We start from the raw sequence: 144,179 nt of genomic DNA on the forward strand, positions 1-144,179 counted from the left end.
GTACTCATTTTTTGGAAATTTGAAATTATTTAAAGTATTGCACATAATTTTTATAACAACTGGTATAAGCATTCAAAGCACATATAAAATATACAATGTATGCTACATCTATAAATTTTAGAACGAAACTCCTTTTAATAATTCAAATATTTTTTTTAATTATTGCACATACCCTGGCTGTAAACATTAATGGGATGCAGCAGCAGCTTGTTTTTCGTGTTTTCCGTTCAGTTTCGTTCAGTTTATTTCGACTTTATTCGACTTTTCCCTTAAAACTTCTTTACTTTTCCTCTATGTGCTTCGAACACGGTCCACACTGGCAGTTCGAACGCGCAACTTTGATCTTTTAAAGTACAAATAGTAACATTAGTAAATATTATTTAAGAAATTAAGGAATGATTTCAAGAATTTACAAATTAACTTTATATATTTAAAAAAAATGGACTAATAAAATGCGGTAAACACGCTTAAAAACGAAATGCTAGGAGATTTCGTTACCAAGATTATTTTTGGACCTTGAGTTCGAATCGAGCCCGAACCTGCCCGATTCGAACATGAACCCGTTCGGCTCGAACCAACGAGTTCGACGCGAACGGCGACGTCGCACGCAACACGCTCGACACGAAAAGTGAAGTTGCCGTACAAATGGTGTTTCGCTCGCGATTCAAATCGAATTTGGACTTCGCAGGGGACGTTTCCACAGGCGTTCGTCGGAGAAAACACGGGAAAACACGGGATAAACTCGGGAAGGAATTTACCATTTCGGAACTCGGCTTTTCGGCCTTTCGTTGCGCGCGTGCTTGTCTGTGTGTGTCTCGATATTATTGTTGCTGCGCTGCGTCGGTGTGTGTGTGCATTTGAGCCACGGAGAAATTGTTAACAAATACAAAAAAGTAAAAGAAAACGAAAAAAGAATAAACCGGTTCCTTATTTTCTGCTTCAGCTTCTTCTTCTCCTCGTCGCCTGCAATTGCCTTTTCGTCATTCGTAATAACCAAAATCGAATTCGTTTCGCCAGCGCAATTTTAATTTCTTTTCGGTTTTTGACCACCCGTTCTTCGGTGCGAAAGTAACAACAACCAAAAGAAGGCATAAACTATATGTAGCATTGCAAAATTAACCAAATTTTTTTTACTGTGCCCCAAAACGAATACGAAAAATTCCAACGAATCAGTGAGTGCAAGAAATCAAGGAGATAAAGTTGCGAATTAAAATCCAGTGCCAAAAAGTGAGAGAAATACGAGAAACAAAACAAAAGTTGCAAATTTACCGAAAAATTTAAACAGCAGAACACACACACACACGGACACAAAAAGGAGGAAGAAAGGTGAGCACAAGAAGCGCAGAAGGAGAATACGGTAAAATTGAAATTGTTGTTGCACCATTCACTTGCATTTTGCGCGAGAGAGAACGAGACGGGAGATCGTCTCTCTTTCGAGAGGATCTGCGGATCAGATCCTCTCCCTCTCTCTTTGGCCTCCTCTTTATTATGCATTTCGCATTACAATATCGGTGCCTCTTTTGTGGTTTCTTCCTAACAAAACCCTACATCTTTCGTTCATGCTGTCCCTCTCGCACCTCGTACTTGCAGCGTTGAAAATTCTTCGGTTTTAAAGACCCAACTTTGAAAAGTCGATTCAGAAAAGGCTAACTATTCAAATCTTAGATTTTACGTAAGCATAAGTGTTATAAATTTATATAATTTGACCTTTAAGGAATATTAGTTATTACTTTAAAGTTTTCTATTAGCTTTAGACATTTCTTAAAGAAAGTTCATTATACAAAAAAACACTTGTGTTTCGGGCTATTTAGTCGTGTTCTTTAGTTTAAAAAGCATTAGTGGTGTATTCCATCTACAACTTATTAAAATGAATGTGAGACTCCAAATTAAAACAACGATAAATACCGAAAGCCAATCTACAGTTTTTGGTTTTATTTAAATGTTTAAAAAGCCATTTTCGCTCCCATAAAATTCGATTTAGTCAACTTGGACCGTGGTTTTGGTTTTAGTTTCTAGCGCGCCAAGTGCATGACATTTTAATGGCCTTAGGGTAGGGAGGGGTGGGGTGGGCGGTTGAATGGGGGACCATTGGGGAAAACAGGGGTAGTGGCAGGGGACGTGAGAGGGGAGGATGGCGACATTGTTAAGTGCCATGCAATGTGTTTTCTGGGGGCTAATGAGCGGCAGCCAATTCGAGTGCCAATTAAGTGGAATCTAAATAAAAATTTAAATTTTTGCGGTCTATTTTAGCTGCAGATCAATAAGTCCCCGGAGAAACTAAGCCCAAAATTCCAAGGGACTGGCAAATAGACCTAAAAATAATGCCATTAAAAATTAACAGAGACGAGAGAAAATACAATTCAAATAGTTATTGTGTTTTAGCTAAAATTAAAAGTTTCTGTCTTAAAAAAAAAAAACAACCATTGGTCAAACAACTAGTTATTGATACTTTGTTGTTCAGATACATTACGTCACTTTTGAAGCAATCCCTCAAGTTGATTTCAAGTAACAGATGCATTTTCCCAAATTAAGATAGAAACTGCACTTCTTCCACGAAATAATGTGAAAGAAAGAAGCACAAAGAATTGTGGCAGCGAAAAGCAAAGTTGAAAAATTGTACACGACATTTTTTAGATGCCCGAATAAATCAGGCAAAGCACAAAAAGCAAGTTAACATCGCCATTAACTGTAATAGGGAATTAAAAGAGGGCCAAGAATTATGTGAACCTAGCCAGGCTATAAAAACAAAAGGGGAATCCGCATCAGAAACGGAATAAAAGAAGAACCATATGTGGCAAACGAGCCAAATGAAGTTGGGATGCTGAATGGATGGATAGTTGAGAACAGGGAAATCGAAGCAGAGATATGGGACAGATAGTAGCGCTTGGAGATCGGGGATTAAAGAGCGAGATTAAAGCATTTGTGGTATGAATTCGATGAGTTTTGGCCCGCTTACAGCGAATTTTTGAGATATTAATTAAGTTTCGGAAGTATCTTCAGCTCGCTTTTGCCTTTAAATTGCCGTGGGCCTCAGCTGAAGTTTCTTGTTTCTTGTTTCTTTCTCGTTTATTGTTTATTGTTATTTGAATTTTTTTATTCGTTGCCTTATGATTTTGTGCTGCTTTTCTTAAGCTTTTTTGTTGTTTGTTTGTTTATTTGCTTGGTGTGGTGCGGTGTCTTCCGTTTAAGGTTATATTTATTCAACTTTTATTGCAGTCGCCGCGTGCGACAAATGAAAATAAACGGAAAATAGAGACGAAAACGCTAGGAAAAGTAAAATAAATTGAAATAAAGAAATGTTGCTGCTCTCTTGGATTTCACTTTTCAGCTACTTTGAAGCACATTTGATTTTCTTTCACCAGCAGGAAAATCAAAATATAAGCTATGGCCTACGCACTGGATATTGGTAATGAAAGACTTTCAATTATCCGATAAATCGAAAATCGGAATATTATATTCTTACATTTCCGTAGACTTCATTCAGCAATCATTGTTTCCATGTCCTTTGCTATTTTGCCCATATTTTTCTAGGTTTTTAGTTTCTTGGCAGTAATGGGCTTTGTGGCTTTCCCAAGACGGCTTTTATTTATTCTTGGCCATCGGAGAACTGCTTACACTAAATAAAAACTTGTTCCCTTCTATTTATTTAGTTTCTTTCCTGCCGTTCGTAGTTTCCCTAGAAGTTGCCGTTTTAATTGAGCGAAAAAAAGGCTCAACTCTTTGAAGATATTAAATTTCCAAATGATTTTTCAATCTGTGCACAGATCTGGGGAAAAGTGTCTTTTCCGTGGGTGGGTGAGGGGGGTGAACGCCGGCCGCCCATGGTAACTTGACTTTGATTGCTTTCGGCTGATAAACGTCTGAACAAAAAAAAAAAAAAAAATTCTGACTAACCGGACAAACACCCTCCCCTCGCTCCCCTACCCCGCTTTAGAATTTCCCTCCACCCTTTTGATAATCGACAAATTGCTTTGTGTTTTGTGTGTGTGGCAAAGTTTTTCTCTGCGCGCTTCGCTGGAGAAAAGCGGAGAAAAAAAAAAGTGGAAAACAGTTTTGTCATGCTCCTGCTCATATGACAATTGTCTGCCCATTTCCATTCTTATATTTTCCAATTTCTTTCTTTATTTTTTTTCGCTCATTCACGGTCAACCACTTGACCTGGCCAACAATTTCCACTCCTTCGACCACGTTGATGACTTCATGTCAGCAAGTTTGCAACGTTTTGGATGCCTGAATTGCCGGGGCCAGCAGCAAATGTCAGTCGGAATTATCTTTCGAAGAAATAATTTTTAATTTTGATATGACATGCGGACAGAGAAGTCTTTTTCCCTTGACTGCGTGTGAATTCTCAAAGTTTCCCCAAAATGCTCTGCTCTTTGGACGGGAAAATGCAGGGAGTAAAATGCTTGATAAACTGGGAACGCATTCAAAATAGGGTCTTTAAATGGTTTTTGGAATGAGCTTCTTAAAATGAAGTTATGTTAGTTAAACACAAAGCAAGGATTAACAGATTCTCTTTCAATTGTCATAGATTTAGCTGAGTTCAACAAATGCAAGTATTTTAATTAGATTTCTAAACAATCTGCCAGTGAATCTATAAAATAATGAATTCATTTCAATTAAATGTACAATAAGCAATTAAAGTGAGGCCATAGAAAGAAGCTTTGCGCAACTCGGTTCAATCAAATGGAATCAAATCAAAGTTCTTTCATCTTGCCTTATCATTTGATTTCTTTGCATTGCCCGCTTGTTTCCATATTAAACGTTTTTTTTGTCACAAAGCGATTTTAAATTTATGCTGCTCGCATTAAAATGCAAAAAAATCACATCAAAACCCATATCGATTTGTCCAAATGGTAAATGTTAATGAGCAGGGAGCTGCGTGATTTTTCGCCCGACTTAATGTCATTCCATGTGATATCTCAGAAAAAATATAAGAATGAAATAAAGAACAGCAGCGGAAAAGGGCAGCGAACAAAAAGCAAAAGAACTTGGCCCTGGCCAAAAAGACAAGAGAAATTCGGCAATTCGGAGCGTTTAATCATTTAAAAAGCATCTTTGTAAGCGAATCCCCATACCAGCGACTTCCTCAGGAATAAAGTAAAAAGTGCCTTACGTTCTTCTGGACTTTGCTCTCAGGGCTTATACTCTATAAGTCGGGATTATACAATTTTTAGGCCGTTTGTTAGCCAAGCGAAATTTTTTAATTCTGTAGGGTTTTACCTGTGTTCCTCTCCGAAACTATAAATAATTTCTTATAAAGTGTGCAATCATTTCATAGTCGTCATACTGTTGGTATGTATTAGCTTAGATTTAAGTTGAAAGATACTTAAGCATGGCTTTCAAATTGTTCAAAATGTTCGTAAGTTTCATAACACACGTCTGAGCTGTCAGCTAGATTCAATCTGCAAGCGTGCTCATTTATTCGGTTTCCGAAATGTTTTTCCTGTTTTTTTTCTACATATATTTGTCCTGTGAAACAGTCAAAAGTTGTCGTTGTTGTATAAGAAAGTCACAGTTGGCAAGATTCCGCGTCTCTGGACGCCCCTTCACCAACGCGCCCCCCCTTGGTCACGCATTGAACTAAAGATTGAGGTCACCAAAAAAAAAAAAATAAAAAGAGCCAAAAGATTTCGGGCGGGAATGTGGAAGGAAATGCGTGGCAAGTAGGCGCGTGGCGCCTCGGTCACAGTATCAGTTCTGCCCCACCCCCGCATCTGTGACCCCCTATCCAACCCCGCCCCCGGAATTCCCCGTCCCTCGATTGGCCTTGCCTTGCCGGCGGGCACAAGTTACAATAACTTTTGCCACAGTTTAAGTTGCCGCCGCCGTGCCATTTCGTATCTTTTCTTTCGGTTTTCTCTTTTTTTCTTTTTTTCTTCTTTTAATTTTTTTTTTTTTTGCGTATTTTGCTTTTTTCTTATTTGTTTTTTTTGGAGCGACAAGGGGCGAGGAGGCGTGTCAGTGTCATTGCTACTCGAATGCATTTTAATCCGATTGAGTATCTCACGCCGTATTCGGCCGAGTTTTCCAGTTGGGAACTTACTGCACTGGGTATCAAAAAGTCTTCTGAGTATAAAAGATAACAAATAAATTAAATAAATTCACTGAATGAAATTCAATTGAGAAAAATATCATAACTCTAGTATCATTGATACTATTGGGATTTATAAAATTAGACCTTTTCATTGATTATTGAAACTATGCATTTAAATAAATGTATCTTTTACTCATATACCATTCAATGCTGTAGATGGGTACCAGATAGTTCGTTTAGCTGCGTTCTTATTTTCACTTAATTTTTTTCGCAATGAATACTACTTTTCTGCCAAGACTAGCAAAAGTTTGATCTTCTTTTTTGGCTGGCGCATTCAACTTTATTTAGTAAATCGGCTTTTTTATTTGCTTTTCGATAGAACAAAAGAAAATTGAACTTGAAGCAAGTTTGCAACGGTTGGCCCAAGAAAGGTTTAGCCTGGGGTCATGGTTCAGGAATGAAAAGGCTTTGGGCCCACCAAAAAAAAAAAAAAGGCATGAAAGGCTGGCTATACAAAAAATGGTATTAAAGGGCCAGCAAAAAGTGGTATCCTCTTGTCGTGTATAAATCTCGGCTTGTGGTCGTCTGCTGACTCAGAAAGTTGTTAGTTTTGAATAGAATTAAAATTCTAGGCCGTAGCCAAACTGGATTCTTCTTCACAAAAAGTGTTAATTTCTGAAGTTTTAAAGTGAAGAAGAAAAAAATATGATAAATATTCATGGGCGCGTGAATCATTTGGCAAACGAGATTGGCTGTCAAAATAATTTGGTTGCCTACACAAATCGAGTGGTTATTGTAAGGAATTTAGATAAATATTTGAAATTTTAATTACCTAATTTGCAAAGCAATTTGATTTGAATTTAATTTGATTTGATTCCAATTAAGTGTGGAATATTTTACACTTAGCTGCTTAAGGGCATGGAAAGATGTCAATTAACTTCAAATGTGCATTTTATTCATCGTGAAATCTGATTACGTAGCTGAAGGTTCTCCGCATAGCAAACCCAAATAGTGTTTGCCAATTTCCGCCCGCCTATTATTGTTTATAATTCGAAATTTGCAATGGCCCAACTTACCACTCACTTACCCCTGCGATCTTTTGCAGCATAAATTTGGTAACTTGGGGGCATCTGGTGGATGCACAGAGTCCGGAGTTTTCGGGACTGCAGGACCAGGTGGAAAAACAAAAGTGGAAGGTCGGTGTAATTGAACGGCAACATCGGCGAGCAGAAGAACAACAACTGGAGAGCGTAAAACATAAACAGACAGGTAAGTGGAAGTGGGGTGAAGCCACCTGTTGTCAACCGGGCGAACTAGTACTCAGCTCATCCACTCTATTTATTATTTAGCTAGTATCCACTGTTGACCATCCGAGTATCCGAGTGCTACTACTGCCACTGCGTCTACTATCCTCTGACTCATCCGTATCTGTATCTATTTCGGCCCGTGTGTATCTTGTCTTGTCGACTGTGTCAAAAGTGAGCGCAAAACTTTGCGCTTTCGACTTGTAGATACTTTGCACCAGCCACCTTATATCTTATGCCCCAACCCCCCGCCGTCCGTTTACTTCCGCTGCTTTTGTTTGGCTTTCGTGCAGTTTGCTATCTTTAAGATACTTTCTTCGTATTTCGGGTATTGTTCTTTGCCCAGCTTCGGCTTCGGCTTTGGCTTCAGTTTCAGTTTTCTTCCTCTAAATACTTTTCGCTGCCTGCAATTTTCGAACAAACAACAAACAGGAGGAAAAACAACAATTGCAGCTGCAAACTCTTTGAGAATTTCCCTCCGCTCGAATTCTCCGTCGATTTTCCCTCGTCCTCGTTTGGGTTTTCATTTTCGGCTTTTCTCTCTCCTGCGCAACTCGATCAACAAATATTTGCCACTACAATTAGCGCTCACCTGTGATTCCTCGGTGTTTGTCTAGTTAGAGAGGAAAATTCCAATAGATTGAAGTTGATTGTAATTTGCATCAGTTCGGAAAGAAAAGGTGTTAACGCTGATTACGTAGATCTGTCAGTCATTTTTTTTTAAGTGTAACTCCCAATCTATTGATAATACCCAAGATATATTACTAAAAATCTATAGATTATTTAACTGTATGCCATGCATACTTCTTCCGCCTGAATGGACTTTTGCGTGACTTTCAGAAAGGCAACCCGAAAAAAAGGTTTTCCAATTCCAAATGGTCAAGAAATCAGAAATTACAGATAAGCAGCGGAGGGCAGAGTAAACTTCACTTAAGTTGGGAACAACTTATCGCTTCTTTTCTCACTTAAATCCCCCGCTCACCTGCTTTTTTTTTGTTTTTTTTTTTTTTGGATTCCTCGCACTTTGCCCGTCGAACCATTCAAATTTAAATCAATTTGATTCTGATTAGCCACACACGCAGTTTTTTCCCCAACGCTCGAAAACCTTTTCTCCCTTCTTTCCCTTTCGCTCTTTCAGTTTGTCCCCATGGTTTTCGGCGTATGTTTCTCAGTCGTTTTCTCGTTGTTGTTGCTGTTGTTCCTTGTACCTACAACTAGTAAATAAATTAGTTTTTATTATTGAGAAAACAGGTTTCCACTTTAAACAGAGTCAGAGCGAGAGGGAGCTATTTAGGGAGTAGGAATGTTGACTCTTGGGTACGCAGGTTCAAAAAAGGAAAAAAAAACACAAAACTGGTACACTCGTCGAAACTTTGGGTACGTTGTTTGTAAAATATAATGATAGTAGATGTATAAATACCATAATATTGATAATAATACCATATAACACATAAAGGGAAGAGAGATCAAAAGAAATTCCCAAATACTTAAAGTATAACTTCCTAAAAGAAAGAAATGCAATTCTTTTTTGCGGTGCATGAAAAAAAAGAATTCTTCACAGTTCGCTGACAGAACCTGTTTAAACAGAAAGAGACGTAGGGCTTGTGCAGATAGGTCGCGTAGGCAGAGGGAAAGAGACGGCAGGAAGGGTGCCGATACCAAGAGTCTTCTGGCTTCGTTCGCTCGATTTCTTAACACTTTCGTGATTTGAATTTTTTCTCCTCTTTTTGTTGTTGTTTCTCTTGCTGTTTGGAATCAATTAAATCAATGGAATATGCACAGAGCTCACTGCTCAAAACATAAAAAGTAAACCCGGCAGGCCAGCAGCAAACACTCCATACAAACAAATTATGAACAAACAGCGGCGACGAGCAGGAAGACGAAGCAGCAGCAACCGAGGATTGTATGGATATGGATGGGGCTATATCTATATGGTTATATGGCTATATGGCTATATGGCATAGTATTCATATATTGCTCCCAAGGAGTTGGCGAAGCGGTGAAATATTATTATTCAATGCCATCGATGCGCTCTGTTTGCCATCCACTTTAATTTTCGTTGCTTTTTTTCTGCGTTTTGTTTTGTTTTTCCTGGCCCGTTTTGTTGTTTCAACTGTTTATGCGCCGTGTCTAATGACAGTTTTGTGGTCATTATTTGAAATATATATATAGATTTATATGTATATAGCCGAGAATATATGTGCTCCGAGATGGATGGGGGTGTGCGTATCTATGCGTTTGGATAACGCCCTGGAAAACCCGACACAAACAAGCAGAGTTTTCGCAATTAAATGTTGGCCATAAATTAAATGTCTGTTGTCCACGATAAAAGCAGCAAGCAAATCGAAGAATTCGAATAGCGAACTTGGGGAATACCGCATGCGCTGGGGATTGTAGTTGGGGTTGGGCACACTAATTATGTGCCACACTGGTGCCATACTAAAGGTTATACTAAAGGTTATAGCAATATCAATAAAATGCACAAATCGAATATAGCTACAGGACTGCGAAAGGAATGTTATAATCGAGATACATATGTATGTATGTATGGCCCATGCGGATATCTTTAACTACCAACTTCTTGGTTTTATACCAAACTCTTGGTTTTATTCCGATTGAATTCGATTTGATGCGATAATAGGCATCACACTATATAATCATCAGCATACGATTGTTTACCCAGGCACACACAATTCCGAATGCCGACTTATATGGGCAATGGTTATGGGCTATATAAATGATGATGCTGCTCATTTCTTGTTCGATATTGTTGTTCTTGCTGCTGTTGTTGTTGTTGTGTGTGGGCCGCCGATTTTTTTTTGTTTCTGTTGTCGAAATGCCGCCTCTGATAAATGAGTTTTGGCTTTTTTGTTAAAACGACGTGGGAAAATAATGCATTGATTTACATGGCAACACACAAGCTGACCATCGAAACAATGGGCAATGGGGCACCTTCAGACCCCCGCCTGTCTAGTCATTCTCTGGACTCGAAATAGAGTCTCTGGTGATCGGGAACGGGATGGCATTGGATTGAGGTGTGGACGCAGCACATGGATCAAGTGGGAAGTTGGCTGGAAAATCGCCAAGATTGTATGTATGTGTATTTTCGAGGAAGAGAAACACATTTGGCAAGATGAAACTAGTATTTCAAGTGTTAGCTATAGTTAATATGTTGCAAATAAAGTTGGTGAATTTAACAATGACTGTTACTAAAACCTAATATATATATATCGTATATATACTTGTTTTATACCCTAGTCTTGCCATGAGAATGCATTTTCGAGCAGCTCCAGAGCCACATTAACTCGGCGTGAAAAATAGCCACTCATTTTCAACTTAATCCCCGAACCAATCTCGATTCCCAATTACTTGACCATTTATTTTACTGCATCCTCCGCTGCACAGTCACTTGGAACAGCTGTTAAACTATTCAAAAGTAATCGCTCCACTTCTGGCCCCCCACTCACAGTGCCCCATTTCCACACCCACACCTTGTGCTCGCTCCTCCCATGATTCACTTGTTTGGCTACTTTCTCAAAGAAAACGAAGAAGAAGCTGGCACTAGACTGGAAATAGCACTGAAAAAAAAAACAGTGCTCAGTATTCAAAATTAAACTAACTTAAATGGGTTTTTGGTAGCACATTTATATTCAATTGAAACGATTGTCTCAACGTAACATTTAATATGTAGCAGTTCTGAACATTTTAATCAGCCTGCCGCTCTTAATTGGATATTCACATTTGACCTGTATCAAATTATCATAATATTATTATTTTCCCATTGCCCTCCACCAAGTGCCCTGCTCACAAATCGAACGGCAAATCATGCCCATCAGTTGCAGAACCCAAAGATCTGCCCTTTCATTAGTTGAAAAGTGCCAGAAAAGTTTGCATAACAAAATAAAGGCCAGCCAAAAGTGGGGGGTGGGCGAAAAGTGGGCTGGAAAACAGGTAAAAGTGGTTGTGTGGGCGAGGAGGGGGTGGTTGGTGAAAAGCCAATGTTAATGAAGCGGCTCTTTGTGCAAAACTGTCGGACTTGTGATATCTGAACTGGCAATAAGCGCCTTTCCATTCATAATTCGATAGACATTTGGCCACTGGCAACCGCCCACAAGAAGCCACCGCCGCCCCTGCCCCTGCCCCTGCCACGCCCCCAATTCCCCACCCCCTCCCGCTACCGTTCTCGGCCAAACGGATTCCAAAACTGTGTGTAAAAAGTATTTTCAACTTTTGGCCACATGCTTCATTTATCACAAATTCATTTATCATTTGTCCCCTCACACTCGCACAAACACACACACACACACACCGAATGATACAAAATGCGAATGTATTGCACACTACCCACCCAAACTTCCTCTTTTTTATATTTTTTTGAAGAGTTTTTTTTTCGGTTGAATATATGTCGCTGGCAGTGCAAGTCGCCTTCGAACCCAAAAACTAAGCTTGTCCAAATATAAAGCGAGAGATATGGCAACAGAGGAGCAGGGCGGGGGGTGCGGTGCGGTGAGGGGGAAACCAGACGAAGAAAAATGATAAAGCAACAGCCAGAAACGAGGGGCGGCGGGCTTGGACGGGGCGTGGCAGTTCCACAGGACGAAGGCGACTAGCGAAAATTCGCATAGCTCGATAAAAATTGTGAGGAGAGCAAAAAAAAAAAAAAAAAAAATGCGGAAAAAGCCCGAAAACTGCCAAAAGAAAAATGACAGACAGAAAAAACGGTCGCATACAGAATCTTATATGGGGAATATACCCTGTAATTAAGAACATCAGTTCGAAAACATTGCAATTATATTTTAAAAACTTATATCGCTATTATTATTCAAATATTTATTCAACTTATACCTGAATAATATTTCCCTAAATATAACAGTACCCGATTTCGGTAATCATTTGGGATCACAAAATATTTTAACTATTTTAACTACAATAACCAATTGTATGTCTTGTAAAATTAGAGGGTAGCTAAGGTACTCCCAACCTGAGGAAGGCGAACTGTAGTCCAAACTCCTACTCCTCAGCGACATTCCTCTTTTCCGGAGACCATTCATAGGATAAGGTCAGGAAAACGCTTTACAAATCCTCGAAAGAGACTCGGAAAAGCGGATGGCGAAAAAATCGCCGAAAATGAAGCGAAGCGAAAATAAAATTTCCCAGCTAATGACAAAAATTTCCGGTTTCACAGCAACAGCAGAAAAAATAGGAACAACAACAAATGATAACAACAACAACAACAACTTTAGGTGCCGGAAAATACGCTTTCGATTGGCAAAAGGGGAAAATCGAGGAGCGAAATGTAATCGCTTGCGAAACGCGTGCAAAACGCGCGCGCGACTAATGATACAATTTCATTTGTATGGCAAGTGAAAGTGTCTCAAAAAAGCAGAAGGAGCTTGGGAAAAAAAAAACTATGGAAGAGGCTGGAAGTACACTGCAAAAGTATAAGATTTTTAATACAATTAGATTAGATGCAGATATTTCTGGTAATTGTGCTATCTTTATGGTATTCAACTTGCGTGAGTAAATGTTCTTCGAAAGCAGAAAAGAACGTTTCATACCAAAAGTTTTTGTTCATTTGCTTATTAAACAAATCAATCATAAGTGTTAACTAATCTTAACAAGTTATCATAACTAAAAACCAAAACACTAGTAGGCGAGACGAAACGTCAATTGTCAACTGTTCCCTCTGGCTGCTCACACACATAAATATCCGTCGCACGGAAAACAAACAAACAAACAAACAAAACAAACAAAACAAACAAAGAAGAGAAGGATGAGCAGCCAAGAACACCACAAGATGTCCGGCGGCACAGACGTGGTCGATCTGGGCAATCGCTTCTCGGCGGACATGGCGCGCCTCTGCATGAACGAACAGTACGCGGACGTGGAGTTTATCGTCGAGGAGGAGCGCCTACCCGCCCACCGCGTCGTACTCGCGGCACGCAGCGAATACTTCCGGGCACTGCTGTGCGGCCTGGAGGAGAGTACACAGCGCCAAATACCGCTTGAGGTGCCGTTGGCTGCGTTCAAGGTGCTGCTGCGCTACATTTACTCGGGCACACTGCTGCTGTCCACACTGGACGCGTATTCCACCATCGAGGTGCTGGGCATGGCCAATCTGTATGGATTCCCGGATCTGGAGGTGGCCATCTCGAAATATTTTCGCCAGTATCTGGCCTTGGACAATGTCTGCAGGGCTCTTGACGTGGCGCGTCTCTACAATCTGGAGGAGCTCACCGAGGTGTGTCTAAAGTTTATGGATCGAAATGCCGGCGACCTGCTGCGGCACAACACCTTCAATAAGCTGTCTAAGGAATCGCTGGTGGAGGTACTACGACGTGACTGCTTCTTCGCCCCCGAGTTACAGATCTTCTTGGCCGTGTGGAACTGGAGCCGCTTCAATAGCAACGTGGACTACAAGTCCGTGATCAGTTATGTCCGCCTGTCGCTGATAACCCTCAAGGATCTTCTGCAGGTGGTGCGTCCCTCGGGCATCCTGGATCCCGACAAGATTCTCGATGCCATCAACGAGCGCAACACTTCGAAGGCGCTGCCCTACAGGGCGGCGCTCTGGCCGGAGTGGAACGTGGCCGCAAATATGTTTCAGTCGCGCTGCATCCAGGGAGAGTGTCGCGACGCGCTGCTGGATGGAGATGTGACCACCTATGACATGGATAAACGGTATACGCACCACTGCATCACGGACAAAGATGCGAGCATTGTGGTCGAATTGGGCACGATCTGCATAATCAATCACATCCACATGCTGCTCTGGGACAGAGACAGCCGGGCGTACTCCTACTACGTTGAGGTGTCCGGCGACCAGCAGCATTGGGAGCGCGTAGTCGACTACAGCGATTACCACTGCTGCTCCTGGCAGTACTTGTACTTCGCACCACGACCCGTCAGATTCATTCGACTGGTGGGCACCCACAACACTGTGAACCGGGTATTCCATGTGGTGGGTCTGGAGGCCATGCACACGGCCAAGGTGCCGCGTTTAGTTGGCCATTTTGTGGCGCCCAAGAGGAACGAGGCCACCATCGAGATGAGCGCCATTGTGACGGACGCCGTGAGTCGCATGGTCAACATGGTAATCAATGGCTCTTGTATGCGTAACGAATGGGACTCGGAATATACTTACCTCTCATTTGGCATCGGCGAGATCTCCGTCCGTTTGGGCCAACCCTACTATCTCGGCTCATTGAGGCTGTTGCTGTGGGACAGAAATGATTGCAACTACAGTTTATTCATCGAAATTTCGACAAACCGCGAGGAATGGCAGATGATCCTGGACAGCCGCAACGTGAGGTCCCGCTCGTGGCAGAACTTTCACTTCATTCCGCGTCCAGTGGTTTATATTCGCATTGTGTTCTCACGCGAAACAGCGAATGGGATGTTCAGAAGCATCCACTTCGAACGTCCCACCCAGGACAAAAACTACTCAATGCAGATATCCGACATGGAGAAGGAGAAGGAGACGGCCAAGACTGACGATGACAATATTGCCTCCACCTCGGGATCATAGTTGGCTTCAGGGCACGCTGAAAGTTAGGCTTAGTAAAAAGTAAAGGCAACACAAACAACACAAACTTCAAATGAGTTACAGCGTTTTAAAAAACAATTTTTGCCAACGATCCGATTCTCGGAGCAGAGGCGTAGGAGTCACGGGTTCTGCGAGGGGCTTAAGGGAGGGGGGCAGCTTGGGGCAGCCTTTTGTTGCGCATGCGTTAAGCGTTTGACGGTGATTTTTTCAAAGGGGCAATCTCATTGCCGAGAATTGTGGAATTTTAAGTGCTTTTCTCAGGTGATTTTTTTTTATGCTTTGTTTTTTGGCCAAAATTGAATGGGAGTGGCCGGCGGTGGGTTAAGACCACGTTCGAGTCAAGCGAAAAACAGTTAAATCCGCGCAGGCAATGGCCCAAATGAATTACCACTGGCGCGGTAATCCCCGCCACAGTTCCCAAGTTAAGACTCGGACTCGAACTCGAACTCGGACTGGTTTCCTGGGCTCTAGGCCCTCCTGGCGAAATTAGTTTTCCTGGAAGCTAAAGCAAAAGCCAAAGCTTCACGGAGGACAGCAGCGGATGGAATGACATTCCAGGAACGGTAAAGCGATAAAATAAGAAACGAATTCTCGGGACATAAATCACTTCTTCGCCCTCACGTCCAATAATAAAACATAAATATTTGGAAAAGTGATTAAAGTATATATGGTAATGAATACAAGCTTCAAGAAATGACTGCTGAAGCGGAATAGGAGTCATAAAGTTGCTTTTAATATTTTCAGAGCATTTCAATGTTTATATGACCATTAATATACTGGAATATTTTGCTTTCTTTTCTTAAAAATTGGTGTTTTTATTTGAATTTTGAGGCACTTTAAAAAATCAATGATTTCATTCAAGTAAATAGGCCGATTTATAAATTTTAATTCATTTCTTTATTGAAGGGTCCTTTAGCTCGATTTCCAAAAATAAAACTAAAAGGTTTGTTTACATTTAAATTTCATTTTGAATACGATTTGATTAAGAACAACTTCTAAAAATGGGTATATTTTAATGCACCTCTTAGATATCATTTAAGCCCCACTTTTTCTTCTGTTTTCCTTTGGGATTATTGCAAAAATCTGCAGATCCAATTAATGCAGCCATCTGTTTGCCAGCGACAATCGCATAAAGTTAACTCCCCTGTGCGGCAAGAACTCCCCTCCCGCACTCCACAGTACGCCCCCCCCCCCCCCCCCCCTCCGCTTTTCGCCACCCATGTGGCATGCATCCCCCCATTTGGTGTCGCTTCTTCATCTCTTTGCCGTTCTTATGCTGCAGCCGTCGTCGCTGCACTTAATTTTCATAATTAAAAAAGTTTACCTTGGCGAACCTCATGTGCGTGCCACGCCCCCGCCCTGCCTCGCAGCCCTTACCGCCCTCCCCGTCGTTACCAGCACTCCGCCCCTGGCTGGATACGCACATTGGATCCGCCACACACTCGGAAAATTCGCTATCAACTTTAAAATCATATCACAATTACATTTCGCTGGCTGGCTTATAGTTGTTTTTCAATAATGATGTTATCGTTATATGTTGTTTACAAAGTTGTTTAATGTGCGTAGGAATTTTGGGAAGCTTTTTTTTTTTAAATTAAATAGCATATGCACATTTTTAATGGTTTCAAATTTCGAAAAGTGTGCACACACTCCTACGCTGCCAGAGGCAAAACGTTTTTGTAATTAATTTATGCAAATAATCAGAGACGCCGCTTAGGGTTGCCACCCCGTTTGAATGAGGTTCGGTTGGGGGGCCAATTGCAATCGCCCTGAAACGCCCACCGCACCCCTGCCGCCCATGCGTGGCATATTAAAATGAATGACCCTCGCCCCACAAACAATATATGTATAAAAAATACGTATTTTTTATATATTTTGCCCTATTCCCCGTGTTGTATACGTATTTTTATGTTTTTTTCAACATTTTTTTTAGCCACTCCCTCACGTAAGGATTAAGTAGACAAGTTGGCAAAACATAGCGCCATGCAATGCAACAATCCCCGGCATTACCCGCCGCCCCTTCTCTTGTATGTCATCATAATTCCTGTTACACATGAGGGGAAAATCCGAGGGGGTGGGGCTGGGGTGCTTGCAAACTAGTTTTTCTGCAATACTTTATTTTCCCGGCTCTCCGCCATTCGCCCTATTTGGATGAGTGTGTGTGTGTGTGCAAGTGCCTGCTCCTTTTGCCATTTTGGAATTTATTATAAAATATTTTGTATGTAATTCCCTTCTTGACTTGACTTTCGGGTCGCTTTCAGTGCTTGCAACGCTCAGAAAAAAGCGAAATAAAAACGAGTGGTAGATATCAAAAGGAAATATAAAGCAGGACCTTTTGGAAATGAAAGGAAAGAGGCTTATTGTATGAAGAAAAGGATACTTTAGTAGAGCTAATTTTAGTAGGTAACCTAAAAATATTTAAAGGTATTGCTAGTCTATTAATAGATAGTTTCAATAAAAATGTCAAAAAATTGACGTACAATAGTAATATTAGGAGTTTATATATAAATGAAAAAAATAAATCACGTGGTGTATTAAACCTCTGCATATCCTAAAATAATCATCTTAACCGATCAGTTAAGAAAATGGATTTGGACCAGAGGATTTTAAAAAACTGCGGGTATTTGCGACTTAAAGCCTGGAGAATGTCCCTGTTTCCACGTCAAGCCTTTCACTGATTTCCCCCTAGTTTGGCATGCCAGCTTTTGGCCAGGCTAAGACACAATGACTGTGTTTCATTTCAGGGTTGGGGCTGTGGAGCCCTTTTTTTCTTCGAGGAACCCTCGCAGAAATTGTCAAACAAAAGGCAAAAGGGGGGGCATTGAATGAGCAGCGAGTTGAGGCGAAGGCGAGCCTAATGACTTGAGTCCCACAATCGCACTGCGAGTCACAGTGACAGTCACAGTTACCGCTCCCGCTCCCAATCCCAATCCCGTTCCTGTTCCCGCAACTTCCCTTTTAGCCGGGAGTGCCTTTTGTGACTGGGTACTTTCAATCAAAGCCGGCCCGGACCGGGCCGGGACTTTGGACTCGAGCTCCCCTTTTTGGCAGGGAGCAAAATGGAGAAAAAAATGAAGGGGAGTTTCAGAAACTACCAAAATGGGGGAGAACTACTACGGCCGCGGCGACAAAAAGACGAGGAAGCAGTTGGGAACTAGGGAAACCAATTGCGGTTGTTGGCCCGATTTCTTTTTTCGGGTAGCTTTATGACTGTTTTTCCCCGATTGCTGCTGTTCGACGTTACTTTTCCCGGGGGAACTGTCGAGTTTGGACCAAGGATGCGGCTTCGAAACTGCTCCTAACCGATTTAAAACCGATACGTAACCGTTTAGAAAATTTACGATTTTTTTTTTAAGTTTTCGGAGATTTGCCATTCTATATAATTGCAATCGTTTACAAACATTTTGCATATATTTTATATTTATTTTGAAGTTTCGAAACTTATATTTTCTGCTCAAAAACAAGGCTTAAGGATCATATCATTATCATTAAAGATCATGGAAACCATTTAAGTGCAGCTTCCTCTGGACAATAATTTTTTGCACCCCTGGTCGGTTTGATGGGGCTACAATTTTGCTGTTGTTTTTGCTGTTGATTTTTTTTATTCGCCCCCTTCAAAAAGGGGTTATTGCCCGACACTGGGCAACCCTACCTCCAGTAAACAAAAAAAAAAAAATGAAATAAAACAAAAATGGGGGAACACAGTGGGAAACCCTCTGCCAACTGCACTGACTCACTTCGACTACTTGAGAGTGTGTTGCACCCGCAAAAATATAAAAAAAAGGTTAAATTTTTTGTTATATAACAAAAATTATATATACCACTAGGAGAAGACGAGAACTAGAAGGGGATTATTAAAGTGAGAAAGGGGCGAGCAGGAGAATTTGAGAATTGAGAGTGGCAAATGTGGGCAATGTTTATTTTGCGTGCCGGGGCACTTAGCGCAATTTCCGCTTCTAGGCGAGGCCCAGAGACAAAGTAACTCCGACTCTCCCGTTTCTCAGACTCTCTCGTTCTCTCTCTTTCTCTGTCCCATTCCCTGAAATTCTCCCTTTTTGCCTGATTTTTCCTTGAGACATCCTTAATGCTTCATTAACCGCTTTTACACTTGAAAAAAAAAAAACAAAAAAAAAACAAGCAGTAGGGGAAATATATTTCTTTTTCGGTTTTATTTAAATATATAAATTTTAAATTATAAAATTGTTCAATATTTAAAAATACAATTTTAATAAATATTAATAAATTAATAACAAGTTAAATTTCCGTATAACCCTACACCCATTGTGGGTGTAGTATGTTTATATTCTTCAACGTCTAGGTTGTAGACTTTATTTCTCTCTGTGTAGGCATCCATAAAACATATCTGTCTATCTGTGCGTTTATCTTCTGCCTCCCTCACATCAGTTGCCGCGGCGCAGAGAAACCCGGATTCAGTACTACCTGAGCTACTTTTTACTTTTGGGCAAATATCGAATGACAGTAACCCACGGAGAACGACCTTTGCTCACCACTTAAGTGGCTCAGTGCTCATTGAAATTTGAGGCTGGAACCGCGCAGCTTCCTTCTTCTCCTCAGCCTCCTTACAGCCACCTACCATCCTCCTCCGCATTCCCCCTCCCACCCGCAGAGCCAAAACCGAACATCAAATGTCTGGAGGCCGCCGGAGAAGAAAAGAATGCAGAGAAAGAAGAGTGGAGGTTGTGGAGAATGGAGGACGCAAAAGGAACAAGTCCCAGGCAAAACCTTTAACGGTCTACCGACAAAAGTCTCATTGTCTCACGGGCCACATGGCCATGTAATCAAATGTCAATGAGATGAAGGAGGTACTATCATTCTGCACACAGAAAAATCGATGTAATTAACATAGTTAACAGAAGATGTTGATAGTTAGAACAGTTAGTATCTAGAGCCTAGACAGGGTGTAAAGGATGTGTAACCTAAAGTGCTACATTTATGAACTGGATACCATTTGTGTGTTGTGGAATAGATTTGAGTATTTTTCTCAGTGTGTAAAACACACTCTTACTATCTCTTTGCCCAAAAGTTCGCTTTAACTTTGTGGTCTAATTAAGCTTCGGACGACAAACAGAAGTAGTGTCGAAAAGCCAAGGCAAGAAGCAAAAAGAAGTTGGTCCGGTCCGGAAAAGGGTTAGAAGGAAGCATAAGCGAAACTCTTTCGTTCGTCAAATGGAGAAAAAACAAGGAGCAGGGAAATCGGAGGCGGGCGCAGAAAAAAGGATCTGGAAGCGGATGTTGCAAATGATTCAATCAATTTGGATTAGATGCCAATCCTTTTTTGCGCGACAAACTGCGGATGTGGAGGCACAGCAATGTGGATTGGCGAACACCGCGTGATTCTCTTAAAGATCTTAAAGATGTAGTGTTGGAAAAACACTCATTTTACACCACCGCACACACCAAAAGTATTTTCAGCAGTCCCAGTTAGTCAGTCACATTAGCAGTCACACTTTCCCGATATGGATATATGTATGTACCACCTGCGATATTGGCGGATGAACAATATTCCAATGGATATGGTTACCTTGCATACATGTGTGAGTGCACATTTTTATGGCCCTATTTACATTTTTCGTTGCTCATTAATTTGTGCAGATTTAAGCCGCTCGGATGCATGGATGGCCGAGGGAAAACCCTCTTAAATAGTTCCACTTTTTGATGGCCCCTTTCCCATTCCGCCCTCCAGCATCAGCAGATCCACTCCGTTCCGCAATTCCGTGGCCATTCACTCTTCCGCATTCCATTAGAGCGTCAAAGTCCCCGTTCCGCGAAGGGAACTCACTTAGAGACTTTCCATCCGTTTGTCTCGTAGCTCATCCCTTTGTCTTGGATCCACCAGCACCATCGCCATCACCATCACTAGAACCATCGCCTTCACCAAAACCAGAACCATAACTCTTCCACCGACCTGCTGGGTTTTTGTTGACTACGTCGCCGCCAGAGGTTCATTTTTACAACCCGAAAAAGTGGTGGCTTGGGGGGAGGGGTGCAGCGCAAATGCTCCCGCAAGTTCTTGGCTTGCTGAATATAAAAAAATATATATACATACATATATATGTATGTACGGCCCGAACAAATGCTTTAAATTTTACAAAACTTTTCCCAACCAAAACGAAGAAGTTGCATGCGAGATGGCGAGGCGGCGAAAAAAAATCGCTGAAAATTGCAGTCGTAAAGTTTAATTGTGGCCAACACCGTCGACCCACCCGGGCCACTTGAGGAGTGGCCACCCAAACCACCCACCTCCCACCGGTGGGTGCCACAAACTGTCCGAGTGGAAATTCCAAATATAATATATCATAATTGGAGTCATTTTTTGTTAATACTTACACAAATACCTAACATGTTTTGATCTTAAAAATGCAACAACTACACTACTTTATAAATCCATAAAATCGAACTTCAACTTCAAATCGAAAATAGCACCTTAAAATTCCACAACTCACTGTATATACTTGCAAATATACATACATACATATGTATTATGTATTAACTATGGAAGGAACTGCATCAAATTTGCACAAGAAGTGTTAAAATTGTGCGCCAGCTGCACGCAAATTTACACAGCGAGAAAATTGGAGAGTGAGCAATGGGCGGCGGGGGGCGTGGCGTTGTCGAATAAACTAGCAGGAGCAGAACGAAGAAGGCAACAAACTTCTTCAACAATCCAATGAAAAATTGTCCAAATAAATATTTTTGCAATGGACTCAAAGCAACAAAAATATTAACAAAAAAAAACTGGAAAAATGGGGAAAACTGCTGGGAAAACCGGGAAAGAGCGTCGAACAAGTCAACTGATGAAAGCATAAAAAAGGAAAGAAAAAAATGGCGAAAAGCGGAAGTTCACACTCGATTCAAGCATGAAATCGTAGAAGAGAAAGTGCAGGGGAATCCCAGAGCCAGTGGTGCTGCTAGGACCAACGAACTTAACCATGCTGGCCAGTGTCCTCGTCAATGGCCTATAGAGCGGCAAGAAGAAGCAGTGCCACAGAATTTCCCAGTGACATCAAAATTTACATTTTGCACTCAAAAAGAGTGCGAAGTGAAAGGCAGCAAAAAAATTAAAGTGCAAGAAAAAATACGAAATTGTATAAAAGGGAAAAGCAACTTCCACTGGGGTAAAACCGAATAAAACGGGTTCTAGCAACAGGGGCGTAGGAGAGGGGTAAGATTTTCATAAATCCAAACATATATGTGGAAATTTCCAAAATATAAATCGGAAGAAGTACATATCTCTAAAGTTTCCCATCCCTTAAGCGAAGTGCTTTGAAAATGACATATGAAAGTGATAACTAACCCAGCTAACAGTTATTAGAGGTCGATTAGGCGTAGTCAACATTTTTTCTTTTTTATAAACCCCCTGGTGCGAATTCCACCTACGCCTCTGCAAAAAGGGAGTAGGTGTTGACTGGGCAACAACAAAGTTGGCAATAAAAATGCAACCAACCTAAGCGAGACAGAGATATATGAACGGCGCTGGGGACGAAGTAAGGGACTAAATCATAAATGGATGATGGTCCACACCAGCCAGCAAAAGGACGAGGCAAGTCATAGGGGACAAGGGGGCGTGGCAGTGTCCTAAAGGAGCAGGGGGTGGCTGGTAATGGGGGGAGTGGTGTGGAAGGAGGCCTGGGGAAAAGGAAAAGCGAGCAGTGGACAAGAGGCGAAGGGAACTGCTGCTGAAGGAGCATAGGAAATGAGTTTCAGGACTTTTCCCAGCTTTGTGTCTAATGGCAACTCGGCCACTCGGAGGCAGCTCACAGATTTCATTTTGAACTTTTGAGGTCTACAACATATATATATATAGATATTTAAATTTATACAATATAGGAAACCGAGTTTTATGCAATATCATTATTTCAAACATTCGTCGTTTGTACATCATTGTATCTATTGTACATCAATGTATCTATGCATTTATGGTTTATTTCGCAAGATAATATACTTCTTTTGAAGATATTCTTGAATTATACTGAATGTTTTTTTCTGTCGTTTATATGTTGCATTAAATTAAACTTCCCTTGGCATAAAGAGATTTCCTAATTGAAATAATACCATTTCCTTTATAATTCCACACATCCCTTTGCCACGAAATGTTTAATTTGTTCTCCTTTGCTCTAGATCTCCCAATTATTTTTCAGTTTCTCTGTTTCATTTTAATTTCCACTGCCACTTGCCCCCAATTGAGTCACTTGCCATTCACCAAAAGGCAAAATCACAAAAAAAAAAAAAAAACACACACACAGAACAAATTAAAAAACAGATGGAGAAAACATAAAAAACTGTCATGTGCTTGCCTCTGAAGTCACTGAAAATGTCACTGTCTGCGTTCGTATCTGTGTGTGAGCCCGTGTATCTTGTAGTGTTTGATTTGCGCTTGATTTATGCGCTTTTTAAATGCCAAAGATTAGACATTTGTTTAGCAATTAATTTTCGATGACACTTTTGCCCACGAAAATGAGGCGACACAAGCGCAGCCGAACTACAGGCGGCTTTTCCAGCACTGGGCAGCACTCGGATCATTAAGATAGAACGCCCACACGGTCACAGTTTTGTGGCGTCTCTCTGCTGCGACCGTCTTTGCACCGCCCCCTACACATGCCCCACCACTCTTAGCCCATTGCCATTCACTCGTCGTCCTCCTTTCCACTCCGAATTTTTTCAGAATTTTTTTTTTGTTTCCTACTGGCAGCAAGCGAAACGAAGCGGGCAGGTGCTAATTAATTATAAACGCTGATCAGAGGGTAGCGCGGGTATGCTCAGACACTCAACTATCTAACTTTATGATGTACAAATGCTAACGGTTACAAAATGTATATTTTGAGCTGTTTCATGATCCATTTGCCTATAGGGTATCCAGCACGTTCAGCTTGCGTTTAACCGCTTGTCATCTGTTTTTGTAAACTGTAGAGGAAGGTGAAAGGTGCCTGGGTGAAGTCTAATGGTGAAAAGTGGGAACTTCGCGGCAAGTGTGTCGCAAGCAGGTCCCAAACACACAGATAAAGATGTGGCAGGGTGTCTTGGGGACACATCAAGTACCGCACCTCATCAATTTGGCTGGAAGTTGACTTAATTTTTTCACTTTTCGGATGACAGAGTGCCGGGAAAAATCAAGGGGAAAATAGAGATGTGCTTTCGAACGAAAAAGTAAATTTAGTTTGTGCTCAAATGTATCAATCCTTACATCACTTGCACATGTTTTGAGCTGTATAATCTTGAATTTTCAGTTTAATTAGCTTAAATGCTGGAAAATTTTGATTCACCGCTTTTTCTCCCCTATATTTCCAGCTGCTTTTTGGTCCGTCGTTTAAACAAAAGAAAAAGAGAGAGTGAGAGAGAGAGGGAAAAAAGCAAAACACGAGTTGACGCTTTGAACAAAAGACAAACTAAACTTTTGTTATTGTTGAAAGTCGTACGAAACTTCAATTAAATAAATTATTTTTATGAAATTAATTATGTATGAGCAAGGGAAAAGCACGAGCACACACACACACACACACACACACACACACCCATTTACAGTAAGAAGAGAGATAATTAAAATTAAAAAAATATACATAAAAGAAAACAATTGCATGCAAAATGCATAAAAGGAAACTCCAGGGCTTTCCACCATGGAAAATGGCAAACGACATTAACTTTTGGACTTTTTCCTTTCGCTCGCATTGTCCAGTTCAGAAAATGGCAATTTTAGTATTAGGTTTAGCAGAGAGTTAGAGTTAAAGGAGGAAAATTATGGGCAAAAAAGAATTTATCTTTTTAAATTACATTAAAATCGTATAGTGTATTCTCCCATTCGATTTCACACCAACTCGGATTCCATTTAGCCTGGGAGTTCGGATTCGTGTGCTTCTCACTCCAATTTTCTTGCGGGCCATGTTTATTTTTAAAGGGATTTTGCGTTTGCCAAATTGTTAGGATTGAGTTGGGTCCGATATTTTTGGTTGGAGTGGAGTCGAAGGCACACACTTCTTGGTATATGCATATACGAATATATATGTGTGTGTGTGCAGTGTGCGCCCCCTTTGGCCCCGCCCCTTCCTTCTGCACCTTGGTGTGGCATGTAGTTTATTTATTTCATAGTTTTTGTGCTGCATCATCTTCATTTCCGGCCAGGGCAATAGAAGGAGTGCGGGCCATGGACTGATGAAGAAAGCAAACAACTTCCTAAACAGCCGAGAAGAGAAGGAGGTCTCGGGATTCGGGAGTTATAGTTCGAGTTAGAGAACCCCGCAAAACATTTTGTTTTTATGCCCCACTTGCGTGTGGCAGCTGCATTAAGCCAAAAAGATGGGGCTGGGGTATGGGCTATTGGTGTGGGGGGTGGGGGGTGGTGTTGTTGTACTCTGACCCCACATGAAGTGAGCCAAAACTGGGTGGGTGACAAAGTGGCTGTGATTATGGCCACGACACAACAGCGTAACTTGCTAAATAATGTTAAAATGTTAAGAAAATCAAAACTCTATTGAACTTAAAATATGAAACATTATAAAAATATTGATAATATATATTATATAAAATGAATACTAATTTATATATTTGTTTCTTCTTTACAGGTACGTTTCTATTCTCTCTCTTTGTGAAGCCCCATGAAAAGTAGCAACTGGCCTTGCTATCTTAATAAAAAGCGTACTTGGCGTTGGTAATATCAATTAAATAGTTATTAGAGCTTTTTTTTTGTTCACTGTACCAAAAAGATGAGGAAACCCCCATCTGTTCTGTGTGGCTCCTACTTGGCCACCCAACCGCTCCTCCAGCCCAATTGCCCCGCCCCAATCATCATCATCATTGCAGACGTTTAATTGAAATGGCCCAACGCACGCCACGGCCATAAAAACCATTTCAAGGTGCCGCATTAGTCGTCAGCCCCAACGCCCCATCAGCCAAAAAGTATGGCGCAGGTGATGATGAGAGGTGAGCGTTAGTTGGCCTGGCCACTTCCCCACCAAAAAGCAGCTGGGAAAGAACCACCATGTCCGTAGGAAGCGCCAGTAGGGCCAACAAAAAGATGACAATTATAAACAATTTTGATTTGCCTTGGCGATTTATCATGGCCTCGGGCGGAAGTAGAAGTTGCCGGGGGGTTGGGGTGCTTTGGCGACTACGACGATACTATATAATCATAAAAACAGACATCGAAGGCGATTCTGGAGGACTTTTCACAGCCTTTTTAACCGCCCTCTTCCAGTCACCATTTTTCACTTTTTTCCTGCCTCTATTTTTTTTACTGGCTGCTCTTGATGGCTGGAAATTACGCGCAGCATAAAAGAAAATGAAAAATTATTTTTAAAATTAAGCGCAGATAGGGTCTGGAGGGGGGGATTCAAATTGCGAAAATTAACAAGACGGATGCGGAATAATATATGGACTTATTTTATTAATAAATTGAGTGCCATAAATATGCTTAGATTTAAAAGGGGCGGTCACACTGCAGTGGGTGGGGCAGATAGATAGCAGTGACTATAGTCAAAGTGTAAGTTCGTTTCCACTTCTACACTTTTCCATTTCCATTTTCCATTCGGCGTTTTCCTTTTGCTTTGCGGTGAGCCGGCGAATGATGTTGCAATAAAATGTTTTCCACGATGACGATTATGAGGCGAATTCCTTATGGTTCCGCATAAATTTTCAACAAAGTTTATTCTCTTTGGCAAAGGATGGATGGAAGGAGGGATGGGGTGGTAGTGGGGTGTGGTATCGTGTTTTACCCCGATAAGCATGCTAAAGTTGAGTTTCAGCATATTTTCGGCAGTTGGGAAATTCAATTAAAAGGCAACAAACGACGTCAGCGCGGAAAAGCGAGGAAAGCGCGTCATGCATCAATCAATGGCATCATCAATCATAAGCCAACAAACAATATACGTATGTATATACATATACACTGTGTATATACTATGTATAAAGTATTGGGAGCAGCAGCCAATGTATGATATTCATATTTATGCAAACAACTTTCGTTGCTGTTGCGGCAAGTCATTCATTAAGTTTCGAGTTCAAAGCAAATTGATTAGAGCCCGCCATCGCGGGGCAGCAAGGGGTTAAGGCTGGTGGTGGTGTTGCCACACTGATAAACTCCAGTCTTGGGCAAATAATTTTTGAAATATTTCAGCAATTCTTTATCTGGTTAGCGTGCTTATGTACACACAAATTGATTGCAAGGGGTTAGGCTGTGACTCAAGCCGAGTCTCATCATATGTGAATATTTATTCTGCTTATCTGGTATCATTAGGTCATCGGTTCTGCAAGCAATATGATAATAACTTCAACTTAAGAATAACTTTACTTTACTAGTCTAAAATGAGTCTACGAATTACTTCAAAGCCAACAATTTAGGCGTTGTGCCCCATGGGGAAATTCACCGTCAGGCGTAATTCCATTAATTTGGATTTTCCTCTTTGCAGCGCCGAATGGAAAAAGGGCATTTTTGGGGTTAACCTCAATTATCATTGTGATTTTCCCCGCCCATTTTCCACTTGCCCCTGCCCACGGAATATATATGTATGTGTGCGGGGTTTGTTAATGATAATTCATTGATGTGTGATTGGCAAACAAAATTGTTAATTTCTGGCGCACTGATGATGTTGGCTGTTTGGAAGTTGTTAACGAGAATTTCGTTATTATTACGTGCTGTAAATTTACAATTCCCCCGGATTTCCCCCGCCCCTTATTTATTGCTGCTGACAGGGGGCAGTTAATGAGGCGTGACGGCCAAACATATAGTTAGCATTAACTATAACCGAATCGATCCGATTCGATTCGCCCGCCAGGGAGGCCAGAATTAATTGCCGAGCAGCCAGAGTTGCCTGATCTCCGATTTCGCCCCCACCTGGAAATCATCATCATCTTAATTGCTTTTCCGACGATTAGCGGGTCGGTGAAACGGAAGCGATTCGCTGTTGCCATCTTACCATATTTATAATTAATGTATTACAGCTTTATTATTTTTTTTTTTAGCAGGTAAGCGTCAGCCGCATAAGGCAGCGAAACGGGGCTTGTCAACTTTTTGTTAGAATTTTATAAAAATAGCTGGTCTTTTTTTCACTCGAGAATGAATTCACGCGAGTTTCGCTTTTTTGTTCGCTTCTTTATTGGGGTCATTCACCTTAATGCACTTAAGTTATGAATAACCGATTTGCCCGGAAATCATTGGGCTCACAAGTGTTAAATTATAGTTTATAAGCACTGGCAAACAAATTTACTGGACGAAAATAAAACTAAATCGTATATTAAGCCACATTAATGCGATGAATCGTAAGGCACATTGGCACCAGTATTTTATTTGTATTTATTATGATAATATTTACCATCAAGATTCCGGCACTTGAGCATTGGCATCCAGTTGAAGTCGCCTGCTTATCGAAATCCCCACTTCTTGGGCCTGTTGCCAGTTGGTATCCTTCGTCCCCATTTTCGTGTCCCCATCCTGTCTCCATTTCCATGGTGTACATAGCTTCAGTTGGATTTTTGGGGGCTTCTTTTTTGGAAGGGATAAATCAACAGCAGGCCAAGAGGAAGAAAACGCATCTTTGTCGCTTCGTCTTGTGCACACAGATACTCCCATTTATGTGTGGGTATACTGATATATAGGTACTATATCTCTCTTCTTCTCACATCGCTTAGCTTTTGTTGGTTGTTGCTTTTGTTGTGCTTGTTGTTGACTGGCCAGAAACTCGCGGTTTTAATGTGTTTTTAATGTTATTTCCATGACATGCCGCCAACATTTAAGCTTGGCCCCAGCCAACGTGGGGTTAAAGGGGGGCTGCGATGGGTTAAGGCGGTACGCCCAGCCCTAAGTTAGAGCGAGACGAAAGCATAGTTTGTTGCACGTTTTTCGCATAGCTCGCCGACTTGTGGAAGCCCCCATTCTTCTTTATTTCTTCCCATATCGTGTCGCTCTTAGTTCTTTTTTTTATATTTTATTTGGGTTTTTTCTTTGTTTCTTTATCTTGCCCTCGAAGAGGGTATTTCAATTTGGGTTAAAAGTACGACAAACCATAATATACACAATTTTCGTTACTATGAGGGAACATCACTAAGCAGAAATCTACAAATATTGTACAAGGCCATACAAATATGAAAATTCTTCCAACTTGGGATCTTATTTGATTACACTCCTTTATACTTGCTATACACTTTTTGAGACAACTGCCAAGTTCATCATTTCATTAGGGTATTCAGCGGTACGCTTCGTCCATCTGCGGATAATTCCCTCTGATTTTTTCTCCATATTTTTTATGTTTGTGGCCGCTTCCTGAGCTATCTCGCCCACATTTGGCTGAGTGTGAGTGACGTCGCCCAGCCAAGCGAGTCACACCCCAGAAAACCAGAACCCAGTCAAAATCCCCCAAGCCCCAAGCCCCAGCCCCCTTTGGCGCGACGCCTCTGCCCACTCCCTTTGGCTGATGCATTAATGTGGTACTAAGAAATATTTTGCATATTTACTTTGAAATCTGTGAGAAATAAGTTGAATTTATGCTGTAGACGTGGCGTCTTATCCTTTTGATGGTGGTTCGACGTAGGAGGGGGGAAGCGAGAAACCACTTCAATTTATTGACCAGAACCACGTTTCTTTTACCAACATTTCCGGCTTATTGCCAAATACAGAAGTATTTCGTAGTACAAAAGAATAATTTTACATTTCAGAGAGGAAACAATTTTGCATGACATTGGAATTGTCTTTCGAAGCCATTAGTAGTTATTCCAAATATAATAATCCCATGCCACATATCTATAATCCCAATGAATATGATATGATATATGTATTTCCAAAGAGAATCCCCTATTTACCGCATTTAATTGCTCACCAAATATTTTGACACGAAACCGAACCGAAAATGTGTTCCCTTCTGCGATTTGGGATCCCGCCCGTTCTCGGATTTCTGTACACGAATCCGGGTTAGGCAGGGGCAGAGGAACACCTTTTGCCTGATCTCAAATCGCCCATCAAAGTGGGCGTGTCGCGTCGGCCGGGGTTTATGGTTACCGTTAAATGAGGGTGAACGAGAAGAAGCGACAGCTGGTTCATGTCCCCACTAAGTATGATCGATTGATCGCGATAAGCGAAAAATTTTGCGCTAAAAATGTGCGGAGAAATCCTCGGCTACCGATCGTTCTTCATTCGCCTTAACAATCTTTATTTTTATGCTCTTTTTTATATATGTACATATATATATTTTTTGGGCCGCAGAGGTTTTGTTGCGATTTGCCACGCCCCTTGAGTGCACAGCTCCCTGTTCCCATGAAATCATGCTCGGTATCTCTTGGTCTGCTTTTTTTTTCTTCTTCGGGTTTTTGGGTATTTGGGATTGTATCCTGCTGTTACACCTCCTTCCCCTCAGGAGCCGTTTTCCAATTTGTATTGTTGTTTTTCCCTGCCACCGATGCCGCACACATGTTCCAGCGCAAAAGGCGGAAAAAGGCATCGGAGCATCAAGTTGAGGTTCAATTACTTGTAATTTTAGCCTCAACGAAAACAACTTACAAGTCGGAGATCCTTTTTGATGCCCTTCCTCTTGGGCAGACAGTTGTTACGAATTCGGTACGAAAATAATGCATTCAGCACCGGAAACCGATGATACCACTCGGAATTAACAGTGGATTTTCGGGTCTAGAGCTGAAACTAATTATAACAAGTCATTTTCACTGATATTGATAATGATAATGACTGATAAAAACGCCGATCTTAAGTCATTGGCATCATTAGTCAGTATAGCACTGGCCAAATTACTTATATTACTTATATGCTGTATGCCGTATTTTTAAAAACCCCTCGTTCTTATTTGTTTTTCTCAATATATTTACCTTCTTTTTGTTGTCTTTCGTTTTAAATTGTGATTTCGCTGGCAGCATCATTTACAGTTCTCAACCTTTTTCCCTTTTCCGGCGCTGTTGTTTTTGTTGCTGCCGCTGGGATATCCTTGCCAGCTGTTGTTGTATTTCACGCTTAAGTTGTTGTAATTGAAGTGTAAATTTTTACATCTGTTTAATATGCATTAAAAGCAGCGGCAACAAGGAGCGGCAACAATAACACGAATCGATAACATGATTAAGGCAAAGGATATGAAGACAGCGGAAAAGTTTACATTAAAAGTTGGGCGCCAAATGTTGGCATCCAATGGCTGAATGGAAATTGAGGAAAATCCAGTTGGCATGATAGAGATGGAGATAGATGATGAGCGAGCTACACAGAGGAAAAACAGTGTTTGCTAATTTTTCATTTTTGAGATTAACAACAAGTTATAAGTTATAAGTTAGAATGCCTAAAAACTAATAATTTAACGCATTTTCCTGCCTGGCATTCAGATATTTTTCTGATGCCAAGAAATTGCGATCAAATATTCAATGTGACAAATTGGCATCCTTGGAATCCTTGCAGAGCTGCCCACCTTTGCCCGCCCCTTTCTCCACTTTCTCCCGTGGGCCATCGCTTAATTTGGTCTCATTATCAAAGCCACCTCTTCGCTCCTCATCATGTTTTTGTTTCCTCCCGATGTATTTTTCTGTTGGGTCTACTGTTTTTCTTTTCTCCTTTTGTTCTTTGTTGATTTTTCCGCTGTTTTTCCAACCTACAGCTCACACACACACCGACACACACATGTGTTTTCCAGCCATCTCCATCCGATTTTTTCGATTCCTTCGGGGTCTGTTATTTTGCATTCATCTGGCAAACAAGTCACGTAACATAAACGATGTATGATGGCTGGCAGTCGAGGGTTAAGCAGCTGGCTGTTGGGGGGTTAAGAGGCGGTATATCTGGGCGCTGGGAGCTGGGGTGGTGGCTGGTGGTCAAGGAGAAGGAGCAAACAAAGCACGGCAACAACAAGTAGCCAAGACAAAGCAGAGGCGCCCAAGAGTACCAACAATCAAAGGAACAAGAAAAATATTGTGCATAAAACTTTTCTAATAATAACGATCACACGGCAGTTTGGGGGTTGAAGTACAGCGAAAAGAAGGGGGATTTGGGGGTGGGGGTGCAGGGGTTGCGAATATCCAAGACAATGCCTAGTGCTCCCCCGGAAAAAGGGGTGGGGTGTGGTGGGTTGCGCGAGGGGCGTCCAAGGCTATTGTTTCACTCAGCCAACAAAACTTTGCGTGCAGAAATTAATTGCGTGACCAACGAAACAAAACACAGTACAGGGAAAAAATCAAAGCAGCAAACAATAAGTGAAAGCAATTGAAAAAGAATTCTTTTATTTCACTTCTTTAAATGGGCGATGGAGGCGAATGAAATATTTAAATTGTATTAGCTAAATGGGTTAGGAGAAAATACGTAAGAATATGGAAATGTCAGCGAATGAAAATCTATTTAATTTTTACCTTGTAACTTGGCCAACTTAATTAACTTCAATTAAAGTGGAAAGTTCAATAAATGGACGAAACGAATGACAACAGACGAAACACTTAGATATTGAGAGTTGTGAAATGAAAAGTATAAATAATTCCAATGCTTATTATTTATGCACTCAATAATTAAGCAGGCGATTTAATCCGCTCAGACAGTTTAAAGTTGAAAAGAGGAAGTACGAAATGGTTGAAGTTTGCCGATTTACAAATTATTTATGGCATAAACAATTGCCAAAAGCAGAGATAACATTGACAAAGCATTTTGCCCAAACACCTTGAATGTGTATTTTTGCCCAGCCTCCTGAAATATTTTACGCTCAATTAAATTTTTCCTGATTTCACCCTGTTGATTTTTTATTTTAATTTTCCCACTTTTGTGTGTATGTATATTTTTCTCCATTCTCTGACGGAGTTTGGATAAAATATTTGCGGCCGAACTGAACTGACCCCAATCCCTGACCTGACCTGCGCCGGATTCTGATTCGGATTGTGACTCTGATTCCAGCGCCCCTCCTTTGCCGCTCTGCCCCTGCTCGTCTTTCCACCGACTTTCCCCGGCTTTTCCCCCGGCTTTTGCCAGCCCAGCCTCCACCTCCTCCTTTGTGCTGGTCCCAGTTGGGGAATTTAATTCACATTGATTGCATTTCGAGCGCCGCATTGCGTTGCATTTTAAATAATGCCAGCGGCTTCTGATTTTTTTACTCGCCCGCCGCCGGGACGCAGTCAGTGCGGGGGAAGGTCATCACTTTAATTAAACAAATGCCAGGCGAAGGCGTCAGTTTTTTTTTTTATCAATTTTAAGATGGCACTGCCTGCCAGGGTGCAACTTGCAAAAGAATCAAAAAAATCGAGAAAAGTCGTGAAAAAGATGAAACAGAATGGCCAGATTGATGGCAATGGACTGGTTCTGCTGGCAATTATGAACTGCCGTCGCTTTCAGTCATATAGGGCATATATACATATATATATATACATAGATCGGTGGCAGCTGCTATCGCTTAACACATGCCAGGTGGCGCTAATAAACACCATGAGCCCTCGAAGTCAAGAAGATTTCCAAAAGTATTATTAAAAGAAAAAAATATATGAAAAGGAAACTAAAAAAGCAGCAAAGGGGCCAGCTGCAGTCTGATATTAAGTTCATGTTCAGCTTATGGAATATATCCAATAGTATTTTCGCAGCTTTTAAAGCATTATTCAATCGGCAGAAGACAGAGCAAAATAAGTTGCAGCATTAAAAACCTATTAACTAATTAGTTAAAATATACGCATATATGCGTATAATAATTGAATTTACTTTAAAAATATTCACGTAGCCATAAATAATTACTTAATAGCATTATAAAACCTATTTTCATGTGTGTTAAGTAAATATAAAAAATTTTTAAGCATAAGTGCAATTTAACGCGTAAAAAAAAACAACAAAAATGTTCAAAAGTTATCTACATTTTTTTTTGTTTCAACACACAAAACATTGTAGTGAAAAAAATATCCATTAAATTGAATTTTTTCTTCTTCGCTTTTATTTTAATATTTCATTTTCACGACCAACTCTTTAGGACCATTTTCGAATCATAAGTTAATAGACATTTAATCTGGTCATATAATTATGTGCAAAAGTAGGAAAAACTATGCAAAAGTGCGAAAAAATTAGGGAAAAAAGTGGGGAAAAGCGAGGGAAAACTTTCAGCTCCGAATGGGGTTTTCCGGGTTAAATCCAGACGCAGCTCCTCCGTTCCTTTCGCCTCGTTTTTAATTATGGACATAATTATTTAATGAATATGTGTGAATACATTATGTCTGCCAGCAGGTTCGAGTGTGCATGTGGGTGTAATTATATGTCCAGACTGCCATTGTAATCGGTGGGCGGTGGGCCACGCCCCCATTTCTGTAAGGCAAAATCAATTTAATTTCGGCTGCAAACGAATGACCGAGAATGAAATCATCTTAAAATTCAGGCAGCGTAATTCTTGTTGGCATTTTTTCGCTTTTTTCTGTTTTCTTTTTCTTTTTTCTTTTTTTTTAATTTTTATTTTTTCTTTTTTGTTCGTGGGCCGCTGTATTTTTCATAAATCGAGTCTCGTTTGTATAATTTTAATCAACGGCAACAACAATGCAGGCTGGCGAGGGCACGCTGAGAAATAATAATAAATAAGCATATAATAATTGAAAATACAATTAGCATAATTGCCGACAGAGGCAGATGCAAAAAAGTATAATTAACATAATTAGTGTTTACACATATTTAGCCATCATTATGGGGCGGTCTTATTTATTTTTTTTTTATACTCCGCGCCCACTTTTTGCATTATCTTTCCGCGGAAACTGCTTCTTTGGATATGGTAAAAATAATAATCTAGTTGCAACAAACAAAAAATAATAATAAAAAAAAGCTCATCAAGAAAGACCACGAAAAAGAGCTCAATGAAGCTGGGTTCGGAAAAATCGAATTTTTGAAATTTAAAAGCTGGAATCGTTTGCCCATTTTTTGCCCATGTTTGCCCACCAATTAGTTTTTTTTGCCCACGTCCAGTTTTTGAGATATGAATTTTCGAACAAGTTCGAAAATTTTCGAAGATCAAAAATTTCACTTTTTTCAAAATTTTTTTTTTTTAATCGCAATAACTTCGTTTGCCCACGTTTGCCCACCGTTTAGAATTTTGAAATTTTCGAAAATTTTCAAAGATCAAAAATTTCACTTTTTTCAATTTTTTTTTTTTAAATCGCAATAACATCGTTTGCCCACGTTTGCCCACCCTTTAGAATTTTGAAAAAATTTTTACTTTAGAAAATATAAGACATTCAAGTTTACCTAGGTGTCTTTGCCCATCCTTTGAAATTAATTTTTTTCGTTTGCCCACCCTTTAATATTACATTTTAACGTTTGCCCACCCTTCAAAATTATTTTTTTTCGTTTGCCCACTCTTAAAAATAAAAAATTTCGAATGCCCACATCTTAAAACTAAAAAATTTCGTTTGCCCATCCTTTAAAATTAGTTTATTTCGTTTGCCCACCCTTTAAAATTAGTTTTTTTCGTTTGCCCACCTTTCGAAATTAGTTTTTTTCGTTTGCCCACTCTTAAAAATAAAAAATTTCGAATGCCCACATCTTAAAACAAAATAATTTCGTTTGCCCATCCTTTAAAATTAGTTTATTTCGTTTGCCCACCCTTTAAAATTAGTTTTTTTCGTTTGCCCACCTTTCGAAATTAGTTTTTTTCGTTTGCCCACTCTTAAAAATAAAAAATTTCGAATGCCCACATCTTAAAACAAAATAATTTCGTTTGCCCATCCTTTAAAATTAGTTTATTTCGTTTGCCCACCCTTTAAAATTAGTTTTTTTCGTTTGCCCACCTTTCGAAATTAGTTTTTTTCGTTTGCCCACTCTTAAAAATAAAAAATTTCGAATGCCCACCTCTTAAAACTAAATAATTTCGTTTGCCCACCCTTTAAAATTTTTTTATAATGTTTGCCCATCGTTTAAACTTAGTTTTTTCGTTAGCCCACCTTTCGAAATTAGTTTTTTCGTTAGCCCACCTCTTTAAAATAAATATTTTCAGTTAAAAACGTTTTCCCACGCCTTAAAAATGTTTTTTTTTTTTCGATTTGCTACTTATAAAACCAAATTTGTACATATGTATGTAATAACTGTAAGTTGTGCCGCCAATTCACATATGTATCTTAGGATCGGCGGACAGAATCACTAATATTATATGATTATGATGAACACACATATATATATATATATATACAAAAAACTATATATATACATATGTATGTTCATCAACACTTGCATGAAATTTATCAATGATTAAGAAAAATTTATAAATTGTAAGCGAATGATTAACATTATATAAATATTAAAGAAAAAACTGTGTAACGGGTTGCGATCTCCTTATGTACGTTCATCATAATCATATAATATTAGTGATTCTGTCCGCCGATCCTAAGATACATATGTGAATTGGCGGCACAACTTACAGTTATTACATACATATGTACAAATTTGGTTTTATAAGTAGCAAATCGAAAAAAAAAAACATTTTTAAGGCGTGGGAAAACGTTTTTAACTGAAAATATTTATTTTAAAGAGGTGGGCTAACGAAAAAACTAATTTCGAAAGGTGGGCTAACGAAAAAACTAAGTTTAAACGATGGGCAAACATTATAAAAAAATTTTAAAGGGTGGGCAAACGAAATTATTTAGTTTTAAGAGGTGGGCATTCGAAATTTTTTATTTTTAAGAGTGGGCAAACGAAAAAAACTAATTTCGAAAGGTGGGCAAACGAAAAAAACTAATTTTAAAGGGTGGGCAAACGAAATAAACTAATTTTAAAGGATGGGCAAACGAAATTATTTTGTTTTAAGATGTGGGCATTCGAAATTTTTTATTTTTAAGAGTGGGCAAACGAAAAAAACTAATTTCGAAAGGTGGGCAAACGAAAAAAACTAATTTTAAAGGGTGGGCAAACGAAATAAACTAATTTTAAAGGATGGGCAAACGAAATTTTTTAGTTTTAAGATGTGGGCATTCGAAATTTTTTATTTTTAAGAGTGGGCAAACGAAAAAAAATAATTTTGAAGGGTGGGCAAACGTTAAAATGTAATATTAAAGGGTGGGCAAACGAAAAAAATTAATTTCAAAGGATGGGCAAAGACACCTAGGTAAGCTTGAATGTCTTATATTTTCTAAAGTATAAATTTTTTCAAAATTCTAAAGGGTGGGCAAACGTGGGCAAACGATGTTATTGCGATTTAAAAAAAAAAAATTGAAAAAAGTGAAATTTTTGATCTTTGAAAATTTTCGAAAATTTCAAAATTCTAAACGGTGGGCAAACGTGGGCAAACGAAGTTATTGCGATTAAAAAAAAAAAATTTTGAAAAAAGTGAAATTTTTGATCTTCGAAAATTTTCGAACTTGTTCGAAAATTCATATCTCAAAAACTGGACGTGGGCAAAAAAAACTAATTGGTGGGCAAACATGGGCAAAAAATGGGCAAACGATTCCAGCTTTTAAATTTCAAAAATTCGATTTTTCCGAACCCAGCTTCTTTGAGCTACGAAAAAGCGTATTTTTATGTACATTTTTTTTTTTACTTGTCAATGCCATTGTTTATCTGCGTGTATAAATAAAAACAAACTGCAATATCTCTTTTAAAATAAATACCACAAGCTGTTTGCCATAAATTGTGTATAGCGCAACTAAAATGATAAAAAAAAAAAAAAAAAAAAAAAAAGAATAGGAAGTGTTCAAACAAAATTTTTGTTTGCTCATAAATTTTCCGGTTGCTTTTTCCCTGTGTTTACGGGAAAAATGCTTATCAAACAATTTTCGCAAATGAAATCAAATGTATACCGATGTGTAGTATGCACGAGTATATTTAGTGACAGTTGAACCTGCTACTACCCCAGTTCTATAAAGATAAAACATTTAAAAAGGTTTTTGCGTGCGCTGTTTTATAAATATTTTAATCCATTTTTGTCCCAGTTATTTTTTCCAACAATATTCGTTATGCGGGCAGTAAAATTCGAATTGAGCGCTGCGAAAGGATTAGCTTTTCAATAAATTGTTACAACATCAATTGTTGGCATTGATGGGTAGTTGGTAGTAGAGATGGCAAGCGCTTAGTAGTAAATTACTCTATTACCAGATGAAATGTTTGAGTGTTATGATTGCTTACTCAATTCTCGATAGATTGATTTCATTAGAGCGGCTTCACTGCCCAGCCATTAAGTCAAGACATTTGTATGCACTTCTGTACGGCCTCTCATTTTGGTTAATTTGTTTTATTTCCAACATGTCCGTTCCCACATGGCATGCCACTTATTCTGACCGTCATCTTAATGGCAGAAATTCCAGGGACGTTTTGGGGAATTCCGGTGGCCAAAATTGGATGCACTTAGCTGGATCTTCAAGCGCAAAACTAGAGACGAGCAGAGAGTATGCGAAAAAATCAAGCAGGGCTCTTCGGACACTGTCTGCGTACGTGAGGCATGAAACGAGATGGAATGAAACAAAATGAAATGAAATCAGGCAAATAAAATAAATAAATAAAGGCACGGGACAGGAGGAGTAGTATACGGAGTGCAAAGCAAGAAACTTTTGAATAACAAATGAAGGCTGGCTGCGGCACAGACAAAACCTGAGCGGACTTTTTAAGCAGATTCCCCAGCATCAAAGACGAGTAGAGGAGTACGAATACGAGTTCGAGTAAGAGTAAGAAAAGTATTCCGAGTAAGAAGAGTGGGCATATGCTTTTTTTTCACCGACGTTTGCTGCATCAGCAGTAGTAGCAGCAGTAGGAGCAGCAGCCACAGAAGCCGCAGCCAAAAGTCAGAAAGTTAAGCGCTCCTCTCCAGTTCCCCAACTGCTCTCTCACCCTTTCCTCAAGCTCCTTCCACGTCAGAGCTGACAGCTGGTTGCAGTGACTGGAAAATAGCTAGTTCAGGCAATTCAAGTTGGTCGGAAACACATTATTGATAACTTCTGCTGCCACAAAAACGAACTTCTTACATTTGACATTTTGAAAAACACACCGAGAAAGTAGTTCGTTTACATAGGACTTTTGAGAATCGCAGAGAAGAGCACATCGTTCTATTAAGCATTTTGTGCTATTTAGTATTAATTCAGTATTTTCTTGAATACTGACATCGAAACGTTGCTGTTTTAATGTAAGCTAATACTGATTTATATCACTTCGAATGCCAGCTAGAACCCGGCCAAGTGGCCAGTACTGTTTCTCAACGCGGCGTATACGTAATCTGCGGCTGTCTGATCACTCACACGACCTGTCGCCCCACTCCGCTTGCCCCGCTTGCCCCGCCCGTCCGCCGAGCGGCTGGCTCATCCGTTTGTTTGTTTGCTTGTTGGTTTTGTTTGGTGGCATGCCTCGACTGCTGCCTTTAGCCTGATACGCCACTGAGTAGCAGATTAGTAGCGCTTATGCTTGCACCTACTACGTGGCAGCTCCAACGCACATGGGCATGGTCGAGCGGGGATGCCGGAGCGCACGAAACAGAGAATAGGTCGGTTTAGCGGGCTCTGAATGGTGGGCGGGTGGCTCACGCATGGCGGCTAAAAACCCGCGTTACTCGTTCCCCGGAATGCTTTCCGCATTCCCCGCACCTCCGGCTAGGGGTGGGTATGTCCATCAACTTTGTCAGGGACTTTGGTTTGTCGGTTTAACATATCTGCATATCGGGGAAGTCCACCACATGCAGATATGATCAGGCAGCGCTCCGGGTAAATACATATTTTTCGGTTGCTTATTCAGCTGAAAGCAAACGCTCTTCTGCTAAATTTGTCTGTATTCTTTTTTTACACAAAGGTATCATACCACACCGCAAAATGGGATCCCTTTTAGCTTTCATAAAAAAGCGTAGAGGAATATAATTGCAGGCGAGTAACATCAGTGGGATGATGATGACATGAGGAGAACTCAAATAACTGACTTCCTGCGACAGGCCAGTGAATAATCCTGTAAGTTTGAGTTGTAGCTGATCAATTTTAATCGATTCAGCGGGCAGAGTATTCCCGAAACGTGTTGGCCTGCCTTTATTGGTTTTGCTCCCAGGCATTGGGATTGGGTTTTGTTTTCAGATTCGGCTTCGGGTTTGTGCCAGTCCCAGTGTCTGTGCCTTTTTTCCTTCTGATTTTTCTCTGTTTGTGCGCCGTCTGTTATCCTGGTCGCGTCTTGGGCCGCTGTCATCTGATCTGTGGCGTGGCTAAGTGGCCTCGCTGCAGCCTCCGTGTGCCCCCCACCCGGAATCTGGGAGCTGGGACCTGGAACCTGGATCCCCGAAACCTCAATCCCCGAATCCCCGAACCGCGCCGCTCCCCCGAACGATTCCGTCCATCAGTCGGCCGCATCCATCCACCCGCCATCATGACATGACTCGCTTTTGGCTTTCCTGGTCGTCTTTGCAGCTCAGCTCAGCTTGGTTCGGTTCGGTACGGTACGGTTCGGTTCGGCTCCTCCACTCCACTTCATGGTTGTCTGGAGTATGCGTTTGGAATTTTTGATTTTGCCACATTGCAGTCTACGGTATACAGTCAATATGCAGGATGGTCCCTGCTGCACTTCATACTCCATAGCTCCTGCTCACTGCTCCGTGCTCCCTGCTCCATGCTCCATACTACAATCCCCATTCCCCACCCGGACTACTGTGGTCCGCTCTTGCCGTTTTGTTTGTTTTTGTGTCCGCTTTTTCCTGCTTTATTTTTGCTCTTCGCCAAGCAGATTGAATTTTGATTTGGCGGGTAATTGAACTTTTACTACAGCAGCCAACTGTCCCGTGCCCCCCGCTCCTGCATGCTCCGCATGCTCCTCCCTCCTCCAATTTTACTGGCCATGCCTTTTGCCTTGTGCCTTCTTGGCCATGATTAATGGCCGGCAATGCGCAACGCACGATCTACGTTTTTGGCCTCATCATAAATTATTAAACAAGTCCACTTGACACATGCACATGGAGCTGGGAGCTGTAGCGGGGGTTGGGGTCGGGCGGGTTTTGGATCTGGGGGGGATTGAAAGAAACTCCACAATATAAATGACCAGAACGAGATGGCAGCCCCCGTAATCCCCATCTCCCGCTCATTTCCCGGCCAACAAAACTGTACAAAACGCTCTCAGGCTCTCGATGCCTCGGTTCTGGCCACCGACACCCTCCAACACCCTTCTCCATTTCAGAGGCTCATTCTCGGAGAGATCCACACAACATTTTTGGCATTCCCCAGACACCAAAAACGGTAAAAACGAGACATGTCCGAGCCGAGATGACAAAGACAAAGTCGCATCCACCCATTACCCGCTGTCCCCTGACATCGCCATCTGTGGAGCATGTTTAAATGATGATATACTTACTTATAAAGTGATCAGTGGATCGTCTCGTATAAATTGGCAAACGCAGCAGAAATAACTAGGATGGCAGAGAGATCGAGAAGCTGTGGTCGAAGAGGAGCTTACCAACTGGAATAAATCAATACAAGTATGCATTTGGGAGCAAATACTTGTATACCCTTCAATTATCTTTGCAAGATATGTATGTGGTACACAAAACTCCACATGCAAATATAGCTCTAAGCTAAATATTTTTAGAAGCGCAGAGAAAAGCATTTCAGTGTACTTTGCCACCTTAAGGGTGTGTTAAAGCCCATGGTGTTGTTAATGGACCGATCTTGATGGACTATTCCAAGGTGGAAGCATTTGTGTAGCTACAACACACAGATAAGAAGCGAAACGCAACGCGAAGCGTCGAATACCAGCGAAAGGTGCTAAAATTGATAGCCGACACAGACGAAGGGCAGGAAAAAGGGATGCGATATGCAGAGGGATAGGGATGGGGATGGGGATGGGGATGGGGCATCGGGATCCGGGGAAAAAGGAGTCGGCTCAGACAGCGGAACAGGCTACAAAACGCCATCGAAGCGTTGCGGGCCAGAGTTCCCTGCGCTTTGTTTACCCAGCGACGATGGGAACTGCAAGACATCCGATGACGATGCAACCGCGATAAGGCGAACAACCCAGAGGAGCAGAAAAAGCAATGGGCCGGGAGAAGTGGTCCGATGATTTCAGCAATAATAATGACAACAGCGACAACATTTCATAATAATCAGCGCGCTGGGGAATGCATTAAAATGCCCCAGAGATCAGAGATGACGGAATTGATGATGACTGGACTTCTGCAGGAGCCCTTGTGAGCGAACCAGTTTTAATGGCTCGGCTGAAATATGTATAATTATTGTATTGGTATTGGAGGTTCTACACACATACATATATATATATATATATAAGGTATTCCAAGAATTTGTCTCTATGGGAAATTTGCATTCTATGAAGCAAACGTTGAGGAAATATTCTCAAATTCCAATTAAAAAAAGGGATCTTTCCTTCATAATCAATACTATTAAAGCTGTAGCCTGTAAAAAGTTCTTTGCTTTTTATAAATTAATTGTGTAAAATTGAATGTTTATCATTATCATTCATTATCTTAAAGGGCATCTATATGGCATTTTATTAGCTCAACTCGATAGTTCAATATTAAATTCTTGAACATAATCACTTTACCGTCGCCTAATTCCCCCCTCCCCGAACTGCCAGCACTTTTACTTCTGCCTGCTGCAGCGCAATTCATAAAAGTTTAAAACAAAATGGGAAAACTAATTTCAGCAAAAACTTGAAAAAGCCAGCGCCGAAAGGCAACGGACAACCGATTCCCCAACAAATCCGCTTGGCGGGCAACTCTTTATTAATTCATTGTTTACTGGGTGCCGGTTGCATTTAAGCGATAATTGAACGCTCTTTACCGGCAAAGAAATTATCAACTCTGATTGCGCTATGCGCAATGCTTATTTTCCTTATTTTCCTTACTTTCCGTCTCTCGAATTCATTTTTTCGTCCCGCATTTTTGCCGTATTTTTCCTGCGGCTAAGAACCTGGTACCTGGTAGCCACCTGTCTGTTGGCTCGTTCACTTTGCCACACATATTGTCATGTGGAATGCCAATTTAAATTGTATACCCAAAGGACATTGCACATTGCACATGTCTCGACATTGCGTCGTTTGTTGGTTATTCCCAGAGATGCGGAAGGTACAATTTCTGTTGTACTTTACATGGCATAGAAGGGGTATATCCATTCGCTTGAACGTAAAAGAAAAGAAGAATTTAGTCAATAATTTACTCTATATGATGATATCCTTATTGTGTGTACCATAGGTACATTTACATGTATACAAGATACAAGAAAATAGTAACTAAAAAAGTACATCCTTTCTTTAGAACACGATTGAGATGAATGGCAAAGCCAAAGAGTCAAGTAATATGAAATGGAAACAATGAACATCTTGATCTATTCGTAGATGTACCGTGGGTACAATTTCGTGCGAAAATGCCCCTTTCTCGGAACACGAATAAGTTTCCAGGCAGTGTTTAAATACATAATTAAAAAGTGTAGGGTTAAGGTCCCCGTACAGCCGAGTGCAGTTTGTGAAATTTTAATAAACCATGATGATGTTATTGTACCTCGTTGTGATACCAAGTACCTTTGTGGGAAATACCCTGTTGGTCGCCCATCTCTGGTTACTGCTGGTTGGTGTTGTTGTTGTCCTGCCAAGAGATTTGCCATAGTCACCGTCTTTTTAGTTGTTATTTCCTTGGTTCGTTAGTTGTCTAGGTCTTGACAGGACAACCTTTACCACCTGTCTCCTCCCACCTCCGTCTGTCATTTGCTGTCGTCGTCATTTACCTGGTTGTTGCCCACCCCGCCCCTGCCCCTAGCCGCTGCCCCTGCCCCTCAGCCTCGTTTGTGACATCGTACCTCTGGCAGCGTGTCCTGCAGGAATTTATGGGAAAATAACTTGCTGGAAATTTATGAAAACTACGACGCCATAATAACAATAATCAGACTAAGTAGTGACCGCTGCCAGACATAAACTCTGACCAGATAAACTCGTCGTTCCCGTCGCTCTCGTCGTCGTCGTCGTCGTTGCAGCTCCCTCTCCTCAATGCTCCATATATTCGCCATATAAAAATGCTAATGTCTGGGCGACATTTTTAATGTGAGTAAGGAGCTGCCGGCTGCCACGCCCCCTTGGCTGGCTCCCTTGGTCACAGCTTAATTAGCAAAAATGTCTCGCGAACTTCAGAGACGACGACGACACATTAAGATAAGAGGTTCGCCTTAAGCTGATTGCCTGGTTTAGTGTTATCTGGACTATTTATAGGGCCACTGGCGGCAGTCAGACTGCCAAATGGTTGCCTTTCTATCTGTATATATCTTATTCTATATACATGAATATACATATTTATATATACAGCAGCCCATTTTTGATGAAGCGAGCCAAGAGCACAGAGATTCATCTTTGCCTATCGTCTTTCCAGATTTTATGCCTCTGGCCGGAGAAGATGTTTCAAAATTCCACTCCATTAACAGTTTAATGGCATTTCAGATAATTTGTTAATCTCATTTAATATTTTTTTAAGTTTTAAGGCGAACATAAAACACAAGTGGTTGCGAGGGGGGGGGGGGGGACGCAACATAATGTGCAAATGAGGCATTAAACGTAGAATATCAATCTGCATACTTGCAGCACAAAAGCATCGAAGAGTATGCAACCGACACATGCGTGTTGCACCAGCCAAACTTTCTTCCACCCAACTGCCCTTAAACTTCAACTATAAAATTCTGTTTTAATACTTTCGAAATTTGTGTTCCAACCAACATGAAACAAGCAACTATGTGCTATGCTATTTTTCGCATTTTTTCGAACGAGCCGGCGACTCACCTGTGCACCGCAGGTGCGTTCACCCCCTGGAATTCCCCAGGTGACCGACCACGCTCCACTGGCTTCCCTAAGCCCTTTTCCAACTGGCCTCCTCGACTCTCGTGTGTGTGTGTGTGTGTGTGTGTAATGACCAAAATGCGAGCGGCTACCAAAGTTACCATGGGGCAGAAAATAGAAGAAGAAGCAGCGCTGCCAGGCCGCCCAACATGAACTGACAAATTTCTGTTTACACCCTCGGAAAATATGCAAAAATGGCGACAGGTCGCTGGCCTCGTGCATAGTTTTTCCTTCGCTCCTGTTTCAACTGCATTTAAGCGCAAATTTTCACTCGTTCTTGACATTCATTTGGCCAAAAAGTGTTTCGGGAGTACGGGCCAACTATGCTGGGCCGGGAAATGGGAACTGGGCAAAGGGAGCTTGGAGCATGGAGCTTGGAGCAGCCGACAGACTGACTGGCACTTGACATGCAGGCAAACGTGTTGACTTTGTCTAGAGAATTGGTTAACTGGAGGGGTGGAAGGTGGAAGGTGGCGAACACAATGAGAAATTCATTTTCTGCAAGTGTCATATATATATATATTTTTTAAAAGAATTCTCCCGAATATTCCGCTGTGTACAAATAACGCCATTTCCCTATTAGTTGTACGTATGAGTGTTAATGTTAATTAAAGTTAATTTGAAGCACAAGTTATCTTTCAGCACAAATCTCAACCTTGCCCTCATCTGCCGCCTCCATTCACTACTCATTTTCGCCGAGTGTATGCATTTGTATGTGTCGCAACTTTTTTAATGAGCGCACAGGCAAATGAAGAAGCAGTGGCAGCCACCGCAACCAAGGGGCAGGAGGGGGGTTTCCTCCGAAAGGGGGGGGGCTTCCCAGTGGTGGGGACCAGCAACCGCCAACGTGTCATGGCCACCATAAAAGTTTTGTGACACTTTTTTTCGCCTCGGATGCCACTTCTTCAGGTCTTCCCTTCGCGAAAGTCAAAATCTGTGAAAGAAGTCGGCCAAAAAGGAATTTTAATAGATAGAAAAGAATATATATGTACGTACAAACGTATATATATGTACATACATATATGGAAAGGGGGAAAAGTGCAACTTTTTTGCAGCGCGTAAGCAGAAACAAAAGTTTTCAGTAAGTGTGTGTGCACAGAAAAAAACAATCTGTATAGAACAAATACATCACTATTATAAATTGAAAGTTTGAAGACAAGGATTTTCACTTCTTAAAAATGAATTGAACTGTGTATTCCTCGAATTATGTACATATTATTATACATATTTATTTGCATAGTGCTTAGTTACTTTATGTATATATTACAAATTCCTGATTTTAAGAAGTGCACACATTTTTTCGCTTGTGAACGTGTGTGTGTGTGTGTGTGGCATGCCACTTGATGTGGCTTCTATTTGCCGTTCGCCTCCCCATTTCCATCGTCATCGCCATCGCCATCGCCTTCTCCTCCAGCACTTGCCTCTCTATATTTGCCCGTCGTCAACACACGCGCAAAATGACAAATTAATGCGACGCTTGCCTCCCTGCCCCCAGCCACGCCCCCTTCGCCACACGCCGCCCTCGTCTGTCTGGTGTCGCCACTTGGGTGGGCGTTGCGTAAGCGCAAAAATTGTTTACGACATCCCCACTCTTGCTCGCCATATCCATATATAACTATAAATACTTTATAAGATCTTGCGGCTGCTTTTAGGCGACTCGTTTACGTAGTGGCGCCCTCAACGGCGCGAAATCAAACGAAATGTAATGGCATTATATTTCCAACTAATTTGTAATTTTTTAGCAAGCGCTATATTTGGATTGCGAAATAAGAGGAATAATTAAATGGCATTGTTAAGTAAAAACATGTGTAGCAGTTTTTCTTTTCCTTTCTTCAGTTGGTTATGCATTCAATACTAAACTATGGTAAATTAAACCACAAGTCTTTAAAATGGCAAAAACTTGGTTAGCATTACGATTTTTTGGTCAACATACATAGAACATACATAGGCGTTTATTTCATTTCAAACACATAAGTGGTATCCATTTTGTTTATGGGCTTTTCTTATGAATCAAGTGCTTTCTTTTCAGCCCCTAGTTATTCAGTTTTTGATATATTCCCCAATTGCCCTATTAAATATCCCTCTTCCGCTTTTCCATCAAGTCGAACTAATTAAATCACTTATCCAATCGTAACTCAAGTGCGGCTTCTTGAGTTTAATTCACTTTCCATCTGGCGACCGGAGTCGTAAATCTAGCCCTGATTATGGCACATGATCCTCTAAGTTCGGGCCTCGTCGTTTCCAAGAGTGAGAGAAATGCTACTTAGGCGCTGCCATACATACATGTACATATAGATGTACATAAAATCCCATACATTTCATAAGCTTATCTTTGGGGGCTCCAAGTGGCACTTCCCGGCATTTCAACACCCTCGGCGAAATCAATTTGTTTGGATTCCGAAAACTAAAAGCAAAGCTCAAGTGATGACCGTCAGTGCCCCGTCTTCGCCGTCTGTCTGCCCCATATATCATAATGATGAGGATCGGGACTGGATCGTACCGAATCGTTTTGGAATCGTTCTGTTTGCCGCATTTTTTCGGCTATTTTTTCAAGTGAAAAATCAGTGAGGCACACATTCCTCGTTGTTTGGGGTTTGGGGGTGTCTGGCTCTGGGGTTTCTCTCCTTCACATTTTGTACCCTGCTTGGGGCCAAGCATCTTCTCTAATTGATTAAGCGTGAAATAATTTCTTTTGATTGACTTCAATTGAAATGAATTATTCTTTAATTGGAGGCGCGCAGTCGGCGACCAAAAAAAAAAAAATGAAAAAAGAAACGAAACGAATTCAAATCGAAGCCAAGTGAAATCTTTCTTTCTAAGCACAATGCGTCGGCGCAACTTTAACCCATGCTGACCAAATGCAGGAGTGGGGGTGAATGGAACCCCCCCTGTCATCGATGTGAATTGTGTCTATGCGGCAATACACATTCAACGAACGAAGAGCAACAAATAACTTTGATTTTGATTTGCTTCCCTCGAAATATAAATGCAAAATTTGCAGAATAACAAAAAGGAGCATGAAATGGGGGAAATAGTTTTTGATTGGTAAATATACTTTTCTAGGCTGGAGCTATGAACTTGCTGATATCCAGTAAGTACAACTAAATTTGGTTAGGATTCTAAGGAGTGTTAAATATATCTGAATCTTATATTTGTACATAGAAATCCTTCAATTTGTTTAGTTTTTTTCAAGTGGCATCTAAACTCATACATAAACTCTAAATGTGTCTTCTTTTCGAACGGAAATGAAGTTCACAGAAATGTGAAACGGCCGCTGTTTTTGGTGTCGTGCGACTCCCCCAACTAATACACCCCATGGCCGCACCCTGTATTTGGTTTCGGGACATGTTCCTGCCACACCACCCCCTCCCCCCCCCTCTCCCCAAAAAATCGGTGTCCTGCCTTGCTGGCTATGCTGTTGTGCCTGCTGCACCTCCGTTGCCCGTTGTCGTTGTCAAGAACAAAAATAATAATAAAATTTGCTGTCGCTGCGAATATAAACAGGCAATTTCTGTGCCGCTCCCCGTCGCCTGTCCCCCTGACCCCTCTTCCCCCTTCCCCACCAACCCGCCGCACCCCCAACAACTCCCAAAAAAAAAACTGCCTCACCAGCAATGGCAACAACAACTACAGCAACAACAACGGAAAACAGGAGACGATGGCAGCTGTTTTTAATGTCTGCACAGCCGCCTAATGGCGCTTAACGGTTCACAGAGGGGGCAGCTGGGGGCGTGGCAGTCGGCGGGCGGCGGTCGGAGGAGTCGCCACGAAGTTTGAGCTGCACTCAAAGAAAAATGAGTGGTGCATCTGCAACATCAAATGTCATTTGTCTGCTGTCCATAAATGTATCACTCTAAATAGATTGTTTTTACATTTTGTGTTCTTTATCAATAAATAATTGAACAATAAGTATGTACCAGCAGGTTTTAGATCTTTTCCTACACATTTTTTCCAAGTGTACTATTGGCACTTTAGTCGCGCGAACAGGGCAGACCAGAAAGTTTAGTAAGTGTGTGTGTGTTTGTCTGGATTTGTGGCAAAAATTGAAAATCATATGCTCATCGTCATTGTCCCCACATTTTCACTCCTTCCGCCAAAAAACACAAACGAAAAAAGGCGAAAAACCGCGATCCTTATTGGCATTTTATGTGCCCGTTAAGTGGCAAATGTTTCAACAAAAATAAAAATAATATACTGTGAAACGGTGCAAAACAAAACAAAATCTGCCTTTAATAGAGCAAACCCAGTGGGTGTGAAAAATACGAAATGCTGCCTAATCTTGTGAATATTGACAGCAAATACCTCGGAGTTGGCCATTAAAAGTGATTTTAATAAAATGCCAAGCAGTTCAACTGTTTGAAGCTTATATTTCTTTTCGTAAATATCAAATCAATGAGAATAAGCCCCATTTTGCAGCATTTTTAAGCCGCTCAACTCGGTGAAAACAAAGTTTTCGTCGATCGGCGACTTGTTATGAGCTCAACTCGATTGTGCGGCCTGTGAAAAAGTTAAACTTGATTTGACCCAAGCAAAGCTTATTCTAAAATGGGATTACCTCTTCCTCGGGCTGCCCAATCATCTTTGCGCTGTACTGGCCCCAAAAACTTGCCCAGGTTTTCCTGTTTTCAAAAACATAATTTCCTAGACACACATACACGGACAAACAGAAAACACAAAGGGAGGAAAAATGCCTTCTATACAAAATGTGGAAGCCAAAAAGTTGCACAAAATTGCCAAAGTTTTGTTTGCTTATGCATTGCACTGCCCTTGTCAACCGTTCGCCCTCCAAATATCCGCCCCCCTATTCTCAAAAAATCCACCCCCCTAAAAAAAAGTGGAATGCCCCTAATTGTGAGTAACCCTGCTATATATTTTCTTTATTTTTTTTTTTTTTTGGCTGAAAGAGGGAGAAATTATGTCAGCAGGACGGCGAATCGAGCGAGGGCCGGGTGTGTGAATTATTTATGTGCCAACTGTCCTGCCCCAACAGGCTTCTTCTTCATCTTGCGGCACGCATGGGTTAAGCCCGATACCCTCAACCCCCTCACTTCGCCCATTCCGCTCCTTTGTGGCAGTTTATAAATAAAAAGCATTATTGCCGCCACTTTTGGGTGAGAGATTAGGCCTCATCCTGCTGGAAAATATATCAAATAAGGTATAGAAAACTTTTAAATGTATGGCATTTATTTAAAAATAACAAATTAAAGAGCAATCGATCTGGAATATACAAAACTAAGGCATTAAAAAACGATTATTTTTAATATTTATGAGTTCCCTGAAAATGTAAATCCTCGAACTAAATGAAATGTTTCCAAAACTCAAACCTAATTACAGGATATTGAAAAGTTCGGTGTTTATTTCCGTAATTTTGATTAAATTTCTTGGTGGCTCTTTTTTTCGTGCTTTCTTTTCCGCTTCGCTTTCAGTTGGCCACGTTGGGGTTTTCGTTTGAAATTAGTACGCATTGTCCTTAATTGTTGGGGCGTTTGTGCAGGGGGCTGGCATTTTATGGGTTTTTGAGGGGGTTCGGTCGCATAGTACGCTTGTGTGCGTGTGTGTGTGTGTGTGAGTGTAGTATATAGGGCTTTGGCTTTGGCCAAGAGCCATTGACTTCGTTCCCTGCTGCGTGTTTATTTATTTGACTTGTGCATGTCGCTTTTGGGTGTTAACTTTAATAATTAACGGCATTAATTGCCGCATATGTCACATGTTTGCTTTGCGTCCCCACCACAGCCCCCATATAACCCCATGAACCCCACAAACCCCATAACCCCCTGAAAAGTTCGCCTCGGGCCTGCATTTGTCTTATATTTGGCTTCGTTTTGTTTTTATAGAGCTTTCCGCTCACGCCAGCCAGTCGAGTGGAGTGAAGTTGAGTCGCTCCTTTGAAATATTTAAACGCTTATGTCATTTCCACAGTTCTACCCATTTGGGGAGTATTTTCCTTTGGCCCGCTCGTCGTCCCTTTCAGCTGCATAATTCATAAATGGGCTAAATGGGAAATTATGCACTTCTAGGTCTTTAATTGACTGGGTTGACTTTCCCGCCAAGCTCGAGGGTGTATGGTGTACATATGTGTTCTTGGCTTCAAACTGGAAAGCGAATTTAAATCGATAATTGTAATGACTGTGCGTTGCGGCATACAGTACTCGTAACCTAATAATATTATTTTGTTTGCCATCAGGGCATCGAATCAGAGTTAAATCGAAGCCTAACCCCTTTTGGACAAACCCACTCGATTGTATATTTTATCACTCGATTTCTACGGCCACCCAGCTCGGAAGTTATCTACAATATTTGGCTGGACAATGTCATAAGTATTGCCATGGCTACTTTTTTGATATGTAAAGTTTTCCTTTTCTATTTATTAATAGAGGTTCATTAGAGACGCCAATAAACCGGTAGAGTCAGCCCCCTCCCCCCTCGCACGATTGAAAAATGTTTTGTTTATCGTTCGGATGCGAGTTTCGATTCGAAATGTTTTGTCTCCTAATGAGAACTAATGAATGCGTTGGAGTCACAAGCTCGAGTTGGATGCTCTGCCACCGGTTTTCCTTTAGCATTCATTATTATTATTTTATGCGATCCGGCTGGTGGGTTGCACAACAACCCACACAAGATGAGAAAATCGGAGACCCAATCCCCAGACCGAAATCAAAACCAAAAACCAAACCGAAACGATCCGAAAACTGGTCTTCGATCTGCTCTGATTCGATTTTGGGGAATGACAAATGCATTTGAGATTAGGATCGGAGATCTTATCGCGTCTCAAACTAATGGGCTTAAATGTGATGACAATAAATTGATTTCATGATTATGGGAATTCGATTTGGAATTTATGGATGGTAATAATGCAATTTGAAGTCATTTAGATGTGGAGATAGAGGCATATCTCGGTTGGAATTAAGATATTAAAAGGTGAAACGCATGGCATTAAGATATGTGAAGTGGAATAAAGCGGGTTTGTAAAGTTTGTAAAAAAAAAAAAAATAACACTAATGTAAATTAATCTCTGTCAATAAAGAGCAGCGATATGATCGGTTGCACAATTTACGAACACGTTTCATAAACAGAATATTTATTGCTTTTCAAATAAGCATTTTAATATCCTGCATTTACAGGAAATTTACCAAACGCCCGGCTTCAATTTTCACACGCCCCGCGCGTTGGGGACATCAAAAAGAAAAACTTCTTGAATGCTCCTTGTTTTGCTTTCCATTTTGTGGCTTCTGTAAAGTGTTTTCACAGAGCGAGAGTAAACGCTTAAGGCGCTTATGGCGAGGAAAAGTTCAAAAATCTCATTAAATACAACAATATAAACATGCAGCAACAAGAACCATATACTAAATATTTATGCCCGGCTGTAAAAGTTCATTTTTTTTCGCCTTTCTCCCTCTGTGTATCGCATTTGGTTGGCTTTCCATATAAAAATTGTGTAAAATAATAAAAATAATTTCAACGACAATACAGACACAAAGCGTCGCACACACACACACACACGCGCGTGCAACACATTGTCGCCCCAGACGCCATTTTGGCTTTGTTGTTGCGTGTAATGGATGCCGTTATGTGCAGAAGCAGAGGAATCGGGACGGGATTGGGGGCGGATCCAAAAGGGGTTTGGTTTGCGGATCGGAATCGGGCTTGCGATTCGCCTTTTTGCATTACTTCGACTTGAATGCGCTCTGTGCAATGGCCAATGCACATTTTCCCCTCGCGACCGTGGCATAAATATAATTATTTTGTTATAAAAATGCATTCCGCACAGAAAAATTGGATGGGGGCTAGTCCTTTATGCGACACTTGTCCTCAAGCATTCCATACCATTCGCACACGAGAGCAAAATGTTTATTGCCCCGACATTACACGGGGTAACCATCCCCTTTCAGTTCGAAATTCCACTCAAGTGGTTTTTGGTCCTTTCTATGCGATTCTCATAAATATTAGTTGGCTGCTATCGAATGCTGTACGATGGTCTGCGCTGTCTGAAGGTTTGAAGCTTACGTAAAATGTGGGCTATGCTTTATGAAGCATATTGCTGATAAGAAAAACATTTATTGTGCTATTCATTAATTAATTTGATATCGTTTGATTTCCACAAATTACCCAATAGATTGGGATCTCTGCTTATTTATGGGCAATAAACAGTTAGAGCAATAAACGGTATCTATACATAGTTCTAGTATAGACAATTGCCATTCATAATGACTGAAAATTTACTTGAATATTTTCTTCTCATTGCAGTTTTTAAAGCGCCTCTGTTCACAGAATTCTACTCGTTAACGCAATCCGCGAAATACTTGCTGAAGAAGGAGTTTGTATAGAGGTAAGTTCACCGAATAATGGAGCCCAGACAACTGTCGTTGGCATTTGGTTAGAAACCCCATACCATCTAGTCAGATAACTGCTCATTTTACCCCACTTTTTTCTCATACATTGAAAGAAATTGTCAATTTTATGACCCAGACAGTTTACTTTGGAAAACGGGTTAAGGAAATGTAACTTAAATTTGAAAAAAAAAGCAATATAAGCTCGACAATTTAAAGTTTTAGAAATAATATTTGAAGCAATAACATAACTTGCTCGATATAAAGAACACTGCCCTGTGGGATAAATTTCAGTGTCATTCAGTGTATTCCATGGCCTGTCCTTTCTTCACGTTTCCAGTCAACTGATTATAATAACACGATTTATCAAATGCACGTAAATTACAATAAATTAAACACGAAATTAATATTAATGACAAAGGCAGGCGCACACACACACGGGCAGTTCTGTGCGGTTGTGTGGGTGCAATTGGGGTGGTGGTAGTGCGAGGGACGATAGATGAACGGGAGATACGAGATACTCCAACACAAACGCATATAGATACATGCAGGCAATACGCTCGTACGCATATCTATCTTGTGTGTTTGTGCCGAGACAATTGCCAAATTAAGTGCATGCCTCTGTTCCAGCCACGCCCCATTTCACAGCCGGGGCCCCCATTTGGCCGGACTTTCCCCCACCGCGCCCCGCCGCACGCAATTTTCACCCCCCTGGCTGCGCTCGTGTGCCATCTTAAATATGAAAATCGTTCTTTTGATTGCAAATTTGCTTATTTGCATTGCATTTGCGAGACCCGCAGTTAATAAGCTCCGGACATAATAGTCCAAACACACACACACACACCGAGCGAGTCCTGCACGGCGAAAGCCAACAAATGACCAAGCGATTGATCAGGACGAGCTAGCTGAATGGAGACCAAGTGGAGGCCTAGGGCTCCCAGCCATCCTGGCGCAGGAGAAGGGTCAGGAATTTGGTTTGCAGGAGGAAAACGGATAGGGAGAAGTGGATGGGATGGAAGGCGCTTTTGTCGATTGGAGATGTCTGAGTGAATTCCTCCCCTTGATGATGATTCAGTGATTGGGAAATTCTAATATGGTAGTCACACTATAGGGTTGTGAATCGCATATCGTGATTTCATATGTGTTTGAATCAACTCAAGAAAATAGAATAAAATTGTGCTAAAGGAGCCTTGGAAAATGTCATGTCTACACGCAGTTTCTGCTTATTGCTCAAGTCAGCTAATATTAAATGAATATTTATTTTATTCAAGATGCAGAGTTCCTAAACGTATCTTCTTAAATTATAAATAAAAAATATTGTATATGGAGTACTTCAGCACACACATAACTTGGACATAAGTGGCTTTGGATCGTAGCAATCACCTTTTTCATTAACACCGGCTAATTGGGCACTAAGTAGCACTCACCATGAGTCACTGTTTTCATTATCTGTGATTTGCCTTATAGTCGCCTCGCCGGCAGCTCATCCTTAATTGCGATTGTTGCAAGGACTTGCAGAATTTTGCATATTTGATGAGCCTGGCTCGCTCTCACTCCTCCGCCTGCCTGCATGTATGCATATAGATACATATACATACCGGCTCCTGGGGTCTTTCGATATCAGAGATGCAGTCGAGGCAGTCCAGTCCGGTCTGCTCCGTTCCGTTCCTTTCCGAACGTCTACGTACCTGGCCTGTTGAGTTGCAATTTGGCCAACAAATTATGCAACAGCAGTGGCAACAGCAGCAGCACTACTGACCCAACTACACAGTGGCAATAGAGGGGTCTGGAATCGGGGACGAGTGTCCGTTTGCTGGCGCGTTGACTTTACGGCCCGTCCGCCGGGCTCATCCGTCCGGCCCGGTTAAATAATTGTAATTTATGGCATTTTACACAAATAAATATATGGAAATCAATAAATTTACCTCACACACAGGCCACTCTCTCTCACTTACAAAGACTATCCCCATGGAGTTGGGCCTCGGTTTTTGGTTTTTGGTGCATTGCAAATTGCTTTTTGCTCTTGCTCTTGCACTCTGTGTGCTTGTTTATTGTTATTTGTGGACTTTAACAATTATTTTATGTTGTCACAATTTAAAAAGCTATGGTGAAAAAGAGAGATAGACGCAATTCACTGAACAACACTGGCCAGCCCGGGCAGCATTCAAAATTAATTTTTTCCCCCATGCTTTTTCATTTTTCAATCATTGCATTTTGACTTTTTTCAAATATTTATATGTCGACAATATTTTGCATTTCAATTGCGGTTTTTTGGTGGCCAGCATACGCACACATCCGTCTGTAGACACATAAAGACTATAATAACTCTGTCAAATTGACTGGTTTTCGGTGGGGTGTTACACATTTTGTTAACTTTGCACGAATTGTTGCTTGCGTTTTAAAATTTTTGATTTGCGAAACAAATTCCAGAGCGCTTGCATGAGTTTTACGCTCATTTAGTGGGACCAGACCTGTACGAATTCGATTAATCTAGCCAGACCTGAGTACAAGGCAAAGTGATTACAAAATAATTAAGCTTTTAAATTTTCTAAAAATACCTAAAGAGTGAAATCCATTTTTCTAGGGCGAATTTGCATAATATTTTTATTTTTACTGTAAACTGAATAACTCTATTTACTTTTTTTGTTAAACCTAGTTTTTGTTAAACCTAGTGGTCGACAAAAAATGCATTTGAGTCTCGGCTTGAACAGGACAAATCAATTTCGCTTTTGATTTGGATATCTCAAAGCTCTTAATTTAGTCGATTTGATTTGAATCAAATGGAATTTCCATTCCATGCATAGTGTTGGTTAATGAAAAAAGGCCAGTGTCATTTTTTAACCACTCGGTTTTATTTTTTGTTGAAAACTGGTTTTGTAAATTGAACTCGGTAAATTTTAATTCAATTTTCCGTTGCATATGGCACAGAAGCATACAAAAAGAAGTCGGAAAATCAAAAAATATATTTTCATAAATATGTTTGCCTATGGCTCGAGCGATGCCACACCCCCCGCCCTTAGCACAGACATGTATAAAAATGTTGTGTCGTGTTGACTTTTGTTTGGCTTTCCACATATTGTTTGTTTGCTCCGTTCGCCCGCTGCCTTTTATATTTTTTCCATTTTAAATTGTCATATTGGAAAATCGAAATTAATTAAATTGTGTCAAAGTTATTAAACTTTATTGTCACTCGCCATAAATAAACAAATGTCGTGCGCAATACGCTCTAAGCCTATAAATATAAACATACAACATCACCTCCGTCCGCCCCGCAGCTCGCAACTCTTTCAATTAGAATTTATAGAAATTTATGATTGTTTATTTGTAATATTTCCCTTGTTATCTTTTCCTCTTTTTCTGTTCTTTGCCGACTGTTTGTGGGCTTGTTTGGGGTCACCTCCGCGCCTCTCTTCTTCTGTCCGCCTGGCCCCCAAGCTCCACACTCCTCGCACTCGTTAGTCACGCGTTCGGTTTGCCGCCGCCTGGTGTGAAAAGTAATTATGAACGCTTTATGACAGCCGGTCAACTTCATTCGATGTCCATTAATTTGGCCACACTTAACTGTGTTCGATGTGTTTTTTCCTTTTTCGCTGGGGATTTTCTTCTGTACTCGCCGCTTGGGAACAGGAAACTCTTGGGGGGAGGTGGGTCGGTCAACCGTTGGAAAAGGAGAACTTTTATATTTAATATCGTTGGAGACTTGCTGAATTTAAAACATTTTATTGAGCATTTATTGCTTTGCTACTTTACGCATCGTTAAAGTGTATCAATTAAAGGATTTTATTGAATATTCAGTTCTGTGCGACGATTTCTTGGTTATAAATGGTGGAAATGCGATTGGAGTGACTTCAATTTTGAACTTGAAAAATTGAAGTTTCATTCGGTTTGCGTGGCGCAGTGCCAACTATTTTGGGAAAATTCTCAGAGCTCGCAGATCGTGAGCTTTGATTGCATGCCAACTCCTTAAACGTCGACTTACCTGCCTCCATCGCCTTTGTTTATTTTCCATTTTATGTGTTGTCTCAGCTGGACGTCGAAAGAGACGGCGAGAGGCGGAATGAAAGAGAGGGGCGCGCCCCGAAATTCCATCGCCGGTCACGTATGATGGCCCATATGTGTGGCCAACTCACTCCCCTTCCCTCCTGGTTTTTGGCTTCCACCTTGACTTGGTCTGGGATCTCGTTTATGCGTTTGTTTGTATATGTTTTTAATAAAATTTATTACACTCGCACATGACGAACATGCCATCTTCCTCCCTCATATTTGTTTAATAGAAAAATGGTGACCCAAACACAAACACGGGAATTTCTTTTCCGAAGGGGGCGGGGAAGGCGTTAATTTTTATTATGCATCCGTCGACTTCGTCTGTCTTTGGCCTATAATTATAACATAAAATTTTTATTGAAATTTCTAAGGCATTTCCATTTGGTAGTTCTTCGCCTGGCAGCGTCCAAGTGGCGATAGAGATGAAAATGGATAGGTGGAGTGGTGCGGAGGGTTGGGGGAATGGGAGCCGCACACACGAAATGAAAGTAATAAACATTTATTTCATTAATTTATTATTGCACACGGCTGGCTTTCGCGTGATAGGGGATCGGATCGGATTGAAGTGATGTCATTATAAATGCATATACCAATCAGGCTAATTTAATTTACCATAAATTCTACAACCGCAAAAAATATACAAATTGACACCGAAAATGTCGCAGCTCCAACAAGAATAATAATAACAATAATATCTGCACAAAGCCTGGCCAGCGGACCAATGGCGGTTAAAGTCAACTAACAAGTATAATAATAATAATAATAATAATTTAACTGTCAATTTCAGCAAACGGCAAATTGAAAATTCAAATGCGAACGGGCAACAAAAATTATTTTCATGCATTTTTCATCTCGCTTATTTGCTGTTTGTGTAATTTCAAACTAATTAAACTGGAAAATATTGAGAATAACAAAGGATTGCAATGCGAGCAAGAAAATTACGGAAATACTAGAGCCCCGGTGGGGAAATGAAACCCATCGCATATGTTTTTATGCAAAAAATGTCGCATAATTATAGTTGCCACGCGCAAATAAGCCAAAGTCTAATGGTAACCAAAGTCTAACTTAAAAAAAAAAAGCAAGTGCATGCATCGGTACAAATTTCCTCTTACTAGCCTGATGCGATGGCAATTGAAATCACTTTTAGGGGCATTTAGGATCACATTAGGTGGCCATTTTCGCCAGCCATCAGCGACCATGTTCCTACGTCCCGCTTAAAATGCATCTTGTGTTGTTTCCATCAAATGCCAGCCTTTGGCAGTGCACAACACACGCCAATGGGGCATTAGCCAATGGCTCTTTATCTACCTGTAAGCACCCCGCTTCGGCCGTCACCCTTTTTGCCCTATTCGCCCCTTCTGCCCCTTAATCCTCATTCAAGTCCCTCCGTGTTGCCCCAAAGCACTCTGTGCTGTTAGACCGTTAAGTTTTTAATGAAATATTGCCGGGGCGTTATTTGTTTAGTGCGCTTCATCAAATCCAACCAAGCAGTTTGATAGAAAGATGCACAAGAAAAAAATTTAAGCACTTATCAGTTGCCAATGAATCGCGTATCTTTGAAGTGATCAGGCTTATGTGGTGAAAGATTAGTGTGCCCAGACCTCGCTGTGCTTCTTGAGCGTGCGTTAACCAAGTGATAATTGAGCAACAAGATTAGTTCTTACTTTTCTTACAGTTACAGTTTCTTAGGCGATTTCTCGCAGTGTGAGTGAGTCCATTCGCTGGCCATTTTAGCCCGCAAATGGGTTTCCTCGTTTCCTTGGCCGCGTGTGCTCTCTGGCAGGTGCCGGCTTTCAATTTGCTTTCAATCGCATTGAAATAAAACGCTGAAAGCGAAACCGCCAACAGCCATTCCCGCAAGAGGCACGCAAGTGCGACAGGGAGAGGTGATGTGATGGGGAGCTTTTGGACTGAAAACGTTAATAAATTACGGCCAGCAGAGATTATTATATGTGGCATGAAAAATTATGCACCACAAGCGCGCTCGAGCCTATGAAGGCCTCTCATGTGTCACGATAGAAAACAATTCAATGTGTTTTCCTTTTTCGCCTTTAATTTCCCGGTTTTTTTTCCCCGGTGGTGTTAAGTTCTCAGGTGGTTCAATGTGGGAATTGAGTTTGGATTGCGTACCGCTCCTTCAAACACGAACAAAAAATGGTGAAAAATCTTTTGACTTCGACTCTGACACGAAAACGATAATTAAAAATCTCACTTTTCATAACCGTCAAGTTGTCAGTTTAATATTTTTTGTTGGCCACTTACATTTACAATTTGGCACTGGAAAAAAGTGGTCTGAATATATAACCGCATTATGGAGAGATCGTAAGTTTCCACTTCGTAAGTCGATCTCTTTTCCCAGTATCGATTCGAAATGCAGCTGTGGTCCATTTCAGAGCGAGTGTCTTTACGTCGCTCGGTGAATTGAATGTTCACATGAAATTACACGACTGTCCAATTGGGAGCTGTATGGGTGGATGGGGGAGGTAAACTTGCGACCTGGGGCTTGAGCACACTATGTAATGCCCGGAACACTTGACAGGGCCCTGGGACTTTCCTCTCTTTCTTCCCTCTATCTCCCGCCCTCTCTCTCTCACACGCTTTCGGTCCCTGTTGCACGCATATTTCATCTGTGCTGTCTGAATTTTTGAAGTGATTTCAAAGTGATTATTTTTTGACACATGGGGCAACACCTGCGTTGCATTTGCAGCTGCCTTCAATGGGATGGATATATAGATATATAGTTGATATAGTTGGTGTGTGCGATGCATACAAATGCATATAGGCAAATGAGTGCTCCCTCTCTTTCACGCGGCGCTGCGTCCGTCTCTTTCGCTCTCGCTTTGCGTGCGCCTGTTGTTTGTGTGTAATTATATAATTTGACTGCTGCAATTATGTTGTTCGCCGTTAATTGAAATGTAAACGTCATCATTATGATAAGACGACGTCGGGGTCACCACTCTGCCACACAGCTGCAGAACCAAAAGCAGAAGAATGGCAAGAAGATGATGATGACGATGATGATGATTAAGAAGAAGTGAAACAAGTCGAGGAGGTGGATTACGAGAAGGGGGGACCCCTTTTGTTTGCGTGCATCTGGTGGCAGAACGTGTCAATTCCATTTTTGATGGCTTCACACGCTTCAAACGCTCACCGGTGGATTGTCTAAGGGGGTGGAGTACGAGGGGAGCCTATGTGACTCACTAAGACTATTAGCGCCTGAATCTCCAAGTCATTATTTAAGGACCACATGGGCGAGAAGTCAGCGAACTCATTAAAGTTTGCCGACATTCAGATGCTAGAAAATGGCACAAAAAAGATAGTCCAGGGTTGCAAGCATTACAGGCAGTTCGCAATGGTGGGTTAATGTTACTAATGGAAAAGTAATAACAACTTCATATCCTACTTGATACCTTTCTTGCCACCGAAACAGCCATGTGTCCTTGTCTGAACACGTGTATGAATATTATAAAAATAAATGTTAATATCAACGATGCCAGGTGGAAAAGGGGAAGTCCGCTTGAGCGCCACGACTCCAGACACATCGACACCTTGTGTCGCTAAAAGTTCTGCGTCTTACAACAGAGTTTTGATACATTTTAATTGAAACTGGAACCTGATGGTTAAGGCTTTATGACTTTATTTGTAAGATGACAACCCTATTAGGATGTCTCGGCAAGTGTATGCGTCTTCTGTCCAGTTTGCTGCATTTGCCTTCGCATTAAGTTGGCAATTCCATTCATGTGACAGGCCATATGAGCAGGGCAACCCTGCAGCCACGCCCCCATGGCCGAACTCCGCCCACTTCCTTCCTGGCTGCCACTGTCTGCGTACGTGACATTTGGCGGCGCCACCGGGAAGCACGTAGACGGAAAATACTCTGTAAATCTGTACGCTCTTTCGCTTCACTTCCATCCGTTCCATAAGTTGGCTAAGTAGGCCACATTTCCACATCCTATAAAATTTTATTTAAATTTAACTATAATAACTCTCTTCAACTCTTTACTCAAGCGCCATATCGATTAAACATATTATTTAAAGTTGAATAAATTAATGCCAAGTAGTGTAGTTTATGGTACTGAATTTGATAGATTTTCGGCACAGGGTATTGGTTAGTCGCAAGGTTCTTTCCTGGCCTTCTTTCTAGTTTCTTTGCACCGCTTCTTGCGCTTTTCGATTTCGCCTTTTGCAAGTTCTGGCTGCACTTTTTTTCTTAGCTTCTATTTGGCGTCTTTTGGTCGTCGCAGTGGCCGTCTTCTTTGGGTTTTTACTTGGGTCCGTTCGGCTGGCACTTTTTTCTTGTTTTTTCTTTTTTTTTTTTTTGTGGCATATTCCGTGCCGTTCCGTCGCATTCTTGTATTTGCCCCTTGTTTACAACTGCGACGCCGACCAAGCGCAAAAGTGTTTGTTGCCGCAGGACTGCGACTGAAAGTTTGAGTTCAGACCGAGACGGGACAGAATAGCGATCGAGGACGCAAGTCCTGCCATAAATTTTGCTTATCTAAACGGAAAAATACAATTTGTAATTGAAAATATTTTCGTGCACATTCGCACACTCTCGCACTTGCACTTACATGAGCTGAAAAGTTCCTTTTAAGTTCGGTTTTTTCTCTTCCTTTCTTTTCTTTTTGGATTTTTGTACATTTAGTCTTTTTTGTCGTTTGGGCCGCCTCCGGATTTTTGGCTTCTTCTCAAGTACTTTTTTGATGGCCACTTGTTGTTGGACATTTCTAATGGCCTGGGAAAAGTTTTTGCATTGTTTGGTTGCCTTTGCAGCCTTTCTATGCGCTTCTCAATGAGCTTACTTGGCGAAGTATGGCAATCTCTCTGATTGGTTTGTTTGCTCTTGTTTTTGCGACTTGTCTCTGCTGCAGCTCAACGCAGCCTAAAGTTATTCAATATTGCATTTTTTCATCCGACTGCCTTAGTCATTCATTGATGGAATCTAATATATACTTTCTCAGGCTCAACAAAATAAAAGCGCATTGCAAAAGGCGTGCTTAAATATGATACTGGTCTATAAGCCTTTAACTTGACTCTTGCCATCATTCATTTGAAATTCGATATGTATTAGCTTTATTTTCATAGACAGACGGCCAACTGATTTTCATGTATGATAAGTTCACGAAGTCTTTTATTGTAGAGAAAATTGCTGAATTTCCACGGTTTCGCCGAACTAAATCGTAATTTATACATTTGCATTGTGCTGTAAACTAACTTAGCTTTCTGGAAACCGAATACATCGCTCGAGTGTCAGGTTTTCTGCCTTTCTGCCACGCTTGTGTTTTTTTGTGTTGCCAATGCAAAGATTTCGATGGCCCGGCGTTAATCAGCTTAGCGGAATTATGAGCTATTTTCCCGAGCGCCCCGCTCTGCGCTTCTCATGGCGTTCACCTGGCTTATGCAACACACTCGTCGTTTGATTGCGGCTTAGTAGCCGTTGCATAATCGCTTGTCGCTTAATCTATTTATTGATTGACAATATTGAGACCCTTTAAAAGCCACACTACACCCATTCCCTCGGGCGGGAATGGCGCCCAGGGCCCACAAATCGTTTTAATGCGTTCTTAATTAGCTGCAGTCGCTGGATGGCAGCTGCAACGCTGTTGGCGTTCGGTGGCACTTGTTCGACATTTTCAATTGGCCGCATTACTTAAAGTGCACAGCCACGTTACGCTTTTGCCCGATTTGCCCGCTCCTCCGCCACACCCCGCATGGCCCACACTGGGGCCTCTTGGCTCCTGGCTCTCCAGGCGATGAGTAACCCTTGAAACCGCAAGTGGAAGTGAGCTCTCGCCACTTGGCAGCAGAGTTGCATTTAGTTGCCATCTGCGAGGGCTTAAGTATATAAATGTGCACTACCCGCAAACATACATATGGATAGAGTATAGTGCGATATACATAGATGTGTGTGGCTCCTAGGATGCGGATAAATCCATGTGGGTAATATTTGACAGAAGTGAAATGCGTTCGCTCTGGCAAAACGACTGATGAGGAGAGTCTTGGCCAAATCTTTACTAACGCTTATTGATGATGATGATCGTTATGACGTCGCTCTATGTGAAAATTAAGTGGAACGTGGATAAGTCTGACTAATGAAGAAGCTTTTAGGATGGGTTTTAAGTCTTCAGGCCTCAGGCTTGTGTTCGTTTCTCCAATAAATAAAATCACCCAGAGTTTTACCTCTTAATTATTTGTAAATGCTTTCACTTCTGCCCAGAGATGTTTTTCCTGTGACATTCATTCTCTGAACGATTTTTTCACTCGAATTGCATTGATGTAATTCTTGAAGGCCCCCCGTATTTTACCTTTCCGCATGAATTGAAAGGATTTTGTCGTTTTATTTTGTTGCGAAACTCCTTGAATGCTTCGATGCTGCAGGGGGGGCGTTCAGGATGTTGAGCATTTTAATTGTTTGCCTCTTTTGGTGGAGGCAGCACAGCACAGCCCAGCAGAGCAAAGCACTGTGGCAGCAAGAGCAAGTGCAAGTGCAAAAGTCGCAGCTTATGCCACCTGAAGAGCAACAAGTTCCGCCCGCCGTCGTCTCGTCCTCCGTCCGCAGCCTGCTATGCTCTATGCTCTATACACACATTCTGGGCAGGACTTGGCACTAGGATTACTTATATTCATATCCATATCCTTTTGCTGGAACGCAGCTGCAGCTGCCGCAAATTGCGGCACGACTTGTGGCATGCTCCACTTTTATTAACTTTTTAATGCAGCAATGCCAGAGCTTTCCCCGCTTAGCCCCCCAGTTTGGTTAGAGAGTTTTGCCAGCTTTTATAAGTTTATGTCGAGCAGCTGTTGGCTTCTGTTCCTTGCTGCTTTTTGTTTGCCCCCGTTCGTCCTTTTTTCCGAACTTTGTTTTTTTTTGGCTCATCTCTGGCATGCAAATCCTGAGCCCCACACCATCGCCCAGCATCTTGGGCTTACTTTATTGGCTTTTGGCTTGTGTGGGGGAAAAGTTTTGCAAATTAATTACATTTTATTGGGCTCGACTTGAGTTGGAATGAACTCAAGCGGGGCGGCAAACTTTATTTGCGGCCCCGCACAATAAGCAAGGGTTTAAAGTTCAAGCACTTGGCCCAGTATTATTAATAATAATAAGCCAATGCCATCAGCACGGCCTTAAAAGATTCCATGGCTGTCGACGCTCACTGTCCTCACTTTCCTGAAATGCATTTTACGACTTCAAAATTCGAAAGCTCGTAAAAACGAAAAAAAAAAATGGAATGGATGGAGGGGAAAGACCATAAAATGAGGAGTAAAATCGGATGGAGAGGGGGAAATACAATCATAGAACAAGTACGACAACGACACCCAGACCGAATGTGAGTTTTTATGGCTAATCAAACCTTTGCCACAGACAAGATAAACATACGAGAGCGTTTCCACTGACTTGATGCAGCTACAGCGCACAGTGGAATCGAGCTATCTGCAGATAATTCATATTTCTTCCGCTGCGCTTATCTAAGTCATTAATTTCAATCGAAGCAATTCAATTTCATTGGTTTTCAATCGTCTATTTTCACGATAGCTATTAATATTGAATATTTTTTCAAATTTCTAGGAATATTTTAGACTTTTCGTTTCGTGACATTTGTTTGACTCCATTCAGTCGGTGTAATCCAATCAATTAGACTCAAAAAATTGTTTTGACTCGGCTACTCTTTGATGATAATTTGGTTTATGCCTCTTAGGGACATTTTTATTTATCTCAAGGTATACTACATTTATTATGGATTCATTGAAGTATTTCGAAAAGAGCGATAAGCCAAAACGAACCACTTTGAAATTTCGAAGGATTATAAATTTTGGACTTAGGCTAACATCCTATTGTAAATTTTCCACGTTTCATTTTTATATGCAACCCTTTCGCTTTGCATAAACAGTCACCCTCGTATTCCTACACCTGTTGATAAAGATCAGTGTCCATTATTTTGGGTGGCCCCTGGGCATAAAAAAGAGTATTTGGAGAGGAAAAGGTAAATATAAAGTATAATTTTGATGATGATGCAGTTGGGTTCAAGTTGGGTGGAATGGGTGGGCGCTCGCGTACCAGCTGTTTATGATGCGTTTACGACACATCAACCAGGACACGCACACGTGAGTGAGGGAGGTGAGATCGTTAATGGCGCCCAACGTGGGGCCCGCATGGTAAAATCGTAAAACTGACACTCGCAACTTCCCCCTCAAGCGCCGATCCCCTTGCGCCCCCCGCGCCGCTGGCGTGATAGTGATGTGGCACAATAAGAGAAACATGAAACACGCAAAACAAACGAAAGTAAACAAGCGCAGATTTTTGTGTAAAGTTTGGTTTTTTTTCGACTTTTTTCGGCTCAGCTTACACCAAAGTCGTGATTTTTTGTTGGTCGCAGAGCATAAAAATCCAAAAATAAATAAAGAGCACAGGAAAAAAGTGAATTTATTTTATACGTTCACTGCTCGTAAAAATCAATGAAAACATTTGTCAGGACAAGCTTTTCTGGCTTGATGGCCCACCTTGCCAATCTGCTAGAGGAATGGGAATGGGGATGATGTTGGCCAATGGAATGGGGCTACTGGGAGCTCGGATCGGGGGTTGAAGTTATTCCAATGAAATGCCTGCGAAAAGTTTTTCTGAACCAAGTTTCGTATGAAATTTGTAGCCAGTGGAACCGAACCAAACCAAACCGAAGCGAAGCAAACCGGCGGGGAAAATAAGAGGAGCCAGGAGCAGGGAACTATAAAACTTGAAGTTTGAGTTTCTTTGAAACTGTTTTCATTTCTTTATTTATTTTCGCTCTCCTTCGTCAGCCTTCGTTCTATAGGTGGAAAGGAATGTGTTTGATGCAAGCCAAGTTAATTGGATTAACACTGAGGCCCACACACACACACACACACACCCACATCCAGTGTTGCGAAATTCGATTTATGGTCAAAATGATTTAATTGCCAAACATGGCCAAAAAAGTGAAGACGAAGAAGCTGTAAAGGGAATTTTGGTATTTTTCTTCTTTTTACTTGTTGTTTGTCCCTTGGAGTTTGGTAATGGAAGTTCAAAGCCGGTCTAAGGAAATTGCAAAGGGAGATGTGTTGGCAAATGGATTTTGGGCTGGAAAACTTTGTCACGCACTCGGAAACTAATTTCAAGTGCGAACTAGCTTGTTGAGCCATCAGTTGATGGTAAGGCTTTTAGGGATATGAATTCCTTCTAAATGGGTTTCAAGTAATGCGCTTTCCATTTGAGTATATATCGATTTAAAGCATAAGCCAATTGTTAATGATAATGGGTTAGCTGGCTCCCTACCAACGTCCATATATTATGCGTGCAGCGAAGACTTGTAATTTTCGAAAATTCACTTTAGAAATGAGGCCACACAAAATGGTTTCACCTTTTTTTTTTTGTGAGTAAATGGACCCCAATTTTAATTTAGCTTAAGTGAAAAGTGTACTTGTTAAATTGGAGCAATTACAAATTGTTTTCAGACCGAAGCTCACCTGAAGACATGTACCAACTCTCCTTGAAAACCGTCTTCGGGCTTCCATTACACGGTTGTCCCTTCCGCAGCCAGCATTCTGCCATGTAATTTGGCCACCCCTGCTCCGGCCGCAGAAAAACTCATTTCGTGTAATTAATTAAAGCGACCCCGGGAAAGGTCAACAACAAAGCCGGCAAAAAGGGACAGTACACGAGTACTGCTGCTTACTTTGTGACTACTTCTGACACGGCTCAAGTGCATCAAAGTCGGAGGACCATTCGGGTTTGTCTGGTAATTTGATCAACTCACTGTGCCCTTCCCCTTCCCTCTCGCTGTCCCTGTCCCTGTCCCTGTCCCTGTCCCTCTACCTTTTCCTTTTGTTTTAGGGACATAACACATTTTTCCACATTGCTGAGCACTTTTTCGAGCGGTCGGAGGTGGCCGGCTAATAATTTAGTTAAGTTGCGACTAAGTCAGGCAGTACGGCTTCACCGGGTTTCTTCCAATATTTTTTTTTTCGCAGACCTCCTCCCTTGCTGGGCATATGGAAATCGGTATCCCATAAAATGTAAGCGTGGCTCAAGTTGCCTTTACCATCGCCATCACCATCACCATTGCCATCGCCTTTTGGTTTTTTATTCCTCCCCGTACACGAAATAAAATTAGCTCAATGAGCATTTGTGCAATCAAGTGATTTTTAAACAAGCAAACGGAAGGGGTTTTCAAGGGGGTTCGAAGTAACCCCTGGGACGTGGCGAAAGGGTTGTCGGTGATATACTTACCACGGATACGGGCGGAACACAGAAACCCAAACTTAAACCCCTGGGACGGCGCGGGCTGTGGCAAATAAATTTCACACATATTTGCACACTCATACGGCCAAGTGTGTGTTCAATAATTTTTTCCGTTTTACTTTTCCCTACAAGGTCGTCTGGTCGGTTGATTGTAGTGGAAACGGGGAGTGGGGGTGAGGAGAACGTAGGCGAGTTCCCCTTTAACGTTGACTCACAAAATAATAGAACCACGGATAAGGTGACCCAGACCCTTTCTTCGGAAGGGGTCTTCGCTCGTGCGGTGTTCATATGATGTCTGTGGGGTTTTTGCATAATATCATATTTACCAGCTGCTTATAATTTCGGGGTTTTCCTATTGCCTCAACCTTAGCTGTCGTGTTTTATATCGAAGTTCCTTGCCTTGGCTGCAAGTTTGTTTATCTGTGGGCAAACAGAACCCGCTGGCAATAAAAGAACATGACTCATGACACAGAGTAGCTGAAGCAAAGGGTTGCTCTGGATTCTCAGCTGCGGGTCTTCCGACATCCGAACCCAAAAGTAGAAAAGAGGAGAATCGAATGAGACCTTTGCATGTAGGACTTCAGTTCGGTGGCGGTTTCTTTGACGATTAATTTGGTGCACAGATCATTGATTAACAATTGGCCATTGATTGGGGGTTGCAAGGAAATGGCGAAGGAATACAAGAGGAAATCAGGGAAACTTTTGTCCAATGCCTTCATGAATTGGGGTTTAAAATAATTAGCTCATTGTTTATTATATTAATTAAAGCAAGCTAATCAAATTTTCGGTCTATATTTATATGCGTTTTCCGCTGATTAAAGGGTATACTATAATATACTATCTTTTAAAGAATTATTGTAGTTATACACAACGACTTTTTGTTTATGTTGTGAAATCTGCAGATTAAATTTTTTAAGCTCAAGCTTCTTGAGCAATAGAAGAAATGGCTTTGGCAAAACCTTTGATTGAAAGGTGACTTTAAGGTGTACTAGAGATGTCAGAGCTGGAAAACTCAACTGGCAACATGCCGCCGCTCATCATCTTCACCAGCGGCATCGTCACGATGATCATTATCATCATTTGCAGAGGTTACACTCAACTTCTTAGGAGCTTATTCCTTCTGCCTGCTTTCTTTTTACATTTTTGTCAATTTACCGCGAACTCAAGTCATTTGTGTGTGGAAAATTCTGAAGGAGGGTCGGAAAAGCCGGCGAAGTGGGGGTGATGTGGTGCGGCAACGGTAGCCGCCTGTCACATTTGCCGCGACACGATTTCCTTTGACTTTTCCCCGTTCCCCAACCACAACACATCCTTATTTATTCCTATTTTTATGTGCATGGGAGGAATAAAAAGTACAAAAAGTGCAAAAAAAAAGAAAAAAGAAAATACAACAAAACCTGGGAATAACAGAAACGGTAGCAAGTGAAACCGAAAAGGGAAAATAAAATGGCAAAAGGCAAGCAGTTATTCTTGCTGCGCATTTTCACTCCTTCACTGCTTCACCCCATTTTCCATTTTCCCGGCGACATTCATTCGCATTCCTCCCAATTGTGTTATAAATTCAAAAATGAATAACGCACGTTTGCTTGCGGTTTGAAATTCTATTTTATTTGTATTGTGCAAAATGCTTTCACTTTTTTTTTTTTTTTTTTTGTCGTTCTTGGGTTTCATTCTTGGCTCAATTAAAACATTTTGCGATGACATTTGTGGGGTTTGACTGGAGGACTAGGAAAAGTCGGACTTTTGTGACCGACCGCTCCGCATTTGGGTTTCTATTTTCCCCATTTTTTTTTTTCATTTTTTTCGTTGAGTTGAGTCGGCTTAAGGAAATTTTTTTTATTACTGAGCAGTATGCGGGGTTGCAGTGAAAGCAATTTGGTTGATGTAGTTGTTTGGGGTTTCCCGGCCGAAAAGATATTACATCACGAATAGCAAAAGGACTTGGATACATACGTAGAAGTGACAGAAATATGTTGGAAATTTGAAAACATATTCAAGGTGAGCTTAAAGTGCATTAAATATATATATATATATAGACATTTGGTGTCATCCAAACCGGATTAGGAAGTCGAGAATTCACGTGTAGTTCATAGAAGTAATGAGGTTATCTTAGAAATTCCTGCTACTAAAGAAGCCAACTTCGATAAGAACACCAATAGAAAAGTGGAAAACTCATTCTGCCTCCAACTGGCCACAATTATCCTTGCTTACTGCAAGAAATCTCAATCAGAAAACGAGAATCCCAGAAATCCGAGGCCAATCGGGAGAAGCCGAGCAAAAGTTCCATAGACAAACGGCATCAGAATTTAATTCAATTGCAAATCCCATATCATCCCCACAAAGTTGAGAGAAACATTCAATTATGAATTCTGAGAAAAGCTACAAAAAAAAGGAAGAGAACCCAAGCAAGCACACACAAAAATGGAAAGAGGAGAAGGAAAAGGAAAAACTACAGAAAACTGTTTTATTTATCCAACATTTGACTTTGAAATGATGAAAATGCTAAAGCTAAAAGGAAAACCAGGGGGAAAATTTCATTTGCTCTGACATTGTAAGTCACATTTGATGTACAATGCTGCTGCTGCTGCTGGTCGCCACTCCGCCTGATTCCTGCAGCATTTCCATCATTTCCATCATTGATGGAGTTTCTTTTGGGGCATTTTGGCCCTACACTCCACTTGAAGAGAGAGCATACGCATACTAATTAAATCTCAACTCTGTACTAATATTTTCTCGTTTCGTGTTTGTATTTACAGATTCCAGAAGGTTGGAGAGCAGCAAGCGTTACTGGGAAACTTCTTCAAAAATTTCGGTAAGTGGAATGGCATTGAGGGGAGCCCCTATGTTGGGGAAATTTTTTTATCCAATCTACTCTCTCAGCTCGCCGTCGATACTAAACTTATTGGAATTTCGAAAATGATAGCGCTGACATGAAAGTTTCTTTGAACCCTCCCCCAGCCACCGCCGCTGTCTATGTCATCACCCCGATTTTTCCTATTTTACTTTTATTGTGTTTTATGTCGCAACAGAGACACAAAAAAGACAACCCAGAAATCGGCTTAAAGCGCAAACAGAGAGGGAAATGCGATGAGCAACAATCCGAAAGATGCGTATCTTGTGGTCCCCCAAATAAGCCCCCCGTCCACGAATTTTCTCGCAGTGTGCGTGTGCTTAACTGTCTCTTCATCAGCATCTTCAGCTCAATATTTTCGATATGCATCTCATGTGCGTGTGTGTGTGGCTTTTTATTGTGATTGGGGGTAAGAGGTTTTCTTTTCTTCTCCTCTATGGCTTTTCCGAAAATACACGTATCTGTATCTGCAGCTGGACGTCGTCGGACGAGCGTTTTGTTTATGATTTGTCAAGATCTCAGGGCCGGGAAAATGTGTTTTAAATTGCCGAAGCATTGGGCGATAAAGGGCACATATTTTCACAGGCAAATGTGGTGAACAGATATGATTTCTTTTACTTTCTTATAAGGTTATAGATGTGTTCTTTACACTTTGCACTCCCTGAACTAATTATTTAGTTTTTCATTTGATAAGAAGGGGTACCAAAAAGGTACCAAAGCATCCGTTCTGGTGAGATTAAAAAAAGGTACCAAAGCATCCGTTCTGGTGAGATTAAAATTTGCTATGTACAAGCAGTAGTTGTGAGGTTTTCCTTAGCAAACTGTAAGTGAACCCACTCCTCTTTCTAGTGCTAATAAATTCACCTTTTACCGCAAAATATTGCCCAACATTTGCGAAAGACAAACAGCTCAGCCCTAGATCTTGGCCGTATCTCGTTCTACTGTGGGCGTAGTGCCAACATAAATCTCTTCAACAATCTGCCATCCCCTACACCCGGCTTTTCCCACCCCCAGCATTTTCCTGCTCATCTTTCGGCTCCTGTTTTCCCGCTTGGCTGTTGATTTTTGTCAACCTAATACAAAAGGCAAACAAAATTTGTGTTGGCATTTGGTTAGATTTGCCTGAGCGGTCGGAAAAAAGGGGGGGTAAGGGCATGGGAAAGGCGGAAAAGCGGAAGGGAAGTGAAGTTGTGGGCCGGAGTTCATGGGGCAAGTGGGCACTGGGGACTCGACTTGATGAAGGAGTCCGGAAATCAAATATTCGATGAGTTGTATGAATTACAGGTGGGCCAAATGGGCTGGGTATGGTCGAAAGAAATATCGAGGCGATTATCGAGTGTTGAACTGAGGGTTTCCTCTGAACCCCAATGACCTCTTGTAACATCAGTAAAGTTGAACTTCACTGAAAAGTGTGTGTGTGTGTGTGTGTGTGTTGGGGTCACCAAAATAACCACAGTTAACATAAAACAATTTAAGGAGAGAAACAATTTCACCAATAAAGCTTGTCCTTATTAGAGTAACAGAAAGTCAAACTTTGGTCTTTGAATTGAAGGCTCGGCTCATCTCTCCACACCTTTGTTTCAATCGATCGGGGTCACCCAATTTGCTGAACCAATGGTTAAGAACTTGTTCATCACAACCCCCGTGTTACTTTCATCGTATTAATTAATTTTCACACTCATTTGGTCAAATATTGACCAATATAGTCGAGTCCCACTTGAAGGGAAGGAAAAACAAATGGCCGAATGCATTTCCCTTTCATTAAGCGTTTGCTGTTGTTGTTGCTACTGAAGCTGGTAAACGTGTGGTTGGTGTTGTTGTTTTTGTTGCTCATGAACTTGTTGTTGCAGCTGCAATTGGCCACCAAGTTGTGGCCCACATTTTGGGTTTTTTCGCTCCTGCTGCTGTCGGCCAAAAAAGCTTTCACTTGAGTGATCCACCCACGCGTCCCTTTATGACCGCACCGCCCTCTCTTGGCCAGCCACGCCCCCTCTTGGGCCGCCCTTGTGCCTCGAAAAGTTTCGTGTGTGTATGTTAATTAAAGTCATTACGTGGAGAACGCCACCAAAAAGGAAACAAAAGCCAAAATGGCGAGCGGCTGCAAATTGCACACAGCAGAAAAATAAAAGCTTAGTGGAAGGACATGTTAAGTACATTCAGTACATGGAAATCTATAATATTTTAATATTTTAAAGGAATAACCAGTGGTAATCATTAGCCAGTTAAGGGAATAACCAGTGTTGTGCGTCATTTAATTTGCTAAGAAAAGCAACAGTCAATAAGTTTATGCTTTATATTTAGAAAGTAAAAAATATAATATTAAATATATATTTCTGGCTAGCATGTTAGTATGATAATTTTCCTCTGTGCATAATGATAAAGGGGGGCTACGTGCGGGGTGGGGCGCTGGATTGGGGTGGTGGGACACACGCACACACACACGTAGCAACAACAGCAGCGGGAACAACAACTACAAAGTGAAGCCAAACGCTGCGCCAAATTGGCCAATTTTCATATGCATGCCAAGCAGCAAAGGCAGGAGCTGAAAAGCAGGAGCAACAGCTGCCGAGCTCAAGGCAACAACACACTGGCCAGGAGTAAGTGAGGGAGGGGGTGTGGTGTGTGCAACGAGGGGGGTGGGGCAGGTGCAGGGGAAAGGGGAAAGGGAAAGCAAAGAGGCGAAGAGGCAAAGTGGCAAGGAAAATCTCCTCTTTGGCATTGACATCAATGAATAATTTTCAGCTGGTGGAGCGAAGGGCAGCCGAAATGGGTGTGTTCGGTGTGTGGCCCAACTGCAGACGCCACGTGTCAGGAGCATTGTTGAAATAACGAAACATGTGAGATGGCTGCACTGCAAGAAATGCTGTGTGCATACAAAGAAGATATCAAGGGAAAAGTATAAAACTATACAGAGTAACCACACAACTGTTATGTTATGTTATGAAATGTAAATGTATATTTGATTCTGTACAAATATTTAACTAATATTCAAATAGTTTTTACCCACTTGCCATTAGTTGGCATTTGTGGCAGTGTATTGGCTCTTCCATCGACATGGGCAACCATCCACCGGCACACATCATCCTCAACCTCATCTAGTCTCATCTCGTCGGGTGCTCTAATGATGCACAACATGCACAAAATGTGTTAATGACAAACCAACCGACTGCCGACGATTCATGAGTTCTTTCCTAGAACTCGATCGCCTCCTAATGAGACCCGCCCGTTGTACCTGTTGCCCTTTTTTTTCTGCCCAGGTGCGCTCCTCCCACGGGGGCGTTGGGCGGTGGGCGTGGCAAGTGGGGGAGTTGGTCCGGGCTGTGCACAACTTGAGTTACTTTTGCTTTTCAAATCGATGCTCCGATGCCGTGGCCAGAGTGAAGCAAATTAAATTGCAGCATGAAATCGAATTGCCAGCAGGCAGCTGAGGCATTCAAATGCAGAGAGCAAAAATGGATGAGAAGGAGGGAGCTGTGGTGTTGGAGCAGGAGTAGTATCCATAAGATACATTCTGGGCCGGGTCTGCAGCTGCTGCCTTTACCAGAACGAACAGGAAGAGGATGAACCCAAGATTCAGCAGACTTTAAATTGCTTTTGCCGCCCTGGGGACGGGATAGAGAAAATAGCTGCTGCAAAAAGAGTTCTACAAAGTGTTCGATTAAAATAGATATTTTTATGGCTTTTGCATTCAAAAATTGCATTAGGCAAGTGGTTGGTTGGCTGCCTTCCATGAAGAGGAAGAATTGTTTTCACTACCCAGATCGGTCCATAAAGATATCTATTTTTCTATGCCAAGGGAAGCAAACCATTTAATTCGCTCCAAGGATTCGGGCCAAATAGAACTGAAATGAATTTAAGGTCTATCACTCCATATTAATATGGCATTTCATTATGAGTTTTATACATTTTTAAGAACATATGGCTGCGCAGGTATGCACGTTTTATACGCTTCCTGGCCAAAATCTTAATTGAAAAATGCATATCAATAGGCGATACTGGGCGTTGTTTCCATTTGGAGTCATCCTTTTAATTCCTGCTTTTTGTTTCGTTTTTATTTCCTCTATCTCAAACCAACTCAATCAGGCAAATCAAAATGTTGCAAAAATGCAGCAAATAAACGGCATATGGTTGCTATTGTTGTTGCCGTGTTATCATGGTTTTTTGCGTCGCAATTGTTACTTTTGTTGGCAACGCCTCGGCAAGACCACAAACAACTCGTTAGAATTTGCATGTGAAATGCAATCGGCCAAAACAAAAAGAAAGCTGAAAAAAAGAGGAAAATAACCAACGCAAAAAGAGAGGAAAAACGGTGGAAAAATCAAAGAAAATTTAGCTAAAGATGGGCACGTGATGGTCGCTTTTATAGGCAGCAGGAAGGGTTAACAAAAAACCAATAGGAATTTCTCAGCAATAGTGTGTTATTCTAGTATAAAACTGAAAATATACATTCGTATATTATGCAAAGGGGTTTAGCAACTAATAGATCAATTTTCTGGTGTCGTGAGTGCTGAGCTCCAGCTCGCGATTCGTCACGCGCTCATCTCTAAGCCAAACAAACATAACACAAAAAGGTGAAAACAAAAAAGACAAATACGCAGGCACAAACATTTCCGAGCTTTGTTAAGTGGAAAAGGGATGGGCATAAAAGCGAGATAGCGTTAGACTTTTCCGGGGGCAGTGTTTGGCGGAGGGCGATGGCGAAAGGGGGCGGTGGGGGGCTGTGCAATAGAAATATGTACGGGGCAATGGAAATTGGGTATTCCTACGGTGAAACAGCAACAAGAGCATTTGGCTATATAGCAGCGGATGGCTATCAATTTGATATATCAATCAGAGTGAGGGCCAAAAGTGAAAAGCACGAGTAAAAATCCAGCCAAGAGGAAGGGAAATTCATTTGGATTTTGTGGGCCGTTGCCACGCCCATTTGGTGGGGCTTAAAATTGAAGGGGCGGCGTGGTTTCGATGTGAAAGGTAATAGCCTGCACATTTAACCAGCGGCAAGATAATAATTAGTTTTAGTTACAAAACATTACTTTTTGAATTGTAAATAATACGATATTATATTTGAATAGTTGTTTTGATGATGCCGCCACTTTGGCATAGAAATACATCATCTACGGATCACAACGATTTGTTTTAAACGGCCATGTTGTCTATTTGGGAAGCATGGCGATAAATATAGCTTTCAAAAATATTCTTTCCAATACGAGATTGATTTTTATGGCTTGTTTTTCTGGTCTTTATAGCTGCGAGGCTATTAATATATCTGGCTGTATGGTAAATAAGGACTTTGACGTCTTAATAACATCCACAAACAAACAGACGCACATGCATATAACCATGGCATCTTAAGTCGATATTTGATATGGTTTTATTATTTTCTGCCCGTTAATAGCCCTGCCCTCTCCCGACCCCCAAAAACTTGGCCTTGAGCTGGGCTCACATGTGCAAGTGCTCATATGTACTCCTCTTCATATAACATATACATATATGGTATATATATCTGTATATATACATCTGTGCGTTCCGGTTTTGTCAGTCTGTTTCTAGGATTATCTTGGACACACGCTGGGGCACTCATAAAGGGCGGCGGCCTGCCCACTCTGATTGATTTATGTATTCCCCCACCACCCGCACCCCTTCAAAAAGGGGGTACGGTATAAGAAGAAGAGGAGCGGGGGCTAAGGGTGGCTCTCGTCACTAGCTGTTTTTCTTTTTCCTACTACTTCTTGGCCCTTTTCTTCCCGGCTGGCTCATTTCTCCTTTGACTGTTAATAGCTTTAATGCTGTTTTATGGCATTTCGTGGAGAAGAAAGGGCCACAGTTTAGTGGGCCAAGGGGATGGGGATGGGCATGGGGATGGGGGTGAAGTTGTACACATTGGGACCTGGAAGTGGAACCGAAACGCATGCCAGCGCCAAATGTTTTACATGCGTGCCTTTCGAACACTCCAAGAAAATATATGTAAGCAAGAATTACCCATAAAATGACTTACTCAACTGGGCAAGCTGCGTGCATTTGTGCTGGGATGAATGTTCCTCCTGTTACCTGGCCACTTCTCGCAGTGCATCTCGGCCGCCACTTAGTGTGGCAACAATGTTTGCGCATAAATAAATTGGAATCGACTGCGGGTGCGGGTCTTGGAGCTGTGCGGTGCTCATAATTCCAGCTTTTATTTGTGGGATTTTGGCATGGCATGTCAGTCATGCATCTCTGCAACCTCCTTACCCATCTCCCTCCGCCTCCGCCTTAGCACTTTTCTCCCCAATGCTCCTCGGCACCCTTGACCATTCCTCACTTTGCACGCTGATTAATGGCTTTCCGTACTCCACAGATGATGCCCGACTTCTGTTGCTGCTAAATACGCCGAATTTCTCACCGAGAAAGCTGAGAAAGCTGAGCAGACCGAAAGTCCGTACGAATTTGATATTGAAAGCACAATGTATCCGGCCAGCGGCAGTGGAGGAGGCAGTGCAGCGACCGCTGCTAAGTTCCAGAATCGCTGCGGATCGCCGCAGTTTGCCAGCGACTATCCGCACCCACATCCGCACCAGCATCCGCACCAGACGACATCGGTGGCGGTGCACAGTGCCCCGCCCGGAGTGAGTGGTGGCTCCATAGCCAGCGGTGGGTCCATGTCCATGCGTCACGGCCAGCGGGTGGTGGCCTCAGCCCATCAGCATCCCAGTCAGATGACCCTGAACCACGGCGGCATGGGACACAACCACGGCATGGGCATGGCCATGGGAATGGGTCACAACCATGGACATGCGGCGGCCACCTTGGGCCATCCGCACTCGCATTCGCACAACAACAGCAGCAGCAGCAGCAGCCACGGACATGTGGGCTCGCATCTGATCTTCCCCGACGACATGGACAGCATCGAGTTCTGCATGCCGGCGGCGCCCTCCTCCTCGTCCGCCTCCTCGCAGAACGGTCTCGGGATCGGGGACCAGTTGCTCTTGGGCAGCAGTCACGGCGAGGCGTTCACGGAGCGCCGAAGGAGGGGTCACAGCCGGCGCAGCAACCATAAGATGGACGTGGAACAGCAGGTAAGCCTCGGGGCGACGACGAGGGTTGGTTTTATAGCCCTAATCCATATTGTTTTCTTACACCAGGTTAAGTGGTCTCGCAAAAACATCGCCGCCACCATGGAACGCTTCGAGCCCACGACCAACACACAGTCCTCGTCGTCCACTTCATCGCTGGACTATGGATTTGCAGCCGGCGTGATGACGCCCAGTGGCAGCAGTGCTACGGCCTCGCATGGCGGTGGCGCCTCCAATCCCTCACTGCACGTGGCCTTCAACGGAGGCGGTGGAGCAGTGGGCGGTGGTTCAGCCTCGACATCAGGAGCTAGTGGTGTCAGCGGCTCGGGAGCAGCTGCAGCGGCGGCGCCCTTCAATCATGTCTATTCGTATGCTTACTACGAACCGGGGGCAGCCAAGTGTCACACCAATGTGCCTGCCGCCCAAGGAGCTGGTCCTGGACAGGGTCAGGCCCACCAGGTGCAGTCGAAGAGCCCGCCGCGCAACTCGATACGCGCCCTGCTGGCCAAGAGCTTCCGCTCGAAGAGCAGCACCAACCATGGCGGACAGTCCACATCCAGTTCTCCGAGTGCCGAGGAGCGGGATCGCCACACGTATACCACTCGCTACGGCACCACCGAGAACCTGTACGAGGAGGTCAGCGATCAAAAGATCCGCAAGGTGCTGTCCGACAACCGGATCGCCAGTGGCTCCAGTGCGGGCAATGTGAAAGAGGAGCAGCGCCGCGTGCAGCACAACCACTTTAGGGTGCTCGACGAGCTAAATCTCTCGCTGGAGGCCCTAATAATGCCGCCGACACCGCCGGACGTCAGTCCCAGTCACGCCATGGGCGCCGATGAGCCAAGCACCTCGATGTCCGCTGGTGCAGTAGGTGGATCGGCAGTGTCCAGCGTGGTGGCGGGACCCTCGAAGACCGCCCAAAGACCCCGACGCGGCGGCCTCCTGGGCGGTGCGGCTGGGGCAGGGGGCACCTCGAACTCGAGCTCCGCCTCGCACGCCAGCCTGGAGAACTTATCGAGCACCCTAAACAGCATGGAGCTCAAGGATCACGGCCACAGTAGCTGCATCAATCCGGAGTTCGATGAGGGCGACCTCGACTCCGGCTTCAGTGGCAGCGGCAGCAGCAGCGGCGCCAGCTACAACGAGAGTCTGCGGTACTACAAGTCCGCCACGCCCACCGGACCGATGCACCACCATCACAACCACCAGCAGCAACAGGCGATGCACCACCACAGCCTGAACAACAACACCTTGCCGCACAACCTGCGCAGCTGCCGATCCTCCACAGCCTCGGGCACTTCCACATCGAAGAGCAGCATGGCCAGCTGTGGCGAGGATCAGGGCATCGGCATGACCTTGGCTGTGGGCGGCGGCGGTGGTGGTGGCATGATGACGCCAATGCACGAGGGATCCGGCGTTGTGGGCGCCGGTTCCTTGTCGCCCTTCAACTATCCACGCCGCTGCTCGGCGGACCAGCAGCGCGCTTCGGGCAGATCGATGGCCTCCGCCGTGGGCGTTGGACCCGGTGTGGGCATGGCCGTCGGCGGCATGGGCGGCGGCAGCATGAGCATGAGCAGCAGCAGCAACGTGGCCCTGTCCACGGGCGCGAAACCCAAGAAGAACTTCTGGACCATGAAACCGTGATGCTACAAAAAGGCGCTGCGTCACATTTGCAAGAAATGGACTATTGTTATGGTGAGTACAACTGTCATTATTTAACTAAATTTAATTTAAATTAAATTTAAGATAGAAGAGACACCTAAATAGAAACGCCTTTTTAAAAACATGTATATCAAACACTGTGTGCTGTTATAGTTTACTTCCTTATTACTTTGTATAATAGTTCAAGAGATTATAGAGTTTTTTATCACTCAAGAGTCACTTGACTCACAGAACGTCCATTTTATCCACATCGCCGCCGGGATTGCGATTGTGTTAACCCCTTTCAATAGTTGATTACTTTTTATGGCCATTTTGTCATTTAAGATCATCTGGCATGATTATCGCCGTCGCCATCACGATATTCCCACCCCCTCCACACAATCCCGAATCTCAAATACCACTGCCATAGCTCCCATATCCCGACTGCTTTTGGGCATCAATTTCAACTTTTCAACTTTAATCATAATAAATTTGCGGCCCCGTTTTCCAGCCACGGCCATGGCCATAGCTTATAGCTCCATTTCACAATCAACGAGATACTTCCGCTGGAGAGGAAGCAGATCCGCGCGAGATGTACATATATGCGAGTAGGTGGTGGACGCAGGGGGTCGGCGGGCGGTTGGTTGGGATGTGGAGGACTATCCGCATTCCCAAGATAATAAATTTATTAACTGAGCGGCCCGACATCATCATTATCTGGGAGAAGCGGGCAAAATGTTTTCATCCCTTCGCCGCCGAAATGAATCAATTAAAACTGATTGAACTTCATAGATTTCCTCCCCCAATATATACATACATATATATAATATACACACACACACATTTGTGTATACTTTTTTGTATCTTGCTCTGACCGAAAAATACGAAAAATTCATTTATAACTGAAACTGGGCTAATCCGCATCGCTCATCAATTCTTTCTTTTTTTTTTGGCTGTGGGAAGCGCTTCAAAGCGCTGCGGATACTCCGGGGCCACATATGCCCCCATTTTTATACTGGTCACGGGGATTACCCCGAATACGCCGATGAGGATGGTTAGCAAAGGGGAATATACTGGATGTTCAGGGGGGACGATAGCCGAACAGGGGAGTGGGGTGCCGAACATTAAGGCGCCTGTTGAAATGTCCGCAGACCTAAAGATGCACCCATACCATTCCACACCATAGCATAGCATCTAACACCCCTTAAATCCGCTCACTCCACTTTCCCCATTACTCGGTGTGTGAATAATACCATTATTCATTGTATTTTGTTATAAATCTGTCAATTTGCACAATTGTGCGTACAAGCCAGCGATTCACTCGAAACTGAAATCGAGACTGAAAACATAATATTGTTTCGAAAATTAAGAAAAAAGCTGTAATACTTCCGAAACTTTAGATAAGTTTTATGCAATTGTATTTCCTTATCAAAAAAAATTCGTTTATTTTTAAACTAGGTAATACATTAATGTATTGATTGGTTGCATTATTATTTCCTAAATGTTGTCCAAGTATTTCTTGTCAATTAAAGTGTGAATATACCATTTTTTCTCTGAGTGCCGGGATGCTTTATGCTTTATGCAATTCGACAGGGTTTGCAAGGGGATGCAATGTGAGTGCGTCGAGGGGTCGAAGGATCGCGGGTTGGGGTGGCGGAACGTGGAGTGTGGGGAGTGGGGAGTGGGAGGGCAACACACTTCAGCCCTCGAGGGCAGGGTCGCACATGTGTGTGGCAGCCGCAGGGTGCACGCTCCTCGCGTTCCTTCCGCTCTTCCTGCGCTTCTCGCATTTCGGCGGCGGCCATAAAAAATCTGTTGCGAAAACTCGTAAATGGCTCCGAAGGCGAAACTATTTTTACTGGGTATTATTAACTGGGTATTATTGGTTGGCATATGAAGTGGAAGCACACTGAAGATGCTCCACAGTGGTCTTTGAAATCACAATTTAGTATTGCATAAGGTATACAATAGTCGATCACTCTACATAAACAGACTGAGAATTTCGACAGTTGTTACATCTTGAAACTGAGCCATTCGATTATGTATTCTACAGGCGATTAAATGCATATTACTTCATTATTGAGTGGCTTCTCTCCTCGTAGTCATAAGGTAATGAAGAACTTATTCCAGGGTAGCAAATGCATCGACTCCTTGAGCCGTGCATCCATTTCCTTCGCTGTGCGATGTTGTTGTTCCGCTGTTGCTGTTGTCCGCGTGTTGATTTATATTCGAAACTGCGCCGAGGCGCAACTAATTTGCCTCGGGTGTTAAGTAGCATGTGAAATAAACGCAACGGGAGAAAGCCAAACACTCAGGAGTGGGGTGGGGGAAGGGGAGGGGGGGAGGGGAGAGAGAAAACTGGGCGTTGGGTGGTTGGAAAAGCGCTGAAAAGGGAAACTCTCGGCTCGGTTGCATTCAATGCCGTTTGGATGAATGGAAGCATGATAGGCTGCGAACGAGTGTGTGTGAATGGTCCATTGCCGCTCCATGAATAAGTGACCGAGTGCGAGTGTGTGGATCATGAGGACCCGGCAATATATGCCATATGAGCTATATGTATGTGTACATAGCACTCCTTATTCAATCGCTTCTTATACAGAACATTTATGCGATGAATTTCCGGAGTCATTTGTGAAATCGGCCAAGAATGCGAGCACATTCCCATTCATTCAAAATCTCATTCATTTAGTTTTCGACCATTCAGGCGGAACATAGCATTCACCTTGAATTGGGGTTATTAAAAGCGAGAAACATATACGCAATTCCATATTTTCTGTCCTTAAATATGCATTTATATGCTTATAGTTTCTAGTTTCTTACATTTCCTAAACATATCTTTAAGGTATTCCTAAAGCTGTTCGTTGCAAAGCACTTGTGTCCCCTTTTTCAATACAGATGAGTAATAGTAAGTGAATATGTCGCACCGCTCATTCCAGTTGATTCATCCTATTCATTTATTCAAGACGACTTTGTCGAGGGCATTCGTTTTTTGTGAGCATTTTCTGGGTGCTCCAGACACAAGTTTGGCTACAAGCCCAGACATCTCATCATCATCATCTGTATTAGAATTTAACCCTTGACCCTAACCCTCTGAATCCCCAACGCAATCGCCCCTCCGTTTCCTTTTTTTTTTTTTTAATACATGTGACCGAAAACTAGTCCTTGGGCGAGTCTATCTGGAAACGATTTGTGCACACTCGATTTGACAGTCAGTCAGTCAGTTGCTTTCCATTTCCCCCCTTTTATTATTTTACTTTTTTTTTTTTTTGTTGGGGGTGGGAGCTCTGTAACCCTTTCCCGCCCCACAGCCATTTCCCATTTCCCTTTGCACCGAGAATCGTTTAAATGTAGCCAACAATAATAAAACATTTTAAACTTGCGCCGGCTAATAAAGCAAAGAGGGAAAGGAGCGGAAGAGGAGGAAAAAGGGGGAAAAGAGGAAAAGGAACTTGAAATGAAATCAGAGCCACATCGAAATGGGAAAATGGGGAAAACGTCTGCTTTTCAGCTTTGGGCAAATATGAAAATGGATCTCGCCAAGAACGACGACGATTTGGGGATTCCAGTGCCGGACAATGGAGATAAGGATGAAAGGGAAGGAGCCAAAGGAGCGAAAGGAGCCGATGGAGCCAAAGGAAGGATTGGGGCAGAATGGCACATGTGCTGGGGAAATCGGGCATAAACATTCACTTAGCCATAATAAAAGCCAAGCCGCACACAAAGTACTCAAATGAACAACATTTCTATTTAAACAGGGGTCAGGGGTCATCACTCCGCTCGGGGCCAAGCTGGAAATTTGGAATTTGTCAGAAGTTTGGTTGAATGAAGCCCGGTTCCTGGTTCCTGCTGCCTGGTTACTGGGTGCCTGGTTGACTTTTCTCCGGCTAGATTGCGCCCGACTGATTAAAAATTGAATGATGAAGGCCCCGGAGACGATGACGCTCACATTGAAATTGTTAAACTTGCCCCCTCCTCAAGTAGGAAAATGTTGCTTGCTGCCAAGGAAAGCCATCATGCCTTATTCTTATGCAACACTCGGAACACGGAAAGAGAAAGCTGAAACTGAAATTAAAATCGAACAGATTCGTTTAGCTGGACAGTTCTAATTATTTGCAGTTATATTTATTATTTATAACTAAAATGACACGTTATTTGCTCTTAGCATCTGAACAAATGCAATTATTTGGTCAATTTAAATGCAGCTCTCGGTGGTAGAAACCATTCAAAAGTAATTTAAACAATAATGTAGGCTAACAGACGGTGCATATGGCAACAAATTTTTAATATTGGGAAGAAAGCAGGTGCGAATTAAATCGATAGTTTCTAACCGCAAACAATGGCCATTTATTCCATGTTGCTGCCAATACAGTGTTTTCATTTTAATGTAAATTGCGCTCTGCTCGTAATGCCCCTTCGACATTTTACAGCTTTTATTCGCGTCTCATTTAACCGACTGACATTCCCAAATCCAATGCGCAGCATTTCTGCGAGTGTAGCTGAGTGGAAGAATGGCGAAGGAAAGCCTTAACCCGCTGGCGCCAAAGTCGCGTGGGTAGCACAATAAATTTGCAAGGACAAGGACCCGTTTGGTCTGGTCCTCGGTCGTCTGCTCCTTTCATTGGCAAGGCGCCAAGCCAACGGATCAGGTCCAGGTCCAGGGGAATGGCTACGGATACGGGCGGATGGACGGGCGGGCAGAAGGACATACGGACATACGGACAGACAGACGAACGGACGGACGGACAGGGGTGATGGCGTAACGGCGGACCCGGAGCACAATGCCAGGCGTGGAGCAATAACACACACTGAATTTTGGGGGTGGCTCAACGGTAGCTGGTGGTGACATTGTCCGCCTGCGTTCCCTTTCATACTCACTCGTGTACAAGTGCACTGAGAGAAATACCAGCTACTTGGAAATGATAGTTCAATGCATGGTTATCATAGGCAGTTCGTACATCTCAAAGGAGTAACGATTTCTGCACTTTAAATAGGTGCTTGGAAAATAAAATCCATAACCCAAGTGCGATTATTTTTTGCCAGTGCACGCACAGAGCGTCTGAGCGTACTCCTTGGTTTTCGGGGGTTGTCTAACCAAAATCACCCACCACTCGCCGCCTAAGACGAGAACTGTAGTAAATAATTCTTTAAAGATTTAGAGACACTCCACCCGCACAATTGCAAATTTTTATGAGATATTCGAGGCGGAAGAACGGGGGTGTGGCGCGTGCTTGTCGCGGCTTTTTAGCTATTTTCGTCAGTCGAACGCTGCTTTGGGAAAAGGAGAGCGGGGGGCAGTTCGTCGTCGTCGCCGCCATAAGCCGGCCACATATCAAGATTAATTTTTTCCAAGATAATAAATTCAATGCAGATTAAATGGCAGAGACCATTAAATTATCGACTTGAGGTTCGCTGCGCCCACAGCTGGTGTGATGTTGCGCGTGGTTTCATAGCGAGGGGTTGGACCTTTGGACCTCACCGGGGATTCGGGACCAAAATCAGGGAACTGGCCTGGGTACTGGGAATAGCAACCCACCATTTGGGCATTGTTCGGCGGCCTTAAGCTGATGACTGCATTAACATTAACAACGGGCAAACGTGCGTGAAGAGCAATTGATAATGCCAGATGAGATGAGCTGCTCGGCTGGGATGATGGAACATTTGTTGCGCAATCAATTCGACTGCCAAATGAGACGCAGTTGTCAAAAGGTTTATTCTGTCTCAGTCGCCATTGAAGGGCTCATCCACTGGCCGGGTGAAATAAGTCGCACTGCTCGTAATTGATGTGGATTACCCAACTATCGTTTAATATGTGGCAGTCGGCACATGGTGCTCATGGCTCAAGTTGATTTTAGGGCCAGTGAATTCGTTATATTGCAACCTAGTTCTGTCGAAAATGGTCACCTAACTGAATTTCGCGCTGATAAAGTGTTGGAAAAAGTATGCTATCTTGTTTTGCCATCCAATGTTTGGCTTAAATGATAAGCCAAACTGATTTCGGCAACTTTATCTGCCAGCATTTAATTATTTAGAAAATAATCGTTAATAACTTCTGTTTTTCCCACCTCTTTCCTTTGCCGATGGTTATGGAATGTGCATTTTTCAGACCCACAACAAGCCGTGTTAATTGACTTAAAATCCGATTTAAATGGCCAAGTTTTCCATCAGCTTGTATGAAAAAATAGCCTAATGGACCTCCTTGGGATAATCTTTATGGTCTTCGGATATTCTGTTATTTCTTCTCCTTTATTCGTGCCATGAAAGTTATAATAGAGATGTACAACTCGCCGGGATTTTGCAGATCAGCTTGCAAGTAAAAAAGCAGAGAAAATAAAAAAAACATGGGCAAAACTTGTAAGTGAAAACGGAAAACAAAACGCAACGCAGACACATCAATTACGGCAAAGGGTGGAAAGATGGGAAAATCGGGGCCCAGCTTCAATTGAACGCGACTCGTTGTCCTTTATTCCGGCTTTTGCTCCTTTTTGGCCAAGATGGAGAGTAGTAGCGAGCACTGCTAAATGCAAACGACAGATCCTCCAACCAAAACGCCCAACCATAGCTTTATCTTAGCCCATCAATCAGGACCAGAACGCTAAAAACAAGAAAAATTCAAAAAGGAAAACCAGGCAGTGCAAAAAACAGAAATAGAATCTCAAAGTCAATTTTTTGGCAAACAAACAAACCGATTGACGTAGGCCCCTGAAAACCAACAAAAAAAAATAAAACTCCCGTTCCCCATTTTTCCTTTGCTTAATCAATGTGTGGTGGTGAGTGCGGGAAAGCGGGGAAATGGTTGGAAATGGCTGGTGAAATGTCAAATGCGTTGATTGGAAAGCCGCCAGCGCGACGAAAAACGCTGGCAAATCGCGTTCGCGTTAATGTGAATGAGATTTGTTGCAAATCAATGGGGTAAAGGTAGCGACGAGGGCAAGGCACTTGTACCCTCCCGTCCCGCCAGACCGCACAATCAGTTTCCGTTTCCGGTCGCTGGCCGCACAATTAAGCGCGGCGTCGGCCATTTTGCCCGTGTCCCTGCTGCTGATTTTGTCGTTGTTGTTATTGTCGCTCGGCGTTGGCTAATAAACAAGCGCTGCAAACGAAGTGCGGGTGGGAAAATTGGGCAAGCAAAGGTGCCAAAGCGTTGGTTCTGCACTGGCAGAAAAAATTTAACTGTTAAAAAAGTATATATTCACCTAAGAAATGAGTCACCGATTCTATTATTTGTTTAAAAGATGTTGCAAAGCATTTGTAAACTAAATGCGATACATACATAACTAATCAACTCTAGTATCTGTCTTAGTTCAATGAAACTAAGTCTAAACCTAGTTAGTACAACCCTGATGATTATATACCTATGTATATTTATAAAAATAAACAAAATGAACTATTATTGTATACTAAAATTTTGCGAACTTTACATATTTAAACTTTTCAAGGATTTTTTAAAGGAACATTGGAACGTATCCTAGATTTCCTGCATACCAATTACCCGAGCTAGTACATTTTGCAAAGGAAATTGCCAGACGTTCCCTTTATTTTTGCAAGTGTAGTTGGCATGCCTTGTTTGCTTTGGCCGCTGCTCCTTTTGTTGTTCTTGTTTTTTTCGTACTTTGGTCTCCGGTCTTTGGTCGCTTCATTAACTGTAAAAAATACACACGCTTATGTATGTATGTATGTATGCGTGTATGTATGAATGCAAATGAAGGCGGGCGACGGAATGGCACTTGGTTTTTCGTTGTTCCTGGCCATTATTGTGGCCATTGCTGTTGCGCCGTGCCGCTTCACACCTTTATTTGTATTGGTATTGGTGTGTGTATTTGCATTTGCATTTGCGTTTGTATGTGTGCACGAGCTGTTGTGGGGAATGCGTTTTCATTTCGTTTCATTTCATTTCGTTTCGTCTCGTTTGGTCTGGTTTTGTTTGCCGGAGAGCAGCGAACAAACAACGTCGACAACGCCGACATTTGGTCATCAGAATATATATCTCCCGATGGGTGGATTGTTGTATGTGTGTGTGTGTGTGCGTTTGGGCTTGGCAAAGGCATTCCAGTCCACAACACCCTACCCTCCCCCCGCAATACCCGCGTTTGGATGGAGAAAAGGGGGTGTGGCAAGACCGCCCGCTGCGCCAATTTATGACCTGTCAGAAATTTCCCAACACAACATCGTCGACGGCGCCTCGAAGCGACTTTAAGTGCATGGCCCCAAAAAGTAGGCAACACTTTCTGCACTTTGTCGATGGTGCAAGAAGGGGTAGGGTGGGGGAATTGGGGTTGGCAACTGACCCACCACCACCACAAGGTGTCCTCATTTAATGGGATTAACAAAGTTTAAACGTGCTGGAGCCTGCTTAAAAGTTTTACACAACATAATAGCTAGCTAGTTATATTTTACTCCATATAATGGAAGCTTCACTTGAGTTGCTTATTTGATTTGTACTCAACTAAATTTGGTTTCTGCACAGTAATGCCTAAATAAACCCTAATGGCCAACCCCACTTGAGCACATGCAACGATTGTCCCAATCAAATTCATATTCATCCATTATCAGGACGGCAGATGGTGCCCCTTGAATGAATATCTACACACGCCAGACATCAGAGCCATCAATACGTAATCAGTTTTAAGTTTGCCTTCCTGCTGCTTGCCAGCCAATTCGTGTTTATTGCAATTTATATAAAGTCTGTGACACGCCCTTTGACCCCCCGCCCCCCTTTTATTCGCCGCCCCCTTTTGTTACCAGAATGTTTTCACTTGCCCGAAATTGTTTTCTTCTCGTGCCTTCGCTCGTTTCGCCTGACGCGCAGATTTAATATTTCCGCACTATTGTCGGCTGGGCAGGTGCTTCCCCCAGCCTCCAGACCCCCTCCCCCCTTTCACCTGGCCACCAGGGGCGCGGGGTCAAAGGTGGCCGGAGAGGGGGTTGGGTTGCCATGACGTTTTTAGGAGGGCACATGTCACATGTCGGTGCCACGCCTTTGGCCAAAGAGGCGGAGGTAGCAGGGACGGGGCCCACGCAGAGAAGTGCTTCGTGTTGTGGAGGTGTTGGCTCCCAACTCGCCCCCTTACCCCCCTCCCCCTCCCCCTCCACCCACTGCCACGCCCCCTTCGGCTCAATGATGCCTTTTGACGGCTTTTGACTTTTTGGCATTGTTGTTGTCGCCTGCTTTATATTTATATTGACGCTTTTTTACGCACACGCCATGCATGCAGCGACAGCTGTGGTCGATATAATAGTTGTGGTCTGTTCCGCTGGTTGTTCCATTTCAATATTAATGGTTCATTTAATTATTGGTTTTTCTTTTTTTTTATTGCGCCCAAAGCCACTGCATAATTTCATTTAATTGTTCGCTTAAGCCTGACAATTTAGACCTGATGCAGTTTAGATAATAAATCAAACATTATGCACTTTTTACAGATACAAAAAAAAAAAAAACTAAACCAATGGCATTGAGCATAGCATATATTTGTTTAAATGTAATTAACCAACCCACAGAAGCAGCTCGTTAAAAATGGGAAATATTTAAAATATTTTCCAGCCTAGCGCCGCAAATATTCAGTGAAAATCTTGAAATCTGTAAATGCATAAGCACGTGAAGCTTATGAGCTAAGCTATATTTTTTTTTGCGCCCTGTGCTGTGCGAGTTTTTTGCGACCTCGAATGGTAGGCGTTTTTTATCCCTGACTCCATTTATCTCTTTGGCACTCTCATATTTTTGCCCAACTTTTTGTAGCCGCTTGTGGATTTTGATGTCTGGCCGAAACGCAACGAGCCACACAATGACCGACAAGCAACTGACAGCCGCAGCACCACCAACCGCCAGCCACCGCCCACTTGCACCACCGAAGAACACAGCCTCTCATTCACTCATTCGCTCATTCAGTCAATCATGCAGCCATTCAATTTATCGTTGACTTAACTTTTTGATGGTTACAAAATGAAATTTATGGAAACTTTGCAGCGTCGCTCTTTCTCACTTGCCACCAGTGAACCGGAAGTGATGGGGCGCATTTGGGTACACGTACATATATGTACATAAATGTGCATAGGTACTTATTTGAAGAGGTTTTTAGCTGGCAAAAGGTACCATAAATTACCCCAACGTTTGTTTTCTCGTTCGTCGGTTAATTAGGGAAGCTCTAATGAAATTTACTTGGCGAGACAAACATCACTGAGGTTGGCTGACCTTAATGGCTACCTCAGTGATGCAGATGAACTAAGGATTGAGCTCCGAGGACACAGCTTACTAGTTATAAAAAGCACATAGCACTTAATATTTATTTATCAGTTTTACTGATCCGATCCATATAGGTGTGTCAACTCTTAAAGTGGAATATTACGATGTGTTTCAGTTACATCGTTTGCCAGAGTTGTACCTTTCGCAGTAGCATCACTGGCAAATCGCACACCGTTCCCGCACCCAGAAGAGCTGCCCAAACCGAAGGCTTGACACTTGTGTTTGGGCATCCATCAGAAGTCGAGTCTGGACCGAAAAGCGAGTGTTATCTTTGCGGTCGCATCTATAATGGGTTTTGTCACGTTGCAGACGAGTCTGCACCCTGATGTCCCTAACCATGCCAACTGACCCTCTGTCGAGGCATGAAAACCCACGTCGACATCAATAAACTCGAAACAAGAAGGTGAATGGGTAAGGGCAAGGGATGGGGAAGAGCCAGAGTGGGTCCTGCATGAATAGGATGTGTGGCTCATTCGAAATACATTTGCCTGCTTAAGCCGATTTTAAAACTCAGTCCAGTTTTGGGTCACATCAGCCCGGTTTAACCTCCACCCCCCTTTGACGTCCCCAAAAAGTGCTTAATAACTTTGGCACCAAATGGCCAGCCCAGCGACAAGTGCATCAAATTGTCAGACATATTCGCTCGCCCACTGTTGACTTTGACCGAACCGAACCGAACAACCCGGCAAAACATAATTGTTAAAGTCCAGTCCACCGGTCCTCTCCGATATTTTGCGGTTAAGTGGGGAAGTGGTTCCAGGGCCAGCCCCTCCTCCACTTGGAGGACGCCCAATAAAGGCACATGCATGCAACAATAAATAAATTAGAACAAGGTGCGGTGTGACAGGGCCCAAGCCCATATAACGTGTACACTGGGAGAAAGGTGGTGCTGAAACAAGGGAAAACAAGTGGACATTTGCTTCAGGGAACTGGAAGAACGTCACAAAGGATTCAAATTTATGCAACAATATATTTTAAATGGATACTTTTAGACACCTTTAAACAGGGTGCTTCACAAAATATATTGTAGACTCTTGGTCCTTTGGTCTACTTTCTAATTATAACTGAAATATGGGTTATAGCTTTAGTTTAGTTGCATTTTTGCGTAATTCGCCCAGTGTTTAAGCTGTCGCTTAATAACGGGTTAGTCAGGTGGCTGGTTGGGTGGCACTTGGGTTGGGGGTGGGGTCTGCAGATAGGGCTACCGTTTTGTTGTCTGCTTGGCAGTCAGATGCAATTTATTGATAATATGCGGGGCACAGGAAGGACGACGAGCAGGGAGGCAAACGGGTACAGGAGTACGGGCGTACGGGAGCAGGAGTGCAGGATACCCCTGAAAGTCAGCGCCAACTTTATGAGAATGCGACCTTTCTGCCATTATGTTGGTTATTTACACACACACACAATCCACACACACTTGGCCACAGATGTAGAGGCAGTGCGCCAAAAGCCAAAAGCAAAGGCAAACGCTGGAGCACAAAATTTGTTGCACAAATTGTGGCAACAAATTTTAGCGCAGACAATATTCAGTTGGTTCTGGAAAAGTCGACCGAAGGGAAGTGACTACATGCTGGTAGTGTATGGGTGGGATGTTGGAGCTACCGGAAGTGGATAAAAGAAGAAGCTGCCAAAAGTCAATTGCTGGAATCTCCTCACTTGACTTGACCAAAAGCCCGAACTTGTTGAACCTTGTATGGCATCACAGTTCAATCGGTTGAGGTTTCAATTCGTACTGAATTTCTAAACCAAAATGCAGCTGAATAAATGCTATGAAATTCACAAAATGTAGCAACATTTTACAGGATTGAACTACAAAAAAAAAAAAACATCCCATCATTGGCCACTAACAAAATACGAAATTTATTTAAATCCAGCCTCACACAAGAGAAAACTAATTTTACAGCAGAATGATTTTGATTCAGAGTTTTCCGAATAGTTTACAGAATATTTATTTTGGCAAACGCTGGCTTTTATATTTTAATAGCACAAAACACACTTTATTTTAGACATTCATGTTCGACATATGTTATACAAACCTTAGATAAAATAAACAATTGATTTGAAAGCTAACTAATTGTTGCGCTCTCCTTTTCAGGAATACAATACAAAGACTGCCTCATGCCATGCCATCCACTATTACCACCAACCCAACAGCGGCAGCAGCTATAGCAACTACAGTAGCCGTCGTCACCATCAGCATCAGCAGCTGACGTCATCAGCGTCAACGTCATCGTCCACATCATCACTGCAGCCGCCCCGGAAGCGCTACTCCCTCGCCCAGGATCGTCTGAATCCCTTCGAGCTGGATATCTGCGATCCCGGAGAGATGGGCAGTAAGGAGGAGGAGGAGGAGGAAAACGAACAGGAGGAGCACGAGGAGGAGGAAGAGGAGGAGCCAGGGAGAAGTTACTACCAGAGGAGTCAGATGAACCGGAGGCGCCACTACAAGTACGACGCCGTGGAGGAGTGCTGTCGTCCGATTTGCCAGGAGCAGCACTACGGCTCCATAGCGGATATGTTGTAAGGGGAGAGGGGATACGAATATGCAAAAGGGGGAGCGGAAGAGGATACGGACTCGGAATCACTTTAAAGCGAAACGCAAGGTACCTACAACAAAGTAACTAAAAGAGAAATGCATGAAATAGGAAAAGAGTTTGAAGCAAAGAGAATTAGCACATATATGAAGAGAAAGAAAGATAAACCCCCTGGAATGCAGAAAGTAAACGATTATAGCGATTGGCGATAAGCGATAGACGATAGGCGATAATTGATATCCGACAAACGAGTTGCGCATGTTGAATAGATGTATACCGACGTTTTTTTTCCTGGCGGCCGATGAACATTTTAAACTAATCGTTACTAAGCACAGAATTGATAAATATATATATTCAAAATATATGTATTATTAACCATCTGGCAGATCTGGCACCGCTAATTAGCTGTATGTTAGGCATATATCCATATAGAATATATGTAACCGCACTCACCACACGCAAACACAAGCACACACAACCACATACATATATATAAAGATATATATATATTTATTCATGTACATACGAACTATGTTAAAGCCAATTTTTTTATATTGCATCCGACTAGAAATACGTGAGCGCGATAATTTTTTTGTGGATGAACGTGGAGAATAGATCTAGAAGATTGCACCACCATGTTGTCTGCGCGTAAAGCAAACATGATCATTAATTATATATAAATCTAAATATATACGATTTTTTTTATTATTTATAACCTAGCAATGCTTGTACATAGAGTAAAGATTGTGGATTATAACTATACGAATATTAATATTAATAAAAAAGGAATATTTAATAAAACGTGTTTTTTTTTTGGTAACCTAAGCTCTGAGTGTTAAACGAATTGTAAATAAATTTGGACACATAAACAATTTAATTGACGCACAACCCATAAAAGAAAGGGCAAAAACAAAAGCCAAGAAATGGATGAAAACAAATATAAAATATATATGTCAATGCCTGTCAACTTTTTCAATGCGTAAAGAAACCCGAATCGATGGAAAAGCATTTAAAACCCCAACAAAAGTAAATCTGTAATTTATGTGCATGTAGTTGAAACCGAAACAGTTGGCGAGTTGTTCCACTTACTTATTGAAAAATGTGTCTTAAGCAAATGCATATATAAGCCCATACATACCTATGTGTATACTAATGATAAATGGTAAATGTACACCTCCACACATCCACATCCACACAGCAGGCGCAGCTATAGAGAAACATTGTAAGAATTTCATTTCCATTTCGAAAACTTTCCCCAGCCAAACAAAAGTCCATTTTCACCGACTCAACTTTCACAGTGAGGGAAAATAGCTCTTAAAATGCCAACTGCAAGACCTCAGGCATCGTCCAGAAATGAGTTCCTTAAATCAGCGGACTAGGGAAGCCATGATAGAAATTCCCAAGTATTTCGTTTAATTATGGAATATCATTCAAAGTCCATTTGAAACCTGTAAAAAAGGTGTCCGAAAGTATGCTGTGTTTTGTACTTTGTAAGTCGAACACCGTGGACAATTAGGCGTTTCATCCGGTGACTTAAAATGGAGTAATTTTTGAGCATATCTAAAAGTTGAGTTTATTGTCTTGAAAGTAAAAAGAAAAGTTAAAAGCAAAGATTAAAAATATTGGTATACTAAATAAATACAATTCCCTACCAATACCTTCATTCGAGCTGGCCATTTTTGATAACTTTCGTAGTCCTGTCTATTTCCAGTCCACAATTAGAAGCAAACGAAGATGAGGAGGCGAAGCACTATAGGGGAAATTCTAGAATCAAGTTGTAGCAACAATGGAAAATCCGATTGTAGAAAGTGGCGCCCAACGCGGGCGCACTTTCCACCTCGCACACAGTAACAGAGGAAAAACAAAACACACGCAGACAGACATGCATATACGAATTACAAGAAGAAATTACAATTTTAAATTCCCAAGCTGCACTTTGCAGACTTTTAAATGTCTACATAAAATATTAAACGCGAATTACCGCAGAAAGGCGCATTAGATATTGGATAAATCGTAAAATAAAGCAAAGTTTTAGCACCACAACCAAGTATATGTATAACTAATATGGGGATGGATAATGATCCCGATCCCAAGACCGATCATCATTTCGATTTCGATAAAGAGTGCTGGCGTTCTTTGGGTCTCGCTAGATTTGCTTTGCTTCTGCCATCGCCCGATTTTGCTTTGCCGGTGAATTTTTCGTTCGAAACTTTGGTTTTCCCACAAACAAAAAGCTTAAAATGTGATATTTTATAAAAACTAATAAAAACGTAACGAAAGAACGCAGCACAGAACTATATAGACAACCAATACGATACCGATACCAACAACAACGGGCATTTGAACGAGGGTAGTTTACACCTTATTATGATTAATTATTGTATTGTATGAATTAATTATTATTATACTAAGTTAAGCGAAACTGTAAGTAACGTTATGCATATTAATTATTACCAGAGAACAACGTTTTAAGTCTAAAAGTGGAACTTGGCGAAAAACTTGGCCTAGAAACGAGAAAAGCGCAAAAGAATTAAATAAAGATCTAATGCAAAACGAAAAACCCCAAAAGAAACGAACTTTTTTCTTCACTTGCCATCCACACAGTGGACCGTGTGGAACTCGAACATGTTGTATCATGCCGTTGCATCCAGTTCCGTTGCTGTTGCGTGTTGCTTGCGCAGCACGTTCCATCGAACATGCATTGCATACTTTTGGGCCGGTGGTACTTGTTGATTTAATGCTCTGGCATGGGTTGGAGTCTCGTCTGCAGCCGGTGATCTGGTGGTGATCTTAGCCATGGAGGATCAATTATTTGGTATAAAAATTGGTAAAAAAAAGGTAAGATTTTCGCAAAAAAAAAAAAAGATAAAAGTATGAACTATGTCATTGAAACAATCCATCTAACAATATTTTGTAATTATATTTCAATTTGAATACAATACTTTCTTAAAAAACGAAACGCTTAACAATATAATTCCTTGAAATCTTCTATAAATTTAAAAATTTAATTGAGAACATCGATTTGCAGTATTTAAATTATTGCATCTTTTGAAATGACAATGCGAGAATATGTTCTATAAATATATTTTACAAAAAAATGAACTAAACACACTTAAAAATTGTGGTACCATAAAAAATGTAAAGCCCTTAGAATCAGATTGAAATAAGATAAACAGTTTTAGATACATTTTGAATAAGCATTTAAAATGTTTTTACCTTTAACGCAATGAATAACTAAATATGTTTATTTGTCAATCCGTTTTCTTCGACATCATTTAAAAGTTTTTACTTTTTTTTTTTCATTGAATAATCGTTCTTCAAAGTTTTTTAAGCTTTCACTAATCTAAGATGATTTTATATTGTTCTTTGTGCAGTTGTTCATAGACGAATAATCCAATTTGGCAATTTAACAATCGATTCAATCAGTTGCGAAATTTTCACAATTTCGCAATTTTCACAAGAGCCGAATTATTGGCAATTTGTGCATCATCATTTGCTTACTGCATCTTTTGTTAGTTTTGCAATTATATTGTTTAAAATATTATGATTAAAAATGTGAACGCTTGAGTGAGTCGCTCGCATTTTCCGAGTTTTCTCAGCTTTCAGTTTCCCAGCATCGCCGCTTTCAGTTCTACCCAAGACTTCTCTGGCGGCTGGAAAAGCGCTCTCGAGCGGAAAATCCGCTTGGCAATTGCCAAGAGCTATGAGCCGAGAGCCATGAGCCGAGAGCCATGAGCCATGAGCCAAGAGCCTAGAGCACGGCCATCCGTCCAAATATCCATCCATCCAGTTAGTCCGACTCGAGTCAGTGGCAACTGTGGAGCAGCGGCATTATGCAACAGCTTGCATTGGGGCTCCATTCCTATTACTGCCCCTGGTTTATTGTTATTATTATTGCCGCTTTTTGTGTGCCACTTTTTGCCGACTCGACTCTGCTCCCCATCTGCCGGATGGCGTGCCATGGGTTTCATCTGCCAAGTGGGCTAAAGTCCACTTCAAGTCGCCATCCTGCGACTCCAGACTTTGCCCGAGAGTATGCCACATATTTCCCAAATCGTTTGCATAAATAATTTTTTCTTCATATATACGAATTAAATTTTCAATATATCCCGATGGTATCTTATTGTTCTAGCACTATTCACAAGACTTGTTAAACTATTTAAATACTATATTAGCATTAAAAATATGTGTTTTAAATATAAGGTATATGTCAAGTTGCAAACTATATATTGTTTATTGACAAAACCGTATTAAGGCACAAGTCAAATCGTCAAATCGATTTATTCTTACTAATTAAAAGGTTTTGTTTTAGATATTTAGTATAATCATATTTATGCTAACCACCTTATTACATATTTTCGAGTCTGAGGAATAGGTGTCAAATATATTTATCGTACTTAGAATTTTAATATTCGAGTTCCATGCACTCCAGCACAATCGTAAATACCCTGCAAAATGTTTGCAATTGTTCTTGATTCTATGGAGTTTCGCGTAAGCAAATAGGCACCGGAAAACCTTCCCGAATGGAGCTGTTAATAAACATCGGGCTGCCCCAAAGTAGCTGGCAGGGTAATTAAAGCTGCGTTTCCTGGTCTAGATTTTCTTGCTGTGTTCCTGCCATTTTATTCCCGTCGTGTGTTTCGCTTGCAAATTGCGAGTCGGCTGTTCACTACTGTTCTGTATCTGTAAAGCAATTAATAATAATTGGCCCTAAAAACCCCTTTTCGCAGTGGACGTGGTGGGCGTGGATTTGGGATAGGATGGCCCCGAATGGCCCAGGATGGTCAGGGTAACCAGGGCTCTTGGGGTCGGGTTTCGGTCTGGGAACTGTGACGGCTATTTGCAAATATTTACAACATCCGCTGCCCGTTCTGCACAAACAAAACCGAACACCAGCACAATTAAACACACACACGCACGCGAACGGACACTTGTGTGGGTGTGTGTAATTGTGGGTGGCTTTGGGTGGTTGTGAGTGCTGGAAACGAGAGGCACGCACGAGAGCCGCCTCTCGCTCGCACATGTGACTTCTGTGCGGGGGCAAATAAAAGTTCTGAAATGCGATTATCTTGATGAATTGGAATTTGAATTTTAATTCTCTGCTTTCGGACAGATCCATCACCAAGTGGGTGGCCATACACTGTGAGGAATTTCCGCAACTTTTTCAGTCCTGTGAAGGCTGCAAATGCATGAAATGGTTTTCCAAATGAATGAAATGGTTTTCAGGCAAGCTTTTAATTACTTTGGTAGCAAACATTGTAGTGATGATCTTTCAGCCCTGTTTACTTTACTTTTCGTTCTGCTCATTTCTTTCAGTGCACCACCTGGTTGGGTGGCTGGCATGTATGCTGGATGTGCGTTGCGAGTGTTCCGTTGCAGACTCCTAGCCGAGGGCCATCCACTTATTTACCCCGAAAAAGTTCTCGCATTACCCGGCAAACAATTTGTTGTTGTGTGCGGCGTCCATTTCAACTGGCGGACACCGACACGGACACGGACACGGATACGGACGACCCGGCGGACCGTTGGCCCACCGTCGGCTTTTCCCTCAGTGTATTGCCACACTCTATCAGCATCATCATCATTACGATCCTCCGCCGAGAATCATCATCATCAGAGTCGCATCAAGTGCCTCGTTGGGTTTTTGTACCTGTTGTAATTGCATAACCGTCGGGGGCGTACTCACACATAGATGTGTGCGTGTGTGTGTGTACTTTGTATCCACTTGTATCTGTATCCGTTGGCAGCCCCGTGTGCGTTCCTGTATCTCTGTATCCGTATCTGTATCTGTGTCACAGGCAATTCTCAAAAGCATAAAAGTCAAATTTGTCGCATGGCCCACGGAGACTGTGCCCCAGCGTCAGTTTTGTATTTCCCACAGCAGCCGCAGGCCCAGACAACTCTCTCCTCCTAAGTCCTCAATACCCCCAATTTCCCCCCAGTTCCCACCCCCTCCACATCAGCATTTCTCCCTTTCACTTTGGAGGGGGACGGACGCACAGGTAATTGGCTTTGGTATCCCGTATCTCAGGCATATGGATACATTTAGGTACGCACACAGGGACCAAGCCACGCGGCTCAAGGCGGAATAAATCGGCGCTAACTCGACTAACAGATACCTAACTCCTACACAAGATTCTTAACTCTTTGATCAGACCAAAACCCCAAGTGAAAGTAGGCCTCTATCCTTTCTTAATATCGAATTATGTATTTATTGTCATCTATCTGTATCTATGAACTTATTTCTTTGACTTTCGGCCAGTGCACAGTTAACCCATTTGACAGGGGTAAATGTTTTTTAAAGGTTCTCCACCGCAGGAGGGAACCTGGTTAAAGCGAAAACCCCTGGAGTACCGGGCAGAACAAACAGGCGTCTCCCAGGTATCCCAAGGATGCGTATCTGGAAGTGGAACTGAAACTGGCGTTCGGGGCTGGGATCGGCACTCGGGGACTGCGTGAAGTGGCCGTGGCTACAATGGACACCCAACCAGGAGCAAATCAGCAGCAGGAGCAGGACCACGAGCAGGACCTGGCACCCGCTCCATGCTCAAAATACCAAGGAGAGCGGGCAGCTCGCAAATGAACTCCGGCGTTGACACAGCATCCCAAGTGCGATGGGCGGTGGGCGGTGGACGGCGATGTGCAATGTGCGATGACAGGGAGGCCAAAGAACAGAGGAGCGAACATAAAAGCCACATACAGTCGAGTTATGCAGCAATTAGTGCAGCAGATTCTTTTGTCATCACAGCCCGAGAAGAATTCTCGCAATATTAGCCAGGTGGCGAAGGCTTCGCACTCCGACGTGAGCTGGATGCGAGATGGACCTTTATGGTGACCGGACTTTGGATTCCCGAAACAAGGGCTTATTGCGTTTTTGCATTCAAGCCAGCGCAAGCAGGACATTTAAAGGCGGTCTAATAATTTGTTTAATCTCTGCGTATGAATTGAAAGGCACAAATCCCTTTGAGAAGACTGCAATGTTAACGATCGCAAATGTCATTTTTGAATGCAAAATCCACCTCTGAATGGCTGCCAAAGGACACGTTCCGGGGATAACTACTTTGCCAGCAATGCGGCACATTGCTGAATCGAGTTGCTAATGAGCTGCGATGTCCTGCCGCCCACACGCCCACATTTGCCCCAAAGTATTTATGGCTCGGTTGTTTATTTTTTTTCTTGTATTTTTTTACAACACTCCATCGGGGTGCGGTGCGGTGCGGGTGCGGGTGCTAATAGGATTTCCCTCTGTTTATGTAGATGCTAATTAGAGGGCGAAAACACATTTTTGCTGCCTTTTGGTTAATTGATGAAATGAAAACGAAGCGAGTGCCGAAGCGGTCACAAACAACTTGGCCCAGAGCGTGCAAGCCATAAAAACAGGGCCAACTTATCGTTCCGGGCAGGCGACACTCCTGCCACTCGGCTGGGAGCACCCACTCCACCCATGCCCCCACGGTTGTGGCAAATGCAAATGAGCCTGGGAGTAGACAACGATGATAAATATCGCTTTAAATGACAAAGAGGGCAGCATTTTTCCAACCATTGGTGGGGGCTAGGGCTATAAAAAAAACCAACGAATTAATTGCAAAGCGTAAAAACTCTGGTCAATGAAAGCGACATTTTTTTAAAGTAAAGTAAGACGCTTTGGATCGTGGCTATATATGTTCAAAATTCTAAATTGTTATAACATTTTGACAGTTAGCGAACGAATAGTTATATCATGCAACTCTGTATTTAAGATATGGCAGATGGAATGAAATTTAGATAGATAGATAGATAGATACTAGCTTTATCATTATAATTATAAAATGTTTATTGTTTGTTGTTAAGAGGAACTAAAGTGTCTAGAAGTATGCAATGGAGAATATAGAGAAGTGAATGCTTGGAGCTTCTTCGTTGCATACTTTTTGGCACGCATTGAATAGTAAAGTGATATAATTGCAGTAAGCTCATTTCAAGTTGGCTAATCACATTTCCCCCGCCCTAATCCCAGCTTCCTCATTGGCAGCGAATCTGGGGGAGCAGTTTCTTGAAACACCCTGTCAGCCACCTGAAGCTCCGATCCGTAGAGTGACTTGCAGCTCCTTTGGGCCGCTGGTGCTCGGTAATTGCCCGCCTAATTGGATGCATCAACATCCGTGTTGTCATCTTGGCCAGCTCGCCTTTCGTTTCGCCGTGTTTCAGCCTGGCTCGAATCCGAATCGAATGCGAATGCGAAAAATGTCCAAGAATTATCGGCCAAGCTGCTGCAATTGCCAGTCAAAAAGAACGCTAGCTTGCTCATTTCATTTCAGTGGTCGATATACACAAAGGAAAAAACTGACAACTTACACTGCTTAAATTCGGCTAAAATCTGGTAGAGGAATGAAAACGTAACTAACTATAACAACTTCCAAGTGGCTTATATAAATGAGTTTGAGGATATGCTAAGCTTTGAAGTGCCAATGCGATTACTTAACAAATAAAACCAGGAAACTGACCATTTCGGGCTGTGCATGAGTGCGGTTTTCCCACAGCCTCCAATGTCCTTTTTGGTCAATTATGAAAGCCAATTAACGCGCCACCGCCACGATTTGCGTGAAAGGTGAGGGGGCAGGGTGTGTGCGGCGGTGGTGTGGCAAGGGGTTAAGAGAGGGAGTGCGGGCGGGGAATTCGAGGCACGCGGCTAATTGGCGGACTTGTTGCTACCGCAATTTCGCATTTCTCTCCGGCGAGCAAAGTGCGAGAAAAGCTCCGGCCAATGTCTGGAATTTGATTTGCTCGCAGGTGAGTTGGCCGCAGAATGTTTGCCAGCCAGAAGGAAATTACCAGCGGCAAGTGGAATTCGAAACGTGTGGTTTCCAAGAAGCGCGGTGACTCAAAGGGATTCTGTTAATCCTGGCCGGAACACCCACTTGCCACAAGTTAAAATACGGCAAATGTCTTCAGTTGCATGAAGTACGCTGGACTAGCAAACATTTTGGACTAAGGGCGTTTTGCTAGTATGGATTAAGTATCTTTCATGGATGCGCGATTGAAAAATGTTTCTCAATTTAAAGGAATCAAGAAGAATGTTGCCTCAAGATGATTCTATAGCAGAATTAAATTCATTTTAGCTTATTTTGTACATCTACTCAGCGAAAAACCGTTCTCAACAATCTCGATTTGAGAATTTCGATCTCAAAATCTTGCCAAGATGAGAATGATTGATGAGAATGATTGATGTCAGTTAGTACGATGAGCACAACCGATCTCGGTTTCTATCGTTCACAATTTTTCTGGGTATATTTATCCAATTACTCTGCCCTATTTTCCCCAACTTGTATATCTTCTTGGGAAGTGTGTTTATTGTTATTAAATGTCAGTTGGTAAATAATAAACAGGCAGCAATTTATGAATGCCCGCTGTCCTGTGCTGAACTCATTAAAGCGTTTTCCCTGAAGTTTCGATGCCATCATCTCGATTGCCGGCAATCCTGGGCACTCCAACATCCAATTATCGGAACAACTACGCCTATAAATTTCCAGTTTAAAAGAAAAGTGCCTGGCCTAGAAATTTATGATAATTGTGAAATATGTGGCCAAAACACTCGACTGGAAGGGCACTCTGTGTTTTCTTCTTCCATTTTTTTGTTGTTTTTTTTTTTTTTGGCGGTCTGCAGGTGGGAAAAGTCTTCTGCGGCATCTGGTTAAATGGTCCAAAAGGGGGTGGATTGCGGATGGGTGGGCGAGGGGTCTCGAAAAGTCATCGGTGTCGTTGCTGCTGCATTGATTTTTCGCTGCCTTGCTGCTGATTTTGTCGCTGCTGCTTCCGAGTAAATGTCATTGACCACAAGGCGAACAACAAAGGGGCGTTGCAGTGGGCGGCAGGAGGTGGCAGGAGGTGGTAGGGGGCGGTAGTGGCCACTCGCCACAGTCAACAACCACCAAAAGTAATCATCGCAAACGTTGCTTTGGGGCGGGCATGGAAATGCAGAGGGTGGCGCGGGGCGGAGTGGCAAGTAGTGGACATGAAAGGGGGTGTGCGCCTGCAAGGACATCCAGCTGTGTGAGCTGCGAGCGTCAAGGAAAACTAAATATGACGGCCTTTGCTCCATCCAATCCCCCACCTTCACCATCCCGCTCTGCCATTATCCCTGCGCCCGCTGACCAGCAGTACGAGCTGGAGTTGTTTCCCTGCCGGGAAAACTGCAAGGAGCAATGCGATTAACGTTTCAATATGCGACAGTTGCAGCGCGACTTTCGAGCTGTTGCACTGGCAGAAAAAAGGTACACTTAGTATATAATCTCAATATAGGTGAACTTACGAAAAATGTACTTGTAGGCAACTTAATATTCTATGGTTGGGTGACCGCAACATCGGGTTGTGGTGACCCCAATCTGTCAGCCTTAAGCTGAAAGTGACCTTAAACCAATATTTATCTTCTAGCAACTTTTTTCTGGCGGTGCAACATCGGGTTGGGCGGGGCGCAGTTGGCGGGGAGGGTGTTAATTTACCATACATGTGGCACGACTCGTCTCCTTGCGACCCATTCCGAGCCTTTTGGACTCGTCTCCTGTCGCTTGGCGGACCTCCTGCGGTCCAGAGCCATGGCTGCATTCATAGAAAATTACGCGCTAAGCTGCAGTCGCAGTCGGATTCTGATTCGGATTGGGATTGGGATTGGACTTCAGGACTACAGGACTCCAGGACTCGTGGACTCTAGACTGCGACTCGGAGCGGACTTGGGTTCGCTGAACGGGATTGGGCGCGTGATTGGGCTCTCAGATTGGCTTGGAAATGAAATTGGCTGGGGACTGCGATTTCGGACTTGAATCGCACGGAGAAAGGTCATTATAACTTTTGGCGCAGGATCGGAGCTTGAAGTTTTCATATATTTGCGCTGGATTGGCGATGAGCTGTGGCTCGAGTACTTGCAACTAGCCAAACAAAAGCTCCGCTCGCAAATTGTTGGCCACAACTGGCTTTACGTAACCTAAGCAGCTGCAAGCTGCAACCTGCAACCTGGCTTGTTGCACAACCCACGATGGTCCCCCGGATACCTGTGCTGGTTACGTGGCTGATTAGGGTCTCAGATAACGCTGTTACGAACCCGAAGGCGTTGCTTCGTCCTGCGACTTAACTTGATATTTAATTGTGAAAGTGTCTAGAAGTAAGCAAGGTATTGGATTAAGCAGCTCTATACATACGTGATTATTTTGCTGGGGAATATTTTAAAATCATATATATAAAGCCTGTCGAAATGTTGCACCCTGTACTTCCCCTAGTGCCCCGGGTATATGGTACATGACCATATCCCATCCCGTGCTCCCTCGAGTGAGGTAATTAGTCATCCCAATCGCTTGGTCCCAGGACTTTGGAGCTGGTAGCTCATCGCCGGCTTTCCGTTCTCTAGATTTCCGCATTTGGCGGCGTTGAGCTTGTTAGCTGTCAATTTACATCTCACGTTACGTGATGAATTACGCCATTACGTGGGTGTGTGGCTGTGTGTGTTTTGGGGGCGCTCTGAGTTTTTCAATTAGCTCATTTCTAATAATTCAGGATGTTGAGGCAGTAGCCGAAAAACACCGTCGGCCATTGTAGTCATACACATAAAGCTACACAGTTTTATAGCTATACAGAGTTCAATGCGGTCGGGCGATTACAACAAAAGTCGCACACATTTAGCCCCGTGGGTGTGCAGGTGTATTTTATGAGTACGAGTGTGTGTGTGCGTGTGTGTGCGGGTGTGCGGGTGTGCGGGTGAGAGTGTGTGGGTGCCCGGGCCTCGTGGGCAATTCACCTGACTAATTAATAACTAATAATGTGCAGTGCGCTTATTAGAGAAGCTTGCATACATTAGTCCGGGACTAATATCATTATACGCTGGCTGGCGCTGCTCAGGCTCTGTAGGCTCCCTGCCACTCCCACTCACCCCGCCCCATTTCACACTCCCCGGCTCGCCCCACCACCCCGTCGGCCCCCCAGTCCCCCATCCCCCCTCGAAGAGCGCACAATGTGTGCTGACGGCTCTGACAGCAAAGCTTTTGTCTGGCGCCCACTCGTGCACTGAAAAAAATTAAGCTGAGCTACTTTGGAAACATATATGGTTATTACTAATAAATAAAATAATATAACTTTGTTTTTCATTTGAAAGCAAACGTGTTAACTTAAATTATTTGAAGTTACAAAGATTATGGGTAAAATCTAAAAATAAACCAACATATCCTGTCCAATGGAACTTGGCTAACAAGGGGTGCATTTTCTTCGAGTGTATGGGTATCTCCGGCCTGACTTCCTGTCACGTACACACAATGCAGGCTGGGCACCAACACATGCGCACACACGGACACGCACACAAAGAAATGCAATTATGACAATCAAAGTGGACAAATGCAGTTTGCTGCCAAATGCCCAATGCCCAATGCCCAATGCCGAATGCATTCGTGCTCCAATCGCAACCCATCAAAGGTGCGACTCCGGCTGACAAATGACAGGTGCACGGCCACTCAAGCGATGAACCACCCACTTCCAACACCCACTGTCCGTAGGCCACTTTTAACCATCTGCAAATGCTCGAGGGAAATTCCTAGTTAAAGTGGAACTGCACTCAGGAAATATTTGCGGTATCTTCAGCGAACAGTACTCACTTCGAGATGGCTTTTAGTAAATACGACTTAAGGTAGATATTTCGCTTCTGAAACGTAATAGCAAGAGCTAATTGAGGCAAATGATGTTATAATTGATAAACACCCAACCCAATGCTAATTAAAAAATGCCTAAAGTAAGCCCACTTCTACTCCTTGGGACTTAAAAGGAACTTAGAACTCGTACTCTTCAATTGGCGGAAATAACTTTTCTGTTCGGCACTCATTTTAATTCGCTACTAATTGCGGGTCATTAAAAAGCACCTACCAAAAAATGCGGGAAAAGGTCAGCACTTGACCTCCCAAAAAAAGAAAAAAAAAAAAAAAGAAAAAGAAGCTGCTGCGGAGAAGAAGCAGCATTTTAATCTAGCAATTAAGGCATAATGTGCTTTAATTAACCGCTAAAATCTAAAAGGAGCGCATAAATAACCAATTGACAGCGCCGGCGAAGTGCGGCAAGAGGGGGGAGGGGGGAGCCAAGGACTTACCAAGGCCATAAATTGAATTACGTTAAGCCCCCAAGCATAATGGTCAAAATAACACGCAATTTGCCGGCTGCCCGCAAAACGCCCCAGAAAAGAGCGGCCACCCACAGAAACATGCGAGGCGACCCACCGCCCAGCCGCCCACAGGAAGGCCAAATCGATGGCACCCACACTCTTACTTGTGTTAATTTCTGGGAAATCACTTAATCCTTTAAATATCGCCCGCTCGCTGCTCCGTGACACCTTAACCCACATTTGCCCCGCGAACCGAAATGACGCGCAAATTTACATTGCCAGCCCCTTATTTCCCCTTTGCCGCCGAAGAGAACGCCACAAAGTCATCGCATTAGTGACGCTCTGAAGATTATTTACCTAGGAATGCGTGTAAAATGACACCAATGTATTGCTATGACCCCCCACCGCCCAGCACCACCCCGCCGCCGAAACCCTAGGCCACCGCCCACTTTCGCCCTTTCTCGCCATTTCGACGGGCCACCAAGCGTGTTACTCTATTAAATTTAAATTAAAAATTGATTAAAATGAGCCCGGCTCGTGGGCCTCAGCACGACCCTCCCCCTCTTTTGGGGTCACCAACGAACCCCATTTGAAGTCGGGTGGGGAAAGGAAAGCACTTGCAACTCACGGCTCGCAGCTGGAGGATACACACAATTAACGTAAGCTTTTCCCTCGAAAATCGGGTGGAAAAACGTCGGCGGTGGCGAAAGTTGTGGGTGGGCTGGAAAATTGCGGGCGGTTGGTTGGCAGCGGGAAAAGCGAGAAACGAAAAGCGGACAGCGGACCACCGCACTGAATGCGTTGCGGATAAGCAAGTTTCGCCGTTGATGTTCCGTGGCGAAAGTTCGCAGAACGGGCAGCGTCTTATTCTTGGGCTGCGTTTTGGTAAATTAAATTTGTGCATTACGCAAATGAGCAGCCGCAGCACGAAGGTGATGGCTTCCTTACGCCGATCTACACGGAAAACAATTGGGGGTCAGAGGTTAATGTGCTGAAAACCAATGGGGATTAGAAAACCCTGGTAAAGGTGTGCAAAAGTAAGCAACAAATTATTTGGAAACTGATTTTTTGAGCTTACTGATTGCTAACGATAGTACATTCTTTTCTCACAGTGCAGGATGAGCTGCAGTGCGAATGAACCCTTGCCTCACAACTCAGAGCCTAATGATCCCTGGCCAAGAGATTGGATGGCCCAAGTGGGGAAATCAGGAAAATCGGAAAGGGGATAGGGGGAAAGGGCTCCGGGGGAATGGATAATGTTTGTGCTCGCCTGATGCCTCCTGCCATTTGATTGGATTGCTGCGGTGGAAGCGAGCAGGGGTAAGGTGACTGGACATTAGGAAGTGCCAAAAAGACGTCGATTTATATGGCAAAAGCTTAATGTGCAACATTATTATCAGTGATAATATGTACAAAAATATCAAGGTTAGATATGTAATGCACTAATCCTTACACTTACCTATAGCAAGCTAACTGTTTCAGTGGATTAAAGTAGTAGTATCCTTCTCTAAAAAGGATTCCACCTTTCCGCCTAACGAAGTTCAATGGCGGAAGAGGAGCCGGGGGAGGGGGGATTGGGTTGGTGGGCGCCGTGATTTGATTGAATTTTTGTGGTCTCAAGTCGCCGTCTCTAGATGAGTTGATTTTCCTCAAGTCAGCAAGAGATTTTCCCGCCCATCCCCCACTTCAGCAATTTTCCACTCCCTCTTTGTTCTTGCGTTTTAATTAAAAAGTGTCGCTTAGTGCGACTGTCCATTTGACTGATGGGTGGGGAGGAGGTTGGGTGATGGGATATGGGATGTGGGCTGGTTGGCTGGTTGGGTGGTTCACTTGGTGGGGCGTTTCAGCAATTAAGCCGCCGTGTTGCACGCTGGCGCCCCCTGTCGCTCGGCTTAATGAAAACGATTATCGACTCGGGTCGGCGGGACGAAGGGGATTTGACAATTGGATAGATGGAAATAGGAACAGGAGTGGCACGACTGGATCTGGAACTGGCTACAAACTTATTGCTTTACAAATTCTTTAATAAATTAAATGTCCTGCCCGACTAAAGAAGGAGTGGGAGCAACAAAGAATGGAGGGACACTACAATCTGGCTGGGCATCATCAATGCCATTGACTGGTGTTCGTTGGCGCTTCAGTGAGCAACTTCATCATCGGTTATGTGCCGGCGCAATCGGACTGCGGATGGCTCCAGCTGATGGATGGCCAAATGCTCGACTGCTCCGCACGGGCATTCAGTGATAGATAGGTGGATGTACTATAGGTGGATTTATAGATGGATGGGTGAATTAAATTAAATCTAATTTGTCCTTGGCCGTTTTGTGGCCAGGACTCCTGTCAAATGTCCAAATGGTGGCGTCGCATTGGCATCTTGTAATAATAAACGAAATGCATACATATGTAAGTTGGTAGGAAATGCATGCATGATACTTGGCTTGCAAATTGATTTTGGCTTCTTTGAGGGATTTCTTTCGACCAACTGGAGCTGGCCAAGAACATTAGCTCATTTGGCAGTTTGTCATTTTCATTAGGACAGAGGCAACAACTTAATATGCCGCCTTTTGTGTGCCCAATGCTACCCAGTTTTTCTATTTGCCACATCCATTTGGCTGTGCAGTGGAAAGATATTTGTAGAATGTACGAACCAAGGAATTACCCCTCATTTGTTCATTGAAATACGAATTAAGATAGAAGATAAATAAATATTATGAAAATGCAATCTATTGAACTTAATATCTACACATTTTATACATAATTAGTTTCTTGGCCGCGAAATTGGCCACATCTCGTTGCCCGGAAAACCCTTGATACCCAGCGAGCAGCAGAAATAAGTGAAGTTGGTAGAAAGGAAATGGAAATTAAAACGAGCCACTCAATTACGCAAATTAAAACGAGAATGTAGGCGGTGCAAAGGCAAACAAAACCGAAAAACAAAACAAAAACAGAACGTAAAAGGGCATAAAATATCTTTAAAGAAGAATTCGAACAGCGTCCGTTCCCCATTTTCATTTCCACCACCCCCCACCCCCATTCCACCACCCCTTTCCAGGCAGCGCGTTTTCCCTGCTTTTCCATGTCAACCTCATTTTTTTCTCACATTTTTTGTTTTTCGTCTTGTTTTTACAAAATAATAAAGTTCGCCGAGGTCGCCGTCATAAAATGCGCCAATTGACGCGGGTCAACTGCTCGAGAACCCTTTCCCATACCCATTTACATCGCCCCTGCCCCCTGGAGCACCGTAGTCCTGGTCCTGGTGTCCTGCAATCCCGAGGTCCTGCGAAGGTCCTGCGGGCCGTGGCATGCTGAGGGCCAATAAAATCAAATTAAAAGGCGCCAAAGTGTCACGATTATGAGACTTAAGCGAAATCAATTAAAAGCAAAAAAAAAACCAGCGAAAATGAAAAAACAGCGAAAGTTGAGGGCGCAAAAGTGAGAAAGGAAAAGTGGCACAAGTGGGTGGTTTTCCTTCATTTTCGGGCGTTGCGACTGCGATGGAGACGTTGTCCATGTGTCAAAGTGGCCCCCCAAAAAGCCCCCCGCCTCGTTGCCCCACTGACTGACGTTTTCGGGTGCGCCCATGCAAATTACAAGGGATAACAAATAGTTGTTTTTTCGCCGCTGCCCGAAAAAAACGAAGACAAAGGACAATATTCAGGACAAGAAGGGGCAGGAGGGGACAGGACAGGGAATGGGAGGACATACCTCGAACTGGGCTGGGCAGCAAAAGTCAAGGCAAATGGGGCGGGTTGTAGCAAAGATATAGAGGGCAGCCCATCAACTCAAACTGAACGTGCGGAAAGCGAAACGAGATGGGATTGTCCGTCCACCAAAAAAAAGAAAACCATCCAATAGTTCCGGGAAAATGCGGCGGGAAAAACTGGAACGTTTTCAAAGCACACAAAATGTGAGCTTTTGAGGATTTAGGCTGCATTTCAATAGTTGGAATGTATTTAATATTATGCCATGTTAGTAATGTTAGTTTAAAGTTCAACTGCAGAAGCACATAAGTAATTTAAGTTAATTTGTATCTACGTTGGATAAATACTTAATCCATATACTTGACAGTAAATAAATTTCCAAGAACGCAGTTACTGAACTTTAACCCTTAGATACCTAATCCAGGTATTGGACAATCCAGGTATTGTTTCCAAATCGAAGGTGACTTAGTTTTAAAGTGGCATATTTCCCTTCATTTGATACCCTCGAAAACGAATCCTATTCGAATGAAGCTCCACTCAGCAGTTTGGCATCATCCTGCTCATCAGAATAACCGCTTTGCATGTGGAGACTTCAAACGAATGCTGAGAGTTTTAAGCACGGGCATGCATAAAGCGAAGAATTACCCGTAGTCTTCCAATTACAGATGTTCACCCACCGCACCAACCCCCCTTTCTGCTGCCGAGTACGCCCCTGTGGAGTTGACTCAACATTAAGTATACGCCCCGTCTTACGCGTGATTGAGGTGGGGCGAAATAAATGGAGAGCCGCTTCAAAGGCGACGTAACGGGAATGGGAACGGGAACGGAAAAGTCGTCGGCCAGCTTCCTTTCCTTTGCTTTTCTTCATTTTTCAGTTTCGATTTACCCAGCCCCCTGGCGCCCCTTTTCCACACAACTAGGGGGGGAAAGCGAAATATTAATTTAAGAAAAGATTTTCAGGCAGCTTGTTTTTTAATAACCCGCCACAACAATGGCTGACTGGCTGGCAGTTCGGCTGTTGGATGTTGTGTATGTAAAATTAATAAAAGTTTAAATTGTTGCTACAGGCGGGGGGCGCGATGAGGGGACATTGGCCGAGGGCGCCGGGCCAACGGGCAGAGCGGGGGATGCAGGATGCGGATGCGGATGCGGATGCGAGTGCGGATGCGGATGCCTTGACAGGAGCGTCTCCGAAGTCAGTCTCTGGAATGTTTAATGGCCGCATTTCGTTTCATTAAAAATGTATGCGGCCTTAAAAGCTTTCGTTGTTGTTCCCCTTCCCCATCCCCTTGTTATTGTTGTGATATTTTGTTAGCATTGCTTTGTTGTCAGTTCGAAAGGGGGGCGGCGAGGGCGTGGCTGGGCGGATCCTGAAGGAGCGATTGCTCCGTTGCGCTGCAAGTAGGGGCGTTGGAAAAATTGTGTCACAGCTCAGAGGCTGACAAGGCTAAATGAACCATAACTGTAGCAGTCAGCCATTGTCAGGTGCACAGAGAGAAAATGTGGGTGCTTAGCTGGCACTTAAACCAAATAAGTCACCGAATAACTGTAGCAGTCAGCCATTATCAGGTGCACAGAGAGAAAATGTGGGTGCTTAGCTGGTACTTAAACCAAATAAGTCACCGAATAACTGTAGCAGTCAGCCATTATCAGGTGCACAGAGAGAAAATGTGGGTGCTTAGCTGGTACTTAAACCAAAGAAGTCACCGAATAACTGCAGCAGTCAGCCATTGTCACCAAAGCCAGTGCACCAAATAAATCACCGAATAGAGTTAAAACACTTTTCAAACAAAAGCTTCGCATTTGATCACAAACTTCCATATTCTCACACTCTTCTTCACAGTATTTTCTCTCAGTGCACTAGTTTAGCCTTCTCCCCAGCTCCACGGGATTTATTGTGTGGATACTCAAGCCGGCCATTAATCTATTTTTATTTATTTCTACTTATGCGCGACCACCCGGCCGAAAAAAAAAAGTTTGCGGCGAGGGAAAGTGGGAAACTCGTGCAGGAAATTATAAGCAATTGAAATAAATCAAAGTCCAAATGGCAAATAAAAAATGCCTTCTATAAAAAGTAGCCGTGGAAAATGGTTCATTCTGGAGTGGCAGTGAAAGGGGGGAGGGGGGACTTGGAGGTTGGGAGCGTGATATTGTTTTAGCTCTCGGATTATTGCTGTTTATGACACTTCTGGTATTTGAACACCTCCTGCTGGGTAGCGAGGTGTCCATAAAATTAATTAAATTCAGTGAGAATTCTTTGACTTATTGGTTATGCAAGGAATAGGAAGAATGCTCAATTGGCATGCAGCTGCAATTAGGAATTAGGTATTTACTACTTATGCATAATAATCGCCTTGACGAAAAGAATTTTCTGGAATTTCTTTGTAACAATAAAGTCGTCAAATTTAAACGACAGTTTGTGATTATCTGGACTTCTGTTTGGAAAATTCCATGCCATTCCCTTCCTTCCCCATCAGCCAGTCCCATCTTCATCTGTGTCTCCGTCTCGAGTTTGGCATTTATTTCGCTCTTTCAAGTGGCGACATACACAATTTATATTGTCATTCGCCCACATTTATTGCGGCAATAATTCATTTAATTTTCCCTGATTTACTTTGTCAAATGTGGACGGGCGGAGTCCCTGTTCCTCGTTTCTATTCCGATTCCATTCGCCATGGCACTCCGTATTCCCGTTGGCCATGTGAAGCTCTATCGCGCATCATTGGAGACCACTTGTTAGGCGGGGATTTCCACTGTCCCTCAGATGTCCTGTGTTGTGATACCCTTTAAGGATGTGGAAGGAAGAAGTGCTCCTTACATTCGTTGGCCTAATGAGACTTGCTAATTTTAATACATAAAATATATATATAGTAAGGCATACGCAAAATATTCTATAAGTATCAGCTTGTCGCTCTGTAATAATATTAAATAATTATATCTTAGAACTTAATAAACATATCATTAATGTCTAGGTTACAGGGTATATTAAGCTTCGTATCGCGGTTTCCCTTACTTTTTCCACTTTTTTTTCTAACTAGCCCACCCAAGGGGGTGGTGGTTGTGTAATTTATGCCACGTTTGCCACTTTTGTCATTTGGCCCGGCTCCATTCCAGTATATTCCATTCCGGACCCCCCATGTTTGTTTTCCCCTTTGGGGTTCGATTCAGTTCGCTTTGGGTTTTGTTTGTCTGCCTTTGTTTTATTGACACTTTTGATCTTTTCCAATGCATGCACGATTCATTTATTATGTATTGGTGTGCGTCCCTGTTTCCCTGTGTGTGTGAATGTGTGTTTGGCAGGGGGAGTGAGGGTAAGGATATCCTTGTGCACACTGATTGATACATAGGCTCGGGACAGGACCACGCCCACCTCAAGCGGCCGTAATTTGTTGACAAATGAGTTACAATAATGTCACATTATCAGTTCATCACAATAAAATTATACGCCCAAGGACATTTCCCAGGCCCACCTCCAAGGAGCCGAGGGATCCTGTTGGGCATCCTGTGGCCACTCGGCTATAGCAATCGCCGACAGTGAGAGAAAAACACAGTATGATATATGCATTCACAAAGATCTACGGATATGTATCTGAAAGTTAAGGTTTGTATCTGATGTACGTAAGTTATTATAAATTGACATACAAAATAATTATAATATGATATTAAGATTGTGTTTTGTTGTTTATTTAATGAAATCCTTTATAAGATGCTGACTGAACAATTCATTTCAAATGATTGAAATATGATACTTTTTGGCATAAATGTTATGCCTACAAATGGTCACCTATTAACCTATTTTAGGCTATTTTATAATGAAGATTTTTTAATGTCGCTAAAATCTAATATTATTTAATGTTCAGTACCTTTTTCAAACGTGAATCCGAAGGATTGAAAAACACAAAAAAAGGGAAATTATAGTAAATATAGAACGCTTATAAGTGAAATAATTTAAATAAAGATTGAGCCCTTTCCTCTATTCGTATGTATGAAATAATTCTAATTCGAAATCCGAAGTATCAGAGATTTCTCTCAGTGCTGCTTAATTGGCTCCGGCCGAGTTTATGGCATCGCCGTGCCCTGCGGACGAGGCTGCTTAAGTGCCTCGCCATCGGTGGCATCCACAACAATCAGTCCGGCGGAGCTCGGAAACCTGTTAATCATCGGGGGCAGGGATGCTGCAGCAACTGGATGAGATGAGATGTGAGATGAGATGGAACGAGATGGATTGGGATGGGAAAGCAATGCTTTCGCTTGTCATGGAGCGCATTAGGCCCAGATAAATGACCAGCAGGAAATGGCAATTCCAAATTCGCACAAATTCAAATGATATGCCAAAAGATTCGGCAGCTAGTCGGCCGGCTCCCCACCCCTCATGTACATATATGTTTGTATATAGAGGCCTTATCGTAACGTAGAAAGATGGGCCAAACAACCAAGGAGCTGGCGTGGCAACTGTACTCGGTAGCCAAAGTCATTTGACAAACGCCAATTGACGGGCATCGAAGACGGGGCTCCAGAACAACAAACAAAGCGCAGCCGAACGGAGATAGAAAAAAAATTCATTTCTGATTGCCAAATGAACGAATGACGAATGACTGATACCGGGGTCTGAAATTCGAGAAATCGGAGGACAAATCGGATGGGGATCGGGGGGTCGGATAAGTAATGGGGCCGCCAGTCGAGCGGGAGTTTGTCAATGTGATAAATGCCATTTTAAGTTCCGAATAATGATTCGCAATCGGTATCCCGCAGATTCCACAGAGATTTTTCCCAGAACAAGGAAGCTCATTTTTAAAAAAAAATTATTTCGTTTTGAGAATGAGATCCTCTTCCAAAATAAAACATTATTTCAGAAGGAAGTATGTACCTGAGATTTAGTTTGCTATCCCAACCAGAGTAGTCAGCATTTTATGTTAGTTCATCGAGCATTTTGGGGCAGTTTTGCTTACGCGGAAAAGTGAAACAGAAGCACTTGGGCCAATGATCTCGTACTCCCCCGACTTTAATTGATCCGTCAGCAAATTCGAGAGTACCGAATGTTTACATGTCCTACTACATAAGCCATATGTACATATGTACTCTTGTATATAAAGGGGTTCTTAGAGCGCCGTGAGTATGTTCAAAGCCAACTTCATTTGTTTTTCGGCTCGCCAGCTAGTCAGTTCGGTTTTCAGTTCTTCGAAGATCCTATCCAAATACAATCCTAAAATGTTTGAAGCCAAAAATTTGTCTTCGTTAGCAAAGTGAGTGCATAAAACAAGCTGTAAAAGAAAATTAAATAAAATAGTTAGGGAGAGAGAAACTACCTTTAAATCACAACACACAATAGCCTAAAAGTTATTTTTGCCTAATTGCAGTGTAATTATAAGATATGCTTACTTCTTAATATCTTTATTTCACAGGTCTCAAGGACGTGGAAAGTGTCTTTTAACAATTTGCAACATAATTTGCATGGAGAAGCAAATTGAAATCAAACACTCAAACACTTCAGACGATGAAAATCTCAACCAAGTCTAAACTAATCTAATTATATGACTATCTACCAGAAATAGAGAATTAATATATGTGTTTAAGTTTTTAGGTATCAGCATGCACTTCTTAGGGACTATGACTAGTAACATTATTTATAATTATAAATTTATAAGGCGAAGATATAGTTTAAGAATGGCCGGAATGAGATGCAATAAAATGTAGTCTTAATCTAGCCAAATAACCATTGGAATTAAGCCACCAATTCTGTGTTTAAAGATATACAATTGTTCTTAAACTCATAATAATAATAAATGAATAATATTTGAGTAAAAGACATCTATGTAAATAGGACGTACAACCGATTATTGATGTGTAAGTTCTTTAAGCCGATATTATATATTAATCACTTTCCTTCTGTTTTCAATAAATGTATATTTAACTAGAGAACATGGCATTCCAATCCAATTAGGAAATATTAATTTTGTCCCATGTACAAGCTTAATTTCGTTGGGGATTACAAATCGAAGGATTCCAAATCAAAGCAATGCCATCATAATGTCCTTTTCAAGGCGAATGACAAGCTGCGCCGGCATCTTTCCCGGATTTTCATTCACTTTCTACACATTTTTAATAAATTGCCGGGACTGGGGCTTCTTTGACCATGGGGATGTGGCCCCTTGAGTTGGTGGACCCCCCCTTGGGATGGCTTCCTTCCGCTACACAATGCACGGAATTCGACATTGACCATCATTCATCATTAAATTGTTTCGCTAACTGTTTTCAGCAATATTTTTTCGGCGTACGCGTGCTGACAAGCCGCTTCCTGCCGTTTTTTCAACGCTCCTGAAATTTGATGAATTTCTTTTTTATTCATTTCGTACCCGACACAAAAACTTCTTCCTTTCCCTTCATTTATTTTTTTTTTTCATTTTTTTTTTATAATATTTTATTTTATTTTATTTCAGTTCTTGCTGGCCCGCTCCTTGTGTCTTACAACATTTTTCTAATCAGTCAGCGTCCACGTCCGCTTCACATTTTTTGTAGTCTTCCTTCGATTTTCCCTCCATTGTATTCCATCCACTTTTTCCCATTTCGATACGGGTCCACCAAAAAAGATGCCAAAAAAGATGCTGGCGGTCGGAAAATCGTGGGTAAGGTACATAAAGTGGGTGGCGACTTAGCAAAGAAAAGCCTAAAATCTTTTTTTACCATACTCACTTGGTGGATCTTCGGTTTATCGCAGAGAGAAAGACAATTTTTCGACATCTGAGTGGCAATACTCATAGTGATACGAACTAATCTATAACTTGTAAGTAATACTATAAAACCCTTTTTAGATAATGTGAGTGTGTAAAGAGTGTGAGTGCTGTCAAAATGAATATTGCGACCAGACATGTATAATTAATTGTTCACTTGAAGGGTTTACAATCTTAAACGATAATAGCAAGTTTACAATCTTAAAAGATAATAGCAAGAGGGATCGCTATAGTCCAGTGTATAGACGGCTAGACACCCCTTACTCTCTCTGACGACAGGCATAGTAACGAATAAGATAAACTAGCCTAACACTTCTAATATAACATAGTCTGATTTAATTTGGTGATATTGAAGAATAAAAGAAATTATAAATTAAATAATAAAAATCCTTTTTTAGAGAACGAGAGACATCTTTTTCTCTCCAGCGAACGCAACATATTTTTTAGTGTGCAAGTAAAGGGTAAAATTAAAAGCGCTTAAAAGTTAATAGAACGATGACTTCGGTTCCCTATATAAAGCCCAATATAAAGTTGCCATAAGTTATTCGATTCGATCACAATGCGAGCGGTTTCGGTGTCAGTGCTACTCATCCTTGTTGTCTGGGTGTCCTGCTTCGGCGAATCAGGCGCAGATTGCTGCTGGACAAAGGCCAAACTGCTCTTCACGATGGGCAAAGGATCGTGCGGAATGGTGAATGCCAAGACCACCAAATACGGATGCGAGGCCACAGTTTGCGCGGATGGAAGGGTGCTCAAGGGCTCCTATTGTGGAGTGGGTTCTTGCAACATCTTTGGCTGCTTTTGTCGCGGCGGCTGTCTGGCTGGAAACTATGGCGAGTCCTTTGTGGAAATAAATAATAAGTATCAGATCAACTTGATAAGCACCCAAATGAAGCTTGCTAATTTAACAGATACCGAGGCTTAATTGTACAAAGTTTTGTGACTTCCCTATAAGTTTAATATTTTTACATGCGCAATCTAAAAAAATAAAATAAAGAGTATCAGAAAGAGGTAATTTCTACGTGGTGGAGGTTTAAAGTTTGGTGATAGTTAATATACTTACAAGAGCGATTCGAAGTGAATATGTCTAAAGATTAATTGAGATACCGTATACAATTAGACAATATTATAATTTAAAATTAAACCTTAGATAAATTATTCAATTTCAGGACATCTCACATGAGCGCGGTTATGTTTCACCATTCAATTCAAGTGGTCGCTGGAGTTATCACTTTACCATTTAGATTGCATTATCCCCTCACTGGGCAACTGGGCGACTGGGCAACTGGACGACCTTTTGACCCCGGAAAGCCAATCATCCGTCCATCCAATCGCTTTGCTTTCGGGTATAATCCGTATATCTAGTGCTGTATCTCGTTATGACGCCCTGTCGCGGGAAGCGTCTCAAAGTTTTGGCCCACTGAATGGGTTCAAAAAGAGCCATAAAACACCCGCTAAGCAGAAGTTTGCGTGGCGGCGGGGGCGGGGGCGTGGGCGGCCAAAGTTGGCTTTATGCCGGTGGCATAATCAAGGATCAGTGGAGGCAAGGACCAGGACGAGGACTACGTGTCCACAAAGTGGCGCTCCGCGTGAAAACAGGAGTGGATGTGGCACTGGGCGTGGACGTGGGCGAAAAGAAATGATAATAATGCTCGGGTCAAAACAATATAAATGCAAATGCAGCGGCGCTGGCTGCGCAGTCGGCGTCGACTCAGCGCCTTTTACAGTCCTGCAACGCATTTTAATCAGTTGGCAGTGGAACTCCGGCTCCGAATCCAACTGTAGATCCCCCGTCCACGTCCTCGCCCTCGCCCTCGCCCTCCATCCTGTTGGCAATCCCCGACTTTCCGCGGAGCAGTGTCCTGGCCTGGCCTGTCCTGTCCTGAATGCCAAGTGCGACGTCAGCGGGGGACAGTTTATGAGGATGGCGCGAGAGGCGCGAAAAGTTTACGCCTGCGGCTCGCAGGGGGCGTGGCAGTGGCATGCACTCGACGAAATATCCATAGAGTTGTGGGGCGACGGGTGTGGGGATATACACCCGATGCTAAGCTTTCGTTGGAGATTATGACAAATTTAATGCCCTCGCAATGCATTTTAACGTACTGGCTGTCATACGCACTATGTTTTGTTTGCAGTGTGCTTTTCCGGATGTGGAAGGTGTCCGGCTTGGCCAGCATCGAGGGACGACTGGTGACTGGTCCGCCCTCACCTGTTGCCCGGCCCATAAATCATAACTCAATTGAGTGGGCGTGGCAGCGTGCCCACAGGAAAAAAGCGTTCAGTATCAAATGGAATTGATTGTGAACATCCCAAGATTGCAGCAGCTTAAAAAGAGTTTCGCCAGTTTTCAGTTTTCAGTTTTCCGAGTCCCCGGGCCCGTAAATCAATCGTTGGCCGGGATAATTCCCTCTGATGCGATTAGCCAGCAACTCCCGGAGTTAATCGAGGCAGCCGATAACGAGTCGGACCATCCGGATCATGGAGAATCGGAGTGCGTAACCGAGTATCCAAGTATCTGGCCAAGAATCTGGGTATCCGGGTAGCCGAGTATTCCCAACTGGGTTATGCAATTATTGGCTGTCCGCTTTTACGAATCCAACGAAAAGGGGGGTGGGTGGAAAGTGCGTGGATGCATGGATGCATGGCTCAAAAGGCGCCGAAACTCGCTTTTCTTATTAACTAATTAAGGCAGCTGCCAAGCCAGATGCTGCCACATTTTCCCCGGCATGTGTGTTGCCAATTTAACGCTCCGGCTTTGTCGTCGCTTTGTATCTTCCTCGCCGTCAGCCCCCTTTTTTTTGGTCTTGGCCCGGGAAATTTGCATTTCCATTTGCCTGCAGCGGGCGCAAGTTGCAGCTGGAAAACCCCACACCGCTCCAATCTTAATGAATTGCCAAAATCGCACAAATGCTAAACGAAAATTCAATTTGCAGATATAACAACAAGCTGGAGAAAGGCCTAAGTCGAGTCAAGAGCGTCGGGAATACCCTGGGGAAAACTGCTTTTGTTTTGCTGGATGATGACATTTATCCAAAATGATAGGCAATACTTTTGGTTCTTATATACATATATCTTAAGTTTTCAGTAATCATTAATATAGGTAATTTAAGTGATTTTTTATGGGAAAAGTAATGACTTTTCAAACTAAGGATATTGAAGAAGATAAAAGAAAATAATACGATGATATAACATACCCAAAGCACCCAATTACTGGGTAGAAAAGCCACCGCGAGAGGCTTTTGCGATAGTAACAATAAATAAATTGCACATTTGCGGACGTCGACGCCTTTGCAACTCTGCCGGCAAATTGCCGTTGATTGAATTTATGTATGTCAGGGGCGGGAGGGGCGAAAGGAAGCAGGGGCGTGGAGCAGGGGGCGTGGCACACAAACACACAGGCACAAAGATACACAAAAGACTCTTACATGCTTCATTATTTCTGTGGCTAAATTAAAGGATAATAGATTTATATGCTTGCCTGGGCCCGAACTGAAATCCATAAGATACACACACCCGAGCACGAGTATCTCGCAGATGCACAGGCAAATGCAAGTGCACACGCTGGAAACCAGGGTTGCCAGGGTTATGTTAAGAACAGCCATACAAAATCTGAGAAAGAAATTACATAATATCAGCACTCACGACTTAAGATTGCCAACTTACTCGAAAACTTAAATTTTGGGGACCTTTAAAACCAACTTTTGTATAATGCAAATCTGGTATTTTGGCAGCACTGGTGCTCTTGTCCCAGCTTTAAGAAGTAGAAGAATGATACAAAATAACAATAAACCAGGCCAAAGGCCACGAGTATCTCAATCGTGTTTGTTGGGCGAACCAATGGCTCGGTCAAGGAATTTTGAATGAAAAATATTTGAAATATCAAAATGCTTATGTTGATTTTTCCACCCCGACCCCCCTTCAGTTTGACTTCATCCTATTCAGGCAGGACGTTTCCCTTCACGACAAGAAGGCGAACAAGTAAGCAAACAAAGCTGCAAAAGGATGTTCTCATGCTTTGAAAACTAGACAGAAGATCTCATTATTGCTTCTGTAAGATCATTTGAAGTATATCTTTAGAAGTTAAAGTATCTTTTATATGTACAAACTATCAAACATAAAACACAAAATCGCAGGACCATCAGACAAATTTATTGGTATCAACTTTAGTAACAAATTTTTGTATTTTACAATCTATTGTTAATTTAATTCATATTTTAATTTTGGAGAAGAGCATGTGTCGTTGTTGTATGATTGCCATGTATTTAAAATACTGCCCGAATTAATTTCAATGACTAAAGGATAATTTAGCATATTAGCATATTTTACGTAGCATACTTTTCAGCCTTGACCGCACTTGTCGGAGCACTGGAAAAACCGCACTACAATTTGCCACAATCCGGCCACATGGAGTCGACCTCTACTCGTCCAGTCCCAATCCCAATCCTTTGCCCCGCAAATTCACTTGAACTCTCACTTAATTTTTGCTAATTTCTGCTGTTGTTGCCTTCGCCTGCCTTTCGGTCGTTAGGCAAATGATTAAGTAATTGCTCTGGCTCAAAAAGGAGGCGGTCCTGGAACTGGTTTGTTATTGGGGACTGGGACGTGGAACAGGAATAGGGACAGGGTCGCCGGCTCATGACCATCAGTGGCTCATTAGCTGGGGGCCGAGCGAGGCGAAAAAGCAAAAAATTAGGAAGAAAGGCAGCCGGCTCCAAATGAGCGAAGGAATTACATGGAATGAAGAGTGGCAAATTGAGTGAACGAGCGACTTTAAAGGACGAAAAGGATCAGGGAATGGGGCGGTCGGCGGTTTTATTGCATAAATTAACTTGGCCAAACACAATTTTGCAATTATTCTGCAATTAATAATTAATGTGGCCGCTGTCCGAGAACCGCAGGGCGAACGTTGCAGCATGGAGGATGGGGCCAGCCTGGCCAAATGTCGGGGCTCAAGGCCCTTTAAACGGCTTTAAGACCAACCACCCACCTCCCACTCCGTGGAACTTTCGCACTTGAAGCTTTGCGGTCGAGTTATCATCGGTGTCCTCGATGTCCTCGATGCTCTCGATGCTCTCGTTTCACGGTGCTCAGCTCGCTGCGCTCGGATCTCAGCTCCCGTATCTCCTTGTTGCCGTCTGTCACTTCATTATTGTCACATGATAACTGGAAATTGTTGAGCCCTGCCCTTGGCTTTAAGTGGCTTTCACCTTGACGCCCACTCACCACCACACGCCCCCATGGGCGGCTTTGGCCATGGCAATGGCTCCATAAAAAAAGGCGATACGCTCCGGCCACAAGGGAACTCATTACGGCCAAGTCCGGCCAACAAGTCACATCTCCGTAGTGGGAAGGCGAGTGTTTGTGTCCATTTGGCGTACGTTTTATGAGGACACATGCCCTAGCCAAACACCCCGTGCAATTGTATTCGCATGTGTGTGGCTCAGAGGGTGTCGCCAACTGGGGGTTGAACTGGCGGGATACCCTGTAAAAATGAAATGGAAGCTTTCCAGGAAGACAGAAGGTACGATCACTACTACTGCATTTTATTTGTACATGATCACTACTTCTTGTCTATCAATATAATTGAATAATAAGATATTATCTGAGCATAATGACACCTATGCCCATCATAACTCATAGCCACATGAGTTGCACCCACTGGCGTCCTTTTTATCCAAGCAGATTAAAACGCAAGCCACCCCGGGTCAATTGTTTTCGAGGGTATGGAGCAGCAGCATCCGCATCTCCCAGACGCATTCTGGGCATTATTGGAAATCGTGCGCTTCGTTAGCGGCAAATATGTTGCAAAGTAGCCCCAGACAAGCAGACGCCCCCGTCCCCGCTTCGATTTTCCGATATTGACCAAGCAGAAGCGAGCGCTGAAAGCCTATTTCCCAGTGAGTCGCCACCACTTTTCCTGTGGATGACAGTTTTCTTGGGCTCCGGCATCTAAGACGTTCCCTTCTGCCTGCCATTCCTTCCCTGAAAACGGAATTTCCGCCTCCCAGACGACGACTCTTTGTGTTCATGTGCGTCTTTCGGCTTGGGCTTTGTTGCCTCGAAGCTTATCATTTATTGCTGCTGATTGCTTTGCCTGTCCATACAACCACCCAGCCACCCAATCACACAGCCACCCAACCACCCAGCCACCCCCTTTTTGGCCACCCAGCGAAGGACACCCTCTTTGGATTTTGCATATGCATATGCGTAGCAAACGAAATGAAACGAATGCAGGAAAAAAGTGCCAATAAAGAAATTTAATTTAATTTCCAACTTTGAGATATATGGAATGAAATACCCGACGATGAGCCCCCTTTTGTGAACGGAAATCGAAACGCATTTGTCAGCATTTCGCATTTAAACTTTTGCGCCTTTAAGTGCAATTTTCAAACATTTTGCGGCAGATTAAATGGGTGAATGGGGGTGGGACTGGGCCCTTAAATACGGTTAAGCATTTACATATGTTTATAAATTTGCACGGGGAGAAGTTCCCCTTTTCGAGATCGGATTACAACATCTGTTGTAAAGAAGTGAAGGATGTTCTCGAGGTTATAGGAAGTGAAGATATTCCTAATTTTCAAATACTGATACAGATAAGAAATCTATTAGATTTCTAAGGTATCCATTTCTGTCTGTTTTATTTAGAAAATGTATGACAATATTATTGTTGTTGCTTAAGTATCTATTAATGGGGATTTTTGATTTAACAAAGCACTACGGGAAATTTCATCCGTTTTTATGCCATAAATGTGTTTTTAAAAATTTGACAAATTCTGAAGGTATGTATAAGATTAGAAATAAAATAATCGTCTTATTTTAAATAGTTTACGAGATATAAACTTATGCCAAAAAAAAGTGTCAAATTCCCAATAGTACTTAGTTCCTGATCGGCATTTCTCCCTTACAAGTCGACTGTGGACGGGATGTCAATCGAACTTGGCCGGATCGAGAATTCAGATGCTCAGTTTCAGTTCTAGTTTCGAAGTCTTCGGAGCGCACAGAAAAAACAGTTTCGAGTTGAATCAAGAATATTTTGAATATTTTGCAGTTTTCGTTTGATTGGTGAGTGAAAAGCTTCCTTTAGCCCAGCAAACACAGAGTTTAACCCTGCCAGGCCCCCCCCCTCAACATCTCTTTCATCGCGGGCGCAGAAATTGCCAGCGATTTTTATCATTTTAAATGGACGAACAACAAGAACGACGCAGTGGGCCGAAAAAAAAGTGAAAAATGTGAAAAATTGTGAAAAAAATGTGGAAAAATGTGTGGCGCAGTCAAGTGGCGGGCATTTAATGCCCGTTTTGTAGCCGTTGTTGTTGCGATCTCAAAGGCGGATTTGCATTATAATTTATTGCAGTGCCTGCATACGCTTTGTCCTTGTGTTTTCCCGCCGCTTTCCCCATTTTCCGCCGCGCACTTTTTGCTTTGGCTAATTTCGATGCCAGGGCGGTGATAAGCGGAGCGCATTTCTTTAAATGAGTTTTCCCAGCCAAGTTTTCCCCCGCGGCAAAAGTTCCAAGCAAAAGGCGTTGAAAATCCCGTTCCTAATACCTGACGCCCCGCTAACATTTATAAATTATTAATTTCCCCTCTCCCCCGCATCGCAGCATCTCTTCTCCCCCTGCTCCTCTCGTTTTCTGTGTTTTGGCTGCTGGATTAGTGGCAGTTTATTCATATGTGGTTCAAAGCAGCCAAAAGAACAAAGAGCCGACACGAAACGACGGCTTAAACTGTCTCTTGTTTTTATTAGTCCGAAAGCCGCGTTGCAAAGCCACCCAACCACCCCCAAAACAGCCACCTACTCCACCCACTTCGCCCACCCAAAAGGTAAATGCGACACGTAGCTTATTAGCAGCGAAAGCAAAACTTTCATCAGTTGGTGTAAGCCCGGTTCTGGGAAAAACGTTCCAAGCCCATAAAGTACAGTTTTCAATAGCCGGGAAATCCGGGAAAATCAATGCAGCTGCGTACTGCGATTAACTGAAATGAAACTAAACGAAGGATTAAATACCCTTTGAGTAAAATATGCGTGGCTTTTGCCATGAAAATGTAAAGCGTGTTCGGCAAAAAGCTCAATGGCATATATATGTACAGTCATTCATCTGGTATTTTGGATAGATTACATGTGTGTAATTTATAAGTATTGATACGTTTCCCAGATTATTGCATATAGATTTAAATTTCCCCTTTCATTTGCAGTTCGTAGGGCAACGCAAATAGGATTCAGATTATTATAACGCTCAGAGTTAAAACAGATGGATAATTTGTATATTTTTGTTCACTTTTGAGCTAGAAAGACCTCATTAAAATGAAACACAAATTGCAAATTAATAACTAAGCTTTGGGCCTTGACTAATTGACATTTGATATTCGGCTCTGAATTTTCGACTCGGAGGGCCGAATAAAATGTATAATTAAGACCGGGAGTTGTGAGCGACCAAAGTTCGATATTAGCGATTCGATAACGAGAACAATTCAATGGCATTTCACTTTATATGAAGTTCAATTTAATGTAGGCACCTGTTTCTATGCCCCTTTCATGTACCGAATTCTGTGGCCGATTTCGTGTGCGAGGGAAATTGTTTAATTATTAAGTAACTCGATGCTTAAAAGCTTAACAAGCAAAAGCCCATGCTAATGATGGGCGGCCAGTGGGCGTGATATCCTAGCGACCAAGCTTCGTCATAATTTGCCCCAAAATGTTGATGCCGCCATTAAATCAGAGTCACAGACCTCGTTCTGCTGACCACAGAACCTTTTAGCCAGCAGCCAGCCCATTCCCACTCCCACATTCCCACTTTCCCACTTGCCCGCAAAAGTGTCAATAACGTGGCCAAGAACGAAGAAGGACGAATCGAGGGAGCCGGAGGAGCTACTAGCTAGGGGCCAGAAGGCAGTGGCCAGGATCTCTCGCCGGGGGCCAGCTGGTGTCCTTAGCCTGGGCAAACAATAAAATATTCAAAGTTTATAATGTAAATTAACCCAAAGTTGCCTGATGTCCTGCCGCGTCGTCCTCTGCTCTCCACTGCCGCCACTGGCCCCATGAATACACAATACACATGTCCCCCGGAAATTGGTGGGGTCGCCCCGCCCTGCCACCCCGTTTGGCCCCCATAATTTCTGATATTCTTGGGGCCTCCCAAGGATTTGGCCTGGTCCTCGTCCTGTCCATGTCGCCGCTCCGAACTGTTTGGCTAATCAAATTTTATTGGGCCACTGAGTGCTGGGCGGCGAGGCATCCGAGGTGGGCGTGGCAGCTAGTTAACATGGCACCGAGAAAATGGTCAATAGCGAACTATAGTTTAATGAGATTAATTTGAACAAGGACTTTGTACCTAACTGCATTAGTTGCACGCAAATTTCTTAGCCAACTTCTATTGGCTGAGTGCCATTATAATATATATAGCAAATTTAACAATGCATTTTTCTTCATCTTAAGAACTGATTAATGTTGAACATATATTCCAAAAATCTCAAGGGACTTTAGTTCGTCTACCCGCGTAACTCATATCTCTAATTACTACGTTGCATATTAAGTGACGAATGCCCTATTTGATATATAGGCCAGATATCTTGGTTATGAGTCAGTCCCGGCTTGTAAATTGACCTTTGATCGCAGCCAGCTCCCTCATCTCGAATCTCACTCTCCTGGCCATGTACAGACTGTAGTGATGGGTTCCCCTGCTTAGCTAGCCGCTTATTCATCAGAGCTCCGAAAGCCGAAAGGCGAAAGCCGGGGAATGATGAATGCCCCCAGCAAATCGGATGAGATGCGAGCAACTGGAAGAGCCATCTCGGTGGGAGCTGCTGGTGGAGATGGAGATGGAGATGGAAGTGGAGACTTCAGTGGTCACATGCCACAGCCCGCTCAAGTGTTGTTGGGACATAAACATCTCCGGGCCCACATGAAATGTCATCTTTCATTAGATTAACGATTGTTCCAGTGGCTGGTGGTTAGATGCTAGGACGCTAGGATGCTGGGATGTTCGGGAATGATGGTGAGGAGTGGCGTGGAGTGGGGGCAGGGCGGCGTCCAGTGGCAAAGCTCTCTGCCCGAAATCAAATCTTCAACAATCTGTTCTGCCAAATGCCTCCGCACACGCAAAAACGGGCAGAGATGGAAGGGCGGGGAATCCCCGGCATATGGCTTCCGCAAAAAAGTGTCAAATGCGTGGGGACAGAGGCGGCGGGCCGGTTCGGTGACGGGGTGGTGAGGCGAGGCGAGGCGGGGTGGGGAGGGGGGTCAGAATGAGCCTATGGCGCCAGGAACAAAACCAGGACTCGGGATCCAGGACGACTGTCAACTTGAGCCTGACAAAGTATTTGCGGCTTGCCAGTCATTTTTCGTGTTTGTGGACAGGGGTAGAGATTGTGTGTGTGCACTTGCAAAAATACTAGTTGACTTCGTTGGCAGTTTTTTAATACACAACATCAAAGTGATACGCATTTTCAAGTTCCTTTTATTCCATCTTATCGACCTGCTTGCTTCTCACTCATTTGATTCAATATTACTACACTCAATATTAAAATATGTACAAATTTTCTTGAACTGTACCTATGAATGAAATTGGTAGTGGGTTTGAGTTGAAGAGTCAGCAGGAATAAAAGCAAATGAGGCTTGAACCAAATGCAAATTAATATGTGGTGCTGCAGGGCGGGATTCCCAACCATAATTCTGCCAAACTGACCTCTTCTCTTTTCCAGGCACCCAAAGTAGAAATGTCCGAGAAAATAGAAATTACTCCCATTACCGGAATGTATGAAGTGTCCCAAAAATCTGAGGAGAAAGTCATTGCTCCAATGTTTAAAGCAGAAATGTCCGAGAATATGGAAAATACTCCTGTTCCCGGAATGTATGAAGTGTCCCAAAAATATCAGGAGAATGCAATTGCGGGAATGTTCAAAGCAGAAATGTCCGAGGATATGGAAAATACTCCTGTTCCCGGAATGTATGAAGTGTCCCAAAAATATCAGGAGAATGCAATTGAGCCAATGTTCAAAGCAGAAATGTCCGAGAATATGGAAAATACTCCTGTTCCCGGAATGTATGAAGTGTCCCAAAAATATCAGGAGAATGCAATTGCGCCAATGTTCAAAGCAGATATGTCCGAGAATATGGAAAATACTCCTGTTCCCGGAATGTATGAAGTGTTCGAAAAATATGAGGAGAATGCAATTGCGCCAATGTTCAAAGCAGAAATGTCCGAGAATATGGAAAATACTTCTGTTCCCGGAATGTATGAAGTGTCCCAAAAATATCAGGAGAATGCAATTGCGACAATGATCAAAGCAGAAATGTGCGAAGAAATGCAAAATACTCCTGTTCCCGGAATGTATGAAGTGTTCGAAAAATATGAGGAGAATGCAATTGCGACAATGTTCAAAGCAGAAATGTCCGGGAATATGGAATATACTCCTGTTCCCGGAATGTATGAAGTGTTCGAAAAATATGAGGAGAATGCAATTGCGCCAATGATCAAAGCAGAAATGTCCGAGAATATGGAAAATACTCCTGTTCCCGGAATGTATGAAGTGTTCGAAAAATATGAGGAGAATGCAATTGCGACAATGTTCAAAGCAGAAATGTGCGAAGAAATGCAAAATACTCCTGTTCCCGGAATGTATGAAGTGTCCCAAAAATATCAGGAGAATGCAATTGCGCCAATGTTCAAAGCAGAAATGTCCGAGAATATGGAAAATACTCCTGTTCCCGGAATGTATGAATTGTCCCAAAAATATCAGGAGAATGCAATTGCGACAATGTTCAAAGCAGAAATGTGCGAAGAAATGCAAAATACTCCTGTTCCCGGAATGGATGCAGTGTTCGAAAAATATGAGGAGAATGCATTTGCGCCAATGTTCAAAGCAGAAATGTTCGAGATAATGGAAAATACTCCTGTTCCCGGAATGTATGAAATGTCCCAAAAATATCAGGAGAATGCAATTGCGCCAATGTTCAAAGCAGAAATGTCCGAGAATATGGAAAATACTCCTGTTCCCGGAATGTATCAAATGTCCCAAAAATATCAGGAGAATGCAATTGCGCCAATGTTTAAACTAGAAATGTCCGAGAATATGGAAAATACTCCTGTTCCCGGAATGTATGCAGTGTTCGAAAAATATCAGGAGAATACAATTGCGCCAATGTTCAAAGCAGAAATGTCAGAGAATATGGAAAATACTCCTGTTCCCGGAATGTATGCAGTGTCCCAAAAATATCAGGAGAATGCAATTGCGCCAATGTTCAAAGCAGAAATGTCCGAGAATATGGAAAATACTTCTGTTCCCGGAATGTATGAAGTGTCCCAAAAATATCAGGAGAATGCAATTGCGCCAATGTTCAAAGCAGAAATGTCCGAGAATATGGAAAATACTCCTGTTCCCAGAATGGATGCAGTGTTCGAAAACTATCAAGAGAAAGCCATTTTGCCATTGTTCAAGGCAATAATGTCCGAGGATATGGAATTTACTCCCTTAACCGGAATGTATGAAGTGTCCCAAAAATCTGAGGAGAAAGTCATTTCTCCAATGTTCAAAGCAGAAATGTCCGAGAATATGGAAAATACTCCTGTTACCGGAATGGATGCAGTGTCCGAAAAATATGAGAAGAATGCCTTTGCGCCAATGTCTGAAATATGCGCAAAAGATTACACAGTATCTCCAATGGATGGAATAGCTCAGGAAGAGAACACTTTTGTCTCCATCCCAGATGGAATAACCCGACTCAAGGACATTTTTGATACACAGACAATCTATGTCCAGGGAAATGAAACTGTTGCTCCCATAAATGAAATGTCCCAGATGATAAACACTGTATCACCGTTGGTCGAAATATCACAAAACGAACAAAATATCAACGGAAGGACTGAGAATGGAAATCCAAAAATACTCATGGATACGAGCACTATTTCCATGAACGATACTCCGACTGTGAATCCAGTTGGGACCACTAATGTCGTGGAGATGGTGGAGCAACCAAACACAATCATTGAGCTGGTGGATTACTATGTGCCACCAGCGTCCTTGAACAACAACAACAACACAATTCGACCGTTTTTCCCCATCACAGTGCCCATGCACCCTGAATCCTTGCCGGAACCCACCCCCAAGCCGCCGACAAAGGGTAAGCGTGGCCGGAAGCCAGGTCCCAAACCTAAACCACGCGCAACCAAGCGTCGTCGTCCGCCGACGCCTCCTCCACTGCCGCCGGTACCGAACTTCTTGGCAGACGTCATCAATCCGCTGGAGAATGAAATATATCCCAAGGTCATTGTCCAGCCGGCCCATCTGCCCTGGGTGCTGCCCAGCCATTGCAATGATGGGGTTCCTAAGCCGCCCCCTTCCAAAGTGGCAGTCAAGGAGGTGCCGAATACCAACACCACTTCGAGGCGCGTGTTGATCAGCGCCCATTTGCGCGAGAAACTTCAGCTCTTTGGTCCGGATGTGATCATCTCGGTGATCGACAACGCGGTATCCCCGTACTTCAAGGCGGTGAAGAAGGAACCCGATGGCAGCCAGCATCAAATATTCTTCACCGCCCCACAGCTGCTCTCCTTCACAGCCGCCCACTTTGGCAATTGGTCGCAGATGGTGCCCACCCAGATGCTGATGATGAAGCCTACGCCTGCCATGCTGTCCCATTACTTTCCTGGACCCATTGGACAAGCTCTGGTCAAGAAATGGCTTACCGATCAGCAGCCTCTCAATCAGCAGCCATCGTTGCCCTTCAAGATGCCCATCGGAAAGCCACCGCAGGCCACCAAAGCTTTTCCAAGGCCCAATGCAACATATTTACATCCTGGCAAGCCCCAAGTATCCAAGCATTTTGCAGCTCCAGCTCCCCCTGCAGTGCCTGCTCCTCGTCCAGCTGATACTTTTGCTCCACCACCAGTTGATCCTCCTGCTGCATATTCAGCTGATGATCCGGCTCCGGAATCCATTCCAGGTCCGGCTCCAGAATCCACTCCAGATCCGGCTTCCACTCCACATCCGGAACATACACCAGATCCGCCTCATACTGCAACGCTGGTTCCCACTCCAGCTCCGCCAGTTGACCCTACTCCAGCACCTCCTGCGGCCTGTAACCCTACGGATCCATTTGATGAGAGCATGTTCCCACCAATCATTCTGCCCGCTATCCTCAAGCGCTCATCCCAGGAGAGGCTGCGCAAATCTATAATGGCCAAGAGGATCAAGGCCATGAAGGAGGCTCAGGAGGCTGCAGCTTCGGCTGCTGCAGAAAAGGCCAAGCGGAGTCTGAACAAAGAAATGCCGGAGGAAGAGTTTTGACTCGAACAATTCAATAATTGGGAAAACACAAACCCACCAAATATAATGTAGAACATCTTGGAAACAAAACACACCTCCAGTCCAGTCCGAACAAAGACATCAGGAGGACGAGTCAAAGAATATGAATAACTCGTATAATCCAACCCAAGAAAAGAACACATAATAGCACATGCGAAAACATTAAGAAATTAACCAAATGTGATTCAAAATTAAATCTGATCAAAGATAAGCGGAAGGACAAGTCGAAGGATAAGAAGGATTCGGACAACTCAATGCAAGAAATGAAAATGTAGAACATATCAAGAAGCCCATGTTAACACATAAACAATTTAACCAAATGTGATTTAAAATTCCAAGTAAAAATTGAACTTAGAAAAGCAGAAGGACGAGTCGAAGGATAAGGAAAATAATATGACCATGTGTATTTGGAACTGCAAATACAGAAAAGCAAACGTTGAAACACAAAGAAATTATCCAAATGTGATTCAAAAGGGCGTTCCGTATAACAATTTGGCATTCCATTGGCGTCATCAAACAAAATTTGTCATGCTAATTGGCTTTTATAGAGCCGCCAAATAAAACGCTTTGCTTTCGTGGTCTGTTGTATTCTTTTTGTCACTAATTGCCCACCGATGTCAATAGCTCATTATTGACTGCGATAATTGCACACTGGTCTTCGAATAAAATCAAATGACACACACACATAGCAAACGAGTTCGTTTAACTTATTTATTGCTTACGCATAGGGAACTCCTTAAATTAGTCACATTAAGTTAAAAAAAAAACATATAAATTAAAGTTTAGTGCTCAAATTGTTCCTGTGGGCAAGGCTTCCCAGCGGGTGCATCGACTTGATGACCTGCACCAACTATTTCCCACTTGTGGTCAACTTGTAGCTCAAACACAAGTCGGAGTAGCAGGCTGGCCAGTAGATATCCCTGCTGCCGAGTGAAGAGCACGGGGTTCCTGCTCCAGGAACTGCCTAATCGACAGCCAGCCGGGATCCACTTGAGACGCCCCCTCCTGGGATCCTCCGTCCGGGAATCCTCACTCCTGCTTCACTTGGAAGGCCTTCGCCTTGGGCATGGCCACCGGCAGCGAGCGGTCCACGTAGGCGAAGTTATCCACCACGCTGGAGGACAGGACGCCACCCATTACGAGCAGGGCTCCGGCGATGCCAATTTTCGACCACATGCTGCTTGCTCTCGGGAAATCGGGACGAGTGACGATACTGGACACTGGACACTTGGTACTGGACACTACTCCGGATGCGGACTGGAATGCGGCGACCTGATGCGAAGCGAACGCGAGTAGAGCTTTTTGCACAATGCGCGGGACGCACGCCCTGCATGGGGCCTTATATACACAATCGCAAACGCACTCCCAGAGTGGGAGCCGCAACCAGAGCCGGCAGAACCAGAACCCGCGGGAAGCTTTGCCCATGGGATGTCCGATGTGCCGGCGGTCACGTCGGCCAGTCGCCTCCGGGCGCCACGGGCCAGCGGAAAAGCTCCCAGAAAGTACCGCTCGTCGATGCACTTCCTTCGCCGCCGCCACTCGCCGCGATTATCGACTCATTAGATAAGCGCGATTCGCACTTCGATGGCGAAAAGCTCTAGCATGTGTGCGAATAGGTGCACTGCGAGAAAATCCGGTTGAATTCGGTCCTAGTATCTTGAAATCACCTGCAATGGAGTCATTTCCCAGAATTTACAAATCAAAATGTGCATCAAGCATACTTTTAGACACCATACATGATTAGAAAATACTAGAGATTTTATTGTCACTAACTAGTGATAAATAAATATTATAGGTTTTTCAAAAACTAGTGGTTTTTATTTATGAAGCCATATCCCTAATATTCCCTTTTTCCAACCTTGAGTTTTTATATTAAGATTATATAAGATACCATTATCTAGTTAGAAAAATGACGCAGCTTTGTATTGAAATAATTTAATTAGTAATTAATTAGTATTTCCAGCCCGATATATTGAAGTCCCGAAAAGCAGCCGATTTTTTCCGCAGTGCATAAGTAATAAACTCATGTCTGCGCCAATCTGATATTTTAATATTTTGCAATGTTTTGTTTGTTTATTCGCGGACCGTGTTTATTAGCAGTGTTTATCAAGAACGCCTAATCTTGGAACAGGGGTGCGTCACTATCTAAGCAATTTGCGTCTAAACACGAATACATTTGTGGGCAAACATTTACCCGCCGATTTCCCTTTCATGTTTGGTCTAAAAATTACAAACTGGCCCCCTAGATTTTGTTTATCTTTATTTTTTGCAACTTGCAATACCTAAAACTGTAAAGTAAAGCTATATCAATGTGGAATGTTATCTCCACCCACTGGCAGCAAAATCAAGAAATAAACAAACTTAAGCATTTGTGATTAACTGCGAAATTCTACTCCGGCGATTTACAATCTAATTTTTTTTACGAGTAGACTTTCCTCAATAAAATGGCAATGCATCAGCACAAAACCAAAGCCATGAGGTGAGATCATTTCCAGGTGGGCTAACCAAAATGTGCCACCAATTCGCACTACTGTGCAATTTGTAATTTTGAGTTGCAAAACGACTTTGTCATTAGGCAAAATGTTCACTGAAGATTACAATGAGTCTTTAATGTTCAGAATGTCGGAATGTTTACGTCAGAACTGCACGACTAATTCGATAACTAATCGTACATACAAATTTTTGAATTTAAATATATTCAATGACTAAATAAGAAAGTATTCATTTTCTATGGTAACGAAGTTATTGTTATTTACCATTTTTATTTGGATGTTTAAATTGAACTTGTACTACTGTAAATTAATATGTTGTTATCCACGTTTATATTTAACAATTTAATGTTAAAATATCTTTATAACATCAAGGTTGCACTAAAGGAAAATACGAGTTACTTAATTGGCACATAGCAAATATAGCTATATCTATCTATCTATATATCTATCTATTTATCTATCTATCTATCTATCTATCTATCTATCTATCTATCTATCTATCTATCTATCTATCTATCTATCTATCTATCTATCTATCTATCTATCTATCTATCTATCTATCTATCTATCTATCTATCTATCTATCTATCCATCCATACATATACATACATATATACCTCGATTTCTTAATGTGCGTAACACAGCTGCATTCTGGGCATAATCTGGCCAAAAACATACACAATCAGTACATCGATATTGGCTTAACTGCGTAGATAATTGAGTTGATTACGTGATAACCCGAGCACAGCGATTTCAAATAATTCTTGTGATTGAACGTAATCATTTTTCGCGAGCTTTTCCCGCCCTCGAATTTGGTCATCTTCAAACTAAATGTCTGCAATATTTTTGCCAAGAGCATGGTGTGGGCTAGGAGTCTGCCACGCTTTTAATCGCTGCAACAACAACTAATAAACTATGTTTAATTATAGCCCCGCAGATAACAACAACAAATTGCACTTTTCCGCACCTCCCCCCTCGCCATTTACGCGCAAAATTAATCGAAGCCCATAAAGCAGCGTAAACAAAGACACCCCCACAGATCGGGGATATATACATATATATATATGCACATAAATATATATGTACACTCGTACACATATAAATTTATATGGTTGTGTTTATATATGATAAGTACATATCTATATGGCTGGCTATAGCGAACGGCTGACATCGTCGCATGCAGATAAACAGACATTAATAATAGAAATATTTGGTCCTACACACTGGCACACAACTGGGGGGCGGGCTGCGCGGACGGGGGCGTGGCACAGCCAAACAGATTGCCAACATTAGTAATTCCAGCAGCTCTTTGAACCAACTACCTATGCACTGATCGAAATTAGGTTTGATTACAAAATTTGAATTTGAGTACTCATTAAGGATACACATTTTTTTTAAGGCAGACGTCTACGTAGTGACGAAGCGCGACTTCTACATTAAGACGATGAAATAAAAACATTCTGTGGTTGTCTGTTCATAACTATATGTCAAACGCTATTTAAGCATAAAATGATAAGGCCATCGTCACTAGTATCTTTTATCGATTAGATATTTCTTTCTACTCGCCTGTAGTTTGCGCAGTGTTAGTAAACTATAATAATAGAGTGGTGCGGGGTTGCACCAGTGTGGTGCACATGTGAATTGTGCCAGGATCTGTTGAATGGCACCCACCGTTGTCCTGGCAACGCCAACTATGCATCCAAAGGGGTCTTAGTTGTTAACAATGACGGCAGAAATGAAATATTCTCAGGAAAATGAAGTAAACATCAGTCGAGCACTCGGCTCAACGCTGGCTTTAAAAGGGTTTCCCTAGCTGGAAAAATTCAAACATTACATTTGCTTCTATTGCTGCTTGATGACAAAAATAGGACTTGATTATGAACATATATGTATAATTAGGTAATTCACTCTGTCCCTCTTTAAGTTTTATGGCACACAGTATGAGTGGATAAGATTGTATGATTAGGTATATCAAAGTGGTCACCTTCTTATTTTCGCAAGTGCTACGTTGAAATTTTATGGTTTGCGAAAACTTTCGCTGCATTATCTAGACTAATCCAATCTGTTTTGGACTCACATAACAACTAATATATTGTTTGCGAGCTGAACTTACCGATTTAAGGCGTTTGCTTGAGCAGGGGCTATTAGTCGCTGTGTAAAGCCTTTAAACACTGCTTAACACTGTGTGCCGGATCCAGATCCCTTAACCCATGTCTGCCCACCGAGTGATTGGCGACAAGACTGCTGGCAGCAGCGAGCTCAATCGACTTCCGGTTGTGCCAATTTTTGGTCTAAGCCAAGACATTCGCGCTGCCTTGGCGAGACCGAGACCGAAACCACCGAGCCACTGAGCCACTGCACCACTGCACTACTGCTCCACCCACCCGTCCGATGGGCCACCCACTCTGGCTGAGTATTTGCCTGGCGCGCTCAGTTTGTTCGCTTGCATTTCCTTCCGGCTGGCCCTCATATATGCCGACAGTCGGCGGAAAAGTCTAGGGAAAATGGAGGAAAACCATGGGTGCTGGGTGCTGGGAAAACCTCAAGTAAACAGGCAGCGGGCTAAACCATTGCCTAACCCAACAACATGCTATAGCCCGACCCTCCGCAGCCACTCATCCAACACCATTTTCTTTTCCACAAATTGAATTCTCGCGCGCGCATTTTCATTTGCCACACTCGTCTGTGTGTTTGTGTGTGTGTTTGTTTGTTAATTTTCGCACAGGAAAATTGCATCAGCTGAGGGGTTTCCACAGCACTGGTTTTTTCTCCAGTTTCGCCTCGTTTTTCTTTTTTTTTTGTAGCCAGCCGCAACAGGAGAAATACGCGGCCACTTTCCGCATGTGGGGGCGCAGGTGGTAAAAAGCAGGGGGGGCGTGGCAGTGGAAATCGTTGGGAAATCCAGCAGATCGATAGATAATCAACTAATGATTGCGTGCAGAAAGCTCCCAGCTCCCCCATTCCTTTTTCGTGAATAATACAGCATTTATTGATAGAGCACAAGCTCTTGAATGTGATAAAAGGACAGTAGTGCAGATGGAATTGTTTTTATTAAAAGAAAGGTTTCCGTTTAATGTGTTCATGTGTATTGCGAGTTACTTTTGAGCTGTAGTAGTAGTGTATGTAGTGCATTTCGTTACCATTTCGTTATCTGTGGCAAAGATAAGCAAGAGATCAATGACTTTGGCATTGAGTACGCTCGTTGAATGATTATTCCCGACTCGTGTCCGACTGTCATTATGATGCCGATAATCTCAGTTGTAATGTATAAAGCCCGACAGGCGGTGGAAAAGCGCTGGAAAATCGGGGCACTTTCGCTGGGTGTGTTGAATTTTAATTTATGGGCAAATTTTGCGTGTCTAATGCACTGCAACCTGCTGCACTTTGTCGTTGTGTGTGTGCACAATTAAATTTTCAATGTAATTTCACGCGCAAATGCCTTCAATTGCCGGGCGGATGATGTTGCTCCCCTCCTGGCACCCATCCCCATCTGGGGTCCTAATATACTGCTCCTGTTCGGTGGCCTCGCCACTCAGATCTGCATTGGGATACAGAGGAGGTCATTATGAGAGCCACCCACAATTCACTATAGTGATTATGTCAGAAAGGATGAAAATTGGCAAGCTTAATTAAATTAACAAAAGAGTTAAGCCAAATGCAAAAGGGCATTGGTGTTGGAAGACAGGATCTCGAATTACTGGACAGCAAACTATCCGCATGTCCTTGGGAAATATAAGATATTGCTAGGAGTAGCATAATATATCACACCATTAAGACCACTTCTATATATATTTGTTTTTTATTAAATACTAAATCAACTATAGCAATCATTGGAAGTGCTTTTTAAGATATTTGTTGATTCGGTTAAGGTTCAAGATTAATTAAGATTCAGTGCTATCATTGCGAACGGCATAGTGAAACCTACGAAGCGACATAATCATCATAATCGCGTTGACACTACAGGCGAACGCCTGACAGTGAGAGTGAGAGAGAGAGACGGCGACATTGGGCGAAAGAGACGGCAGACAGCGTAACGCATCGGGGGCAAACGCACTCCTATGGCCACCCAGCCACCCCCTCACATTCTTTTTTTTTTCTGTCGCCGGTGCCGCGAGTCGCGCGATTAGCGATTGCTTATCAATTAACACACTTGGCCAGCTATCAAAGTGGATGCCTCAAAGGCCTCGTCGATAAGGCGAAATAAGTCGACCGAACTTTGCCAAGCGGCTTAAGGCGTCCCCAGGCCACTGGAAGTTGGGTGCAAGGCATATGAGGTGTCGCCTTCGCAGCGCAGTAATCATGGCTTAATGGTTGGCTATAATGATGCGGATACAGATACAGAGATACAGATACATTTACAGATACCTGTGCGCGTTCGGAGCCACTTGGCCGGAATAAGCCCAAGGTGAATTGAAGAGGGACCGACAATTGTTACGCTGGACTGCCTTGTGATTGGGTTGCGAACTGAAATAATTATAATTGAAACACAAACAATCAGTGGGGATCAAACGGTGCTAGTGCTCTGATAACCTGGAATGGGTTGGGATCTGGGGTCTTAAAGTCAACTTGTAAGGTTTCTCCAACTATGCAGTGGTACTTCCCGATTGAATTTATGATGCAGCATACTTCTGGGCATGTAAAGGATCAGAAGGATCTAATAATTTCATTGCATGGAATGAAATTCCTCTCCTCAAGTGTCTAAAAGTATGTAGTGGCTGGTACTCCCGATGGATATTATACGGTAGCATATATGGATATGAAAGTCAGCTCTTGAGGTGTCTAAATGTATGCAGCACATGTCATTTTCCGACTGAAAACATCTTGCGGCATACTTTTGGGCAGCTTTAAAGATATCGCCCTGGAAATTGGTTATTATTTAAGCCGATTCTTAAACACTGCGCTTGCTGGGCTTTCGCTGGCGTGAAATAAATACATTTTCGTCCGCTTTGGCGGAAAACAAAAGGCAACGCCTGTGTATTATTTGGCAGCCACCCTACGCCCTACGCCCATGGAACTCGAAACGCAAGCCACCCACCACCCACCGCCCACTGAAAGGGGGTGTGTGCTATGAACTGAGCGCGTTGTAATGTGCGTTAATAAATTTGATTTTAGATTCTCTCTCGAGCCATCAACTTTAAAGTGCCGCTCAGCCAGCCCGCCGGCCGAAAAACACCACCCATCGCCCCACCGCCCACCGTTTCATCGGCACTCCAGGATCTCGTTTTTATCAGTTTAATGGGCGGGTCGTAATGCAATTTGCCCACCACCCCCTACCCCTACCCACCCCCCTCGCGAAAGCCACTGTCTCTGCTGCTGTGTAAAGCAATTTTGATAAATTTATGTGGAATACGCTTTCATGATAAGCTAATTAAATTCAATCGCTGTAACCAACTTGGCCAAAAACCGAAATGCCACCTCCCCCCCACACACACACCCTTCCCCCTTGGGCCACCCACCATTCCGCCTGATTTCGGTTTGGTTAAAGCTCAGCGATTGTTTCCATATCGTTGGTTAAACTAAAGTGGCAAAATTAGCGACAAACGAATGATTTTTGGCCAGAGAGAAAAGCAAAAGGAAAAGCACTTAGGAGAGATTTGCTACCTTTCAACGTAATTAATAATTATTATTGCATAACGCAAACTAACTTAATTTTAAGCAATTATTCGTGGATTATCCGTATCAGTTGAACATTTCGCGTTTTTTCAACTAATTACGCTAAAACACAATCGTTGACCCGCCAATAAAATGGCGAATCAATTTGGTTTGATATTTTCATTAAGCGTAAGCCGCTGTCAAAGCGAAGGCTTTGTGAGAATTAACTTATAAAACTTAATATTCGAGTTGACCCCGATCATATAGTAGGGATACCAGGTGAGTCTTATGATGATAATTTCCCTTATGCTCTGCGAACTCTGACGCTAATTGCACATTGCCGGGCCATCAAAAATGCATGTTTAAAATCAGTTTAAAGCACTTCCAATTAGCAATCGCGAACTAAGCCAACCCGGGAGTCCCTGTCACGATATGTAATGGAATGGAACATGATTTTCCAGATACTATCTGGCTGCCATGGTGGCGGCACTCTGGCCAGAGGGGGAAATCGGCTGACGATTTGGACAAATATTGTGTAAATTTTGTGGAAAAACATGCGCCATTAACATAATTATAATTAGGCTCGACAAGCGAATTAAATTCAATTTTCATTATTTTTAATGAAGAATGCGCATGGAAAAAACTCGGAAAAGCGGAAAAGCGGAAAGCGCTGTTGCTAGTGCAAAAAAACACGACCACATCAACATATTTATCGCATTTGGCCGGCTCCGTGTCTTGCTTCATATGTTTGGGCGTTCATGCGTGAGCCCGATTTGCATATGGAGCGCCGAGCACAAGGACAACGGCTATAAATCGAGCCTAATGGCAGTCGGGCAGGGGAATTGTGCTTAAAAAAAAAAGTGCTAAATATCTTAAATTGTACAATTAAAGCCAATGGATGCCACATTCGCATGCATCTGGTGTGATCTGAGATCATTTATTTCTTTTTTTGGCCAAACAAACCAGTTGGCGACTTGGATGTCTGTCTTGCAACGCAAAGTGTCGCCGGTGGCAAATATGCCGATCATAGCAACAATATTTGCAGGCACTTCATCAGTAGCTGGAAATGTGATGCAATCAAGGCCAAATCAATCTAGTTGCGCACGCCCATGTGGTAACTTTTGAGCGCCGGGAAAATATTTGGGCTCATTACAGAATGTGATTCGTCGTGTGGCGCGAAAAATCAAAAAGATAAATATGCCTAATGCTAACGAGCACAATGCCAGCGGAGTGCAGACGTCCCAATGCGGCTAGAAAGTTGGCAAATGGGTTTTGGCCAAGTGTTCAGCGTCCGTTCCATGCGAGGCGCCATAAAAAACAAGCTCTCCGCGATGTTTGGCGCTTAATTAAGCAGATGTGCATACGCAACACTGTTGGCTGCTGGTGTTGTGATGCCGATTCGCCTTCTTTCACTTTGACCCACCACACGCGGATTTGCATAATTCGCCCATCTAAAGTGTCTTGCCAATTTGGTGCACGAAAGTGAGTTCAGTGCGAAAACAAAGAGAATCGCGAATAGCGAATCGCAAATCGCGATAACCGGTAGTGGGGCTAAATCAAAACACCTGTTGAGGTATTTTCCGCCTAGGGCGACCAGATGTTTGAAGACTGCTTTTGCAGCAGGGTTGTCAAGCCAACTTCTGCTTCATATTTGTGCCTATGAATATATTGCAGATATTATTTCGCTATCTTTTTGGATCTTTAAAACTGCTTGTATTAAAAACCGTCTGAAATGATGTTCTGTCCTATAAATCAACATATAATTAAAGTAAATCTGCGTACCAATCTGTATCTTTAGAATTTCGTCTATAGATAGTTTCGAAATATATTTGAGTACTGGTTTGATTTACATATTTACCATTTGTTTATTTCTTACCTACGATCTGGTGAACGTGAAGGTCCAAGGGCTACCCTCCTTGGGACATTCACATTATTAATTGGCTCTGGTGATTAAGAGTCTTGGAAAAATCGTTGCATTAGTGATACAGCTCTTGGGTCAGCGAATGTCACATTTGGAATGGGAATCGGAAGATGGGGGCGAGCATTTCTCTTCGCAGTGACCCACATTGGAGCCGTATAAATAGTAGCCGCAGGGCAGAGCATTGTCATCAGTTTCCGAGCTAAGCTCCCCAATCCCACTTCGACTATCGCAAAGTGCCAGTTAAACCCAAGTGGAACCGACAACAATATGAAGGTAGGTGCTCCTTGTGGCTCGGATTAGGGTGCAGCCTCTTTATTTTTGATCCGTCTCCAGGTTTTCATCTGCCTGATTGCCTGCGTCAGCCTGGCCCAATCCGGATTCATCGGAGGTGGTGCTAGCGGTGGCTGGTCATCCGGAGGAGGTGGTGGCTGGTCATCCGGAGGAGGTGGTGGCTGGTCATCCGGCGGAGGCGGCGCCCCGACCATCGTCAAGGTCATCAGCGAGGAGGCTGTTCATGGCGGCGGCGGATGGGCCGGCGGCTACTCTGGTGGCTATGCCCATGCTCCCGAGGAGGTGAAGATCGTCAAGGTGATCAGCGAGGCGGGCCATTCTCACGGTCATGATTATGGTCACGACCATGGTCACAGCCACGGCCACGGCTCGGAGGTTAAGATCATCAAGGTCATCCAGGAGGAGGGTCACAGCCACGGCCATGGCCACGGATACGAGTACTCCAGCGGCGGCCATGGACACGCCCACCACGCCGAGGATGCCGCCGATGGCGGCAGCCACGGTGGCTGGTCCTCCGGCGGCAGCTGGTCCTCCGGTGGCTCCGGATGGAACTAAGCAGTTCCTCGGAGATGCTCGTTCATCCCAACGGATCCCAGGCAACCCAGTGCGCTGATGTCAACTCTATTGTTCCTGTTGTCGGAGTTGTGCGGCGATATTGGCCTTTTTCGATGCTCGAAGTTAGTTTAGGATAGTGCACGCGTTTTGTGTGTGCGCTTAGAAACCATTAATTTTTTTTGCTAATTGTTAAAGAAATACACAGAAAAAGAAAAAGAAGATAACCAGTGCTGCCTGATTCTTTGTCCATCGATTGGGAAGTCCCAAGAGTTGATTACTCATGATCGGGGGTTTTTGAGAGCATCTTTGTTGGCCAGTTTCGCTTTCCACTTAACCCATTTTGCCACATTTGTGTTTTGTTTGCAATTACTTACTTTGAAATTACTTATAACCAGTTTGCCACATAATTTTTGAAGTAGCAACCCCAACAATAGAAATGGCATATTATATCACAAAACGGTATGAAATTACCTTGCATTTCTCGCCGAGCACAATCCCCTCATCAGTGGTATCAGATTATATGACAATTTTTGACAGCCCCATTGTTTATATGGATTTATCGATATCATATTTTTATGATTTCGAAAACTTTCCATAGGTGGTTCGAAAATAATTTCGGTACCGCCGGCTCACAGTGGGTTAAGCTCAAGGTCAAATCGTGGCAAGCTTCAGCATCGCGAAGGGAATGATGAATCCATTATCGTCTGGTAATTATGTACATTCTGACCATGCTGTGAGATACAAGTAGTTCCCCACCGAAATAAATAATTGCGGATGCGTCTCGGGTTTGTTTTGAATATCCATCGTTAAATTTGTTGTACGAGTATTTGATGGTGCCGTAACTAGTTTTCTATGGGCCGAAAACGGACTTAAGTCTTTCGGTTCTTCGTATTTTGTTTATATTCACAAGTTCGTGAGCTCCGATTTTTTGTGGGCATATTTTATGCCTTAATTAATGGATACTCAGGTGGGGATGGTGACTAATTAAGATTGTATACATTTAATCCCATACATAATTATGATTCGACTTGCATTCGATTTCCCAGCTAGATAGATACATATATTCCAAATGTCAAATATAATTAAGTTTAATGGCCATCGAGTGGGTTACATAATGTTATTTCTAAGCTCCACGAACTCCGTTACATGGTGTCGGTTTTCTATTAAATGTGCCATAAATACGCGTAAAAATAAGCACTTATTGCGCATAAAACACATCCGACCCCGTTAAATAATCACTAATTGTTATTGGCAATAACTCAGGCGTGGCCATAAATCATAATAAAATACGGACAGTGAAATGTTCATCAAAAATAAATGTCTTCCGACTGTGCTAACTGAAATGCATTATCGGCAATTGTTTTCTGCAAAGCCACATTAAATGTTTTAAACAAAAAGCCTTTGCCATCCAACGTGATTTCCGCTATGCTCCAGCTTTAATAAAAGGTTAATAGTAGGCTAAATCACCACCTAATTTCAGCAATAAGAATATCTTTAAGTGCTGCGAGTGCTGGCCCCTTGGAAAAATATTCCTTAGATTGGTTTTCCATGATAATCCGATCATCGTGCCGCCGTTGGCCATTCAGTCATTCCAGCCGAACATGAAATCACCGACAATCAGCGGGAAATGTATGGCTCATCTATCAGATCGAGAAGTGAAGGTTGGCCTTAGCTTTAACTTCCAGCTTTTGCTGCAACCGAATCGAGTTGGTGGAGCGGCAATTAATAGCATTCTGCTTGACCCATCGCCACTGCGGGCCAAAAGTTAATGGAGCTCCGATCGCGTTGGCCGGATTAATCAAGATCGAAATTGTTTTGGGTACAGAGATGGCGAAGTTACTCAACATAAATGTGGCTTCAAAAACACAGATTGATTTGTTCGTTTAGGTTACAAGAACTGGAAAACAACACGAAAATTGATTAAAAGTCGTACGAATCTGGCTATAATAATACACAGATACACCAGCCATTTGTGATCCAATAATATCTGGCAACTGAATTCCAGGTACTCATTACAGCTAAAACTAAAGAAAGTATCTTATGGTACAGTTTTTGCATCGAATTCGGAATAATATTGCAACATAGCATAATCAAGCGTGATCATTTCTATTAAAGTAAAGTACCTGGTTATTAAAATGCCCAGGTACACGGACCATTTGATACCCACCACTAGATGGTGGTGCGATCGCTACCTGTTTATTGGATCATGCTGCCGGCAGCTATTGTTTATTATTTTTGCAACTTTGTGTCGATTTGGATGAATTGCATAACGAGCTGAAAATGCGCCATCAAACGGTTTTGGCCCGGCAAGTGCAGTGCCTCCGTCTTCGCCAAGGGTTTCCTCCAGACGACCTGGCGATGCAAGTTAGCCCACTTGACAGCTCCGGCTGCCTGGATTGCAACATGGTACAGTCCGCGACATAAATTAGCCCGCAGCGTGGGGCTTGTAACGTGCTGCTGCTTGGAGCCCAGAGCTTAGAGCTCAGAGCCGCGGGTGGAGATCGGATGCTGTGGTATGGGATGGCGTCGTGGAGGTTATGGGGATGGGGTGGGGTCAGGGCCGTTGCCCTCATGCAGACAACTGGACAACGCTGGTGATGGTAATGGTAATGGTCATGGTAATGATGATGCCGCAACTCAAAACGGACCATCGCGTGGACCGGCAATTAGTGTGTCAAACACGAGCAGACTCCACACAGTGACATTATGTCCCCGTATTGTGGGGAAAACACTCAAAGGCATATATGGAAAATAGCAATTTATTAATTATTATACATTATTTCCCTTTAGTGTACGATGTGAAAAATTAAAAACAATAGGAAACAAATATAACATAGTTATATAAGCTCAGATACATACGTTACCATATTTCCCTCAACTAAACCTAAAAACAATAAAACATGATCGCGAGAATTAAAGTAGTTAATAGTACCATATAAAGTTGTATATATACTAAGTGCGCACTTTAAAAAGCATATAAGTGGGTAATGTTCTTTAAAAATGTATGTTAAAGTATTTACCTCCTGGCTTTTCGATTAAAGTGAGTACTCTGCTTTAATTGGAGTTGTTTCATTGCGTTGAATACATCTTATGTATTTTCTGCTCCGCCAAGAGATGGATAATTAGTGAGTAGCCATGCCTTGCTGTCCGGTTTGGACGCGACTCGACCCACTGTGCGCCGCAGCAGTTGGGGCAGGGCAGGGTTAAGTGAGCCAAGCTGGTTACCGAGCATCCGAGTCGCTGGCCATAAAAGCGGCGGCCAAAACGCTGCAGACCACAGTCGAAGATCGCCCTTCCAGTCCGGCACAGTCGCAGTTCTTCCGAAGCAATCAATCTCTCAAACACGCCAACATGAAGGTGCGCCAATCGCGGATTAACACTTTCACAGAAAGTGAAACCCATTCTTCGAATCTTTTTTTTTTATGTGTACCCTATTGTGAGTTCAACTAACGCGTTTCCTGCCAATCTCTTGCAGGTTTTCGTCTGCTTGCTGGCGGTGTGCAGTATGGCCCATGCGGGCTTCCTGGGCGGCGGCGGTGGAGGCAGTGCCCTCAGCTCCGGCTGGTCCTCCGGCGGAGGAGGAGGTGGATATAGTGGCGGATACAGCGGTGGCCACGGAGGAGGTGGTGGCTACAGCGGCGGCGGCGGTGGCTACGGCGGCGGTGGCCACGGAGGCGGCAGTACGGTTAAGATCATCAAGGTGATCACCGATTCCGGAGCTGGCGGTGGCTACGGAGGTGGCCATGGAGGAGGCTATGGAGGTGGCTATGGAGGTGGCTACGGAGGCGGCTCCTCCGGTGGTTACAGTGGCGGCCACGGAGGCGGTTGGTCGTCCGGCGGTGGATACAGCGGCGGCGGTGGATACGGCGGTGGTGGCTACGGAAGCGGTGGCAACATCAAAATCATCAAGGTCATCTCCGACTCCGGATCGAGCGGCGGCTATGGCGGCGGCTACGGCGGTGGCCATGGCGGT

At 42.8% G+C, this 144,179-nt stretch overlaps 7 protein-coding genes across 7 annotated transcripts in view; 6 read left to right on the forward strand and 1 right to left on the reverse strand.

Annotated features, from left to right (window-relative positions):
- The first annotated feature begins 656 nt into the window (after positions 1-656).
- LOC117148026 (midnolin homolog) lies at positions 657-91,168 on the forward strand. The gene is made up of 7 exons (XM_033315196.1): positions 657-1,326; positions 7,143-7,306; positions 52,827-52,908; positions 69,962-70,017; positions 76,391-77,108; positions 77,175-78,800; positions 91,079-91,168. The coding sequence occupies exons 5-6, from the start codon at positions 76,497-76,499 to the stop codon at positions 78,747-78,749; spliced, it is 2,187 nt and encodes a 728-aa protein (XP_033171087.1). The 5' UTR covers positions 657-1,326; positions 7,143-7,306; positions 52,827-52,908; positions 69,962-70,017; positions 76,391-76,496; the 3' UTR covers positions 78,750-78,800; positions 91,079-91,168.
- Positions 11,016-15,612, forward strand: LOC117148027 (BTB/POZ domain-containing protein 9-like). Its single transcript, XM_033315198.1, has one exon. The coding sequence runs from the start codon at positions 13,115-13,117 to the stop codon at positions 14,867-14,869; it is 1,755 nt and encodes a 584-aa protein (XP_033171089.1). The 5' UTR covers positions 11,016-13,114; the 3' UTR covers positions 14,870-15,612.
- A 24,441-nt stretch (positions 91,169-115,609) lies between the features above and the next one.
- LOC117147731 (protein Diedel) lies at positions 115,610-116,076 on the forward strand. The gene has a single exon (XM_033314730.1). The coding sequence runs from the start codon at positions 115,611-115,613 to the stop codon at positions 115,974-115,976; it is 366 nt and encodes a 121-aa protein (XP_033170621.1). The 5' UTR covers position 115,610; the 3' UTR covers positions 115,977-116,076.
- A 5,951-nt stretch (positions 116,077-122,027) lies between these two features.
- Positions 122,028-129,931, forward strand: LOC117148240. The gene is made up of 2 exons (XM_033315544.1): positions 122,028-122,113; positions 125,753-129,931. The coding sequence occupies exon 2, from the start codon at positions 125,768-125,770 to the stop codon at positions 129,335-129,337; it is 3,570 nt and encodes a 1,189-aa protein (XP_033171435.1). The 5' UTR covers positions 122,028-122,113; positions 125,753-125,767; the 3' UTR covers positions 129,338-129,931.
- Positions 129,932-130,052: 121 nt separating this feature from the next.
- On the reverse strand, positions 130,053-130,787 carry LOC117148241. Its single transcript, XM_033315545.1, has one exon. It carries the CDS (start codon positions 130,778-130,780, stop codon positions 130,385-130,387), a length of 396 nt encoding a protein of 131 aa, XP_033171436.1. The 5' UTR covers positions 130,781-130,787; the 3' UTR covers positions 130,053-130,384.
- An 8,709-nt stretch (positions 130,788-139,496) lies between these two features.
- On the forward strand, positions 139,497-140,398 carry LOC117147995 (glycine-rich cell wall structural protein). The gene is made up of 2 exons (XM_033315149.1): positions 139,497-139,633; positions 139,694-140,398. The coding sequence occupies exons 1-2, from the start codon at positions 139,628-139,630 to the stop codon at positions 140,204-140,206; spliced, it is 519 nt and encodes a 172-aa protein (XP_033171040.1). The 5' UTR covers positions 139,497-139,627; the 3' UTR covers positions 140,207-140,398.
- Positions 140,399-143,497: 3,099 nt separating this feature from the next.
- Positions 143,498-144,179, forward strand: part of LOC117147655 (glycine-rich protein DOT1) — an 868-nt gene continuing 186 nt past the window's right edge. Inside the window, exons 1-2 of the mRNA XM_033314631.1 lie at positions 143,498-143,563; positions 143,682-144,179. The exon at positions 143,682-144,179 is cut by the window's right edge and continues 186 nt beyond it. Of these exons, the coding sequence (XP_033170522.1) occupies positions 143,558-143,563; positions 143,682-144,179 (504 nt within the window). The 5' untranslated portion in view covers positions 143,498-143,557. The remainder of the gene's footprint in view (positions 143,564-143,681) is intronic.

This window comes from Drosophila mauritiana, chromosome X, assembly GCF_004382145.1.
Source record: "Drosophila mauritiana strain mau12 chromosome X, ASM438214v1, whole genome shotgun sequence".
NCBI classification, from domain to species: domain Eukaryota; kingdom Metazoa; phylum Arthropoda; class Insecta; order Diptera; family Drosophilidae; genus Drosophila; species Drosophila mauritiana.

Excerpts from the sequence above, each read along its gene's own strand:
- LOC117148027 (XM_033315198.1), top strand. The coding sequence starts at position 13,115 with ATGAGCAGCCAAGAACACCACAAGATGTCCGGCGGCACAGACGTGGTC.
- LOC117148026 (XM_033315196.1), top strand. The coding sequence starts at position 76,497 with ATGTATCCGGCCAGCGGCAGTGGAGGAGGCAGTGCAGCGACCGCTGCT. Across the intron at positions 77,109-77,174 it reads AGATGGACGTGGAACAGCAG|GTTAAGTGGTCTCGCAAAAA; the intron begins GTAAGCCTCGGG and ends TTCTTACACCAG.
- LOC117147731 (XM_033314730.1), top strand. The coding sequence starts at position 115,611 with ATGCGAGCGGTTTCGGTGTCAGTGCTACTCATCCTTGTTGTCTGGGTG.
- LOC117148240 (XM_033315544.1), top strand. The coding sequence starts at position 125,768 with ATGTCCGAGAAAATAGAAATTACTCCCATTACCGGAATGTATGAAGTG.
- LOC117148241 (XM_033315545.1), bottom strand. The coding sequence starts at position 130,780 with ATGGGCAAAGCTTCCCGCGGGTTCTGGTTCTGCCGGCTCTGGTTGCGG.